Source organism: Eublepharis macularius, chromosome 6, assembly GCF_028583425.1.
Source record: "Eublepharis macularius isolate TG4126 chromosome 6, MPM_Emac_v1.0, whole genome shotgun sequence".
NCBI lineage: Eukaryota > Metazoa > Chordata > Lepidosauria > Squamata > Eublepharidae > Eublepharis > Eublepharis macularius.
In genome coordinates this window covers 110,640,651-110,773,813 of record NC_072795.1, presented here as the reverse complement: position 1 = coordinate 110,773,813, position 133,163 = coordinate 110,640,651, and the positions used below count along the sequence as shown (strand labels likewise).

Below are 133,163 nucleotides of genomic sequence, written 5' to 3'. Positions count from 1 at the left end.
TCTGAAAATAGGCATCTTGCATGCTTTATATTTTCCAAATAGAATGAAAACAGCCAAAGGGAAGGAAAACCGAACTCTTTTTGAAGTGGCTAACCAGTGTCTGAGATGCACCACTTCTGACTTTTTGTGGAGAGCCCATAAAAATAATTCCCTGCATCTAGAAGAGCAGTATATCAGCAATCTAGCCAAGCCCTGACATGCTATTTTTCTGCATCAAGTGATTGATTGGATGGACACTGAATCCTTTGAATTCCCACAGGCAATATGAAGTAGAGTGCTGAAACAAATACATAAATGCAGGTCTCCCGTATCTAGGCCCATGCCATTAGTAGATGAAACACAGAATTAATACTCTGGCAGATCCAACCTTGATTGGCTGATTTATGAATAAGCCACATGTGGCTATAAGCTTGCAGATAGTGCCCGCGTGGCATTTCTGTTCATTACAGAAATGCATCAGCCATCTGTTCCTCTGGCAAAAGAGGTATGATTAAGTGTCATGTGACTTATACTTGCAGCAATGCAAAGATGTTGCTATTTACACTCCACTGTTTTGCGAAGAGGGAAGTGATGAGGGTCTTAAATGAATCTGAAACTTATTGTAGCCATAAAGTTCGTAACAAAAGTACTATGACATAGTTTTGCTAACAAGCTGTCTTATGAGTCAGAACTGGAGGTTTTCTGTTGAATTCCAATCCAAACTATTTCATGCCACGAGTTTATTCATACTCATAGGTTACTATCATTCAAACATACATATTTTCACTGTTCGGAAAAAGAGGCAAGATGAATGTGTGTAAGAAAGTGTTCCTTGGTTGATTTCCTGTATCACTTTTTGGGGAAAACAGGTCTGAAATCCTGCGCACACTTACTTTAGAATAAGGCTTTTTGGAGCTCAATGGGAATTATTTCTGAATAATCCCGCCTAATTTCAGGCTGTCCAAAACTGACAAAAGTGTTCTGTTTTTGTAAATTTCCTGGAATGTGGACAGTGATTACAATCAAGGACCCTTTTGAAAAATGAATAGAAAGATACCCCTGGAAGCCTGACACCTACTTTTGCATTTGGATCATAAATTACATGTTTTAATGCTCGCCAATCATGTTTGCATCATCCTATGAGACATACAGGGGCTTGATCAGCTAAAAGGCAAGCCACACATAAGCTGATCAAACACAGCCCGCCCTAAACCACTCCATCCATTTTATTTATTCACTGTGTGCAGATGGCACAGTCCTTAACCTCCTTTTAAGCAACACAGATTACAGACAAGATCTCAAATGTCAGCAAGATTCAAAAGGATCTCAGCGTATGCAGCACAGTTTATTTTTTCATGGCACAAACACATCAGGGTATCAATTCAGATATATTTTGGAATCTAGAAATACTTGCTATTCAAGTAAGGGGTTTTTTTGGCAAAATTAAGGGGAAATAAATTCAGCAAAAGCAAATAGGATCTCTGTCTGGCTCACAGTTTTCGTGATGCAAGCACTGGTGAAGCTGTAATAGATTCTAGATTTTGGCAAAGGGCAAGAACAGAACCTCTAAAGCCCTGAATGGTAGGGTCTCAGATGCAAAAATCTGCAGTCTTGGTGCACACACTATCATTTTCAAGTCAAGGGTGCAATTTCAAAGTGGCGATCAAGATGAAATGCTTTATAGTAAGAATAACCCTGTAATTTCCAGCCTGAATCACAAGGGATGGATAACACAGGGCAACATGAACACCAAAATCAATTCAGCTGTATTGCACAGCAAAAGCTAGTGCTTTGTCAAACACAGTGCCAAGATGTCTTATCAGAAAAGAATGCAAATCCCCAGGTCAAAATGCTCCATTCTAACATTTCAGTAGAAACAAGTCGCAAGGAGAGGCGTGCTTAGATTGCCTGCTCCGAACAACTTGTCAAAGGCAGAGCTATATGTGCCTGCAGCCCAACAACCCCTGTGCTTTATATTTATTGCCCTGAAATTATTTCCTGTCCCAATATTTGGTGTTGTGCTCCAATCAATGGCTTCAGCCAGCTAATACCACAGTCTTCAACACAATGGCTCAGTAATAAGAACTGTTTGTCAATGCAGTGGTTTTTAAACCACATTGTATTGCATTTCCAATGATTGGCCAAGCAGTGTCTACTGTTCTTGTTCCTTGCGTTCCCCCTTGAGGCTTGCCTGAAACTTACCTTATTTTCCTTTAGGTGCCAGGTGCAAACTTTTTTTATCCAAACCATTATCTAAAGAGTCCCTCTGTTTTAGCCATGTTATGGTCTTCTTCTAGCCCTGAGGGCTGTTTTATGAATATGTTAGGTTGTGGGCAGCCCAATCCTAACCACCAAGGCAGCGTTGTCGCTCGCGCGTCGGCGTAAATGGGGCGCTGCTACATGGCTCCCTATGGACTTTTGCAGGAGAGTCCTGCTGGCGCTCGAGAGTGAGAAAGCGAGGTGCAGCCGCTGCCAGGAGTGCCCACCCACCATTCCCCTGACAACTCTGCTCACACCAGCCAATGGCCACACCCCTCCCCTGACATCCAGGCGAGGAGCAAGCAGCGGCGCAGACAATGGGGAGGCTGCGATCCCCGCTACCACCAATAGGCACCCCCCCGTCAGATTGAACACCCACCCTCTCGCCCGCCCAGCCCCCATTTCCAATGAGGGCCAGGCTGGTGGCTGCAGCTTGGTGCGCCTGCAAATACCCGCTGCCACCACCACAAGAAATAGGTTCCCCCTCCCTGAAAAATAGGGCCAGATAGTAGGGAGCTGATCTCTGTTGCCTGGAGATTAGTTGTAATTCTGGGAGATCTCCAGCTACCTCCTGGAGACTGGCAACCCTAAGTAGTCCCCAGGTTCTGTAGAAGCTGGTGGGGGGGAGGTGGGGTCTTCAATGAGTGACAGGGACATCCATTGGGAACCATGTGGGAGGCCAGAAGGCCGTTTGGAAGCGAGGGAAATGAAAAGTGTGCACAAACTTGCTGCGGCACCACTTGAACACATCATTGCATCTCTACAATGTGGGAACGAGGGCTGGACCTTGACTGCCATGTCCCAGTACTGGGGAGATCCCCCCCCAGCGTGGACTGACAGGCCCTCCCCATGCCAGATTGCCCAAGTCCATCCCTGCTTCCGCAAACACTTCCCCCACCCCTGGCAGCAACTTTCCACGTACAGTGACCATCTTCCTGGCTTATCGGATGCCAGCAGCTCAGACTATCAGAGAACGAAAGTCTTCAGCGCCTCCCGCCCCCCACCCCCGCGCAGACGTTCATGGGCCACACTTCAATTCCCACCTCACTGCCTGAAGTTACATTGAGGGGAGGAAGGGGACAGGGAGGCTGGATGGGGCGGCACTTGATACATTTGCGAGGATGTGTGAGTGGAAACGAGTGACAGGGATTTGAGAGAGGGGCTAATGGCAATGTCAGTCAGGCATGCAAACACAGAGGTTTGTTGTTTTTCAGCACGTTTTATTAAACTGGAAACAGTGAGGGAGCCGAGGCATTTTGTGTAGCCCTCGTTCTGCGCTCCCAGGGGTGAGGCTGAGATGCTGACTGCCTTGAGATATTGTTTCCTAGGCTGGATTTGAATGGCACTCGCAGAGGACTACTGGGGGGGGGGCGGGGGGGCTGAAGTAGACATGCTCGGTCGTCTCCCGAACGGGTCACGACATGCCTGCAAGGGAAAGACACACGTGTTGCAAGTAACCCAGCCCAGTCCATGGCTGAGCAAAGCCCACACTCCAACATCTAAGAAGATGCACATAGTAGAGAGCAGTAGCGGCAGCTCCACAGGTGCAGCTAGCGACCAGCTGATGCAAGACCCTCTGGCCAGGAAGCACCTTGCCTTGGGGTGATTTTACCTTTAAGGGAGAAAGTTAACAGGTAGTTACAAACACCTGATCAAGAGTAGTTTTCTGGGCAACTGCCTCTGGGGCAGGCAGGGGCTGCCGCCACCGTCCTCTCCCCCGCCAAGGCTAGCGGTCAGGCGAGTTCAGGTGATGGGGCAGCCAGCACAAATCAGTGAGCCAGGTTGCGACCGCCCCATCTCCTTCTTACCTGTAAGTGCTACCTCGCTCCTTACTGAGATGGAACTTCAGAGTCAGATAACCTGCAAGGAAACTTGAGTGGTTATTGTTAGTTAGCTAGACAGTCTGGACTTTGCCCTTCTTCCCTTGAGCGAGTGCAAAGTTCTCCCAGTTTTCTCGCTAAGTCCCCCCAGTGCACTCAGTGCCCGCCACCATGAGTACCCACTCTCCCGCCTCGTGCTCAAAGTACCCATGGCAGAAGGCTAACGGGCAGAGCTTTTGGTTGGTGCTCACTTACCTGGTCATGAGCAGCGCAGCCGGGCATTTTGTAGGGTGTGTGAGGTGATTAGGTGCGGGGAGGGGGGCTTGCCCACCCCGGAAGCTGACGTGGATTGGCCCCTGTGGTAGTTCCCATCCTATGCTCCTTTGGGCTGCGGCGGCAGGGCTGAGCAGCGAGAGAGGGGCTTGTGTTTTCCTGTTCAATGGGCGCCTATGGGCTGCGCCTCTTTTTTTCCTGGCGTAACTTTCCGCCACTGGAGGGGGCATTTCCAGGGCTGGAGTGGCTTTGGAAGCGGACTAACCCCCGCCCCGGCGTGGGAACTTGCACCAGACTTGCACCTCCACCCAGCCACCAATGTGCCTGCTGCCGGTGACCCGTCTGCGGTACTGCGCCTCGGGCGGGCACCAGCGGAGAGGGGTTTACAGCGGCACGCCATTTACACCCTTGCAAGGCTTATTCCTCTCCCTATGCGGTTTCCACCCTGCTGCTTAGGATTGCACTGTTTGTTTTATGCCCTGGCACATTTTTAATGGCTTATTTAGTTTTGTTGCATTGTTAGTTGTGAGCAGGTCCCCGAAGAGGCAGCATATATATTTTCTAAATAAATCATCATATTTTAATTCCACCCTTTCTGCAAAGTAACTGAAGGTGGTGCTCATGGTACTCCTTTCCTTCATCCTTGCAATGACTTTTTGAAGATTAGGTTGAGAGTGACAGGCTCAAGGTCACCCAGTTAGCTTCATGGTGGAATGAGGATTTGAACCCAGTTACTCGTTTTGTGATACCTCCTCACTCCCAACTGTAAAGTTTCTATACTTCATCAATTACAGCCCATATGTAATGTTTTGTCACATAATGTTCTTGAATGCTTTATTTCAGCTAATTAATGTTGGGTTTTGAATGTATATTTGCTGTCATTTAAAATGCAGGCCTCTAAGAAAGAGGAGGGATGGACAGGTGAGTGAAGAGTGCTATGATTGGATAGTAGTGGCACTCTTGGGGAAGCAGTGAGTTGCAAGTTGTTCTGAGGGAAAGAGCTCAGTGAGTTGTTCTGGTGTTGATGAAGGCTGTTCTAGGGAAAGAGGGAGGAGGAATGAAGTGCTGTAAACTGAGGGAAGTTGTGTGTTTATTATTAGTCTAAGTCACAATTGGGGAAAAATAAGTCTTCGTAACTGAGTACATTTAGAAATGCTTGGAGATCTGTACTTATTTTGAAACTGTTATGCTTATGAACTACTCTGAAACTATTACACATATATTTATAAATATTCATAAATAAATATATAAATATATAAAAGAGCCCCTTGGCACAGAGTGGTAAGCAGCAATACTGCAGCCCAAGCTCTGCTCACAACCTGAGTTCAATCCTGGTGGAAGCCAGGTTCAGCTAGCCGGCTCAATGTTGACTCAGCCTTCCATCCTTCCAAGGTGAGATCGGTAAAATGAGTACCCAGTTTCCTTGGGGTAAAGTGTACATGACTGGAGAAGGCAACGGCAAACCACCCTGTAACAGAAGCCTGCCAAGAAAACATTGTGATGCAACGTCCCTCCCCCCCATGGGTCAGTAATGACTCGGTGCTTGCACCGGGGACTACCGTACCTTTTTACCTGTGTAAATAAATGTCTGTTTTATCATGAATAAAGGATCCTTTTACCTCACAGCCAGTCCTACACATTGACAGTTCTGTTAATCTACCAAATATAATTAAGCTTTCCTATACTGTGAGTAAAACTAAGAGACAACAAAGGGAAGAGCATTTGGTGGTAGTCTAATGGAACACTAAGAAAGGAAGGCAGAAAGGCAGTATAATTCAAGTACCATAAAAGGAACAAAATGCCATACCATAGTTCAAAATGAACTGTGTTATAGCTCAAAAGTTTTTCATCATACTTACTACGAGTCTGTAATTGAGCATGAGTTTCATGCTTGTTTCTCTCCAGGATGCTTCATGTTGAAAAGACAAACATATTCCTGCAGCCATATTGGCCAAATTCCCCAGAAGTAATCATACTGGGCATGTAAATGCTCTTCAAATATACATTATAGAAAATTACAAACCAGTTAGCCTTACATCTGTTCTGCTTAAATTAAGGAAATGGTTAAGGTAGATTTATTAATCACATAGAGGAACAAGCCTTACTCAGAAAGAATCAGCAATGCTTCTGCAAAGGGAAGTCTTGTCTCACCAAGGTTTTCAAGTTCTTTGAAAGGGTTTTAAATCACACGTTAGTGATCTAGTAGATATTATGTATTTGCTTCCCTCACCAAAGTCTCTCGAATAAACAGTATTCCTGAGATATGAGGATGGGGCCTCTTGTGGATTAGAACCTGGATAAATGATAGGAAACAGAGAATAGAAGGAAATGGACAGTTCTCACAATGGAGGAAAGTAAGTAGTGGGATTCCATAGGAATCATAATTGGAACTGGTGTTATTTAATTTCTCTACAGATCTAGAACTGAAGGTGAACAGTGAAGTGGCCAAGTTTGCAGATGACACATCCAGTTATTCAGGATGCAGAGAACCAAAGGGAACCGTGAAGAGCTTAAAAAAAACAACTGCTTCAAATTAGATGAATAGATGACAATATGACAAAGTTCAGTGACACTATAAATTAATGCACAATGGGGCAAAAAATCTTGACTTTATCTGCTATTGGGGAACTGATGGTGAGTTACCAGGAAGGAAATCTGGGGGTTATAGTGAATGGCTTGATGAAAATGTTGCCTCAACATGTGGCAGCAGTGAAAAAGGCAAATTCTGTGCTAATAATTACCAGACAAGGGATTGAAAACAAAACAAATATTGTAATGACGTATGGTGTGGCTGAATCAACACTCTGCTAGTTAACTCCCCCTTCTGCCATGAGCTCTGCAGGGGGCCTTGGGTAAGCCATTCCTCTCAGCCCCAGCTCCCCTGCTGTATTGTGGGGATAATAGTAACACTGGATTTGATCACCTCTGGGTGTAGCGCTCATCTTTCCAGAAGGGCAGTATATAAGCACGCTGTTGTGATTGTTGTTATTATTAGAAATACTGTGTACAGTTCTGGTTGCCTTATTTCAAAACGGATATTATTGCCTTGGAAAAGGCACAGAAAAGGGGAACCTAAAAGATTAAGGGGTGGGAGCACCTTCCTTAAGAGAAAAGGTTGGGGGTTCTTTTTTACTTTAGAGAAAAAATGACTAAGAAGGAAATGATAGAGGTTTATAAAATTATACAGAAATGGAAAAGAGAGAGAACCTTTTCTCCATCTCCCACAATACTAGAACTTCTGAGTAGATTTAGGATAGATGAAAGGAAGTACTTCTGTGAAAGAGTAATTGTGGAAGTCACTGCCACAGGACAGTGATGACCACCTGTTGTTCTTTAAACAGGGATTAGACATTTTTATGGAGGACAGGTCCATCAATGGCTATTAGCCACGACTAAAGGCAGAGGCAGTAACCTTTTGAATACAGTGGTGGAGGACAACAGGGAGAGTAATTGTTTTCTATGCATTTCTTGAAGGTTGTCCAGGGGCATCTGGTTGGCTGTTACATGAAACAGGATGCTGGACTAAATGGATATTTGGTCAGATCTGTCATGGCTGATCTTATGTATAATGGTCCACTGTGTGCAATGTGTCATGTGTGTGTGGATCTGCATACTGCGGTTTTAGGCATATGCACAGGGTATACTCCACCTCCCTACACACACACTTGTGCTGGTCCTGTATTAAGATACACTATCCTCAATAGTTGTTCAGCATGACACTATGGTTGGTAGTCCTTACAATCACTATTTGCTTTCTCTAGCAGAATTGATTCTATGCCCATTTCAACCTGAGTAGGCTGGAATGAATCAACTATTTTCAAACTTAACTGGAGTTCAAATACATAGCCTTTGGATTTGCTATCTTTTGATGTGTGGAGCCCCAGATGCTTGCATATTTTGCATATTGCATCCATCTGCAACATCTGAGTTATGTCTCAATTATGTCCCAAGCAAAGCATTTATAAACCATATATATTACACTAGCTGGCTGTAGGATTCCATTCAGGGCCAGGCTTTCAAAACTGCTATCTAATTAGGAAGGAATCATAGCTAATTCACTTTTAAGACTAAAAATCTATTCATTAAACAATTTGCCCTTAAAATGTCCACAAAAGGTACTAGACTCAGCTTGATAGAAATTAATTCTGGATCTGTTTATCTCTGCTGTGAATTTTATTTAGCGACTCAATCCAATGTTGTTGAATTAATTATAATTCATACATTATATAGAAGAACTTATTAAATATATATATATATTGGGGAAAGGAATGAACATACAATTAGAAGAAACCTTTTCCAACCTCATTAAAATAAAATTCCATTCTGCTTCTTAGGCCTTGACCTCATAAGTAGTTACTATAACATGCAGATCTGCTTAGAAACTATTGCCATGGAGTCAGCAGCATTGAAATTATGTCTGCACAGATAATGTGTGTGAAAATAGGCTACTACACACACTGTCCTACCATTGCCCCCATATTTTGTGGAAAAGCTGGAGGACCAATGCAAAAAGAATTTAGGACAGTATGTGGTTGGCATGTATCTAGTCCTATAGAGGCATGTCCCTATGACTTAGTTCAGATATTACTTTTGAGTAGGGGGAGTGAAGCTGCCTTCCTACAAGGGTTGTGATGGGCACCTGAACTTATGAATATATGGTATCAATTCAGACCTATTATATTGATGGATGGTGACTCTCTGGGATTTCCCGGAGCCCTGCTACTTAAGTTCCTTTAAATTGCAAAGGTTGGGGGACTGATCTTGGGCTCTGAAGGACGGCCCTTCCATCCCCTTTAAAACAATAGGGAAGCCTACCCTGGCAGGACCTCCATGAACATAGCAGCAGGCATGGAAGTCTGAACTGGGACAATCATATGCAGATTCTGCAACTTCAAATAGTATCTCTAGAATAGTAAATAAGCTATTTTGTATATTCAGATTCTTAAACCTTTGCATGCTCAGCATTCCAACATTAGGCATCAAGCCAATCCTTTTGGGATTTTTTAAGGGTTTGTGTGTGTGTGTGGGGGGGGGGGGTTAGTTCCCCAAGAGTAGATTACTGCTTTTAAACAGTATCAGAATCCAAAGTAATTAAAACCAGCCATGTTAATACCAACTTCAAACAGCAATAAACAACTAGACAAAAATCAATGCTGGATGGTAAAGGACACACAAGTCCGGAAAGAAAATTTATAGAAAAAATCTTCTGAGAGGGAAGTGCATACAAAGAATAAAAATAGTACTAATGTCTTTTCAAGGCTTTAATATTCAACATGAAGTGCATTGCTAAGTGCATAAACAGCTTCTTGGTTACTGTTGTTCAAAAATTTAAAAAAAGTCAAGAAGCTTTTGTATGAGCTTCTTTCTACTGTAGAAGAGATGACTAGCTTCTGTGATCAAGTGGAACAACAAAAAAACCCCTCTCAGCCTTTGCTCTTGGTAGAGAAAGAGCCAAAAGAGCCGATATTTTGGCAAGCCAAGAACCTCTCAAAAGGTGCTGCAAAGTCTGTGGGAGAAGAGCATACTCAGGGAGAGACCTCAAGTGACTCTGCCTCTTCTCAGTGACTGACAACATTAAGGCTTTGAAAGAGGCTCTGAATGGCAGAAGAATGCAAGCAGCAACATCAGGCCGCCAGGGAGAAAAGAAAAAGTACAATGAAGGCACACAGAGACTCCATATTTTAGAAGTGATCATTAAAATAGTTTGCAGCATTTTCTATGCCACAAAAAGCGTTTCATGCTGGCAAATGCACTTCTGGTCAGGCCTGCCTGCTGTGAGCAAGACATTTCGTAAGCAGTGGCAGAACGTTGTGAGATGCCACCCCAAAGAAACAGTTCTTGGCTGAGCAAGTGAGCGAGCAAAGTTCCTTCCCTGCAGAAAACAATGCTGCAGCCGATATCACTAAAGGTGAAGACTGGTGATCCCCAAGCCAAGCCCAGTGAAACTGCTACCACAACTGAGGTCTTAGCAACGGGCAGGTGCACATCTTATATACTAATAGCGAAGTGGCCCCGATCTGTGGATCGTCACATCAGGAGACTGGAGCCATGAGGGCAGCTTTGGCCTTTGAGGGAGGACTTATTGGGCCCAGGCCCAGACGCAGCCACCAGGCGACTTGATACCGTATGACTTGCACGATTCACCCAGGCCTGGCGGCTTGTTACGGTTCAACAGCAGCGCCTCTCCCCAAATGCCAATGTAGTGCAGCGGTTAGAGTTTCAGAATAGAATGTGGCAGGCCCAGGTTTGAATCACCCTTCTGTAGTGGCAATCCACTGGGTGCCTTTGATTCAGTTGCGCATTCGAAGCCTAACCTACCGCTCAGGCTCATTGAGAATATGGAGGCAAGGAGAATGACGCAAGCTTTGGGTCACCCCTGGGGAAAAAGTCAGTATATAAGTGAAGGAAATTAATAAACCTAGGTGAAGATGGGGGGGGGAGAGATAAAAGGTAAGTTGTTTAGTGGGTATGAAGGAGAAAAGGATGTAGGGAAAGATCAGCTACCAGAAGGAAGGAAGGAGGAAATAGCATGGGAAAGGAGATATAGGGGAAAGTGAAGCATCCCCTGCAAGTCCTGCAGGTTCCCCACCATGCAACAGCCATAGGGGAGAGGAGAGGGAAAGGTGAAGATTGGGGGGGCAGACAAAGGTGGGTGGGAAGGAGAGAAGGAAGCTGAAAAAGGGAAGGCTGGAGGGGCAAGGAAGGGAAAGATGAGATCGTGGGGGAGGGGAAAAAGAGATCCCCCCCCTGCAAGTCCTTGTGGGTTCCCACTTGTCTATTCTGTTTATCAAAATTCTTAGGAGCAGAGCTCATTGTGAACACTGGGTGGGTGGATACTAAGCAAAGAATTTGTACCAGCATTCAAATAACCTCTATAATTAACATCCTAACTCAACCTGTTTTCTGAGGAACCATGTATAGACTCCAAGAAAGGAATCAAGCTAGAAGATGTTGAGGAACTACCCCATTCTATAATCTCCTGCCCAAGACACCAACAAACCCAAAGAAAAACATCTGAACAGCAATGAAGAGCAGGAGTCCATGAAAGATGCTCTGAGTAGTGCAATCCACTGCTCAGAAAAGCCTTGCAGCCTGAAAGGTGCCATGATCCTCTCTGACCAGCCCTCTTATCTGGCCAATGACTCAGACCTGGAGGGCTCAGAGGAAGAGCCTGTGGACCAGCAGGGCTGGGACGGGCCTGGTACGGAGGAACCAACCGACTATGCTCCAGAAGCCACACTGCCAGAGCCTGCTAGCGAGGCCCTGGCTGACCATACCCAAGTAGCGCCTGAGACCACCCCACCAGAAATTGCAAATGAGTCCCTGCCACCTGCAAGCACATCTGTGTCATCTACCTCAGAGACCTCGGACATGAACCAGGGCTGACAGCCCCTCCAGATTGCCTCCCATGCCAAGGGAGTGACAGCAGCAACGGATCCAGGCGGAAGGAGCACGGAGAACGCAAAGCGCAAGCCTGGCAGCAAGCCATCTCCCTTCAGACTCAGGCCGGAACTCTTGACAGCAATAATTATTTGCAGGACCATGGCCAGAGCAGAGCCTCCCCCCCCCCTCCCTGAGCCTTGCTATCTGCTGGTAGATGCAGCTGAGCCAAACCCCTCAGCTTCTTTGGGTTGAGGCTTCGTGGTTCAGTTCACACTATCCTGGTGTTCCAGCTCCAAGTTTCCTCGCAGGCCAGGCAGCTAGGTAACTGACTCCTGAGGAGACCATCCAACCAGGCACAGGACAAAAGGGGCTGTAGGGTCAGCAATGGGGCTACAAGGGTGCCTTCTGGCTGTAAAATGTATGAGTGCAAATTAACTGCTCCCTGGGAGCTATCTTTGGTACTGCAGAGCCTGCTTGTGAGCTCGTCTCTGTTCCACGTTTTAGTTTTATTTCTATCTGTTGGAACCTGTCCTAGTGTCGGCCATCTCCTTGCATTTGGAGCGGAGTGCCCTTGCCTTTAAGCTGTGATTGATCAGGCCTGCACATTTTCTTTCTTCAGTCTATTCTTTTACTTTTTACTGTAGCTTTTTGAATTCTCTTTCCTTCCTGAATTCTTTTATTTAATATGAAAGAACTCAGGTAGATATATACAAGAGCTGTTAATTTCTTTTTAAAGATACAGGCCACAATTCTTATGGGAGGAGCAGAGTTCATTTTGAGGGGGAACACGCTGGAACACAGTTCCAGCAGTTCCCCAAAGAGGTCACATGTCAGGTGGCCCCGCCCACCTGACTCTTGGCCATTTTGGGCCTGTTTCTGCCTGGATTGGGGCCGAAACAGCCCGGATCGGGCCTCTGACGGGTGGTGGATCACTCTCCCGCTCAGCAGCAGCCCGATCCTGACCATTTTGGGCCCCTTTTTGGCCGTTTTCAGCCCCTTTTTGCCATTTTGGGCCCAATTTCGGCCCTGGATGGTCAGAATTGGGACCAAAACAGCCAGGATAGGTGATGTCAGGGGGCGTGGCATATGCTAATTAGTGATACTAGTAAGTTATGCTAATGAGTTCCTCCAGCTCTTTTTCCATGAAATTACGCCTGGGGAGGAGCATAGGTTTAAATACACATTATGCTGCAAGTGAATAATTGTAGGCAACCATGGTTTGCAGGCTTCTACTTGGTATGGTGGTGCATGGAAATGACACAGCATTACCTCACAGCCAGTGTTGTAAGGAGATTAGATTTATTTAACACTTGCCAAATGCAAATTATTCCCTCTGTATCCAGTTGTGAGACAGGAGTGCGACAAGAGCCACATACAGGCCTGCACCACTGCCAGCCCAGCTAAGTTTACAAGCAGCCAAGGGCAGGGATGGGGCAGGGCTGCAGCAGGCAGGGCAGCTTCTTCTTCCCAGGCTAGAACCTGATAAAAAGGCAGGCACAGCTGGGAGAAAAAAGGATAGACTGCAAGGAAAGAAGGATGCTATGGACAGGGAGAGGAAAGACTTTCTGCAGCCTGCTCAGGGGAAGAACAGAGATAGCTCTCAAGGAAGGGAAAGGCTCTGGGACTGGAGACAGAGAGGACCAGGCAGTAGCAATTAAGCAGGCTAGGGAGGGACTGCAGACTCAAATTATAGAAACAGCACTCTTTAGCTGTGTGTGAAAGGGAATAAATAAAGAGCTCATAACAGCTGATGTTGAGGGAGGGCAAGGGGGCGGGACTCTGAGTATGGGTGCCCCTGCCCCCTGAGACACCATTGAACCCAAGTGTGACACCGGCATTCATTCGTCGGTAAAAACATCAACAAAACGAAACTTATTGGTCATGTGGCCCTTTTTTCAGTAGGTTCACATCTGATGAATGAGCTAATTCAGATCCTTGGCAAAGCTCTGTGGGGGATCCACAAAGAGTGAATGATCCCATCCAAATCCAGGACCCATTTAAACCATCATCTTGTCTACTGTGCAGTTCTGGTGACATCCAATTTCTGTTGGGGCAGATGACTTCAGGAGAAAGTGAGCTGACCAGATGTTGCATAGTAACCAGAGCTGTCGGCAGAGAATCTCTGAGAGAGGTAGACTGCACTCAGTTGTACTTCTCCAAAGTAGAAGTTCTCAAAGAGCTGAAAGAGAAGGGTAAGAACTCATGAAAGGTATTTTTAAAAGGTGCTGAAGGCTTTCCTGAAAACTGTCTTCAAGTATAGGTTTCATACACGCTTCTAACAAATGCTTCTCCCCAAACTTAAAGGTACTCTTCCAAACACTACAATTTTTCTCTTTGTGAAAATAAAGTATTGTTGTGGATTTTTTTTAAAAAAAACGCAAAACTATACAACAGCAGAAGCAGCACAATTTGTCCCAAGTAATCTAGACACTCAGACTCTTGATTCACAGCTGTGGGTCATTTTTCACATTATTTTTCTTTAGACAGGTATAGTATCAAAACCTATATAAGGAAAAGGCCAAAGAATCTAGAAGATGTACTTCTTGGCAGCTGAGTAGTAAAGCTGCCTCTCAGACACACATTCTAGAAATCTACTAGCTGATAAAGAGATGCAGATGTTGCTTCCTTTCTTGCAAACCAGGAAACATCAACTTTTGTTTTCTTCACAGCTACTCTATTCTCTCCTAGAACCACTTTCAGGAGCTGGATCTTTTCATAAGCGGGCAAACTTTTATAATAAAATTGGTGGTATCTACCAGCAAGCAGTAAACACTTTGTAGTTGTGGGATGCAGATACAGAAGGCTTGCTTTTCTTCCCTTCTTGATTCAGCTGACCTAACTGTACTTATTCAAACGTCTGCAATTTCAGGGCTGGACTACAGTAATGTACATTTTATAGGGGCTGCCCTTGAAGGTAACTAAGAAACTTCAACTGGTGAAAAACATTGATTGTTAATTGGTGTAAGCTGCCATAAACAGCATATGATTATCTTGAAACAGCTTATCTTGGCTGCCTGTTTCTGGACTCAATTCAATTTGATGGTTTGTACCACTAAAGCCCTTAATGTTTTGGGACCCTCCTATCTGAAGGACCATCTTTCCCTCTGCACATCCACATGCCTGTTTAGGTCTTCAGAGCAGCTTGATAAATACAAACCTCCTCTGTTAACCTAACAGCATTTTTGTTTATAGTCTGCATACTACAGAATCGCTTCCTGAGGAGGTTCACAGAGCAAAGGCCATGATTTTCTTTTGAAGGCATTGTGAGTGAGTCCTCTTCCAAAGGACATTTACTCTCGTGTTGGGAGGCTAGTATGAGAAGTTATGGCTGGTTTTTGAGATTTTAAGATGTATTTTTAATAAAGTGGTTTACCAGCCACCTTGAAAGCATGGGGACACAGGATAAACATTTGCCTATAAGAATATATAAAATCAAGGTGGGTAAATAAGTCTGATAAATTATAATGAAAATTACAGTGAAATACATATGAAATACAAATGCTTCATTGCTCCTCCAAATAGATTCTGGTTAAGCAATTCTTTGCAAAATCTAAAGAGCGAAGTACCAAAGTGTGCATTCTCTCTTAGCCAAACTAGATGTTACAATGTGCACAGGTCTGATACATGGACACTACTGCCATTTTAGAGCTGAACTCAGGCCATTTAAAAATGCCGCAAAGGCCCAATCCTGATCAGGCCTATAGCGTTCCTCCATCTCTGTGCCTTTTCAAGTGCTGGAACAGGTTGTTCTGCTCTTGAAAAGATTGGTGGGGGGGGGGGGGGAGATCTCCTGGTCTCGCCATGCTGTGGGCCTGATCAGGTCCCCAACAGCATTTTTAAATGACACGAGTTCAGTTCTAAATGGCAGCAGTGTGTATAGGTCAGATATATGGATGCTGTAACATCTAGTTTGGACCTCAGTTGGCTACAATTCCAGGCAACAATTACTTATGAGTGAAAATCTGGACGTTTTGTAACATGTGGATTAAAATTCTGTAGGGTTACCAGAGGCCAGATATAAAAGCTTCATATTAGGATATGGGTCACTAATTGCCCATGTTCCTGATATTTTGTGCATTTCACCTACAAGTCTCAAAAAAACATCTGGAAAAATAATGGCAGAATCAGCTCTCAGACTAACCTGAGCTCCCTTCACTGGCTTTCCTTAAACTCCTCGTAACTTAGAAAAATTATTACTGATGTTTATCATAGAATCATAGAATTGGAAGGGACCTCCAGGGATCTCCTTTTATTGTACAATAACAGCTCAGTTACCATGTTCCTGGTAGAAAAGATATACATGTGGCAGCAAGAATAGTATATGCCAGGCATTGGAAGAACACAGATATACCAACAAAAGAAGAACTGGTAGAAAAAATAGACATGATTGGAAACAAAGATGGATCCCCTTTTATAGGTGGATTGAATTAAAATACAAAATAAGAATTTAATTATAGTCTAGGAAGACAGGACCCAAAATAGTGAGAAAAGAAAATGATGATCAAAATTAAACAAAGTAGACTTATAGAAATAATAGACTAACAGTAATGAAAAGACTACACAAATACAATTGAACTGTAGAGATGGAGTGTAATATATTGTATAAATATGTATTAATCCTGTAAGATTTGGTTTGATCTGTTTGTAGGTTGATTTGGAATCAAAACTAATAAAGCATGTTATAAAAAAAAAGATAGACATGTGATTTGAGGTATTGAAAAGAGTATGGAGTCTGCCTTGGAAATACAACTGAACTGTGTTTTAACCCTGAGACTTTGTTCTTCATCTGGTTCTGCCTACAGCAAGTCTTTTAACATGGTTGGATGGGGTTCTCTTTGCTGAAACCTTCTTTGACAGATAAAAGTGGGTTCAGTTAATTTAAGTAGGATATCAACCTGCAGTTTGAAACCTTTGGCCATTTATGTCCAAGATAAGAATAGTGAACCAGACAGAAAGGATCTTTGTCCCAGTTCTGAAACCATAGGCTATAAAGCTCCTTTTCATTCAGTAAAGATTTTCAAGGGCACTTAAACACATACACAACTGAAACATAATTCAAATGAAAGCTGCTCCGGTCATTAACACTGTACAGGAGACAGATGAAAATATGACATCAGAATTCATTAGAAAGAGAGACCAGCAATATTGCTTAGAAGAAGCAACACATTCAAGTGTGAAGTGCTTTTCTCCATTCCATTAAGATGCAGGAAATGACTGTACCTTAAAATGCGAGTAACGCCTTTATAAAACCTTTCAACAAATGCACTATTTTCGAACTTGGGTTAATGCTGTTGTGCCAAAGGTCAACGTGGGCTGAGTAGTTTAGTCTACTCATCACAAGGACCTTAAGAATATGAATTCCACTTAATTTCTCTTACATACTACAGCCATTTTTACACACGTTGAATAATGCACTTTCAATGCACTTTAGCAATACTTTAGAAGTGGATTTTGTGTTTCACACATGAAAACTCAGTTCCAAATGATCATTAAAGAGCACTGAAAGTGCATTATCCAATGTGTGTGGAAGCAGCCTACATCTGTTCCTACAGACTTTAGCCCAAGATAGGAACATGCAACTCTTCCTGCCATCAAGGATGCACCATGGCTTTGAAAACATTGAAGATTCATGCCCTGCTCATCCATAGGTGGTATTCCCTTGATTCTTCTACATGTAATCACTGAAATCTAAATACCTACTTGGCAAGCATAATATGGAGGTTCACCCCCTTCCAGAAATTTATTCTGCTGCCCCTGGTACAGATGAATTCAAATCCCTTTTGGCTTTGGCCATTTGTTTTATATTGCCATGGCTCTTTTATATAAATCAGGATTTCCCCAAAGGGCACCTGACCCCGTAAAAATCAATAAGGGAGCCTGAGGGGGAGAAAGACACGGATTGTACAAGAATGAGAACGGATGAAGGGAAACTGCAGCTGTTTGGTGTACCATTCATCTTGTTGCACGAACGTGGATAGGACAGGCAATGGCCACTATGAGAGGAAAAGAGGGAATGTTAACAGATTCTGGTTGGCTGAACAGAATATACTAGAGAATGAGGAGATGGGCAGAAGGCATCTCAAAGGAGCTCCGGTCTCCTGGGAGATGGGATGTGCTGAAAATGGGGGAGGGGCAGGCTTCGGCAACAAAATGTAAATGTTCCACTTTTATCATTACATGAATTCAGTTCCTATCAAAAGCCTTCTCTCTTTTAAATGTTCCTCCTTACAACAGATACTGAATATGGAGCAGCAAATGATAAATGTATTATAAACAGTTCTTTCTATTTATTAAATTTTATCCAACCCCTCCACCAAGGAGCTTAGGGAGGTGTATATTAGGGCTTGACAAATCCCAGGTGCCAAGTCTCCACGGTGCCTGGAAATTTCATCGTGGCGCCTAGCATTTTAAGTAATGATTTTACTGAAGTGTCTCTCAGCAAGTCTTCGTAGATGTACAAAGCTTATTCTAATGTTTGGCTGTATGGCATAAAAATGCATGTGTGTGAAGTTTGTGTCATTCTTGTTTATATGTTAACTTTACATAAGTCAGTTGCAGCAGATGAATTCTTAGTTTCTTTCTACACTGGCTCCAATACTCAATTAAATGGAACTTTTAAAATCAATAATGAAATTATGAGAAATTGAGAAGTTAGGTTAGAGTTAGAGCATAGCTTTTTGTTGTGTTGTTGACAACCAGGATTACCCCATATTTATTTATATACCATATTATTATTATCATTATTATTAATAATCATAATTTATAGTCTACCTTTCTCACTTATTCCAAGGCAAATTACACAGTGCAAGAAAGATACAATATAATCAACAGCGAGGACATTCACTTAGCAAGTACCATAATGAACAACAGTTAGAATAGTCATTGAACAGATACAATTGGGTATGGTAGCAGGAAATTTGAAAACGAGCATAAAGATGAACATAGAAATAAAATCTTCTGAAACAATGCACAACAAATTTACATGGCATGTTAAGCAACATGGAAACTCCGTAGTGGTGCTTATTTGCATCATCAGACAGTACCCAATAGCAGAGCATATAGTCTGTATCCTTTACCAAAGCATCTGAGCTATTTCTTATGTCATAGCTCTATAATCTGGATAGAAAGCCCTCCTGAATAATTCAGTTTTGTATAGTTAGCTGAAAACCAGGAGAGCAGAAGCTTTCCTGACCCCCTCAGGCAGGCTGTTTCATAAGGTGGAGGCCATCACAGAGAAAGCATGTTTGTGGGCAGCTGTTGATTTTGCCCAACCTTGAGGCAGTATCTACAGAAAGTCCTGTTCAGATGAGCGAAGCTGCCGTGGTAGAACATAGAGGTAATTGCACAGATATGAAGGTCCAAGGCCATGAAGGGCTTTGAATGTGATAGTCATGACTTTGAACTGAGCCCAGAAGCCAATGTAGTGACTGCAGAATAGAAGCGATATGCATGCACCATCTAGTTCCTGAGAATAAGTGAGCTACAGCATTCTGTACCAGCTGACATCTCCAAGTCGACTTTGAGGGGAGACCTATGTAGAGTGCATTACAATAATTGTCTTTCTATTATTGTGGCAAGAATCCAGGTGGCCCAATCAGCCATGACAAGGTAGGAGGCCATCTTCCATGCCTGTCTGAGTTGGAATAAGGGCTTTTTTTGCAGTTGCATTTACTTGCTTCTCTAGCAGCAGTGCTGGGTCCAGTATAACCCCTAGGTTCTTAACTTATTCGGCTAGGTCAACTGAACCCCATCAAAGGGGTTGAATAACATGGGGGATAAGATTGCACCTTGTGGAACTCCAAAAGATAATTTCCATACTGAGGATAGTTGGTCTTCAATAGCAATCCTTTGAGTCTCCCCCTTGAGGAATGATTTAAACCAGTCCAGGGCACATGTCCTGATACCTACTTCTGCCTCCAACCTCCTCAACAGGATGGCGTTGTCTTCTCTACTGAAGGCTGCAGATGGATCCAGGAGTAGCAACAATGACGCATGGTCTCTGTCTACATTCAAGCATAGGTCATCAGCTAGAACCATCAAAGCCATCTCTGACCCTGGCCTGGCCTAAAACCAGACTGAAAAGTGTTTTAAGGCACAAGAGTTGTCCAAGGCCTGGAGCTGGTCAGCTATTGCTCTCTCAATCAGTTTGCCCAGAAAGGGCAGATTAGAGACTGGGCAATAATTGGTTTGTTATACTGTTAATAAAATACTGATGAACTGTGAAGATTATATTTTATGGCAACAGTAATTAGAATGGCAACAATAATTAGAAAACATAGTCATTAAAATCCAAAACCATAAAGTCTGAAAAATCAGTCCAGTTCCTAAATTCCTGGACTGGCTCCTACAGCCAAAGAAAATTTGTCAAGGCCTGGTGGACATTCTCACCGCTTCCATATTGCTTGCATAACTCCTGGCGAAGTAGGTCAGGCTGAGAGAGAGAGGCTGAGAGAAAGCAACTGGCCCAAGGATAGCTAGTGAGCTTCATGCCTGAATGGGGATCAGAACTTGTCTACCAAGACCTAGTTTGGCAATCTGGCTCTCTTAAGCATTGTTCTGCCAGCCAGCATATGTGTGGCTCTAATTACAGTGTTATGTTTTACACATGTTTGCCTCAGGGACTTAGCCAAACAACAGCTGTGAGTTCCCCACTAGGAACTCACTTCTCAAGTGTGTGGAGCTTCAATTTGGATCGGGGTACAGGGAGAAGAGGCTCTTGTCCCTCCTCCATTTTCTCAACCTGATGGCTTCACATGTAGCCCATCAGTATATGTGCAGCTACTGATGGGGCAAATACTGTTCCACAAGGTCTTTTCAGGACAGGAAACAAGCTTGGCAGCTCCTTCTCCATGAGCACCGTGGTCTCACTGTTCTAAATGACTCTGGTCAAGCCTGATTCAGATACAGGTATGCATTCAAGAAGCACTAGGCATCTGGTAAGCTTTCCTACATCAGATCATTGAACAACTGGCAAAAGGTACACATCAATAACGTTTTATGTTTGTTAGAGGGTATAGTACACAAGTAAATACTATTACAGAATCTCTGTTTCCAGTCTAAGCCTTTATTAAAATATGATTATTCCACATTAATAGTAGCTAAATCAACAGAAAATCATACCACCCATCATTGCTACATAGGTTCTTAAAAGAGAGCAGTGAGGGTTTTCTGTTTACTTGTTCTTGTAAACTTAGCAAGAAGAAATTTTATTGACTGTTTTAACAAGAAACTGTTTAAATGTGATTTAAATAAGGGCAAATGTACGATTTTTTAAAAATGCTAAAATGAGCTCTTTTATGCAATTATAAACAAGAAATATATTCAGGAATGAGGTTTCAAACTCTTTATGTTCATGCATTCAAGATAAAAAATCTCATAGATAAGCAATAACTGTATACATGTAGAAGGGCTTTTAAAATAACCACTTCTGATTGAATATAATATTTAGAGAATAATTTTCTGAAGACTGAAGCAGTTTTCACAGGGCATGTACTTTATATTCAAGGGCCAGAAGGAGGATTTTAAGACGATACCTGTTTTTATTTTCCATATATTTTAAATAAGTAGCTCTCACAGGTCCTCATAACCCTACAGTTCTGCTTTCTCAGCAAACGGAATGCTCTCTGCACTGCCTACACAACAGGAAACTGTTGAGTCGTCTGCAAGCCTGAAGATGTTTTAAAAGTAATGAAATACTGGAACATTTATTTGCAGTGCAGAGGATGTTTCAGTTTTAACTTCTAAGGGGATTATCTGCCTTAAGACAAGCTAGAGCAGGGAGCAAAATGCATATATGGGATATTGCAAATAAACTGAGGTGGGGGGGGGGGTCAAGCTGGCTCCAATCTGGGTAGTTTTGCTTTGAAACAGGCTCGTACGCAAACTTTGCATATATTAACTTAGTTTATTACATGATTTCTTTTACAAATATAAAAGTAAACAAGGTAGTGAAAAGAAAACCCGCTGCATTGTGTGTTTGTGACAGCAAAGATGTCAGATTATGAACAGGCAGAGAGGATGAAGAGGGACCTCTTCTTCAGTTACTGTGGGAAGTATCACCAAGGAGAAGCTTTCTCAGTTATGAATGAGTCACCATCCGGATCTGTCACTAACACACCATTAGAATGTACTGGTGAAGTTCAGGGACTGGGTGTGTCATTTTCAACTGTGCAGTCAGATGTGCATATGAAGTTACCTTGTACTGAATCGGATCACTGGCCTATCTAGCTTAGTACAACCTGCTCTTATGGTGGTGGCTCTCCAATCAGTGGATCTTTCTCAGTCCTGCTACCGAGAATCTGTTCACTTGAAATGCCAGGGAACTCTGTAAAGTTGGGACTTACAGCACCCAACTGTAAGTATGAACATCTCTGTCTACTAGGGGTCTGCTAAACAAAACAAATGAGCTGGAAATACACCCTGAAATTGCAGCTCAGGTAGGCAGGGACTGAGCTGGCAGCAGCAGGCAGTAGCATCTGTAACTGTTTCCTTTAACAGCAACCAACCAACTGGATCCCAAGGGGAGAGACTGAGCCCTAGCGTAGTGCAACCTTATTGGTGGGTAGGGGAAAGTGCAAGCTGTGTATGAGCGCGTTTTGTCTTCAGTGCCTCATGGGCAATCGCATTGGCATTGGCATTGAGTGGCTCATGGCCCTAGGGATTCATGCGCAAAAGGCTTGCTTTGCACTGGGAAGGGGAGCAGCAGATGGCAAGGCACATTGGGGGAGTCACCTCACCAATCCATTCTGCATGCTTTTATGCACAATGCAAGCTAAAGTTGACAAGCAACCAATGTCCATGCAGGTGCACACGAGGGATTGAGAAGCGAGGGCCTGCTCCAGCCTCTGAGTCCCTGGTTGCTGTAAAGGCTCAAGTTACGCAGATTAGAGTGAAAATTGGAAATAATAAACAGTTACTAAAGGAGAACCGCACCGAGGAGGACACAGGCACATGTCCATTCAGTGCCTATCTGCTGCTGTCCTTTGCTTAGATACCATTAGCTAACTGTGACTACAGACGTCAACCTAAGATAATGGATAAAGAAGCACCAAGAGATGCTTCATCTTGCCCAGAAAAAAATCCATCTTTTCTGGACCCTGATTAAAATTGTTATCTCAATGTTAAATGAGCAGAGATAGCAGGGTTGTACACTGGCATCAACAGGCAACAGCAGGACACAAAGGTAATTTATTGACACTATCACGAAGTAGGATTTAAAAAAAAAATCACAATGGCATGCTCTTCTGCTTGGGCACTGGCCAGCCACTGCTGCTTGGCCAGCCAGCTCCCTGCCATCGTGTGTACCCGCCAACACATATTTTCTTCAGGGTCTATTGTGTGTGTGTGTTGTGCTTGAGGAAAAGCTTTTTGGATCAATGGTTTTTTAGACTAGGAGGGAAGACTAATAATTGGCAATAAATGTGTAGGTTTTGGTTAAGCACAAATAAAGCCTTGCCCCCCCCTGCCCCAAGAGAACAGTGTGTGCGTGTACATCCACCCAACGCTTGCCTTGAGAACTTTCCTCAAGTGCTCTTTGGGGTGTGTAAGCACTGAACCCCATTGTTGGGTAAGTGCTCAAACTTGAGGTTGATGATTTGGAGGGAGGGCTGTGTTTTGTGCGATTTTGGTACAGCAAAGTACAAAAAACAGCTGCCCCAGAGCCTCGTTTCCCCAATCCCCCTTGAAAAGAACAGCCTGTGTATGTGCACACACAGCCAATAGCTGCCTTGAGTACGTGCAATGGGCCCAAACTCATAATAACAAAAAAAAAACCCATTTGATACAAACCAGCACCAGCCCACCCTGAACAACCCAGTAACAGAACAGAATTTGTTTGGAAGCCCTGGATCCGAAACATTTTCTCAATGCACATCTCTAGTGTCTACATGCACATGCTGTGAACCAGTGACCAGGAGATAACATGGCTACTTGTGCATACTCATCTCCTCCTCCCTTTAGTGAACCAATCAAGAAATACAGCACTCTCACTAACAGTCCCTTCACACTTCCCCCCGTGTGCCCTACACTATTTGGTTCACTCTCTACATGAGCAGTGATTTTTAAACCTATCTCCTATTATCCTAATAAAGCATTATGGTAAATGCCATGGCAAAATCTGGAAGAAATGCTCAACAAATAAAGCTTCATAGATTTTAGCATCTTAAATATCCTATGTTTCAGGCAGTGCAGAACATATAGTAGGCACCTCTGCTCTATAGTGCCCTGTGAAACAAATGTTCTCTAACATTGCATTCAGATATTCATAAAAACAGGAACCACAGCATAATTTTCCTCTCCCATAGGATATATCCAATTTCACCCCACCTTTGCAGTGCAAGTAACAGACATACATACCAATGGCTACAATGGTGATTGAGTCTTGCCCCCCTTCCTTTCAAGTTGGTTGCTTTTTTATTTTTAAGTGTCATTTTTCTACATAGTTATATCCATTATTTTTTTTAAAGCATGATCTATTTTGTACAATATTGTAAAACTGCTTCAGAGATGGGAAGTTTCATTACATCACATACACTAACCAATTTCTTCTGTAAATGTACAGAACTAGTTTTCCCGCAGCTTAACCCTAAAGATAAAATTGCTAATTTGCATAGCTTGTGGGGACTGTTGTTCTAGGGCAGTTGTACCACTCCAATAATCCCTTCAAATTACCTCAATGCTTCCAACTAATCCTCAACTTTATATGAAGAACTTCATTTCAGTTCTATTGCTGTTGTTACACAACAAAGTACTTTGCTAGAGAAGTTCTGATCAGTCCTGGTGGAGGTTCACACCATCTAAAATGTAGAGAAAGTCAAAGCAATGCATTCCTGCTCAGGTACTGTCCAAACTAAATAAGCACAAAATATTAGGCGGGGTGGTGGTGGAATAAAGAGCAAGAAAACATAGATATGCAAAATGCTGCACACTTGGAACACCATAAGCCACCTGTTTCTAAAGATGGGTGCTACTTTTAACACATTTAAAAATAAAAGAATGAGAGATAGTGAGAGGATTCAGGTGCATTTCCCACAGAGAACTTTGCTAGAAAAATTGGGCTTGGGTAAGGTAGCTAGCTGCACATTAATCACAAATGTACAACACAGTTTAAGGACAACTAGAGCCTTTTTAATATTCTGGCCTTCACTCCAAGCTTTCTACATTTATTATCTCATCTCTTCATTCCCCCAGGCTTCATGCGATCGAAGTCACTGGAAATCCTGTGCTGGCAGATGAGAGCAATGGTGTAGTAAAAAGGACACAAACTCTCTCAGACATGACAAAGAAAGAGGCCTTTTGGAACAGAGATGGCAGCCAAGGTCTCTGACACTTGAAGAGGAGGAGGTGGACCTAGCATATGAGTCTCACAGATGCCTCTCTCAAGAGCAAGAAATCTCTTCTGCAACCCTTTCTTCTGATAGAGCTGCCCTCTACTTCATATAAGAGTTCAGGTAAGAAGCCCAATAGATTTTGGAAAGAGATTCTCCCAGAAACACCACTTTCCCCAAAAAACAATGAGAATAAACAATAGGATTGTGTACAGAAGTCCGGAAGAGAGAGATCTGTGGACACACTGTGTCTATAAACACAGCCATACCTTTAGGAAGGGCAGGGGGAAGGCTCAGACAACTGAGCAGCAGTCATCAATGTAAAATAGGGGAAGAGCTGAGGAATTTGAAGGGATTGATAGAGAGCTCCAAAGAAAAAACAATTATCATCTAAAAATGATGTTGGAAATGTGCTAAACAAGAAGGGACATTTTATCATATCATATGTGGTGGACATATGATACAATCATCAATCCAGATGATATTGAAGATTAAAATCCAATTGAAACCAGAGACATTTTTTTGCTGGGAATGATGGACAGCCAGTTGGAAAGAAGTTTTGGATCTTTGTTTTTATATTTGATCACAGCAGCAAGAGTACTGTATGCACAAAAATGGAACACTCCAACATTGTCCACAATGGAGGAATGGTGGATAAAAGTTTTGGAGTTTGCTTCAATGGCAAAATTTACTTCACTGATTAGAGAAAAGACATTAGTTACTTTTTTGACTGAATGGAGACCACTTACTGACTTTTTACATGAAATAGATGATAATGACTTGACGACATCCAGATTTATGGATTAAGAATCATGAACAATAGGAAAAAGAGGACTCTTATGTTCAACTTAGAATAAGCATGACTTTGAAAATCATGTATATTTGTTGCGGAGAAAATTGGAACTCATTTTGTAGTTTAGTTCAAGTTTTTTTACTCTTTTACTTGTTTGCTATTTTATATAGATATGTATTGTTAGTGTGCCTTTTTTTTAGAATGTTGTGTTTCTTTTATTTTCTATGTTCATTGTCCATAGCTTTTATGTTATTGTTTATAGCCTAAATAAAGAAAAATTCTTCTCTAAAAATCCAAACATGATCTGGCTGTGTAGAAGACAGTATTTCATTTACAGTATTAAAATAATACTGTAAATGAAATGCTTGTCAGTGAGATCCAAGGTCAGCTACCATAAGTGAAAATGAAGACATGAATGAGCAATCACTCAGTCACTTGACAGGGTTACTAAAATGATTAAGGCATTTCCTTCACATGGAAAGCTGGAATTTGGTGCATGTATGGGCCTACGCACCCCAATTAGAATGGAACGTTTTTTATTTCTGTCCCTTAAAAATTCAGAACATAAAAGCCTCCCTCACAGCACCTGCCAGCACCTCAGCCTTGAGCAAGCCAAGGTGCAGACAGGAGAGAGTGTAGGCTGTGGGACTTCCCCTTCACATACTTGTGGCACCCTGTGAATGCGAGAGGATTTGCAGAGGGAGAAAGGGAAGTATCTAATCTTGCAGGAGAGGAGAATGTTGTAAGCCACTCTGTGGAGAAAAATGCAGTACAAATGAAGTAAATAAATACAAATACATTTTAAAAACCTATATTGGTTTTATATATTTATTTAGAAAAATGGGGATGCGCTCAATGTGCTGTATTATGGTGTTTTAATATAACCGTAAACACTACCATTGTTTTTATGTTTACTGTCATGCTGTACTCTGCTCTGAGCCCGCTTGTGGGAAGAGTGGACAAAAAGTCTAATAAATAAATATATTGTTTCCACCCCAAGCCTTTAGGAGGGCTACAAATCAAAATAAAATATAAGATATTTTGACTAAGGCTAAAGGATACTTCAAAAGATAAGACTTTCTCAAGTTCACCTATTATCTTGTGTTGGGCATCCAAAGAATGCTTGGTTCACTTCTGCCCAATCCCTGCAGCTACTGATAGCATACCTTTCCCCAAAACGTGATGCCACTTCTGTTTTCAAACCAAACCCTGAAAGAGCCACAATGCGGGGCTACCATGCCAACACAAACTGCTGCTTTTTAAATCAGCTGTCATGAATGCGACAAGCATGGGAAACATTAACAGATCCGCCTGAAAAGGTGCTGGGCAGCACGAGGACAAATGCTTTCAGAAGAGAGGAAAGGGAAGCAGAGGCATTTAAAACTTCCTTCACGTAATCTCTTTGCTCTGCACTTTGAGCAGCCTAGTCTGGTTTCACTGCTATTGTCAGAGATATTGATCAGTTTCAAAGCTTTGCTTTGCCTAACATAGAGAGGCCAAAAAGGACCATTTGGAATTAATTTAGAAAAACAGTAAAGGAAACCCAGCCGTTCTGCTGAGAATCTCAATAGTCCAATGCCATGGGAACAACAACTCATTGCAATGCCTTGCAGTTAAAAACCTACCACCAAAGAGCAGCATTACTGCAAAATGAAATGCACACATTCACCCCCGTGCGTGCACACACACACACACACAGAGTCAGTCTGTAGGGAGTTCTGTCTGCTCAGAAATATCAACCATATAAAGCACTGCCTTAGGATAAGGGTATTGGAGATTAATGGTACAAAACTGTCCCTCGTGAATCAGGCCTATAGACTAGCAGAGATATAAAACATCATTAGCTCATCTACAGGAGACGCTCTCCTCTTCCACTCCCAACAAAAGGGTGTTAAGCCTAAAGATAAGAACTTTCTCATGTAGGAAGGCAGAGAGGAAAGCAGTAGAGGACATAAATGACTTGTGGATCATACCAAATGGTTCTACTGTACCATACTCTAACTCTGCATATAAATACTCCCTTAGAACAATGGCTTTTTGTCTCAACTCCAAGAGCAGATATAATTGAGCACACAAGAATAGCTTTAGAAATAGAAATATGTAGGCCCTCTGATGCCAGTGGGGTAAAGTGAGGTGCCATTAAAAAAACTGAGCAGTCTTAGTGGTTTAGGGACCCTGAGCAAAAGTCCAAGATGGGGCCCCAGAACTACTGCCACCCAACTATCATCCCCAGGGACAAGTAATGGGTGTCCCTCACCCCATGCAAGGTGGGTAGGAGTGGCCACCACTCCAGAAGATAGCTGCCCGTGTCCCAGATAGGGCGGACATGAGGGTGACAGGAACCTGCTCTTCTTCTTTCCCCTTCTCCTTTGAGGAGATGGGGCCCAGGGCAGCTGCCCTTGTTGCTCATTGGCTAAGACTACCCCCGCAAGTAGCCACAGGCTAAGGTTTCCTGGGTGCTTTATTGAGAAAAAAGTGACTGCCCACTGCATTTGCATGCTTTCCCCATAGAAGACTATGAAGCGAAGGGTCATCTTCCTCCCAAAGATTCCACTGGAAGCACGTTTATTTCCTTTTCCTCTGAGGGCCAAAGTTATACATTTGCTTTATTTTGAAGCTATAATGTCATCTCACAATGTCTTTACCACCTCATCTTATATGTGACAGCATTTGCCCAAAATCTCTTCTGCACCAAGTGAAAAATCACTAAAATTAGCAATCTTTCCATTATAAAAATATATAAACGGAGACAGTGACAGGCACCATGTTGGAGCTGCACTCAAAATTATACCGCTTGCAAAGTGGTGCCCAGCATCAATGCATGCTCTGCATGATAACAAATGCATCATTCCGCTAGTATTACAAAGACTGTGCTTCTGTATTACATATCGCTCAGCTTCTGTATTACATATTGCAAGCCTCTTCAGTTTTCCAGCTGGAGAAAATGGGGGTTATACCTGCTGCTGATAAAGACATTCTTTACAATAAGATATTTTGGAAAGCCTGAGTTCACTAACTTCATAAGGGTCTTACCTCTACTAATATGGGTCTGTTACACGGGGGTAATCTATATCACAAATTGTAGGAGAGACTACCAAGCCTTTTGTCAGCTTCTTATGAAAATGAGTAAGATATTTGTTAATGAAGAAATCTAGAGAAGATAATTTCTAAACAAATGTTGCACTATCTAATCGGCAAATGAATGGTCTCATAACTGAATCATGTTAACTTTCTAAAGTGTGGACTCCGGACTTCATCCTTCCCTAAACCTGCCACTGTGGAAAACAGAAAATGCAAAATAGTATTAGAATGAGACTAAAAAACGACCTTAATACCAGCACAAGCTAGAAGGAAGGGGGGGGGGGAGATATAAGCAGTTCACCCATCAAGCATGCTATAATTTATCAAGGAAGACAATGTTTGTTATATTGGCCTGGAGCTCTTGTTCAGGCTTTTTGCCAGACTAGCCACTGCAAGGTCTCTGACATGGATAAGATTGGTTTTAAACCAAAGAAAGGTCAGCAAGCATAAATAAAGAACTTGACTGCAGTCCTGTGGGAACTGTATGGATTTCGAAACACTCTGCCCTAAGACAGAGGATATTGATACTGTTTAAGAGAGAGTGTGGGAGATGGAGGCACAATGTAGGGATAGGAAATAAATCAAAGTGATTGATAGGACAAAGAAGATTGATTGGTGCGAATGGGGTGAATTTCAGAGTTCATGAATATGTGGAATGTATCTTGCTGGCTAGGGGGCAGAGGGGGATGACAGATACGGTATGTTTTCACCCTCTTTGGGCCACTCTGCTCTGTTAATGAACTTCAGTGGCACCACATAACAAACCTGATATTCTGGTTCATAGAATCATAAAGCTGGAAGAGATCTGAAAGTCATCAACCTCCCTGAGACAAGGCAAGATGTTGCCCTCCCCTACGCCCGCAGTTCAATCCATTAGTGTAATTTAGATTTTAACATGCCACAAAGCAAAAACAAAAAAGTGTGTGGGAACGGTATGAAGCACTCATATACAACCAAGGACACTCTCCACCACCACCAGTTTAGTAAAACAGTGTGAGTCGGAAGGCTACTTAGGGTTGCCAGCTCCAGGTTTGGAAATTCCTGGAGATTGGGGGGGGGGGGGGCTGGAAAGGGTGAGGTTTGGGAAGGGGATGGATATCAGCAGCACATAATGCCAAAAAGTCTACCTCCAAAGTAGCCATTTTCGCCAGGGGAACTTATCTCTATGGCCTGGAGATCAGTTGTAATTCCGGAAGAACTCTAGCCACCACCAGGAGGCTTACACAACAGAGAGTATCATGATGCAGCAATAACAAACAAAATAATCATGAATACATACTAAGAAGCTACAATCAATAACCATTCAAGCTAAAATAAAGTGCTTAGATTCTATTCATAGGTCCATTTAAAGTCCCGAGCTGTTGTGGACAAATATGCAGCCAACTTGGAGCCCCAAAATTACCTGTATGACTGTCATACAGGAAATTTTGGGGGCTCCAAGTTGGCTGCATATTTGGGACTTTGAATGGACCTATGGATAGAATGTAAGCGCTTTATATTAGCTTGCTCAGAGCTAACTGTGGACTAGTGCAAAGTCAGCTTGAATATTTATTTATTGTATTGTGTATTAATGAAATGATGGACATTTGGAAATAAGCACTAGTACTTTATGAATATGTATTAATGCTGGAATAACATGTTATAGAAGTGATGAAATAAAACACTAATACAGTTATTGGTAACTTTATTCTGGCAGGTTTGCAGATTATTGAAATATATACAAGAGACATTCACTGTTTTGATACAAATATTTTGTTGAATGGTTGTTGATGGTAGCTTCTTAGTAAGTATTCATGATTTGTTATTTTGTTTGTTACCACCTGGAGGCTGGCAAATTTAGCACTGTCCACTTGTACTTTGCTGTATCAGTTTTAAAAAAATACAGAAAGGGATCTGCCCCCAAAGTGTCAAGGAAGCACATGTTATTATAATGTGGGAATGTGTGATGAGCTGTATTGTCAGCTGTACATCTTGGATAAGTGCTTGACCAATCCCCAGGTTAGAATGGTGTGCATTTAAGAATGCAAGCAGGGAAACATAATATGAAAAAGGCCTTTCAGTCTCCATTAGATAACAAGAATCGCAACTGAACATGTAGCACTTCAATTATTCTTGTTCCAGGATCACCTAGATAGTCATGGCAAGACAGTCCCTTTGCTATCCTTAGCTACATTTCCATAGCAAAGCCTGCTTAGGGTGGTAAATTGTAATCATGCTTATTATACGTGTTAAGAATCGAGTGTTAATGACAAAGACTTCAGAGAGAGAGAGAGAGAGAGAGAGAGAGAGAGAGAGAGAGAGAGAGAGAGAGAGAGAGAGAGAGTGTGTTTGGGCTCAAACAACTATTGTTGCCAAGGGACCCCCCCCCCCCCTGTTCTGAGGCCTGCAATGAACTGTGGCAGTTTCCTGCATTGCTGCTTAAAGACACACTGAAGACCTGTTTCCAGATTACCCTGCACGTGTGGGCTCTAATACATGTGTCTGTTTCCTGCCTGCATTATTATTTCCTATGGACTATGCCTGGTTCCTGTCTCTGCTATGGACTATGTTGTTTATACTATTTCCTGCCTCTATGGACATCTGCCTCACCTGGGCCCAAAGCCATGCTGTTAGCAGCCAGGTGCCAGCCGGGGAGACCCTCAGCGAGCCTGGCCAGGCACCCCCTGGTCAGTTCCCGCCGGGAGCCTCCCACGGGCCGGTCACCAAGCTTGCCCTCGCTACCGGGCAGCCTGCTAGCAAGCCCCAGTCATGCCCAGCCGGCAGCCATGTTCCCAAGCAGCTAGAAGATAGGCCTGAATAGCCTGCTTAGAGAAGCCATTTCGGAGGAGCGAGCAGACCACGTCCACAGCGGCCAACCTTGCCCTGCTCTGCGTATCTTGATAGCCGCCCCAGAATGGAAGCTAAGTGCCGGCCATCCTAAGCACTTAATAGGACGCACCTCAAAGCAGCCTCCGCATTCTAGAGCTGATGACATCTGACCAAGCCCAGTGTCCTGGAACATCCATTCAACCCACCCGGCATTCCCCCTCCCTCCTTTGTCCCCTCTTCCCAAGGTGTCACAATAACAATCAGATTCTAAAGTGGCCCATCTAGGGTAGTTGTAGAGCCATTAAAACCTTTGTTTCACCCATGAGAACCACAGGGTAAGGCACAAGCCCCAGGGTACATTTGGGGGTATTTAAGCTGGCCTCCCCAGCCACATGGTGCGCATGCCATTCCTATCCAGACTCCTTGTCGTCACTCTCTCTGTGGATCTAGTGCAGGCATTAGACCACCTCATCTCGCTGCTATGTCTTTGCTCCACGCCGTGACTTGGTTGGTATACCCAGTTCCGTCGTTCTCAAGTGGGCTACCCTGCTAATGCAACTGTCTCTATTTTCTTACTCTGTAGTTCCTAGATCTTGTATGTTTCTTGTATGTGTGTGCTAACTTAGGCATACGCAACACTATTTAGTAAAGACAAGTTTTATTGTTATTTAGTCTGCCTCTTTATTACATGAGTGTCTGGAGAGGGACCCTGGTATAAATTGGTTAAGATCTGCATTAAATCCAGACTGCAAGCTAATTCCCCATCAAAAAGAGCAGTTCTGGTAACACTATCCTGGCAAAGGAGAAAGCGTGAAAACATTTGCTCAATTGATTTATTTTTATTTCTCATTCCATATTCAAAATACTTTCTAGAACATTTTAGTGCCAAAAAATTAGTGTACTCCTGACTGTGTCTGACTCAAGTCCCTGTTACTCCAGTAATTACCTGACACCATTTAAAGGCACTTGGAAGCTTGCCAACAACAACCATAAAAGGAGCAGGTAGGCAGTGGCTGGTCCAGATTGGGGAAAAGATGCATGCTACCTTCTGTCACAATGAGCATGCTGCTCTTTTCTAATTGGTTTTAAAGCATGGTAGTCGGATTATGAACAACAATCTTTAATTATGGCACAGGTGCTTTGTGACTAAATGTGCTGCAGGGTTCTAGAAAAACCATGGGGGACAAAATGGAAGAAATCCTTCTTCCTTGGGAAATCCTACCCCCCCCCCTCACACACACACACACACAACTACTTTCTGTTTGATTGGCTTGGTCAATGGTTTGTGCTATTAATTGCTATTATTTGAATCCAGAAGGATTAGCAACCCAGGAGAATTTTACATCCCACTCAGATGAATTATTCTGCTAAAGCATTTTTTCCCTGCAGGCTGCCCAGATGAAGTCTGTATCATTTGCTCCTGCTTTCCACTCATGGTACATTATGCTCTAGTCCAGCAGTTTGCAAGTTGTACCCTGGGGCTCCTTTTCAGGGGCTGAATGAGAAGATCAGTATTAGTGAACAAGTTCCCCTGAAAGCCAGCGTACACTTCTCTGCCAATCTTCCCCAGCAATAGACAGCCACAGGGAAGTATAAGATATGATCCAGGGCACACTCTCAGATTACACTAATGACTGCATCGATTTCTCTCCAGACTTCTGCATGCATGGTCAAAATACCCTGATTCAGTCTCCAAACTGCTTCCCAAACTTTTCTGTATTTCACATGGAGAAAGGCTAGAACTGCTACAGAATTGATCTTTCTCTAGCTTTTCTGCAGCTTTCCCCCCTGCACACATGCCCCAAAAGTCAACCCTGGACTTTTTTGAAGAGCAGAATGCTTTCTTCTGAGTGAGGCCTAGCCCTGACCCTGCCTTTTGCCCTCCTCTTTATTGTCCTGCATCCTGATTGGTTGAACACCAACCAATCAAGCCTTTTCCTGATTTTTAAACAATTTAATGGCAACATTGCAACCTTGGTGCCACTAAAAAAACCCACCCCCCCTTTATAAGTTTCCTCAGCAATCAACTAAGGAAACTGACCAGCCAGCCTATCCACTGAGGAAACTGACTAGTCCTCAGCTGATCCACTAAGGAAACTGACCAGACCTTAAATCCCGCCCCAGCAAAAGGGCATTTTTCTAGTGTAGAAATAAAAAACAGACACCACTTCAGTTCGACTCCCTCAAAGTGTAGAATTAAATAATCAAAACAGTATGGGGTAAGAACTGATGAATAAAGCGGATCCAATCCTCATGGGTTGAATACACAGAAAACCTGATATAAAGTTCATGACGTGGAAGAGGCCTACATGCACTGAATGTTCTGTATACCTAAAATATTTCCAAGAATTCTAGACAATGAACAAGGATTTCAAGACAGATCTAAAGAGCAGCCAATATGGAAGGTGTTCCATGAAAGTTTAAAAATCAGGTTACTTGGGAGTGATCAGTAACTCTTCAAGCCATTGAAGATAGCTTTCCACATCTCCTCCAGAGCTGCTGTAATCACTTTCTTACTCTTCCCTTTAAAACAACCAAAGCAGCTTCTCTCCTCTCTTTAGTACAAAGGAGAAGAAGGCACACCCACACTACATGTGCACCTTTGCTCAGGATGAGAAAATGACAGCACCAGCATCCTTTCCCATTCTCCTCTTTCATGTGTCCACACAGGCACCCTTGCTCCTATCTGCTTCAAAGCTACTGTTTGCCTCTTCCAGAGAAAGCACAGAGGTAACTGTATATTTTCCCCCTATAGGGCAGGTTACAATTTGGAGTGGTGAGGGTTTACTTAGGGAAAACAGGAGAACTTTCCCATCCAAGCACCACAGGCCTATTTGGAAATACTGTAATTGTTTGTACAAGCTGCCATTTTGTGACTGGCTCCACCCACCAAGCTCCAAATTTGTGACTGATTGCTCCCAAAGTTCTAGAAAAAATTAAGTAGCGCCCAGAAACATCAACTCTGCCATCCCCTGATCCAGATGATAAGGGTGTATCTTATAAGGAGACAAAAAACATGAAGGATTCTGGCTTAGGGAAGGAAGTGAACTTAATAGGGTATAGTCTTTTATATTCCTTATGATTTTATATTTCCTGCTTGTCTTAGCTTTTCAAATAGTTAAGATCTGGAATTCAACACATATTTCATTAAGAGAGTAATAAAGCATTTATGGGCCTCCTGAGTGTGCATGGTTATTATAAAGCACTTCCAAAAGTCTAAAAACTGTGCAGCTCATTTTGCAAAACGAATATAATGCGCAATTTACTGAACTTTCTGTAAGTTCTTTTTCCTTAGCATTCATTTTTGTTAACTATTTCTGCAGGAACTGTAATATAATTGAGCTTATTAAACTCTCATAATAAGGTAAACAAGATTAGAGAACAAAATTTGATACTGATTGAAATTATCAAGGTTATTAATTCAATGTACATCAGCCTCATACTCAAATCATCTGTGCCTTAATCTGGAAGGTAATAGGGCTGCAATCAGTTCTAATCAGGAAGTTACCTCTGCTTAATAAGGTTATATGTGAGAAGGTCAGCCCTGATGAATGCAGAAGTCTGTGGAATAAACTATTTCTGATATGGTAGGGGAGGATTCTGAAAAATCAAGATATTAATTTAAGCATTACCTACTTTACAATTGGAAGATCTTGTGATGGAAGAGGGTTTGTTGTTGTCGTAAAAAAACCTGTATCTAACCTGGAAATAACCTCTTACCTGCATTTTGTCCTCCATGCTCCAATTGCTCCATTATCTTCAATATTCACTGCTTGCAAGCTCATGACCCTCTCACAGGACCAAACTCAAATTAGCCACAGGTAATACCTAGAGACACCCCTCACCCATATTAGTTACCATCCCTTTAATCAGCGTTAATGCAGAGCTAAGCAAGCAGTAATGGCACCTGCTGAAAAATAACGAATTAGAGAAATGTCTGCACAGAGCTCTACAGCATGCTTTGGTGATGCTCCGTTAACTTTAATGCACTTTGAATGAAGCCATGGAGACCTCCCAGAGCATAATGAGGTACTGATGGTTCTAGAAGTGGTTAAATGGCTGCAAAACGGGCCTTACTGGTTGCTGTACAGACACTGCAGGTTGTCAAAAGGGCCAAAATAAGGCTACTTTAAAAGACGCATTCTGCTACGTCTCTCTATATTCTAAAGGCAGCATATGTCACCCCATCCCTCCTCAGAAGGGACTGCATTTCTGCACCACTAGCAGTCCATGGCTCCTTCCACACTGGGGTTTATTCTGCTCTGGCTCGCAAATTGGAGTGGGATTTTTTGAAGCATCCACATAATGTTGTCTTCTTGCTGTGTTCCTTCTGTTGCATCCTGTGTTTTCCCCAGGTTTGCCCCCATGTTTCCCAAATCTGCTTTGCTCCACACTTTTCAGAAAGGTTAGAATCAAAGTGGGTTTTCCTACAGCGTGGAGAGGAAGGTGTGGATTTTTGAATGGCCTTGTCCATTTCCAGAGCAAGTTTTCTTCCCTATCCCCTCACACCTGCCATTTCCTCCCCAGGGACCTTTTTTAAAAAAATCAGTAGTGAGTATATTACTACAGGGTCACAACACTATATCAATAATAGCTACGACTGATTTTTTTTAAGGCAAATGCCTTCTGGACATCCAGGAGCGGGGGAAATGGCTGGTGCAGGGAGATAAGGAGGATGGAACAGAGAATCCCCCCACATGGACACTTCCCTGAAGAGGCACTCATCATGGTAATGAGTTTCACCATGTGGAAGTAGTCCAAAGTATAGCAGGGAAAAGAAATATAGGAGTCATCTAGTGGAAATATACTGTCTAGTCACATTAAATGAAAATCAAAGATTATTTAGAGATAACAGCACACACGGCAAGTTTAATGTACTCTCAGACAGACCAAACTCAGACAAAAACCATCTGAATAGCTCTTACAATTAGCTGGACTACCTGAATGCTTTTTCCTTCTACATACATTTGATGACTCTGGGTAGCTTTATCACATTTTTCTGGAGACGGAACCCTGGATCATTTGCACATGAATAATCAAGGTTTAACAGATGACAACACGTGCTAGTTATATAGTGAGAAGTTGGAAAGAACCTAGAAAGGAAGGATCTAGAATAGTGCAATTCATCACCAGCTAGCAGTGCAACTATCATATAATATGAACTGAATTAATTCACACAGAAGCTGGAAAGTCTAATATAAATGAAATAAAGAACGTTTTAGATGAATCTTAGATGAATCACTTACTTTCTCTCATAAATTTTTCCTCTCAGATACATAATGCATTGGGCCTCTATGGTCTACTGACCACTGTAAATCAGCCCATTGGCACTTTCACTTCTGCCTCTGAAAAAGAGGCAGAGCTGATTGCTGCTGTTCTGACTGAAGAGACACTAAGATAGAAAAGATAGGAAAGCCCATGGGAGGAATGGGGAGGGGAACGTTCACAGCTTGATTTTAGCAAATTCTGAGTACCCGCAATCCTGCACGAAGAGGAATAACTTTGTGGCTCAGTATCCTTAAAAAAGAAAGAACACTTCCAGTTATCATAGGAACAAAAGCTATATGATTCTTCAACCCCCCCCCCAAAAGGTCTGGTGGAAAATATGACAGGCTCCTGGTATTACATTTCTGTTGAGTGTCTTGTTGAATTCATTCTGGAAACTTTTCTCCAGCCCTTCTTTTTCTTTTCTTTGGCTGTATTCAATCACTTTAACAAAAGAAATTTTCTTCCCAGACTCTTTTCTAAATTTTCTCATTTTCCATCTCAGATCACTAGACCACATTTGGAGAACGTGAATAAACCCTTTTTTTCACTCAACAATTTGATTTCTATTAATGTATTTATACAGAGCCATCCAGCCTCTTTAATCTTGCTTTCTCCAGACAATGCAAAAGTTGGTCTTGAATCTCTTTTGAGTCCCATATTCTCCTACCACATCATCATTCTAATTGTATTTTCCAGTATAGCAAAAAGCTTTAATAATGCAGAGATCAGAAATGGATACAGTATTCTCCACTGTGCAAAGTACAGAATATATTTCCAATTAGACTTTGGATTCTCTTACACAGACACTCTTAATATTTTAAAAAATTTACATCTTTCACCAAAGATGGTTCTAATGTTCATTGTCTTTCATCTCTCTTTGCTGTCTCTTCCACTATTTATTAAGCATGAAAGCAATCTTAATTTACAAATTCGGAGGGGCAGAAAAAGAACTCGTTAATTACAAGGACTCAATTATGTGGGTATAATACAAGGCATATACTATGCTCTTAACCCAGTTAGTAGAAGAGAGGATCCCTCAGTCTCAGGGGAGAAGAAATCTCCTTCAGAACAGTGCCTTCAAGCACACCAATTGTTTTTTCCATAAAAATCAAAAGGCAACCCTTCATTTTGAATCAGTTGGTGGCTCCCATCAGTGGGGCATGGATAGATTTTCTCAGCCTTCAATCAGCTTGTAGCCTAGTTTACTTTTGCCTATGAACTCTATGAAAACTATGAAAAACTGAACTCATACCCATCTGCATAGCCTCAACTCTAGATTAAATTTCTCGGCCACATCAGAAAGGGTTAGAATCCAGGAACTGGGTTTTATAGATGGATGATCATGGATCTCGTTGTGCAAATAATGAAGTTTGCAATTAGAATGCCCAGTATTGCCTGTGAAGACTTGATGGTGCCTTAGGTGTAATCCTTAGCACTTATTTCTTGTGCGGGAATTAATTTAAACAACCAAATTGATTTTCAGTGTTTAGCAGTGATGCAAACAACTTGATAATCACACAGTGGCTGCAAGACTGGGGTGTAGATGGAGAGACTCATCATTAAGAAAGCCTAGCTGTGTCAGTTTCTCAATACTGACTGATATTGAATGCCATAAAACCCTTCTCTATCAGGATGTGATGCCATTAGTAATTAACTCCACTCAGCATTACATACACAGCTGTTACTCCAGGCTATTTTGATCCAGGCAGTTTACCCTCTGTTTCACTTTAAATATATGACAATACAAAGAAAAATGGCTTACTAAAACCTGTGTCCTGAATGTACTAGGTTGTTCCTATGTATCAACATGGAAATTACAGCAGACAAGACTATCATATTCATGGACTATGTCTCATTAATTCTTGTTTATCTTGCAATAAATAATACCTCCCAACCTCTCTCTCTCTCTCTCATCTACACAGGACAAATATCTTCCATATCTTATTAAGCAGCTTTATTGAAGCAGTAGCATCATAAGCAGCTATTTCCAAATGAATACTCCAGGTGTTAGAGGAGCACAGTAAACGTGTCAGGTTTAGGCTGTGACTGGGGAGGGAAGTATGCATAGGTCAAGGGTGAAGACATGAAACAGACACAAGGAATTGAATCTCCTCTCCACTGAGCATTTGTCAGTTGAAACTATTAACCTAAACAATTGTCACTAGGATTCCATTATTCTGGATTGTATATGGAATAAGAGGTTGTACCTTCTTTCAAAAATATACAGTCAATTCTTGTTTAGACCTTCCCTCACATATCCATTTACAATTTCCAAAATGTACCACCAGGGAGTAACCTCTGTACAGATCCCACTCCTGTGTTAAGTTCCAATGATGATACAAATGAAGACATTGTTAGAAACTGTTCTTTATTTGCTTTCTCAAGATTTTGCTTCAAAATTGTTGGGAAGCAATGTTCAATGTTTTAGGTTTAAGCTGACATGAAAACAGGTAGAGAGTAGGGGTGTGCAAAGGCATATCGTTTCGGTATTCTTGTTTCGGTTATTACCGAAACAAGAAACCATTTCGGTAATCGCTAATACCGAAACAGCAAGCCATTTCGGTATTGGCGATTCGGTAATTGTTTCGGTATTTCGGCTTGTTTCAATAATACATTTCAATGGGAAAAAGCCTCCGCCAGGCTTCCCTGAAGCCTGGGGGAGGCATTTTCCCACCGAATCAAGCCAAACTTGGTGGGGACCTTCCTCTAACTCCTCTCTAACAACCCCCCAAGTTTCAGACAGATTGGACTTAGGCGAGGATAGGTCCCCCTATCCTCGCCTATAAAGGGAAAGGTTTTCGCTTACTGCTGCTAATCTCTTATTTTGTGCTTGCTGCTGCTGATCTTCACTATTTCCTATGGGGAAAAATGAAGAGGCAGGCTTGTCTTGCCAGGGGTGGCATTTTGCATGCAAAATGCCCCCAACCCTCAGAGGCCCTTCTCCCAGCTTTCCTCCCACCCCCCACCAAGGCTCAGCCTGCTCCCACTTGGGGGGCCTCCCAAAGTAGGTACTCCCCCCCCTTTCTCCACTATTTCCAGCTGGGAAATAACAGAGGCTTGTCTTGCCAGGGGTGGCATTTTGCATGCAAAATGACCCCAACCCTCAGGGGCCCTTCTCCCACCTTTCCTCCCACCCCCCACCAAGGCTCAGCCAGCTCCCACTTGGGGGGGGGGGCATTTCATGGCCTCCCAAAGTAGGTGCTCTCAGCCCCCAAAGTCCACCCCCTACAGCCCCACACATACCCAATCCCCCCCCAGCTGCCACACACAGACCCAAATCCCCACATTAGCCCCTCACAGACCCAAATCCACCCCCAGTAGCCCCACACCCATAACCCCAGGAACAGGCTGGCCAGCCCTCCCCCTTTGTTCCCTATGCTGGGAACTTCTAAACTCTCTTTCCCAGGGCAATTATGCACAGCCTATTGTGTGCCACAATGGTGGGCACACTTCTGAGTGCCAGCTTGTTGCTGTGAAAGAGCACCTGAACCACAGACACCCTCCCTCAAATTCCCCCATCACCTACAGAGATGGCTGGCCAGCCAGCCCCATTGTTCCCTATGATGGGAACCAACTGCACAACAAAGAATAAAACACGAACAACACAGAATAAAGTTTTTTAAGAAATTATTTTCTCACTTTCAAAGTACAAGTAGGCAAAGCATTATGACACATTACACCAGCAGTCCCCCACACAGAAAAATAACACAATTCACTTAACATCAGAGAATCACAAAAACACAATTGCTTTCAAAAACACTTTATTTCTTTAACTGCTTTAGGTTACACAGTAGGAGGGCACAACAGGGCATGAAAGCAGTGTCCTACACAAAATAATACAACCCACTTCACCGTTTTTGACAGCAATTGTGTTTGGGTGATTCTCTGATGTGAAGTGAGTTGTGTTATTTTTGTGTAGTAGACTGCTTTTACGCCCTGTTGTGCCTTCCTACTGTGTAACCTAAAGCAGTTAAAGAAATAAAGTGCTTTTGACAGCAATTTTTGGGTTATTCTTTAATGTGAAGTGAGTTGTGTTATTTTTGTGTAAGATACTGCTGCCATGCCCTTTGGTGTTCCCCCCTGCTGTGTAACCTAAAGCTGTTCAAGAAATAAAGTGTTTGACAGGAATTGTGTTTTTGTGATTCTCTGATGTTAAGTGAGTTATGTTATTTTTGTGAGGTGGAATGCTGGAATGCTATTTCGGGCACGTAATGCGGGCCAACTCACTAGAAACATCAATGATGCTAGGAATGGTGAGTGGAATGAGGAAGAGAGGAAGACCAAAAACCCGCTGGCTGGATACCATCATGAAAGACACTGGACTGAACATGAAGGAATTGAAATAAGCAGTCAGAGACAGAAAGGCCTGGAGGGATACGATCTACAGAGTAGCCAAGGATCGGACACGATTAAATGGCTAGGATTGGATTGGATAAAATATAAAATGAAATGAAATAAAAACATAAAATATTAACCTGTTCAGTGTTCAATGATATGAGATTCCTAAATTTCATCATGAGGAAAAGAAAAGTGGCGAACTGTGGCAGTTTGAGAACTTTTGAAATAAGACATTTTAAACAGAAGAGAGAAGTGACTTTACCATTAAGAATTTATATCTATTTTAATCTAAGCTTGGATTATAATATAGCAGAAGAGGGATGAAATTTAGAACTGATTTTTTAAAGAATAAGATAGGGAGGTTATGATAAGTAATACCTTTATCATAGTATATGAATAAGGGAATAGTTAAACAAATATACTGATGGGGCATACTATATATACTATTATGTTGGTAGATTAGATTGTATATTATATAATGAATGTGCAGTATGGTGCTGTGTGCGGTGCCACATTGGTGGCAGGGTGCACAGTAGGGGTGTTAATACATATTATAATGACAATAGTATATTTGATAGAATATATGTTTAAAAGAAATAGAATATGTTTAAACTAAGACTTTTGTTATATATTATATTATATTATATTATATTATATTATATTATATTATATTATATTATATTATATTATATTATATTATATTATATTATATTATACTGGTCTATATTGAGGGGTATAAGATTTATACTATATTGATAGTATAATTGATAGATGTATATTATACTGATAGAATATTTGATAGTATAATTGGTAGAAGCATGCTATATTGATAGGATATTTGATATATATGATAGAATACCTGGGGAAAAAAATTAGAATGTGCTTAGACTAAGGGAACTATCAAGTAATAAGAGGAGGTAAGGGTTGGAAAGCTGTTGGAAGTCGATAGAGAGGGGGGAGGGAAAGGGTGGGGGATAGGGTTAATTAGATATTGAGGGAATGTATGTATTGAATTTGAAAAGTATACTCACCAATAAAAATTTTCTAAAAAAAAAAAGGAAAAGTGGCATGGTGTGAATCTGCAAGTGAGTCCAGTAAGTTTAGAAACAAGTCCCACTTCAAAGTGTGGAGAATCACTGGGGTCACGTCATTCAAGGAACAATTCAAAATGCTGATCCTTACTTACAATGAAGCTGGCAGTGATAATAGGGGAGAGTTTTTACAGTGGTATAACCTCACCTCTGGAATGCCCTCCCTCTCAAGTTTCACCTGGTAGGTACCAGGCCAAAACGGTGTTTATCTAAGTTGTTTAACTGATGTTTTATCCCTTCTTTTAGCTGGGTTTTTTTCCCTGATCTTAGCCTGTATTTTTCATCTCTTTGCTGTTTCATGGATTGCTCGTATACTCCTAAAATTGGTTCCTACTTTTTGGTTTTATTGGTTTATAGTTTTATACATAAAAATCATTTTACTGTTATATACATTTATTGTTTTAATTTTTGTTAGTGACCTAGAGCAAATATTTGGAAACACAGTATACATATGTTTTAAATGTTCTGAGAGCCAGTGTAGTGGTTAGAGTTTCGTTCTCAGATCTAGGAGACCAAGGTTCCAATCCCTGCTATGGAAGCTCACTGGGTGATCTTGGGCCAGTCTCACTCTCCCAGTCTAACCTACCTCACAAGGTTATTGTGAGGATAAAGTGAAGAACAACGTAAGCCACTTTAGGTCCCCATTGGGTAGAAAACTGGGATATAAATGAAGTAAATAACTAAACAATCTGATAGGACAAAGAATTCTCTTCAGCTGGGCTAGCACCAGCAATAGAAAACAAGGTATTCTGTTTGGCTTCTATAGTAAAGTATCTCAGTCCTTGCTCTGGATAGATGTTTTCAGCAATCAACTGGTACAGCTGGTCCCACAGGATATCAACTATCAAACCTAAATGGCACACTGTCTTATATCAAAGTCTACAAAGGCACTGAAGACAGACGTGGAGCCAAATATATTTTGGATCAAGATTGAAAATAAGCAGATCCATCAAATTTTCAGATATATGGTAATTTATTTCTATAGTTTTGTTCCATGTTTCAAATTACAAATATCTTGTAAAACATGAAAGATAAATTCAGCTGTATGCTTGGAGACTAACAGTGCAATGATATTAGAAAAGTGTAACTCCATTAACTGTATGCAAATGTTATCAGTTTAACTGGTATTCACCTAACTTTATTTGATTAAGAAAGAAGTTTTTAAGATTGAAGAGCACATTGTTTATTTTTGAAGTCATATTGGCTATGGTGTATTATTCCAGCATGAAAAGAAAATATTAAATATGGTCTGTCCTAGCAATCAATGAAATCTTTACTTTAGAAGTTCTCACCATTCTTTCAACATACTAAGAAAGGAACTCAAATTACAGCTTTAGTAATATGCAATTTATTTACACTTAGATGATTAAAAGTCACTTAAATGATCAACTAAACATTTTAATCAGTGGACCCATCCTAGTGTTGACCCTTTGCTTACCACTGTAATCCTATGTATACTTTCCTCTAAGTAAATGAACTCTATTGAACTCAGTGGACATGATTTCTGTGTAAACATGCACAGGATTGTGCTGTATGTGTCCTTTTTTTGGCCTAGCTTATATGCTTGGTAAATGTCTGGCTGCTCTGAACCCTGATTTAGATGTACATACCACTCATTATTTGCTAATGTTAGAAGACTAGCAGATTTGCTGATACGGACCAAAAAACGTACAAGGAGAATAAAAAGGTCCGAAAGGTCTTTTTGTGTAAGTAATAGATGTAAAAAAAAGAAATAAAAATAGTCTTGTGACAGAATACAGTAGTTTGAGGAAGACACAAAAGAGGGTTTTGCAGTTGGAAATGGCCCACTGGAGATGCAATGATACTCCAAATGATCACTGGTTGATGATACTCCAGGAAAATGACAGAACAAAACCTGCAGAGGTTAAAAAAAAAGCCACAAAGAGAATATCTACCTCCCTGCTGAAAGGTCATCTGCACTTGAACTTTGCATTTGCCTTTGTTCACTTTTGGAGTTTGCCAATAAATACTTCTTCTCTATGGCTCGTGAATCACAGTATTGCTTTAAGAATTTCAAAATGAGCTATACTAGAGGCTCGATTTCTTCTGGCTCCCCTTTGCTCCATAAAAGGGTCTTGTTCTTACTGGACATGCCCTAGCTTTCATTTATCAAAAGAGGTCTGACAATGAGCAGACCTGGAGAGCAAACCCAACCAACTGGCCTTGTCATTTAAGCCAACTCAAAGGAATAATTACTCAACAAATAATAATTTGAAGCGTAAGTCAAAAATGAAAAGCTACAATTTCCATGGTAAGAGGATGGGCAAGCTCATATAGCACACTGCATTTGGATGGCAAAATGCAGCTGGTGCACTACTGACAGTAATTGCAACTGCCTTCATTACCAACCTACTATTTGGCTTCTTTCTCCAAAGCTAATGATGCTGCTTAGCAAATAAGAGAAATGTTCTCAGCAAAAGAATGTAACAAATACATGAAATGGGAAGGGCAAGACAGCCCATCCCTGCAAGGGCAGCAAGAATGTACAGCAGCAAGAAGGATCAATGGCCAGGGCTGGCAGGGCTCTACTGTGAGTTATGAGTCATAATTAATTAGTGCCAGCGAGTGCTGCTCTGGGCATTTGGCAAGAAGGAGAGAAATACCAAGTGACAGGGGAAAGGAATGTGCGGGTGCCGGAGAAAGACAGCATTTCTTTCAGGAAGGCTTGTTTTGAGGTCAATCATTAGCATTCTTTCATGCATCAAACATTCAGTGGTTCTTTTAGCTGCAATGGTAAAAAATCAATTAAAGATTCTAACAACAAGGCTCTGCTCCACATTTCACAAAGCAGCAGGATAACTTATAGACCCAGGTGGTAAACTAGAATGCATTTCTCTACTTAAGCACGCCATGCCTCAGAGCACCCTCAGCAAAGGCACAGAGGGGCAAATGGTTTAGTATGACCAGCAGAGGGAGGATTTTATTCCTGTCCAAAATGGAAAGTAGGGTTGGAGACCAGCACAGCTGTGTATGTACCATGATATTACATTTCCTATTTAGATCTTAAGATCAAGGCACATGCTCATGGAATGAAGGACCATTATTAGGCTTAAAGAAGGCCTAATAAATGCTGATGGAAACTACTATAATTGCCGTGCTTGTTCTTTACTGCTGTGATGCACAAGCGCACATACACATAAATTTAAAACAAATCAAACCCCTAGTTTTAAAAAACATCCCAGCCAGCTTAGATCCTTGCAATCCAAGTCAGTCTAAGTCTTACAAGTCTTTCAAAAGATTTTTCAGTCTGGACTTTGAAGAATTCAACAAAGAAGAATGTTCCACAATCTTTGCACAGCCAGCAAGAGGTTTTTCTTACATAACCTTGCTCTTTAAACCTAGCTTGCAGGGAGCACTGTTAAGAGGATGCCATCACAATGGGACATGAGAAAGGAGGCAGTCACAAGTACTTTACGGCTTGACTACAGCAAGTCCCATCCTTAGCTTGGCCATTCTTTTCAGGTTTATGTTCAGTATTTGCTGTCTCTCCCTTTTTCAGTGGTAATTTCTAAGAGTCTAAATCTCTCCTTATCTTGAGATTCTCCTCTGTTGGACTTAAATTATCATCTTCATGCTGATGACAGTCAAGTTTAGCTTCTGCTCTCTTACTTTCTCCATTTGTTTTCTTCGATACCACTAATTGCTTTTCTGCTATTTCTGCTTGGATGACTTAGTGACATCTTAAAGTAAACACTGATAGATTTAATTAGTTCTCATTCTTAAACCAACTCTTTCCTTTGCTGTCACTCAAGGCAGGCACAGTGGACGACCATTGTTCTTTCACAATTTGAGTCTTTAAATTCTTTTCATCTCTTCTACTGTTAAGTCATATCTTTTTTTTCTGTTTAACATCTCTAAAATCTTGTATGTTCTTTCTGTTTATACTCCTAGATCTTCTTGCAACCTGTCTTGGAAACTACACTTCTTTGTTTACTAGCTTCCCACCTTAAACATCTAATTTCCATTTCAAATACTATTCCCTATGGATCACATTTCCTTCCTCCATCATTCCTTCCATTGACTGTGAGTTTAGTCATATTTCATCTAAACATCTTTACACCTTCAGTGCCTCTTCATGGCATGCCCCTTCTTTATTTAGCATCCTTAATCTGTCATCACAGCCCAAATGATACTGTGTTTGTCTCATTCTCTATTTTTGTTTAAGCCCTTGCTTTCTTTACTCTTCACCCCTTCTCACTTGCTTCTTCCTCAACTAGAATTCTTTCTTCAGAATTACCTGTATTTCCTCCTTTTAAAATGTGAAGATTTTTGTTTTGCTTGCTTTCTCCTTGTTTACATCTCCTCCATTAACAGTTTGGCTGCTGTCATCTTATTTTTTCATTATTATTAAAGAAAGCAACTTTCATCAACTTGCAGTTATGATCATATAATTTTTAAAAGTGCACTGTTCTTAATTTACATTGGACATTCTGATTTTTTTTCAGTCCTCTCTCCTTTTCCCTTCTATATGTCACCTATATTTAGATTCAAAGCCTTGGGGCAAGGACTGGTCATTTGTTTTAATCTCCTGTGAAGCACACAGTGCATTTTAGTGCTAAACAAATATTAAAAACAATGAGATGCCATATTTGTACCATCATTTTTTAACTACCCCATACAAAATTGCACAGTGCTTTCAAGCAGCTGGCATACATTTCTGTACAATTATTCTGTATTATGTGCACGTCTCCTTAATTCTCCAACAGGTCCTCCTGTACCCCTTTCTCGTGTACTAGAGTGTTTTACCCAGTCTTCTCCATTTTAGCCTCTTTGTGTCAAAACCACATTGTCATTAAATAGCCACCACCAGAAATGGAAAACAAATAGTAATGCATTTGCTCTTAAAACAACAGCTTCTTTATCCTGCTCTAGATGTGGCTCCCTGAACTTGAGCAGAACAGAAGTGCAGTTAGCTGAGTGGAGATCACGCCCTCCGAACAAGACTCTCTCACATGTCTCACATGTCACATTTGCTATTCTAGCTTTGTACAATTCAGTGGCTGCTCTCCCAGCTCTGATTTTTTATGCATTTCAATCAACATTCCACAGGGCTTGTCCCAAAGAGCTTTTAACAGCCTAAATCTAGTTTTTTCTTGAGTAATACCTGCTCCATTTTTTCAGACTTTTAAATGCACCTACTAAACTGAATTGATGTCAATATTGGTTTTATTGCAATAAATGCAAGCAACAAGCAACATATTGGGTAGGATCCAGCAGAAAATATTCACTGGTGGAAGGGGGGGGGATTTTCATGGATTTCCCCCTCCCAAAGTAGACCTCCAACTCTCCTCTCATCCTATTTTTTTGGGTAGAGGTCTCATTTGGAGGGGGATTTTGGGCTGCAGATGTTGAGGAGAAGCAGATAAACTGGCACCGCTGTCAGAAATCCTGTCAGCAGAGATTTTGAATGGGATTCTATTTACTATTTAGTTATAACCTGTACTCATCAGCATAGTTCCCAAGATGGCTTTCAAGACAACAGTTAAACCCATAAAACAACAAATTAATATAAAATCATTTAAAAGCAGGGGGAGGGGATGTTTCCACCCGAGACCTAAAACTCAGCAGGCTTGGGGCCACACAAATCACGTTGGAAAGAGAATTCCATAAGCAAGTTGCCACAACAGGAAAGTCCCTGTATCTAGTGCTCACCCTCTGAAATGGGTCTTAGCTGACAGAAAGTTTCACGTGGAAGCAAGAGATCTTTCAAGTACTCTGATCCCAAATCAATTTAGGACTTTATAGGTAACTAGTAACAGAGCCCATTTTTAAAAAAACCGGTTCTAAAAAACGGAGTGCAGGAATGCTGGCCTTCCCACCACAATACACAAAGAAAGAAGCTACCCTCGGATACAACTAAACCTGACAGAGGTAACCACCAACAAGGGGTGGAGTTCAATAAGGTGCAGAATCATAGAACTTAATGATTATGTGAATATTAGGAAAATTAGATTACACAGTACTTGTTTTAAACCTCAGCAAGTTACTTGAAAAAGAACTAGTATGCTGCAGGTAAATGGTATAAACAGCTGAGCCCCTCTTCTTTGGTTGTCTTCCTAGGCCATTTCCTCCTGCAGTGGGAGAAGATGACACAAGAAGAGCTCCATCTTACTTGCTCCTTCACATGATGGGAGCTCAGCAGCCAAACTCCTCCTCCTTCCTTGGCACTGTTTCTTCATTCACTTGTCCCTAAGCCCCACCAATAAGGACGTTTTCTTTTCTTTATTGCACCACAGATGTAAATCCTTGAACTTCAGTCACAGGTCCTACCCATTTTTTGCACATGTTAGGGATTCCAATCATACTTCAGTTTAATTTTTTTTTGTATATACAATAGATGTGTCCTGTTAGGATACCATACACGGCTTTAAAAATAAACTGTAACTTAACTTTGAACAGTCACTATCCTAAACTAACTCAGTCTATTTCACACTTACTTTCATTATGTTTCGGCCATCAAATGACTCTCTTTCCTTGAAAAATTTGCCAGCAGTTGTGTTGTTTTGCTCATCAGCTGTAAAAGAAACAAATGGGGCTAAATTTCATATTATGCCATTTCCCCACTGGGAGTTTCCATACATGGTACACAACTCTGTATATATTTTTTCTGCAAAAAAGAAAACCTGCAAATTATTTCCAAAAGTACATTGTCAAAATACCTACTGTCATCAGTATTGTTGCAAGGATTACGCAGGGCTGACAGCTCAGTGTAATAGAATCATCCATGGGAAACCAGAGCCTAATATTCAATGCTCTGTCAAGGCATACTTCTGCAGTAAAGCATTCTCTTAAATTACCGAGTCCAGCATCAAATATCTGATCACACTGCAGAGGACATTCCTAAAAGCACCAAGAAAAATCAGGAAGCCATGCAATGCATCCTTGTTCCCAAGGTGTCTCTACGAGCTTAATGCCACTAGCTGGGAACAAACCAAAGAAGATGACTTGGTTCTTAGCTAGAGTTATGTCTGGTCTGCACATCCACAGAATGTTTTGATAAGTTTGCAATTATCAGTGTGGTGGAGGAATTTAGTAACTTGAAGCTTTAAATGTCACGTTATTTAAAGCAAGTTTCTAGTCTTCACAAAAACCAAGAACCATGGGCAGAATAGTATGGAAAAACTCCTATCAAATGTCTTGTGAAGCAGCACAGTTAATGGAAAGCTTGGTGGGTTACTTATTCCACAAATGACTACTTATTTCTTAGTTTACTGATCCTACTGCACTGATGTTATTGACCTGATCGCCACATCTGTTCCTTTCGCCTCCTTATTTGGATTTTATACGAATCAACTGATGAGAGCAACATAGAAGGTATTGACTGCCGTGCTAAAAATTAACTTGGCTCTTCAAAGACCACCTAATTGTGAAAAGTAATCATGTGCAGTAGCCCTTCATTTAAGCTGCTAAACAGCAACTCCTTGTCTGTGGAAACTGCCTCTGGCAAAACAAGTAGAGAAAAGTTAGTGTTCTATTCCTCCTTTTAAGCTATCAAAAAGTCACCAATTGCTATTATATGTTACAATAAATTCTGTCATGTGGCACCTTAAATACTAATCAATTAAATGTAAAAACTTTTGTGAGCAGCAATCTACTTGTTAGGTGCATGAAATGCAACATTCAGAGGGGTGTGTGTGTGTGTGTGTGTGTACAAACATGCGTGTGCACGCGCGCAAAGTTACAAACACTGGTGGTGGAGTATTTTATAAAGAGAAGCCAGAAGGCCAGGTTTCCCAGGACATAAGTATGTCACACTACATTGCCGATGTAAACAAGATCTAACTGAAACTGTAATCAACCCACTCAGAGAGAGTGTAGATTACCCAACCACTACTGAATTAGCAAAGTAGGAGGACTCTGATTAGTTTCCATACACCTGACAGGTCAATTACTTTTTTTTAGAAAGCTCATCACCTTAAGTCCCTATTAAATCTGATAATATCATATCTGTATATGATTCCCAACTCAGCAGCTTCTCCAATTTGAAACTCTTCTGATGAATTATTGCAACCCAGAGGGGCAGCTCTGTGCGCCTGTTGCAGCAAAAATATACAGGACTCTTGTGGCATATTAATGAACAAAATTTTATTCCTGCAAAAGTTTTGTAGGCTAGAGTCCATTTCTTCAGAGGCAGTGAGTGGGGTGCGCACTACACCAGTTTTTTTTTAAATCTCACTGTGTCAACTACTTTAGCAAAACCTACGATTCCCCATCTGTTACAGGTGTTAACTAGCTTAGCCTAACTAGTGAATAATGCTCTCTGTATTTTACATAATTCCTTTTTACCCTGCACTTCCCGCATTTCTCTTGACCCTGCTGTTTCCCCATCCCGTATAAAATGACAGCATTGAGAGGATCCAGTCACCACATCTGAAGAAGTGGACTCTAGTCTACAGACGTTTATGCTGGGAAAACACTGTTAGTCTTTAAGGTGCCACAAAACTTCTGTTTATTTTTTCAACCTGAAATGCTCCCTCCCTGGTTTCTGAGCGCCTGCATTTTCAATGTCTTATCTGTGAACTGATTCTCTTGTGTAGATATTGTCCAGTTTAGCAATGTAAATGGCAGAGGAGCGTTACTTGCAAGTGAAATGAGCCCAGTGGTTGTTGCTGGGTCTTTAGACAGTATCAGTTAAGTGGATAGGGAGACACAATTGGACCCAGGGGTGGCTGTAGGGGCTAGTCCCAGGGTTTATATCTCCATTGGGTGGGTCATTGCTGGGTTCTGGCTCTTAAAAGTTTATGCCACAATGAATCCCTAAGCCTTTAAGATGGCATAAAATTCTGTTATTTGTCTGCAGCACACTAAAACCGTTATCCCTGTGGAATTTTATCATAGGTATACACAGATAGGCAGGCTAGGTGACAAATTGTAGGCTTCTGATTTTAGTAATTTTACTCGCAAGCATGCCTTAATTTGAACTTTGACCCCAATGGATTCTTCTGATGCAGTCATTACACAACCTTGTATCCAGTTTCTTTCAATAGCCAAAATCAAAGTTAGGGTACCGAAATTGTTCTAATTTAACATGTCCTTCATAAGGTCCTTATAATATGCATGTGATGACTTAAGGAAATGTTCTTATTTCCTTAACGTATGCTCTAAGCAATGCATTGATACTGATTCAAGATATTCTTAGGACTTAGCTATACAGCTAATCAGTTATTATTTTGCTTCTTAATTTAGTCATTCTTATAAGAAAAGTAGCTACAGACTGACTGTATAGATCGTATTTTGGCAAAAAGACATACGTTATGCTCTCAGCAATAATTTGCAACTAGTATTGACTAACAAAATGCATTTTTAAATGTAGGAAACATTGATGAAGATAATGACAATCTTGTTTAAAAAATAATACAAGATCCTAACTTCCCTCAAACGTGAGAAGAAAAGTATCTTCTGGACATAAAAAGTGAGTTTAATATTTCAAATAAAGGTCTTTTTCCAATTATGACTCCAGAAACACTTAACCCTGATGTAGGAACTCAAGTCCCTGTGAAGGTTGTTAACCCATTATCTTCTGCCCAATGGTCATCAGACAATGACAAACTCAGGAAGAGCACAGAAGCCTCAGCGATCAAAATAATTCCTATATTTTCTCAAGGAGACCTTTTCGAATGCTCACCATTTGGATCTTTCCGGAAAAGTGTATTCATGACAGTAGCATGAAGTTTCACTCTATCCCATTCTTTCAGCATTAACCCTGAGGTCACAAATCGATCCATCAATCTATCTGTGATTAGCTGTAGCCTTTAGAAAATAAAAAAGACAAAGACAATTAGGACCAACTTTTACATTTATATAATAATGTAATTAACACTTGGAATGTTCAAAACCTTTACAATAATGGGTTGGAGTCTACAACACAGAATGAAATGCTGTACAGCTCTGCCCCTTTCCACATTTAGAAAAAAGAAGATAAAGTTATTTCATTTTAATGTTTGTGATTTCATTTGTTTGTCATCTTCATTCACCGCATAGGTTGGCAGCAATCGAGAAAGAAGAAAAATGCAAGGTCACAACATTACTGCATCCCTCCTTGTTATTTCATCTCCACCTTGATAATATAATTCTCCATAGAAGGACTGAAAAGAGACCTTGCCCTTTGGCTGGCTCTGACTTCCAACAGAAAGCCACTAATGATTAGAGATGTGTGCTTCGGGTTCCGGATCCAGGTTTTAACCCGGATCGGGCTTGATTTGGGATGTTTTGGCATTCCCGAATCAGCCTCAGCAGTGCTGAAGCAATTCCCCGCTTCAGGTAAATCCGAAGTGGGGAACCCAAATCCTTTTCCGGTGCACATCCCTACAAATGATCGTGAGTCACAGTTAGCTCATGATAGCTCCTTCTGTTAATGGCATCATGACCAACCTTCAAGGTCACTAGAAGTATTCATGGGTTCAGTCCCAGAGCTGCCATCAATGCATATTTTCATGTATATGAAGCTCTAAATGTTGATATCTTCCAACAGGGGGAAAAACCTATAAAGATATCACATCTTCTTAAAAGCATTTGCACGACATCACTTTTTGATTACAGTTGAAAATTATTTAACAGACAGATTAGAAAAGAGCAAGAGTCCAGTAGCACCTATAAGACTAGCAAAAGTTGTGGTAGGGTATGAGCTTTCGTGAGTCACAGCTCACTTCTTCAGATACCACACATTTTGTCAGTCTTATAGGTGCTACTGGACTCTTGCTCTTTTCTACTACTAACAGACAAACATGGCTACCCATCCAAGTCAGATTAGAGAATCAGATATTTTGTCAAGAATGCGGAACTTGGTATTGCTGGATTTTTCCTCTTTCAATCCACAGAAGTCTGATGACTCACATTAGTGCTAACTGTAAGCTAAGCGTGTACACCAAGCGATGACCACAATTCTAAAGCCCTGCAGTTCTGTATCATTCCTTTCATCAAAGCTCATAGCCCTACAGAGACAGAGACTGTTCATTAAATCCAAAATTCCTATCCATTAAAATGAGAAATAATTACCCAAATATGAAGTGTTATACCATTTTGTCACTAAGCCCATTAGGAGCATAATTTGCTGAACAGTACATCCCTTCCCAGCTACAGGTTGCCACCTTGGCCTTTAAGTCCTGCTCAGAGGACTGAGATTGAATAGTAATTCCATGTTCCCCTCCGATCACCATTTGTTTGACAATCCTTGATGAAATAATGCTATAGCTCTGAGCTGCCCCTCTGAGGTGGCTATTGGCCAATTTCTCATCTTACTGATTGGATCTCTCCCCCGCCCCTTCTCCCAATCATTTCTGGTGATACATCAATGATTTTTAAAATTAGTGATGACAAATGAAAGAATCATTACAGAGGATAGTAAAACAAATTAACAGAATAGCTCAAGTGAAATGTTGCTTTATTATGTTATAAAATTAATCAAAGAAATGAGACAAATTAGAATGAATTATAATGAGAGTTTTTGCTACAAAGTAGTCACCAGAGCATGACCTTGTCTCTTCCCCACCCAGCGGAAACTAAAAAACCAAGAGAATCGCCTACATTAGCAAAGCAATAGATGGAAATATGACTCTTCACAGAATCAGCTGTTCAGGAGCACACAAAACTGAGAAGGACATCGGCCTCTCACATTGCACTATACCGTTAACAAGGCGCTTTTCTGACTGACAGTGAAGGAAGAGGGAGGCACATTTTGTAATGTATCACAGACTGCTTATGAAAAAAGGCTTCAAGGTGGTACTGGATTTTGACATATTGCACTCATGCAGAAATAATTTTTTTTAAACCCTCTTACTAGACATATTATGATATGGGTATTCTTCAATGAATACATTATAATCTCTATGCTGTTTGCTTGTGACCTAGACAGAACCACAGTTGAGACATATGCATAATCACAGAATGGGATCTAGTGGGCATTCCTGATCCTCTGAACCTCAGGGTAGAATTACATGTTGCTTCATGATTATTTTTCCCAGCAATTTTTTTGTTAACAGAATGTGACCTCTGGGGTATGATTTAAAGAGGAAGACTGGCAAAGGGTGAGGGGACTATTTAATTATTTCCTCTCCTCCCCCACCAAAAGCCATCACCTCCAAATGTCATACCCATATTTTCCCTAGCATGGATAAAAACAGCAGGACGGTATTGGCAACTTCTAACAAAAAAACCTCTAATAACCACAGCTGTACTAAGAAAAGCTAAATTATATACAATGCAAGCAGAGGACAGATTTGCATATATTAATAAGTACTGGAGTAACTCTGCTTAGGATTTCACTGTTAGTCTGCTTCCAAGGTTCAGACTGAAAAAGAAAAAAAAATGGCAAACAACTGAGGCAGCAGAGGGGAAAAGACATGAGGACTAGCATTATTTGGTCTGGATTACTGAGAAGAGAAAACTAACCACAGAAAAGAGGTAACCACAGAGCACTAACTCCACTGTCCCTACTTATCACTGGAAAATCTACCCTTTCCCACTCTGGCTTCGAAGCTTTCCTTGTATACTACCATACATTTCCAATATTTTTTCTTTCAAGGTTAAAAATATGCTTTTTCAGAATTGAAACTGGATGCCAAATTCTGCTGCATATACACATTCCTAGAGTAACTAATATCGCTAGTCTGCTCTAAACCTTGGTTTTAAATTAAGATAGAAAGTTGGTTAAAATTAGCCATTATTAAAGCTGGCATTGTATTCCCAAGACAAGACAGAACCTTTATTGGCATAACCGTAACAGTGTCAAAAACAAGTGGAGCCTGTTAATTGTTAAACATTCTAAACACACTTCTCCTCTTGTATACACGGTAAAAGAAGTTTGCCACCATTTCAGTGACTTCAACCTTGGTTGAGGCTAAAAGACTATCTTACTCTCAACCGATTTGCCCTCCAGCGACTGCAGTAGGTAATCCAAATAAAATGCACGTAAATCATCATAAAATCTGCATGATAAAAGTACATGGGCTGTATCCTCGATTTCCAACATCCCACAGGGGCATAACCTTTCTCCAAATGGGATTTTTTTGAATCTCCCAAATAGGACAGCAGAAGGGAGCACATTAAAACGGGCCAACATAAATGCCCTTCGAATACAGGGATCGATTAAACAGGAAAAATACTCCGCCGGCGCATCACTAAATGGAATCCCCCACTGAACAGGAGAGCAACGTCCCGAAGCGAGGCTTCTACGGTCTTGCATCTCCATGTCAACTAGCCTCTGTTTAATCCTAACAAAAGCATTCTTCTCAGATAAAAGGTACAGATCTTCTACGCTGAGCCCCATCAATGTGATTTTCCTTTCAATATAGTTCAACCAGTCACACACGTTAGACTCGTGTAACATATACATTATGAGACTATTAGGCCTGCTTCGAAAATGTAAGCGAAGCCAGAATTTGAAGTTTGAGATCCATGCCTTTGTAACTAAATGTCTCTGATTTGTCTCGAGGCAAATTGCCGCATAAGGAACGCAAGCTGGAAGCCCCAAGGTGTTCCTAAGAAATTTAGATTGGACTCTTTCGATCGCTTCGTTGGAAGCAGAAATCCAAATAGGAGCACCATAAAGTAGCTTAGCACATATTTTATAGTTAAACACTTTAAGGACAGCTGGTATAAATTGGTTTCCTTTCGTGTAAAAGAAGTGAGAGATTGCGAGTTCACTGCTGTTCACTGCCCTTGCAGCTTCCCTAATATGAGTGGCCCAATTTCCACTGTAGTGGAAATGGATACCGAGATATCTGAAGCTCTTCACCTGTTCAATGGAGTTACTTTGTACAGTCCAATTAAAGGGCCTCCAGCTTCGACCAAATACGATAATTTTGGACTTCTCAAAATTTAGGGAGAGCTTGTTCTTATCACAATAATTTAAGAAACACGTCAGCATCTTTTTCATCCCGACTTTTGAGAGTGAAAGGAGTACAGCGTCATCGGCATACAACAATAAGGGGATGTGTCTCATTCCCAATTTAGGGAAGCATTGTATTCCTTAATTATGGTTAAGACCACTGAAGGAAAGGTGGGAGAATTCATGCTTGAGAGAGAAGATGGGGAAAGGATGTACACCATGTTCAGCTTGGGGACCTTAGATGTGACTCAGGTGGGCTCATCTTCTGTTCCTCTGTTTGTCTGGGGCTGAACACATGAAGTTAACTTATACTGAATCAGACCCTCGAAACATCACAGTCAGTCAGTATTAGCTACTGAGACTGGCGGTAGGTCTCAGACAGAGGTATTTTACATCACCTGCAACTTGATCCTGTTAACTTGCCAGAGACTGAACACAGGATCTTCCTGCATGCCAAGCAGATGCTCTACCACTGAACCATCCCCTCCCCCCGTGATCCCATGGACTATTCTTGATTTTTGAATGGGCTGAGGGATGGTCCTCATGCTGCCTACATCACCCTTACAGAGCAAAAATGTGGCTCTCATTAATTTGGCAGAAATTATCCCTAGCTGGGCACAGCAGCGAACACTAAGTACAAATCAGACAAGAACCTTCCTTATTAGAAGAATAGAATGGCACCACAATCCTTCATGGATCAAAATTGTCTCTACACAATAGGCTATTTACATTTAAGTCTTCCCAGCCAGGGGAAGTTACATGACAGACTCTTCACCAGATATAATTTATAAGGAATTCGTAAGGAACAATTAAAAATCAGCAAGTAGTGAGGTGGCTTTACAGAACTCTTATTTTGGCTGGATGGTAAACAAGACAGACTGAAAGAAGGCAAGGAGAAAGTTTGGTGTAGTGGTTAAGAGCGCGGGACTCTAATCTTGAGAACCAGGTTTGATTCCCCACTCCTCTGCTTGAAGCCAGCTGGGTGACCTTGGGCGAGTCACAGCTTCTAGGAGCTCTCAGCCCCACCCACATCACAGGGTGTTTTGTTGTGGAGATAATAATGACATACTTTGTAAACTGCTCTGAGTGGGCATTAAGATGTCCTGAAGGGTGGTACATAAATCGAATGTTGTTGTTATTGGAGAAAGAAAAGAAATGCTGGCAAATATGCAATATGTGATATTGTTATTAGTGATTCAGAAGGATATTTTAAGACTCATTAGGTTAGATTATACCCAGTACAAAAATCTCAGGTAGCACCAACATACTGGGATAAACCAGTGTCCTCCCAAATAGCAGTTATTCAGATCTGTCTCTGCCACTAAACAGCACACACAGGTACTCCGTAAGGCAGAGAACAGGCGTAAAGAAAACAGTGGCAGATCTTATATTTGCAAAGCTGGAGATCAAGCTGAAATGATGCAATAGAATCTTCTTAAGAGAAAATGCCATAATTATTAACTCCGATACTTCTTTCAGGAAACTGTAGATGCATTTTACAAACAAAGCAGAGAAACACTGAAATGGCCTATATAAGGGGGGGGAAACCAAAAGAAATTGCCAAGTATATGCTTCCACAGGTTTCATAAACAAGACAGTTATAAAGTATAATACACAGTAAATGTACATTTATGTGGACATACAGATAATTAAAGCAAATGGCAGTACAAAGTTGTGTTAGCTGTGTAGCTAAACAATCAGCTGCACAAACATTTGATAGCAAAGTTAATTTTTTCAACTAAGTCCTTAAATTGTCAGGGGGATGAGAGGAAATACCTTCTGGGTTGTGGAATTACTAAGATTAAGCAGAAATTCATGAAGTGGATACTCAGCAATTATCCTCTTTCAGTAACACCACTTATTATCAACTCAAGGGCAAACTCAATACGGACCTATTTCTACTGACAAAGAAACAGAAATATCTCCTGGATGTCTGGCAACATATTCTTGGGCACAAACAAACTCTTGAGACAGAGATTTTGCTTACATAACGTTTGCCAATTCAAATATCATTTCATACCTCAATAGAGGGAAAATGAACTTAGAAAAAGCAGAAGTAACATACTTGTTGGATCCATCCTTCATGGCAACTTTTGCATAGAGAACATCCATCATAGCTGGATCATCATTCATGTATTCTATATCAGCTACTTCAACAGTTAGCGGTTCACCTCCAGCAATTGCACTTCATAAAAGGAAAAAACACCAAATTTTGTTCATTTTAGGTGGACATAATATATTTCATGACCTTAAACATACATGGCTAAACTAATCACCAAAACAGTTCCTTTCCCATTTATATTACGAAGCACAGCAGAATTCCCAGCAGCATTCAGCTTCTACCCTAAAAGACAGACTAATTACTCATTGTTCAGTTTTGTAGTTGTTTCCATTGCTTCTAAAGACATAATGGCCCTTGTCTTGTGACTTTACCAGACTTTTCAGGTGAGTAGCTGTGTTGATCTGTAGTAGAAGAGCAACGTTCAGATCCAATAGCACCTTAAAGACCAACTAGATTTCTAAGGTATGACCTTTTAAGAGTCAGAGCTCCCTTTGTATCTGATGAAGGAAGCTCTGACTCTTGAAAGCTTATACCCTGGAGATCTTGTTGGTCTTTAAGGTGCTACTGGACCCGAATATTGCTCTTCTACCACAACTGGTATGAGTCTTCTATTATGCTCTCAACTTTTTGGTGCAGGACCACTCATGCAACACAATACAGATGTCTCTAGCTACCCTTAGTTCCCTCAAAGCTTAGACACACACGGAGTCCAGTAATAGACTGACTCAGCTTGTATGTTCTCTCTAGAAATTCTTCTGTGGATGGGAAGAGCCAATTGTGGAGGCTGAGGTCCTCACAATGCAACTGAATGGTTGAGGGCTGTTTAGACTACACGAGCAGTCACAACTAGGGATGTGCAATTCAGGTTCAGTATTTGGTAAAAGTTACCAAAATTTGGTATTACTGAGCTTAAATCTATATTCCCAAATAAATTCAGTAATATACAGTAACATTTGGGAAGTGCAGCTGCATTGTTGTTTGCTGTTGCTTTGCTAAGGAACAGTAAAAAAAACAGAAACAAACCCTGCTTCCTGCCTTTTTTTAATCAGATTTTGGGGGCGGGGGAGTGAGGCAGAGGCAAAAGGAAGGGGGAAAGGGAAAGGGAGGAATGGCCAATCCTTGCAGTGGCTCTCCTTTTCTGGCCAATGGGATCTCAGTAAGGAGAGTGCCTTTTTTAAACTGCTGCAAGGAGTTAAATTAGGAAGTTTGCTTCAGTCAGCCTCCTTTTCAGCTCTCACCTGGAGATCAAGAGACACTGCGTGTGTCATGGGTCAATAAGGCACAGCCAACCCTGATGACGCAGAGAGCTTGGGGGAAGAGGACGAAACAACCACAGCAGGGCTCTACCTGCCTTCAGCTATGAGCAACCCACCACCGGTCAGCAGCAGCCCATCTGTCTCAGCCCAGGACACGTCAGCTAGCTCCCTGCGACCCACCTCACCTCCGCTGGAGCACAGGCGGAAGGAGGTCTGGTGTGAACTACTGGAGAGGAGGTGATGTGTGTGATTAGCAACTCAAAGGTACATGGAGCCAACTGAGGGTGCAGGGAGTGCACGTGCCTAGGTGCAGCTGAGCAGCAAAACATGCACCTTGGCAATAAAAGACAGAGGTGGGGGAGCGACCAGTTGTAGAAACAACAAGTCAAATCCCCTAGATCCTGCCATCACTGAACCTGACTCTGCCTAGCCCCTGCAACCTCAGACTATGACCTCGTACTGCTTTGGACTGCAACTGGATCCTACTGCCCAATGAGTAGATTCCTGGCTGCTGCTGCTGCTGCTGCCTGCCCTGAGACATGCACAGAGGACTTCTGCTGGTGCCAGGTGTGAGAGTTGTAGACTCTGGGTTTTTTTCTCTCTTTGGAGGAAGGGAAAAAGTTTTTTTACTTTGCATTTTAAAAACTGCTTTTTTGATGTGTGTGAAGCATCCTTTGGTTGGGCTTCTGTGTAGGGGTGGCTTTGATTTCTGGCTTTTGAATTTATATTTACTGTTCATTTTGCTGCTTGTTCTGGGTGGGGTTGTTGTATCATTTTGTGGGTAACTTGCTTTTTGGTGTTTTATCGTTCCTGTTAACTTTATTAAATTCACTTGTCCTTTGGTGGGAGGGCTGTTTTCCCCTGTTGTGGGTGCTTTCTTTGTTGCTGTAAATTTTTATTGGTTGTTCTTGGTGGGGGGAGGAGGCTGTTTTCCCCTACTGTTGGGACTTGCTCTTTCTTTACAGAAGTCTGGTTGGTGTTTTATGCTGGATTCTGCTTTCTGTTGGCATAGAAATTGGTTTGGGGTTCAATTGTTGTTGGTTATTCTTTGGTGGTGGGGGCTGTTTGTTGGGATGCTTGGTCCGTGTGTTTCTGCAGTGGGAGTCGGTTTGGAGTCCCCCCCCCCACAACAGGAACAATGGAGTGGCTGGGGGCACCTTTTTCAAGAGCCCACAGAATTGGACCTTGGGGTCCAATATCCCTGAAACTTGGGGAGTCAGGAGTAGGTCCACTGAACATTTGGTGGATTTTGCTTGTAAAACGCCACTCCCAGACCACTGGATAGCCCCCATAATTTTCCCCATAGGGAATAATGGAGATTGGAGGTAGCTGGGGGCTCCTTCTTTAGAGGGCCATAAAATCCCCCCCCCAGTAGTCCAATCTTCATGAAACCTGGGGGGGGGGGTTATTAGAGGACAATTAGGAGTAGGTCCCCTGCAAATTTGGTGAAATTTGGTCAAAAAATGACCCACCCCACCCCAATCCACTGGAACTTTCCAAATTGAGTTTCCCATAGGAAACAATGGCTGACCAACCAGGACATAAGGCCACAGGGGCTTGTAGCTCCTAACCAAGAGCTGTTCAAATTTCTGCTCCCAACTACAATAACTTAACTGAAAGAAATACAACAGCAGAAAAGGGCTATTTCTGGAGCCAGGTATGGCTTTGGCTTGTGGAGGCTGAGGAGGTCAAACTGGCATTTGTGCAGCCTCCTGCCATGTTGCAGACAGGCTACAGAAAAAAATGATTTGTTTTAAGTAAAATTGTAAGCAAGGAGATGTTCCTAATTGGTTGGCATGAAGAGCAAAATACATTTAAGCCCTTGTTTTGCTTTGTGTGTGCCTCTTGCTTGCTTGCTTGCGTGTGTGTGTATATATACACATACACACACGTCATTGTAATGCTTACAAAGAATACAGTCCAGTTATTTTTGTAGTTAGTGACATGGACTATATAAGTGGCTCCAACAAAGCTAACACAATTAATGAGAAGATAGCTCATTTACAGGATGAGTACAGAGGTCCAGAGACACAGAAGAAAGTTAAACTCTCTTATTAAAGCAGACTGCAAACCTTGCAGGCTGCAACTGCCTCACATTGAGATAATGCACTGCACAATACTGTCATTAAATAAATGTTAAATAGTAGGAGCAACTGCAGAATCTCAATCTCTGTCATACATAACAAAAAACAAAATCCTTCACATCTTAAAACAATGGCTAAGAATTTTATCTATATTAATTCTGCTGCTCCCAGCATGTGCCTCAGAAGCACTTGTCAGGTTAAAAGATGTGCAGGCTTATTTGTAGCCCCCTAAGATGGATCTCAGCTTCTAAGGTAAAAATCACTGCATTAGGAATTTTTTTGCAAAAATACTGGAATTTTTTGCAAAAATACTGGAAGCAGTAACGTATCTTTGGGAGAAAAGAACGCAAAATAAAAATGGACAGCAAGGTTCTATATCAAGCAATATGATTTTTCATTGTAGATTCTGGCAACTTCCAAACTGTAGAATCACTGATCTAGGCTGATTTCGTACGCAGTTCACAGGTATGCAATGCTCTCGGCCCAAGGCTCCTCTTAGGAAAAACATCTCACGGCTGAAGGAAAAAGAGCAATCTGCCACATACTCTGCTAGTGAAAAAAATGCTAAAGCAACCTGATCTTTCATGTACTTCTAGGAGGAAAAAATCTTTCCCCCCACTTACAAAGAACACAGGCTACAGAAAAAAATGATTTGTTTTAAGTAAAATTATAAGCAAGGTGATGTTGCTAATTGGTTGGCCCGAAGAGCAAAATACATTTAAGCCCTTGTTTTGCTTTGTGTGTGCCTCTTGCTTGCAAGTAATAATAGACTGCTAGATTGCTGCAAACTGGAACATACTTCTCCACTCTCTGCTGTCTCAGTGCTAGAACTAGCCTTCTTCTTGAAACAGCTACAGTAGTTAGCCAAATCCTAGCCCATTATCATGTGGCTCTTCTTCACTCACTCAACAAAGTCTTCTTTGCACTTCTCCAGAAGCTCCTGTGCCTTCTGGATTTCCTGCTCATTCAGGAGCACCAATGTTCCAATAGTCATATGGAGCTTTGCTGGGTTTTGGAACAGGCTGTCACTGATACCATGGTTCTGGAAAAAAGAATTGTTCAGGGGACAACAGACATTAGAAAATCTGCTGCAGTTTATTAAAGCCCTTCGCAGCCTAGAACCCACATATTTGAAGTTATGAACCAGCATATCAACTGCATTCTTCAGATCTAAAAGTGCCTTGCATGGTTGGCCATGACTCTCTTGTGCCTTCATAATAGCTGCCCCACAACTGGGAAATGAGCTCTCCCTGGAACTATGGATTGTATCCCTGCTAGCTTTCAGGAAAGCTACAGAAACTTTATTTCATAGGGCATTTGGATGACTTTTCTGTGAAATATTTGGTATCTGGACTAGAGGTGGGCACGGTCCAGAAAACGAACCAAAATTTTGCACGTTCTGGCCCAGTTCGTGGTTTGCAAAAACGCAGTTCGTGGACTCACCTTTTTCATGAATTTTGGTTTGTTTGGGCCAGTCCATTGGTCCGTGAGTCCAGACATCCTGGTGCCAATCTATCAATTCCCTATGCAATGGAGGGGACGTCCGCAGACCTTTTGCAGCCTTTAAAAACTTGATAGGCAGCTCTGCCTGCCAAGCAGAGAGCTCCCATTCTGCTCTATGGAGCAAGGAGCAAGAATGAATTCCCTGGGCAACTGAGGGATGGACGTTCTGCAGCCAATCTTAGCACTCAAAACCTTGATAGGCAGTTCCGCCTGCCAACCAGAGAGCTCCCATTCTGCAACAGAGGGGTGGATGTTCTGCAGCCAATCTTAGCCCTCAAAACCTTGATAGGCAGCTCTGATAGGCAGAGAGCTCCCATTCTTCTATATGAGAGCAAGGAGCAAGAATGAATTCTCTAGGCAATGGCTGGGAAGGTGTCTGTGTGGTGAGTGAGGGGGCTCTTCCCCCACCCTTTTCTGTTTGATTTTGCCTCACTGCAACTTTTTGGTGCTGCTAGCCAATGCAAGTCAATTGGCATTTGCAACTCCAGTATCTACTGAAGTTTCCTGGGGGTGGCTGCTTTGAGGGTCTGTAACTTGGACATCCAAAAAGCAATCTTGACCAAACTTGGGGAGTGGCTGGAGGAAGGGCTGCTGAAGATTCTCTGTGAGTTTGGGCTCTCTGGGTGTAAAGGGGGCAGAGCCAAGGCTGCTGGAAGTGACAGACCATGGACTGACGAACTGGTCCATGAATGGGGCTGGTCTGTGAAAAGTTTGTGGTCCGTGAAAATCAATGGACCACAGGCTGGCGGTCCGTGGGGCTTTCCCAGTTCATGCCCACATCTAATCTGCACTGGTATTTTGTATATGGTGTTGTAATGATTCAGGTAAGATTTTATAAGCTGATGCGTTGTTATCTGTTTGGGGTTCTGAGAAGGAAAGTTTTAAAATAAATAACTAAATAAGCTTGGCCCACCAACACATATAATGTGGTCCATAGCTCCCACCACCAGTTTAGTGACTTAGCAAGTATGGTGCAAAGCCATGCTTTTTGGGCTGCCACTCTGAGCAGGGGACAACTCAGCAGTGTCAGGGCCGTTGGGTACCAAGGAAGCAGTGCCACAAAAGATGGGTGGCAATTCTTAGGCATGTTGCCAAGAGCACAGAGACCTGGGACTTTCCCCCCTTTAAAATGCTAACAACAAAGCAGGTTACCAGGTTTCAAAGCATGAAACCAAGTGGAGACTGAAGGGTTAAACCTTTTTCCTTTCCTGCAATACGAGGCAAACTGAGGCTGTTTACCTATGAAACAAGATGGCAATCTTCACCTTGTCTGTTTGAACCCTAAGTGCTGACAAATCTTCAGCATCCCAAATGCTGAATCTCAAGGAGTAAGTCCTAATGACAATATAGCATGCGGGCCTGATAATGTCATACTTTCACCATGCAGCCCTCTTAATTCCAATCAAGGCTATCAATCAATCTGTTTTTACTGTATCAGCAAATAAGCCATAGAAACAACACAGTGATTCCATCAATCAAGCTGATTCTAACTCATGTAAATGTTTGAGTTGTGCACCCCTTTTTTAAATTGTACAAGGAATCATATGACTTGTAACACGATGAAGCTGTGCATATATGACTGTGTTATAAGAAGCAAACAAAGTTGGCAGCATGTGCAAATCAGGACTGGAACAGCAATGGAAAACAAAAAGTGAGACATATATAGGGCACAGATGCATTGCATAAGGGCAAAAGCTGGAACAGGAAGCATGCAAAGAGTTTTCTGAAGGGATTTAGGGTGATTAGGGGCCTTTTGACTGTAAATCTCTCAATTCCAGCCACCATATTTTTATTAATAGCATCATGCATGTATAGTGTACATACAATGCCACCCCTTAAAACACACACACACACAAACACACAGGAAGCCATTGTATGCACAGCTAGCATTAATAAAACATGGCAGCCAGTCTGATTGGTGGCAAAACCAATACTACCACTCTAGAAACAAACATTCACCTAAATTCAAGGGTTTCTACACAAAGATGACAGGCAGACAGAGATCTGAATAGTGTTGATACCTATTGGAAGTCTGACAGACTCCCACTTTTATCTAAGCATTTAGCAACAAACTGCTCATATACTAGATTTTTCTCTGCCAGCTTAAGAAATGCACATTTAAAAAATGAAGCTGCAATTAGACAAAATGGGTATCGTCCAGTACTCTACAACTCAAGCTAAGTTCCAAGACCTACCAGACATGAACTTGCAGGCCTCTACCATAAATACTGTTTATACAACTGGAACTGCAACTTCACACACCCTCAAATACCAATGAGACCAACTGTGTAATCTGAGATTCATTAAAGTCAGTGGGTTTATATAAGGTTGCCAACCTACAATGTTCTCCTGAAATACAACTGCTCTGCAGACTACAAAGATCAGTTCTCCAGGAAAAAATAACAATTTTGTATGGCATCACATCCCTGCTGATCCCCTCCCCGCTGCAAACTTCAACCTTCCCAGCCTGCACCCCAAAATCTGCAGGAATTTCCCAACCCAGAGCTGGCAACCCTAAGTGTAATTCTGTTCAAGTTTGCCTGCAAATTAATTTTATTAAGTACATGTTTACCTGACTTTTGCATGCTCAAGTCAATGAAAATGTTGCCAAGCAGGCCCCCTCTCCTGCTTTAAGGCCTGCCATGAACTGTGTTAAAGTTTCCTGCGTTGCTGTTTTACTGCTGCACCAAAGACTGCCCTGCATGTGTGTGTTCTGGTACACGTGTCAGTTTCCTGCCTGCGTGTTAATTACCTTGCTGCTGCAATAGACTGTGTAGTTTACTGACTCCATGTTTGGTTAACTGCACAAAGGACTCTTTTCCTGGGCAGCCCTGCCCAGACCTGTACCTGGACTTCCCAGTGTGTGTTTGGACTTTATTACAAGTGTGCCCCGTGCCTGCAGTGCCATCTGCCACGGACCGTGCCTGTTCCCTGCTTTGGACTGTGTTTTATGTGCTGTTCCCCCTGCCTCCATGGAAGCCTGCCTCATATGGGCCCAAGCCGCTGCGAGCAGCCAGGCGCCTGCCGGGGAAACCTCCAGCGAGCCTGGCTAGGCGCTCCCTGGTCAGTTCCCGCCTGGAGCCTCCCGCGGGCCGGTCCCCGAGCTTGCCCTCGCTACCGGGCAGCCTGCAATCCAGCCCCAGCTATGCCCAGCCGGCATCCATGTTCTCAGGCAGCCAGAAGACCCAGGGAAGAAGACTGCTTTGAGAAGCCATTTCGGCGAAGCGGGCACACCACGTCCGCAGCGAGAGTACCTCGCCCTGCTCTGCATATCTTAGGAGCCGCCCCGGAGAAGGAACTAAGTGCCGACCATCCCAAGCACTTAGAGAATGCATCTCAAAGAAACCTCCGCATTCCAGAGCTGATGACATCAGGACAAGCCCTGTCCGCTGGAACATCCTTTCAGCCCGCTTGGATTTCCCCCTCCCTCTTTTGTCCCCTCTTCCTGAGGTGTCACTTATCACGATCAGATTACCAAAGTGGCCCATCCAAGCCATTCAGTAACCCATTAGAACCTTTGTTTTAAACTGTGAGAACCACCAAGTACAGCACCAGCCCCAGGGTACGTTTTGGGGTATTTAAGCCGGTCTCCCAGACCGCATGGTGCTCAGGCCATTCCTATCCAGAACCCCTTGCTGTCCGTCTGTGGTCCCAGTGCTGGCATTGGGCCACCTCGCTGTTGTGTCTCTGCTTCGCTTCAGGATTGTGAGTATTCCCCACCATCGTTGGGAACCTGCTAATGCGAAAGTCTCTGCATTTCCTACTCTGTATTTCTTAGATCTTGTGTGTTCTCTTGTATGCTTGTGCAAGTTTAGGCTTATGCCACATTGTTAGTAAATACACGTGATTGAAACTATTTGTAGTCTGCCTCTTTGTCACTAGAGTGTCTGGAATCGGGACCTCCGTAAACATAGGTTAGATCTGCGCTATTTTTAGTTACAGACTGCTAAAGCTAATTTCCCCCATTAATCAGAGCAGTTCTGGTAACAAAAACAAAAGCCTGAGAGTATCTAAATTTCATTCCACCCCTCTTCTCCTATTCATTTTGCTAACTGCTACCAAAGCAAGCCAGAAAAAAACCCTCCAAAACTCCTTCTGCCATGTCATCAAGTTTAGAATATGTTGAATTGTTTGTTGTTCTCATGACTTTTAGTCTGGTCCTAGTATCATTTCGTTCATAGCAAATGATGGAACTTTGGAAGCTGGGGAGATGCCAGGGGGTGGGGTTTGATAGGTTTGATAGGTTCCAACTGTTGGCAGTGGTTCATTTTAATTTCTGTAATGTTTGCAGACATAGTGATGACCACAAAATATATTAATATAATAAATAAGCAGCTTCTAGGGAGAGTGGCCTACTCTAATCCTGCGGAGGCAAGGAAAGCAGAATTCACATTATAAATTCACATTATAAATTGTTGCCCCCTCGCTTCAGTATGCTCCGAATATTTATGGAGCATACTGAAGTGAGTAAAGTTTCCAAAATTTTTCCCTGCTTCGGGTAAACCCGAAGTGGGAAACCTGAATCAACCCTCTCCTGCACACCCCTAATTATTATAGCAATGAAATGGGAACTTTGACTTTCTCATTCAGTTTGAAGATCAACAGTCTATTTTAAGAGCAGTAGGATAATTAATGGAGTTGATATGATTTTGACCCTTTATGATTAATGTTCCAGAGTCAAAGCCAGGCTGAAACTAAATCAACTGTGATGCTAACAATGCCATACTAAGTCAAGTGACACCCTTCTAAGCCTATTGAAGTTAATGGGCTTTGATAGGGGTGACTGCTTTGGGTGATAGTGAGAAGAGACAAAACATACTGAAATACTATAACCCTGGGTAGTCAGTTTCAAGGAACAAATAATCCACAATTAATCAAACAAACAATCAGATTCTTTGGACTTCATTAATTCCTCTTTCAGCACATGGTATATGATTTGCTATCTTGCAAAATTTAACAGCTTAAATGTTATTCATGCCTTCTCTGATATGAGAGTTACTCAATTCCTATACTTAAGTTTACCTATATGTTTCTGGGATAACTGTCTCTGAAGTAACTGCAGGGGTCCACGCAAGCAAACTGTTATTTGAAGTAAAAGAGGCAATACAGTAATGAATATTGTTTAATTATAGTACCAACTATATCTCCATTCAATGAATTCCTGATAAAGACAACATACTGTTCAAGAATAACAGCCTCTATAAAATGTCCACTTCTCACAATCTTAGGTGTACAAAAGGAAACACATTCCATTTAGATCTCTGTAATTTATTTCAAGCCAGACATCTGACATTCAGTTTAATTCAAGACATTCAATTTAGTTGCCTTCCAAACACTGCCCTCTGCTGGACATCATTACCCCATCTAATGGGATTTACTGAATAGTTGAAGAATGGGAAACTAATGAAGGAAGTGAAGATTTTAAGAAAAGATAGAACTGATTATGAAAGTTTTGTGACATTCACCAAATTATTTTTTCATGTTTATACTACAAATAAAACACTGGATGGAAATCTGTGAGTATTAAATGAATTGCAGATATTAATATCATGAATACTCTGATTTCGGCATGGAAATCACATATAAAATATCTAACAGACTAGTAGTACAACCCTAATAACGTTTCCCTTGGAATAACCCCATTAATAGATCTGAGTAGGATTCTGAGCAGACCTTATTAGGATTGCTCTCTAAAGAAACGTTGTCATTCCAACTTGTAAACAAAGCTTCTACTCAAATAAAACCCAGAATATTAAAATTCCCTAGGAATACAAAGAAGACACAACATAAATGTATATACACATTTTCAGTCAACTACATTTGTTCTGACAGATTTCTTCATCGATCCAGCAAATCTTTCATCTCTATAAAGGATCAAATTAAATGAGAAACAAGCAGATCCCTGTTCAGATTCTCCATATGTATTAGGGTATTTTTATAAGACGGGATCTCACTTGGGGCCATGGCAGTAGTGCTGGATTAGGGGGGATTTCATCATTGCAAGTTCTCCCCTTCCCCAGCAGCTACTTGCCCCCTGGTAAAAACATAAGTACTTTTGTATGCTTTCCCCCTTGGAACAAACAGCAAGTACAGGAGAGAAGGACGTGATTTACACTGGAAAAATTGTGCAGGAATCAGACCCTCCTCACAGCTCTCACCAATGCAGCTGTAATCCAAATCAGAATAATTTAAAAACAACTTTTAATTAATACAAGAAATGTTTGATCCTGTCTTAACTAGACAGGCGATAAACTGCTAGAGGTCTCGATCATTCAGAGAGTCTAGTTAACAGCATTGTTTCTCCATGGATCTATCTCTAGGTTTTACACATATTGCATAATGAATATATAGCAAACATTCACATTGGCTCAAGATCCACCAGATACATAACCACTGTTCTGAGATTTTCTGAATTTCCCCCTCAAGATATGAAAGTCAAATCATGAAAACAGCTCTCAAGTATATTATTAGTCTTAGTAAAATATACACTGAGAATAAAGAAATCCATGATTAAAGAAATAATTCTTCCATCTACTTTTAATTTTTTTTACCGTTTTTAATCTAATATTGTAGATTCTGTGGATTGATATCACTGATACGTCAAATTATTTCCAGATTTATCCTTTGTTTACAGGACACATTTTTTCTGGTAATATATGTCCATCCATTTTAGAATTTATAGCAACACATAAAATATGACATAACAGTATGAAACATCGTAGGCATAAATCCTACCACCACTTGACCAGGTGTACTAGGTCAAGTACTAAGTAAAGCTTTTTTTAAAAAGTCTGAGATATTTCCAGTTATTATATCTCTGTCAGACCTCAAGTCAGTCCTCTAAGACAACTGGAGGAGGACTTTCCCTACATAAACTCTAAAAGACAGGAAGACCAAGTTTCTCTTTTAATTACTTGCAAAACAGAGAAAAATGTGAGATTTTCAAAGCTCAAGAGCATAGAAGTTGCTAGTTGGGAATTCTAAGTACCTCTTCCTGCAACATATCCTCTAAATAATTAAAGCTATAAACTTTCCAATTATTTTGGCAATCAGGTAAGCTCTCATGCTACACAGAAAGTCTTCCAAACGTAACTATCTTAATTTTGGAAGATATTTAGCAGTTTTGTCTGACAAATCAGCACATAAGCTCTCAGCCATCTCAAACCAAGATATATAGATGACAACTGCTCTATATTAACAAACAATATAGGCAACAAGGAAAAATAAACAGTATCTTGTAAAATGAGATCAAATCATTCTCAAACAAATTAAACAGCAAGGCATCCTTGCTTCAGCACAATTGTTTGTACGCCATAATTTCAACAAGTTTATCCCAATTGATCCTAAGGCTGCACATAGTTGTTTCTTTGAGCCCTTGAATATATTTGTTAATGTACTATAGTATAAAATATTAATTTCTTATTATTTTACCTTTCCTGAACACCTGTTTATTCCGCTGAAATGAACTATTCTTCCAACTTATTGTAGGTGCTCTTTTGAGTTACAGCTAACAAGCTAACTGTGTGGCAATCGTTAGGATCAAATTTACTGCCTTTTTTCAATATCAAAGCTATGATTTCTCCCATCTGGCAGGTATAGCTTAGGATTTCATGGCCACCATGGGAGCTATGCCAGTGTATCTTCGCTTCCATAAACGTGGCAGGTCATACGCTTGACTCAGTTTTCTGTGCTAGCAAATGCAGAATGGTTCAGGAATGGAAGAAAGCTCTAGGATGCATTTGTTATGGTTCAACATTGCCAAGTAGAGGTTTAGATTCACAAGAGTTCAAAATCTCCAGAAGAGCAGAAGACTAAATGAGATGTTCCACCACGAAGTTCATGTATCTGAATAGATTCTTGATATCCTATATAAAGTACTGGCCTTCTGTGGACACTTTGGTGAATCCACTTTTCACTTGTTGTCCAAGCAAATGTGGCAACTAGTAATCAGTTGACTCCAGTTGATATTCAGCTTTGTGAGAGAGGGGCCAATCTTTGGAAGCTTTGGGGACCACAACCTTGCTGAGCCTGTGGGTACTTCTGGAATTTTGGGAAAGGGTTGTGGGTACTACCAGAAAATGGCTGCCAACAGGATAATATCCATTACAAAATAGCTGCCAAGTGATAGGCCAACCAAAAAATGTTGGGATGTTCCACACCAGCCAAGCATCCTCCTACCACATGGGCAGCTGCTTCTGAATAAGCACTATTCATAGACACAAAGGTTATGCCTTTTGAGCTCTACTAAATCATATCCGGCTTGACACAAATAAAGAAAAACTGGGTTCTTGCTCTTTGCTTTGGTTTCAGATTTCAAAGAAAAGTGAGGGTTTGCTCCTTGTGTAACCATAAAAGGAGGTACCTTCCTCCACTGGAGCAAACCTTCCCCTACCAGAATAAGGCTCCTCACAGAGCTGAAAGGATTTACAAGATCCAGCCCATAATTGTGAGTACGTCTTATATGCATCATTGTTATTACTTTTCCTACCTGTGAAATTTCCCAGCGGGAAAGCATCAATGTATGGGCATAAATGTGAACAGTCACAAACAGCTTTAAAAGGGAATTGGGAACAGAATCATGGAGGGCTGGTGTATCAGTGGCTACTAACCACGGTAACTAAAAGGAACCTCCACATTCAGAGGCAGTAAAGCTCTAAATACCAATGGCCAGGGGGCAACATCAGGGGGAAAGCTTAGTCCTCTTTGCTCTGTGGTTGGCCAGTGTGGGAGACAGGTAGATGGGCTGATCCAGCGACCTCTAGAATGAAGTTCCAATCTGCTTTCCTTTGCGCAAAAGCAGAATCAACTACCCAGGTACCATCAAGTACAAATGATGGAAATGAGTCTACTGAGGCATCTCAAGTGATATATAACTGAAGGGGATTTGTAAAATCCACCATCAAAATATGTTCCAATTTTAATTCACCTCCAACTGCCAGCTTTTTCTGTCTTCTAGTCTAGTTGGTAAGCAATATATTAAATAATATTTGAAATTCTTTAAATAATTACAGCAGCACTAATGTGATAAAATTTGACTAAAACTAACCTGTTTCACTATAAAACCTCATTTATGGGCACTGGGAGCCTGCTGGCTTCCAGGCCCAATTCAAGGTGCTGAAACTTACCTAAATGTCCAATACAGTATACCTGAGGAAACATCTTCTATTCAAGGAGCCATTTGGTTTGATTTAAACTTATTTTATTTGGGTTGGATTTATATGGTTGCTTCATTTTATTTATTTGCTTCACTTATATCCTGCCTTTCTCCCCAATGGGGACCCAAAGCAGCCTACATCATTCTCCTCTCCTCTATTTTATCCTCACAACAACCCGGTGAGGTGGGTTAGGCTGAGAGGGTGTGACTGGCCCAAGGTCACCCAGCGAGCATCCATGGCAGAGCAGAGATTTGAACTTAGGACTCCCATATCCTAGTCCAACATTCTAAGCACTAAACCACTCTGGAATTATTGTAACTGCTGTTATTTTAATGTTGCCTTGAGTTTCCATTGGAGAAAAAAAGACAAATATAAATAAATCAGTATATTGATATTGATGTTAGTTTCCCCCCCTTCAGAGACAGGTTAGTTGCTTGGGGTAAAGGCTTGGATGTATAGTGTCTATATTAATTTTCATACGTTAATACAATCTTCATCTTTCTCATGAAACCAAAAGGGGGGTAAGGGTTGTCTGCAGTATATTCTGACACATGAGACTACAGCAGCATAAAGAATGGACAAATGGTTGCTATGGTAACTATTCTAGTGAAAGGAAAAGATTCTGTACCATTGCTCAGCAACTAGCAGATATGCTAACCTCAACACCTGATATTCCTCTAAAATATATATTTTTTAAAATCCTTGTTAATCAGCCTTATTTGAATACAGACATCATTAACTGACTGCTCTGTTCTGAAGCTGAAAGCAGCAGCAGGAACAAACACCCCCTGCTTCTGTTCTGGGCACATATTCAGGAGCCTCTAAGTATCCTAAGAACTCCCCTGCTGCTTTGCACAGCTCTATATACGTCCTTATTGGACTGTAAAACACAGGTTTTCAAATACCATTTTTCATTACTGATGTGCTTTCTGGTAGATCCTGCTGCGAGATAAAGTGGTATTGGAATGGCATTACTGACCATGAAATGACTGGGGGAATGGAAGCAATAGGCTTCTTCAACTAACCAACAGATGTGTATCTTCAAACCTATGTTCTACAGTTTACAGATAAGCATGGGAAAAAATAACGTATCTTACAACCTCTCTCTTGCACGTCCCACTTAAGTGACATATTTCTAGGCTTTAAAAATGACAGGATCTGATTTTTGATTTAAAAAGTGACAAAACATATAGGTAGACCTGCTATCAGGTTTCAAGGAAACCAAATAAAACCCACATTAAAAAGATGACCTCAAAAATGGCTTCTTGGTATAATCTAATTCTAAATGGCGCCACAGAAGTGTAAGCCCTCTGGATGCACGGAGGCTTGCTTCTGGTCAACCTCCATGTGGGAGAGTGGGGGTTGGAAGTTTAGCTTCACCTCAGCCCCCACTAGCTCCCTGGGGGATTAGCCTCAGGTACACACCCACCTGCTCGCTTGTGGGCTCACTGGTGGACCTGCTTGCCTGCTTGTTCGCCTGCTTGCTCTCTTTGGCTCACTCTGTCTCCCCGTTGGCTCTCTCCCCTCTTTTCCTCCCCAGCCAGCTTCCAGAGCCCTCCTTTTATCCCCACCCCAAGGACCTGGACCAATCCAACAGCCAGATGCTGTATGGCAGCTGGTTGGGAGAAAAGCCTGGGTGGTGGCCTGCCTCTCTTTGGCCTGACGCCCCCAGCGCCAACATGGGAGCCAGGTCACACCCTGCTTTATTGGACTAGGTCAGTGTTTCCCCAGGGTTAGGGCCTCTTGGCATAGGGGGAGCCTACAGTCCCTTAGTTGATAAGGCAAGGCCTCCTGGGGCTGTTGCCTTCGTCCCACCATCAGGGTTGACTGCAACACAGCTGTGAGTAGGCTGAGGGTTGGGGGAGCGTGGGGAATGCCCGGCCAGGTGTAGATGCAGCTGTGCTTGGGCTGCACTGAAATGGAACCCTTGAGCAAAGCAGGAGCTGCCTGTCTGGGCTGAGGGGAGGCTGCACATCATGATGGCTGGCATGCTGGACACTTGGGCAGTATGGGAGCCACTCGCCAGTGAGGCCCATGTCCCCTGGCAGCAAGGGGGCAGCACAGCCTGGTTGGGTGCAACCAGTCCACCTCTATCATGGGGGAGTTGCATGCTCAGCCCCCAATCTGGAGCTGCCGAGGTGAGGGCTGGCCTTGCAGGGCTGGTGATAGCAGCCATGCCCCACAGTTGTTGGAACTGCTGGTGAGTCCCCCCCCCCTCCTAAGGCTGTGAGAGGGTGGCGGTATCTCTTCTGGGGGGGGGGCTACTGCTAAGTCTGGGACACCAGTGCCTGGCGTTCCTAGACACACACACACCTTCCATAGGTTATCACAGGTGGGGTTGCCTCTTTGTGGACCCAGTGTATGTAGTTAGCATTGACATGCAGTTTCCCTGGCCAATGGCTCATCGAGAAACTAAAAGGCAAAAGAGAGATACCTCCTGAGTACTCTGGGATTGTGGCCTTTCATTCGCTGCATCCTTAACTATGGAGCATGGTCGGTCAGCAGCTCGAAGTGGTTATTGGCTAGGTAGTATTCTAATGCCTTGATGGCCCATTTCACTGCCAGCACCTCTTACTCCATCATAGCGTAGCTGTACTTGGCTGGGTGTAGTTTGCCGCTGAGGAATAGGACCAGGTACTCTTGCCCACTGACTTCCTGAGACATAAAGGTGCCTAGCCCTCATTTGGAGGCATCGGTTTGCAGCCTGAAGGGGCTGTCAAAGTCTGGATTCTGTAGGACCAGTGTGTAGGACAGGGCTGTTTTGAGGGTCCAGAAGGCTTGGAGGCATGCCAGTGTCCGGTCAATTACATTCAGTTGCCCCTTCCGAAGGGAGCTGGTGAGAGGGCTGACAATGGTGGCAACATGGGGGATGAACCATCTATAGTATAGTATCCCACCAGCCCCAGGAAGCAGCAGACTTGCTTCTTTGTGACTTCTTTACTTGAGCATGGTGACCTTCTCAGATAGTGGCATTAAATGCCCTTTCCTCACAAGGAAGCCTAGGTACTTCAAGTACTGAAAGCTGACCTTGCTCTTCCCTGGGTTGACCTTTAGGTTTGCATGGCTTAGGGCCCGGAGGACCTCCTGAAGGTGTTGCATGTGGGTTTCCCAGACCAGACTGAAAATGATGATATTGTTGATAGGGACATGTGCAAACCCTTGGCATTGGGCAAGTACTATATCGACCAGCCTTTGGAAAGTCACCATGGCCCCATGCAGCCCAAAGAGAATCACTTTAATCTGGAAGAACCCTTGGTCAGGTCGACGGCAGAGAGGTATCATGCCACCCCAAGTTAGTTGATGAACATGGGGCATGTGGTCGGCATCAAATTGTGTGACCTAGTTCACCTCACAGAAGTTGACACAAAATTGAACGGTCTCGTCAGGTTTTGGCACCAGGTCAATAAGGCTCTGCCAGGCGCTGAAGAAAGGTTCAGTGACACCAAGCTGCTTCATATCTTCTATCTCGCAGGCTACCATCTCTTCGCGGGAAGAGGTCACCACACTGCTCGGGTGATCCACCCTGGTGGGGTGCGGATGGTGTTGGCAAGGACCCACGTCCTTCTAGGTCGCTGAGAGAAGATGCCGGGGACCTGACACATCACTGCATGAACCTGGGTTATCTGCTGGGGAAGAGAATTCGTGGTCCAACATGGGGCCTGCCTACCTCTTGGGGTCCAGGGGAGCTGGGGGTCCAGGTAGACAAGTCTGTGGGATCCTCCACCAGGTGGCAAGAGGGGTTTGGATGCTTGTGCCACTCTTTTCCGATGATGATGAGAGGGGCCACACTGGACCTCCTAGGAGAGAGGGCCTCAACATCCAGGTGACTGGAAAGGACCCTTGCCAGGGGTCCTGCCCCCCACCCCTTTGGTGCCTAGCACTTTCTGGCTCACCAGGTATGGGTCCCCTGATTGTAGTACACTTTTTGGTATGCCTGGGCGTCCTGGAGGTATTGTTTGGCCAGCTGGATTTACTCAGGAGCCATCAAGCTGGGGTTGTCCCCGCTGGTAGCCCACTGTCCCTAGACCCCATAGAGGATGCCACAGGGCTTCTGCTCATCCAACAACTCGAATAAGGCAAATTCAGTGAACGGGGGGGGGGTGTCTCCTGTCATGTGAACAGCAGTGGGTCCACAAAAATGTCCCACCGGGAAGGTTTCTTATGGACCAATTTCTGTAACATCGTCTTCACCATCTGGCTTAACCTCTCCACAAGGCTGTCAGTCTGGGGTGGTAAATAGCATTTAAGATCTGGCAGATGCCCAGAGTTTGACACAGCTGTCTTATGACAGAGGCCATGAACAGGATCCCACAGTCTGTCAGCAGCTACTGTGGGAGATCCACTTTGGTGGAGGCCGTGTTCCTGGGCGGTGAGAGGGCAACATGGTCTGGTTGGGTGCAGCTGGCTTACCTCCACTGTGGGGGAGTTGCTTGCCCAGTCTCTGACCTGGAGCCACCAAGGTAAGGTCTGGCCTTGCAGGGCTGGTGAGGGTAGCTTTGCCGTGTGACTGTTGGAGCCACTGGTGAGTCCCCTCCCCAGGCCTGTAGGAAGGCAGCAGCATCTCCTGTGGGGGGGGGGGGCTGCTGCCAAGTCTGGGGCGCTGGTGCCTAGTGTTACTGGACAAGAGGATATGATTGATAGATCCACAAAATTATATACAGGAGCAGGGCATTTCTGTACAAACCTGAAGCAAGTTCCAGGACTACAAAAATATCTGAAATCTTCTTTCTCTCTCTCTTTTTCTCAGTGAAATAATGCCCCCCAATAGAAACAAAAACAATGCTTTGTGTGCTTCCAGTGGCCATTTTGGAAGTTGCTAGGCAACCACAACATTGCTGAACCTTCGTAGCTTGGGTTTCAGTATAGCAAAGTGATGGGGCATGGGCAGAGGTAGTCTTGGAGGCCAAAACAGCCCTGGAAAAAATCCACACACAGCCTTCTCTGCTATGTCAGCTGATGGAGGAGGAAAGGCCTGGAACAGACCTTGTGGTAACCACTGGAGAATCATTGCAAAAGAAGACTCACTGCCCAAACAACTAAACCTAGTAGTGGCAGTCACCATAGAAATAGCTAGACTTTTTCCCAGGGACAAGCAGCCAGGAGCAGGGAAGGAGGGAAAGAAGGGGTTGCTAAAGATAGCTTAGATGGTGGGTGGAAGCTGGAAAAGGGGAGAGGATATGGGGCTATCAGGGAAGGGAAAAATAAAACAGTAGGGAAGGGCAATACAGGGGAAAATGAGATGCCCCCCAAGTCCCTGTAAGTCAAACATTATTGAAACATCCCCTCAGTCCTGTACAGTGCATGGGTATTATCTCCCTGTTAGCTTAGCTGGATCTTTGCATGCAGAAGGCACCACAGCTGTGTCTCCTCCTACCAGTGCACCATTCCAGTTGCTCATAGCACTGTGTCAAGACCACATAGTTAGCCTTAGTCCATGTGACAGCAGCCTCGGTTCAGGGATGATCATCTTTTTCTGCTGGGTTCACCCTCATCCATGAAGGTTTCTAGGGTGTGGTTTCTCAGAACCAGGACAACTACACAGCTGCTTATTCTTGTTGCATGAATTATTTACTCTTGTACTTATAAAACTGTTGAAACAATGTCCATTAAACCACTGCTATATTTGCAAGAATGCTGGTAGCCAAAACTCTTCCCAAGACACCCATTTTCCAAATGGTTTGGCAAAACTATATCCTTCAGTTAAGAAAATGGATACGGTAGATAACAAATCCAGCAGCACCTCTGTTAACAGCCTAACACAGTCAAGTTTGCTGCAGCAGTGAAGACACACTAGATAAAGGAAAAGGTGGTCAGACAGTTCTATCTCTATTTGTGGTCTCTCTCTCTCTCTCACTTAGCGAGACTTTTGATACTAACTTGGTATGCCTTACCAAAGCCTGGCTAGATTAGATGGGAGGAGTACAGGTTTTTAAGACCTGCCTCCAAGTCACTGGTGTCACACCAGATCAGGTTCAGTGGAAAGGAATTACCATAGTGTATTGGGCTTCACTTCCCTTCTAGCAGTCAGATCTCCAGTTTCACATTTATGTTGGGAACTAGGGATGTGCAATCTGGGTTTGAAATTCGGCAAAAATACTGAATTTTACTCAATTCTCTAAAATCCAGTATTGCCAAATTCAACCCAGTATTATCGAATTGATTCGGTTAAATCTAATAAACTTCGGGAGCCATGGCAGCGTACGTTTTCTTGCTGTTCCTTTGCTAAGAAACAGCAAGAAACAGTGTTTTGCAAAGTTCACACCTTTTTTTTACCCAATGGGAAGGGGGAGAAGGAAGTTTGAGTGAGTCAAGGCAAAAGGGGGAAAGGCAAGGGTGACTTAAAGAGAGGAGGAGGAGAGTGTGAGCCAATCCTTGCAGCAGCTCTCCTTCTCTGGGCCAATAGGATACTCAAGAAGGAAAGTGCCTTTTTTGAAGTGCTGTAAAGAGTTTAATAGAAAATGGAGTGGCTGGGGGCACTTTATTTGGGGGGGGCATAAAGTGCCCCCCCAAGTCTAATCTTCATGAAACTTTGGAGGTCTTGAGAGGACAGGTAGGAGTGGGTCCCCTCTAAATTCGTTGGATTTTGCATGACTCCAGACTCCTAGAAAGCCCTCCTCATTTTTCCCTTAAGGAATAATGGAAGTTGGAGGTCGCTTGGGGCACCTTCTTGGGGGGGCATAAAATGCCCCCCTGAAGTCTTCATGAAACTTGGGGGTAGCTAGAGGACAGGTAGGAGTAGGTACTCTGCAAATTTGGTAAAATTTGGCCTTAAAATGACACCCGGGGCTCCCGGAAAGCCCCCGAATCATGTTTTCCATTGCAAACAATGGACGAATTTTACCAAATTTGCTTTAGATAGCCAAGCCGAACTCGGGAATGAATTCAGCATTCGAGGAATGCCAATTTTTTTTTCCAGGTTCGGCTTTACCAAGCTGAGTCAGCTGATTTTTTTTTTTTTGTATACCTCTATTGGGGATTCCAGAGAGTTTGGTCTTCAAACCCTAACCCTATTTTGCTGCCTATGGTCAGGTTACATGAGCTGCTGGAACTGGGTTCAGACTTGGTGTTGAGGTCCCTGAGGTCATTAGTTCTTAGAGGCTAACATATCTGCTACAGCTCATTTAACAGGTGAGGATTGGGACTTCCTGGTCACCATGACAATTTATCTCAAAACCTCTAAGACCCTACAAATATGGCCAGCCATACTCTCAGATGGATTCTCTATACTAACTCAAAATTATATGATTGAATGGTGAAGGAAGTTTCTACTGTTCCTTTGTCATATACTAGCCATTACTCCATGACATTTTGACTCATAAACAGTTATTCAGCATCTTTTTAACTTGAAAAAACTAGTCAGGGGAGGGGGGATTGATTGTATTTGCCAGAAGGCTTAACCAATCAGTGCTGTGCTCAACGTTATGGGCTGCAAATAGGAAAAAATGTTTTTTTCTGAGCTTGATACTGAGGTTGTACATTGAACAAAAATGGAAGGAATACTATTCTGCAGTAGATTTACTGCTAAAATTATATACATCTGTTTGCCCCCTTAATTTATTCTTCATTATTTCCTGTTGTTAGAGGAGAAAACAAGCCAGGAAATAGAGAGTCTCATGATAGGGAAAAGGAAAGGTATGCTACCACATAATTAACTAACGAATTTCTGTCTAAAGTAAGAATTTTTCAGTAGCAGGGTCTTAAACACAGAAGTGAATAGATTAGATTGGAATGAAATGAATACAAAGGTTTAGAGTATTATGTTCTCTTTTGTAACAGTTCAAAGAACAAATGGTTTGAAATGTCACAGTTTTTGCTATCATTTGAGAAAATAAAACCTCTATTTTGCTGCCAATTGAATAATTATTTATAATGTGCCTATATTAAGCTTTAATTGTAACTTACAGCTACAGAATATTTATTTCTATCGCCAATACCTTCTCACCATATTTAGCAACCCACCATCTTGCTCATGATGGTCCCACAATTTGGGCAATACTATTGCCAGAAAAAAGCTATTTTTATTGACTATGTACTATCTACATAAACTCACATAGGATTCTGGGAGATAACAATTTTTTTTGAAGTCCAGTTCCAAGTATTATCACGACAACTTACCTTTGAACACTTTTTTAACACTTCTTCTTTGAAGTGTAGAAACTTTTCCTGTATCACAGGTTGGTTGAGTGCAAATGACAGAAAGTGCGTGAAAGGTTGTTTCCTGCGAAAGCTCTCAACAAGAACATCAATCCGTGTTCGAGCTGAAATCACACCATTCCGGTGTTGTCCTATAATCACTGAAAAACAAACAAATTTAGCACAGCTATCTAAACTCAGGATAGGATTTATGACAACTTCCCACGGGTGCCCATGAAGTATTCAGAATAGGGGTTGATTTTCCACTCTACCTATGCACTGATTTCTAACAAGGTAGCAGCTTCTTCTACAGAATATTAGATAAATTTCACCATTTCAAGTGTAAAATGAGTTTCATAGGAAAGAATAATTATTTCTAAGAAGAAACAAGAGCTACTGGATCTCCCTTCCACCAATTCACAGATTTGGGGGCAAAAAGTACATATCTATCCTATTCCTCTAGAGTGAACTCTTCCAGCTCATTCTTTTGCTTCAACTTCATAAAGAGCAACTAAGGCAAAATGATCTGATGCTTGAATTCCACTATTTTTACATTGCACATGACTTTAGTATTTGATTTTTACCAAGGATATAGCAGGTATATAATGTCCTCAAACACGCTGGCTGGCATTAAAGGAAAGAAATGGCACTGGCCAACAGAAATCCTGCTTCTAATATGAGAAGGTTCAGTTGTTCATTAATATTAATGTACTGCTAAATGTCAATTTTGAAATTCTTTTACTACCCCCCGTTCATACATTTAGAGAGCAATCCTAAGAGGTCTAATCCTACTCTGGCTTATTCAGTGGGGCTCACTCCCAGAAAAGATTTCTTAAGATTGCCCTGTTAATTGTGTGTGTGTGTACATGCCATCAAGTTGCAATCAACTTACGGCGAGCCTATCAAAGGGCTCTTGAGGCAAGTGAGAAGCAGAGGTGGCTTGCCAGTGTCTTCCTCTGCAGAGCCTTCCTTGGTAGTCTCCCATCCAAGCACTGACCCTGCTTAGCTTCCAAGACCTGATGAGATTGGGCTATACCACGGCGCCTTCCCTCCCTCCCTGTTAATTACCCTGATGCATATCGGTATCTACTGGTACTTTATCTGGTGGATAATCTGGTGATTACTGAACATATTTAACTATTTTACGTATTTTCTTTCTCCCATCACCCATACTATAATAGATATGACTAATTTTATTTTCTCTGTATATTTGTGTAGTTTTGATTTAGTTCTATTATTTTCTAGTTTGCCTCTTATTTTATCTATATAAAATCATTGTTCTAATTATATACGTTTTGTGCATTTTGTCTGTATAATGTTACTGCTGTTTTAATTACACATTTTTGTGCATTGTTATGGATGGCAACATATGCATTTTTAAATAACTGAATTTAATTAAATAATGATGAAGAGGGGAAGCGTAACTGGATAGCAAATATTCAGTCATATCTGGATAACAAATTTGTTTATTTTTTTAAACACATCATGCAAGCTCTTGGTACCAAATCTGTACCACTGTGCAAAGCACATCAAAAACAACAACCCTCTCAACAAAAGGAAGTGGATGAGAATGACAGTCCTGACATTAGTTCCATGGAATCTTTGGCTAGGTGCTTTTGGGCACTGCTGGAGTGGATGTGGAGAAATTTAACCTTTTCCACTTTGGATGGATTTCAAGTGTACTCAGAGGAAAGGAGAGATAAAGGGCATGGTGCCAATGACTCGTCAGTTTCTGTCAGTTCTCTTTAAGTAATATGCATCTCATGAAAATATACTGTATAAATGTTCTTCTATCTTCAGCATTTAAGTGCAAGGAAAACATCAAAATGCAACAGAGCAGTAGTTGCCTGGAGCTGTAGGAAGGCAAGTATAGAATACAGGATTGCACTTACCTGTAACTATTGTTCATTTACGTCTTCATGCAGGCAAACACTGAGACAACACTTGCGCAGGCCAGCTGCTTGGAACAGGATTTTCCTAGCTTTTAAGATAAAACGGTCATGTGGTTTAGAGAGGTCACCCCCTTTTCCCCTCAGTTCTCCTCTGCCACCGCAAACCCAACAGCATACTGCAGAGAGCTTGCAGTGGGGCAAGAGGGAGGGAATGTGTGCTTGCATGAAGACCTAGGTGAACAACAGTTACAGGTAAGTGCAATCTTGTTTTCATCTACGGTCTTCAGTGCAGTCCCACATTAGGAGAATAGCAAACTACTCACCAAGGAGGTGGGGTAATGCTCCCAAATAAACAAAGATTGGCAAACAAAAAATGCAGAGTTCTTCTAAAAGGACTGAGTTCTGTCCATATAAAATAAAATAGCTCTTTTCACATCCAACATGTATAGCATACATTCTTGAGAAGTCGTTGAGTTGGGAAAAAACATCAGGAGGGTTATGCTCTGAAACACAAGCAATCCAGACACTACCTTGGGTAAGAACTACAAACTAGTATGCATCACCACTTTGTCAGGATATACCTGTAGGAAGAGAGGATGCATCCTCAATGCTTGGAATTCACTAACGCTCCTGGCCGATGCAATAGCTAGCAAGGCCACCTGAGAGGAAAGGAGAGGTAAAGGGCATGGTGCCAATGACTTGAATGGTTTTAACATCAGTCTGGCTAAGTACCACAGGGACCCTCAGTGGGTGCAAATTATATATAATCCTTTCAAAAACAACTTTGACAAGTAGTGGGAAATATTGTTTTCCCAACTATACCAGTATGGAAAGCAGAAATGGCAGCAAATTGTATTTTAATAGAAGAAGCCAAACCTGAGGTTCGCAGGGATATTATAAAATCAAAGACATTAGATAAAGAACAAGTATCAGGGGCTATTCCTCTAGCATCAGTCCAAAGCACAAATCTGTTCCACTTAAGGGTATAAGATCTTCTAGTAGAGGGTCTGTGAGCATTAGTAAGACATTTGGCACTTCCTCAGAAAAATGCAACCCTTGTGTTTGAGGAACCACACTGTCAGGTGCAGTCTGCCTACATTATGTCACGCAGTCTGACTGAAATGGAGTAAGTCTGGTATCAATGGTAAGTGAATATAATTCCCCTTGGCCAGGCGCTTAAGAATGTGGAACCAGGGTTGCCATGGCCAGACTGGAACTGTGAAGATGCACGTGGTTCGGTCCCTCTGGATTTTGCATACTACTCTGTGTATCATTGGGATGGGTAGGAAAGCACAGAGCAGCATTCCCATCCACGGAATCTGAAAGGCATCTCCTAACGAAGCCCTGCCACTTCCTCCCCTTTAGCAGAAGTAGGAGGCCTTGTCTTGCATTGCAAAAAGGTCAAATTCCAGGAAATCCCATTGCTGAAAAATTTGATGGTTGTACTTGTCTGCAATGACCCACTCATGGTGGGAACTGTCCAACCTGCCAAGCCAGTCCACCCTGGAATTGTGGGATCCTGCAAAATGCAGGCGTGCACAGGAGTACCATGAGTTATAGCCCACGCCCACAGGCAGATAGCCTTTGCACAGAGCGTCTTGGAAGCTGTGGCACCTTGCTTGTTTACATAAAATACAGATGTTGTGTTGTTTGTCAAGACCTGGACTATTTTGTGGGATACCATATCTGCAAGAGAGTTAAATGCATAATAAACTGCTTGCAATTTGAGTAAATAGTATGGCATGCCTTCTCATCTTCTGACCAAATATCATTGACAAAAACAGCATCACAGTGAGCCCTGTACCCTTCCAGGGAAGCATCTGTAGTAAGGGTCGCTTCATGACTGGGTATACCAAAAGCAACTCCTCGAGAGAGATTACTCAGTTCCAACCATCATAACAAGGATAGCAATACCCACCTTGGAATTGAGAATTTGGTCTAGGAGGACTGGCACTTAGGGTTAAAACATCTAAGAAGCCAAAGCTGCAAAGTTCTCATCTTAAGAAGAGTAAAGGGAACTACCATCATGGTGGAGGCCATGAGCCCTAACTAACTTGAATAGATTGCACAGACTACAATCTATTTGCTAAAAAGTGCTGCACCAAAGTTGTCAGCTGGATAATTTTATCATTAAGTAAGAAAGCTCTATTGGCTCTAGTATCTAAGATTGCTCCCACAAATTGTATGGTACAGATCATGGTCAAGTTAGACTTTTTTGCATTTACCACCAACCCTAGAGTCTCACACGAGCACAATATAAGGGTAATATGCTCCCTTAAAATCTCTGGGGACTGAGCAGTGATTAGCCAGTCATCAAGATAGGGGTAAGTAGAGCAACCCAATTGCCTCAGGGGAGCAACCACTACTGCAACGCATTTTGTGAAAACTCATGATGTTGTAGCTAAACCAAATGTAAGGCAGTATACTGGAACACTACACTGTGAAAAACAAAACAGCAGTAACTTCGATGGTCCCGCCATCTGTACAGAAAAATGAAAGCAAGTGTCCTCTAAATCAAGGACCACAAACAAGGCATCCTGAGAAACCATATTTATGACACAAGGGAGCGTGACCATCCTCAATTTCGCAATTCTCAGGTAGTCATTAAGGGCACCTTAAATACAAAATGGGCCTTTTTTCTCCATCCTTCTTGTCCATCAGGAAGAAGCGAGAGAATAACCCAAAAGGGTTGTCAGACCCCGATACTTCTCGGAAGGCCTCTTTTGCTAACGAAGACTGAATTTCCTCCTGCAACTGTGGAAGTGTATTATTATGAGCTTGACAAGGTAAATAAGTAGGAGGCAGTGCATGAAACTCTAACCTATAGCCAACTTTAATAAGTGAAATAACGCAAGTATCTGTAGAAATATTTTGCCATGCATGAATGAACTGTGACAGTCTGTCCTTCAAGTCTGTATGGAGGTCTAGTCAGAATCGACCCTTTTGATCCTGGATCAATTGACCCTTTTGACCCTTAGAAGACTGACTCGGATGAATTGGCTTGGGCCATCCTGATGACTTTCTTTTTGACTTGGACTGGCCAGAAAAGGAGCTCCATATGGATACTGTGGCTGATATGGGTGGCATCTGTAGGCCCTGTAATCTTGTCAGGGCTGATAATCAGCAGGTTGTCTGTAAGTCAAGACACGTGGAGACTGTGACAGAATTCCTTAAGATTTGGTGATCTGCCAATCCTTTTTTGAAAGATATTCACCTGTCTTCTCTGAGAACAATGAAGTGCCCCCAAAGGGCATATCCTCTATTTTATTTTGAGTCTCCAATGGGAGCAACATGGAGCACAACCATTCATGTCTGCATAAGACCACAGAGCTATTGAAGCCCCTGGCAAAGATATCCAAGACATGTCTACTCACACAAATCTGTTGCTTTCAGAGGATTACTGCCTCATCCTGAATCAGTTTAGCTAGAGGCTCCTTGTCCTCTGGTAGGGCATCCATATAGGAAGATGTCTTTTGCCAGAGGAAAATTTGATACCCGTTCATCATAATGGTGAAGAAGTTAACCACTCTGATATTAAGGGTAGATGTAGAATACATTTTCCTTCATACATGGTTCAATTTCTTTCCCTCCCTATCCACAGAAGTGGAGAGACTACCCTGCTGATGTTTGGCCTGCAATTCCTCTGCAATAAGAGATGAAGCTGGAGGATGAATAAACAAATAAGGGCACTGATCTTGCTTCACATTTTAAAGCACTTCCACCTTGTTGGTGGTTGCTGGAATAGACACAGGCTTTTGACACAGATTCTCTGTAATTTCCACAAATCCGTCAATCATAAGGAAAGCTACTATGTCAGGAGTATCAGAATATATATGCTGTAGAATACTGTCCTTTGGTTTATGTTGTGAAGCAGAGAGACATCTATGTCGAGTGACTTTCCCATGCGGAGCATTTGTTCAGCATAAAATTTATAATTAATGTTTGGAGAGTTCCACTCAGGGTCACTCACAGCCTCCTCAGGAGATCAGAAGTAAAGCTTGGACTAAAGCTTCACATCCAATTTCTACTTGGATCTGTGTCCTGAAGCACTAGGACGAGGAGGGAGGGATCCAACTTGGATCTGGGGACCTGCATTTCTTCCTTAGTTCTGACAGAGTTGGAGTCAAAGCTGAATATGAATAAGGTAAAACTCACCCCAATTGTGAGAATAGTTAGGTGGTAGGTAGTGGGGATAGCACAGAGCCAGGTGGCATGGGCGCTGTGACTGCCTGAAACAGCATAAGTGAGATTCCCAGGGACAGAGAGCTTCCACTTATACTTCTTCCCACAATTCTGGGGAAGCAGAGCTCGATCTCCTACTCACAGTAGGAGACAGTGGCATCTCCACCATTGGATCCAGAAGTCAAGTCGGATCTAAACAATCAGTTTGACAAAAAGCCTTATGTCAAGGCTTGTCCACATGTTTCGACTTGATGTAGGGTCAGTTGAACTCTTTCTGGGAACACCTGGTGCCAGAGATCTGGAGGCCCCATTCTGAGACCTGGGAGGAGCATCTTCTGGAGTTATAATGCTGGCAGCTGACCAAGCTGAAGCCAAGGTCTCTCAGGACTGAGAATGCAGTTTGCATCAGCTCTGAGGAGAGGCCATCAGATCTGATGGTGCTACAGCTGACATCGGATCCAAGGTGGGTATTGACTTTGGAGAGGGTTCGGTTGTCAGCGGATTCAAGCACTCTGCTAGGTTAGATTTTTTTTTTACTGCTGAGCTTGCGGTGCTAGATATGGCTTTCTCCCAAAGCATAGCTTTTAACCAGGAAGCCCAATCTCCTCTTGCCTCTGGTGTAAAAACGTGGCAATACTTGCACAAGTTGACTATACAGCCCTCTCCCAAGCATGCAAAGTATAAAGAATGGCCATCAGTCTTGGCCACCTTAGTTCCACACTCCTCACATTTTTTGAACAAGGACTTGTCTGGCATAATACCAAGCAAAGACTTATTTATCCGGCAAAGTTGAAGCTTACAAAGGCAACATGACCCACTAACCTCACAGTAGATCAGACAAACTGCAGTGAAAAGAAGAAAACTTTAAACACTAACCAGAACTATAACTATAAACTTGTCTGGAGTCAGCCTTGTGGCTCAACCCAGACCTTGCCTGGCCCAAACCCAACAGACCTGATACGCACCTGAGGCCCCAGGCAAGCACCAACAGCAGCAAGGATGACAGCGGGAGCACCAAGGACAACCGGGATGATGAAGGCTCCCCCTGAGGTTGAGGAAGATCCAGGCTGCCCAGGCAGCAGAAGCCACTGGGAATGCAGGCGCAGCCTGAGGAGACAACTGATGGCACTAGACACAGCCCAAGGAACCAGTTGGAGACACCGCGGACCATCAGCGACCAGAAGCTGGGGACAAGAGGAGTCGCTCTGCCCAAGGCCCAGCCATCCGTCACAGCAACACCAAGCCCCTGGCAGCCAACGACTGACACGACCCAGATGGCTGCCACAGCAGAGCTAGAACCCCAGATGGAGTGGGGGCGGGCCAGCAGATCGGGAGCCCATCAGCTTAGGGCTGATCCGCAGGAACCTTCAGCCCTGGCCCCCATAGGGCACATGCCTGGGAACAGAACGGGGAACCGGGGAACCAGGCAACCAGAAGGGGGTGGGGTGGAGCAAGAGGGTGTGGCCACACCTGGCCCAGGTGCTACAGTTTTCACTGGGGATGGAAAGGTGGGAAATGGGATGGGGCTGGTCTCAGGAGGGAGGGGATAAAAGGGGGGGGGTCCAGAACCAGTTCAAGGAGGAAGAGAGAGTTCTGTACCTGACGCTAAGGGCAGCCTCTTGGGCGGAGCTAGGGTACTCAGGGGAACACCACTTCAACTCTGCTTGCACCGTTATGAGGTCTACAGGCAGCAGCCCCCAAGCAGCGGTGCAGCCTGTTAAGAAGGAGCTGAGCAGGCAGCTCCAGCTAGGCAGAGGGGACTTTTGTGCCAGGGTCGTGTACGACACCATCACAGATGCACAGTACTCTGGAGAGCCAAGGAGCCTCGCAACAAACTACAACTTTAACTACTAGCAACTAACTAGCAACTAACACCATCTACAAAGCAATCCAGTAGAAAGTGGAGCAGCTAGCAGGAAAAAAGGCTGTTCTTCACAGTGGCAAGAATCAAACTGAAGGAAAAAGGGGGCAACCTCTCTAAACCACATGATTTTTTTGGCTGGATAAACCACTCCAGAGCAGTCCAGGGGGGACCAGTTGCCCCTCAGTAGCCTGGTAAATCTTGTTCTAAGTGGCTGACCTGCACAAGTGCAGACTCAATGTGGGACTGCACTGAAGACTGTAGATAAAGAACTATTATCCCTCTTGCCCTCTCCTGGCTGCCCCCTTCCTGCACATATCCTGAGTTGCAGGATATATGCATGGAGGCAGCAGTCAGGAAAGGATAAAAGGGATAATAACCAAGTGATCGGGGTGAGAGTTTATGATTCTAAAAGTGTGTAGCTTTGTTGCACACAGAAAAGATTCAGAAGAGATGAAGCAGGTGGATTGCTGAATGTAGGAATGAATCAACTGAGGTTTAATTAGTAAAGTATGCATGGAGGAAGAATGTGAAAGAAGCAGTGACGCAGTTAGCATAGCCAAAGAAAGTACTGCAGCATTCTGCAACATCATACCACTACTTACTCCCTACGGTATTAAGTGGTACACTTATCTAATTTCATACTCGACAATCATTCAGAAGGATTTCTTTTCCAAATAGCACCATTATCACCTCTTTTTTCCCCGTAATCTCAATCCTGTGCTTAAAAAGTTTTAAAGGAAATTCATTTTTATAAACACTCACCAATTTCTCCCTCCACTCCAGGCTTAGGAATACTGATAGAGGTTCGGGTTTCTGTTTCTAGTTTTTTCTTTGTTTCTCCTTTCTTTCCTATTATATACCTATATAAGTATGAATTAGGAAAAAGTAATCACAGATTAAAGTGCAAGGAAATGACTGTCATTCCAAACATCATGAAGCAAACATCCTGTCTGCCTGAAATACTACAGACCATAACAAACACAATTTTCTTAATAATTGTGGCACAGAATACTTCCTACAACAGTATTATGATACAAAATTTCAGCTCTGAAAATTTATTTGGACCACATTTGTTCATTTGTAGTTGCCATGAGCCAATGATAAAATCTAGTACAAAGACTGGGAGCTCTAGACACCCCCGCTCTGCCGCCCTTTAAAATATACTGTAATAACAACAGGAAGCAAATACAAAACAGAGACTGTTTGGATCACTCGAGTATGGGATCAATTAACAATGGAAAAACTTACAGATCATATAAAACAGTTAGAATGACCAAACTATAAATGACAATTCATGGAGTTATGGTTTCCTGTTTTAGATTTTTTAACAAAGGAAGATTCTATAAAGAAAACATTGTCAACTAAAGACTATTTTAGCTTGTTAATCTATTTCTGATTATTTTTGTAACAATAAACAGTAATATTTGTGCTCTTGGTTTATTGGAAGTTTGATATTACTATTGTACATAGGGGTTTTTTTGTATAAGACTATGCAACAGAAATTAAATTAAAATTTTTTTAAAAAAAAATAGAGACTGTTGACATTGGTTAAAACTTTATTTTATGTCCTTTAGTTATATCCTGTCTTTCTCTTTAATGGGACTCAAAGTGACTTGTTCTCTCTTCTATTCTATCCTCACCTACCTGTGAGGTAAGTTAGATTGAATGTATGTGACTGGTCCAAAGTCACACAGTGAGCTTCCATACCACAGTATACATGCTTGCTCTGTGTCCTAGTACAGGAGTACATACAAAGACATAGATCAGTGAGAAGGAGGTAAGGAGGCAAAATTTTCAACCGAGTTGAAGAAAACAGGAAGTATATCAGAGCAATGTGGTACGTGATGGCCTTGTTGCTGGATCAGTCACCTTTCCAAGATCCTTTTCTAAGGCTGCAATCCTAAAGACACTTTCCTGGGAGTAAGCACTATTGAATAACATGGGACTTACATCTGAGTACACTTGTTTAGGATTGCTTCCTAATTGTCTTCTAGGATACTTTAATGAGTGATGCTAAACATGTTTAAATCTCTGACATCTTTTAAAAAACTTGTGAATGAGTTATCTCGTAAACTAATGTAGAAGCCACTGACTCACTTGTATAGTGGACTGGGAACGTCAACAGCACATCGATAACCTCTCTCAGACTCTTCTATCACAAAGGCATCACAAGGTTCATCTGCACCATCCCCAGGGCCTACAAAAGATGGGGCAATTACTGTTAGAAACTTTCTTTACTGATAGTTCAACTACCTTGTTTCTCCTAGTATGGGAAGCAAAAGGTTCCACTGACAGCCACCAACAGGTTTTTTTATGTCATCTTTCTATGTCATCTTTTGAAAAGCAAAAAGCTGCTTTTAAATCTTGCCCATGTGGAGTCTTCAGAAAGCAGCAGGTGCAGTCAACAACATAGCATTTCCCCCCTTCTCTTGGATATAATCTGCAAAATAGCCCTATAGGAGTCTAATTTTCTCATAGATGTAGGATTTTGCCACTCATGCAAATGCCCATTTGCAAAACGTTACACAGCAGTGAATACAGATAAAGGCTCTGAATGCTGAACATTTGGAAGTAAATGATTTTGGATTCCAGCCTCAAATAGTAGGTGATTATAATATCTTAGAAAATGGAATAGTCTCAGCTCAAGAAGAAAACATAGGAATTATTTTCTACGAACCAGAAAAATAATTTTAACTAACTCAGTCATTTGACAGATAATTTATATTATATCATTACGCACCACCAAAAGATTTGGTATGGCGGGGAAAGATTTCATTATATGAAGCAACATTTAGAAGTGACTTAAAATGTTGGAGTATCCTATGGGCTCAAGGGGAAATTTCTCAAACAAATCATAGTTAATGCTGGAAGCTCGTAGTTATTTGCTTGAAAAGAACACAAAGTATAAGCCCAAGAAAAACTGAACTGATTATGATTTTAACTATTCACAAGAATGTGCCTCAAACTCCCAGAGACATAAAAGGATTGCATAAGAAATTTTGCTATTTATTTTTATACCTGTTCAAATAAGAGTTCAGTCCCAGGAAAATGCAACTATCTAGAATCATGCAAACAGAACTAAGGCATATCTTAACCAACAGAAGTACAGCCAAAAATGATGGTACACAAACAAAGCAATTTGAGTAGCCAATCTGAAGCAAAGTCTTATCACATTTTAGACACTGGAACCATCTGAGCAACAATCATGATTAAAAGGCATATTTTATTGAGGTGTGCACTGATAGGAAGTAGCCTTGCTGTTTTTGCACCCCTCCCCTTCTCTTAGTAACACTGAGATTAAAGATACTGTCATAATCTAAACCACAAGAAGCTCAGTAGCTTCTGAAAAGAACTGCATTTTGCAACAAGTTCAAATACCTTTCAACATTTCACAGATGAAAACAGCGACAAATACAAGCGACTGTGGTTATGGGCAGAAACCAGCGACTCAGTGTAGCTGGGTAGACAATTTTAAATACGCCATAAGCAGGAAGTAGGAACAAAAAGTATATGTAAGGAGATGGTTCCAGATTCACTGCATAGCACATCACACACACACACATGAAACCATGCTAATTCTGAGCAGGTAAAAATCAATGGGTTTCCAAAAATAATTTTTTAAAAAATTAAATCTCTTTCTTAGAATGTTTTATCACTATACATCAAAATACATTTCTTTATTTGTTGGCTCATTTGACCAAAGGTCTCAAGCTCAGAACTTATCACACACATATCCACAATTTAAAACAGTCTACAGTAGTACATACTTATAGAACCACTACAACAAAATCCCTGTAAACCATTATCTTAATAGGGTATAAGAGCAGAGATAAGATATATATTATATAAAATATTTATTCAGAATAAAATATATAAATATATAAACATGTTTAAAACCAATACATTGAATATGTATAAAACAAGGTAGGGAAATAGAAATACAGGCTTCTCCCATTCATTTCTAAGTAATGCAAGTAACATTTTAGTGTTGTTTAAGGGAGTTTACTATTGTTAGGTATTTTGCCACACAGCGCATTAACTCTGGGTCAGAATCTGCCAACAGATGGGCTATTACACATGATTCCAGGGGAAGTTAATGTTTAAGTAATGCAGGAATAATCCACTGGGACCTAGGGACTGCCCACCGGTGGCAGAATAATATAAGGTGGTCCAGTGTCTCTACTGCACCGGTCATGCAGTCGCATAATGATGTGAATATGAAGTTTTGACAAAACGCCCCTTCAGCTCTGCGGTCGGGAAGTTTAGTCTAGCGAGTGTAAAAGCATGCCTGTGATTAGGAATTATAAGAGAACTCACATACCAAGGAAGAGTCATAGGGAGAGGGATTCCAAATAAGAGTGGAGCATACTCATCTCACATGGGCTAAAGTCTAGACTGAACACCCTCGACCTATTCAGATTCATTGCTTCACTGGAGTTTATATTCTTGGACACTAGTGGTGAAAGACCAAGCAGCGTAAGTGTCAGGTGTCTGGTGCCCCCTGTCATGTTCAGACTCAGTTCCACCTGCGACTGTGATTTTGGTTTACTGATTCCTGTGCTTCATGTTATGACTCAACTGCTTGAACTGTCAAAAGCTGTTAACCTTGCTTCTAGGACCCTCGATTGGAAAGTATGCAAGGGGAGTGTTTACTCTCGGTGTTTATGCCTTTGAACCTCTTGCTGTAGCCTGGGAGAGGCTCTGGCATGACCTTGAGAACCCCCCTCCATCCTTCCTGTTCTTTTCCTGCCTAACTGCGTTCCCAATGCCTGCTAGATGACGTTAGATTGGGGGGAGGGGCTTGGAAGTTAGCCATGCTTTGGAACCTATAACTGCTCGATGTTTTCATATAACTGTTATTCCTGGCAAAGATGGCGTAAGTGTATGATACTGGCAGCTTATCAATAAAGAACTTTTACTCCTGCAGTGAAGTTACTTGTGAGTTGCTTGGCAGATCCTTACAGTAATTTTGTTATCTATATATCTTCCTCATATCCTTCTATCAATCTATCTTCCCCATATGCTTCTGTTTTCCTTTAGCAAGTATAAGAGACCTCCTTGGGCATTAGGTGCCAAATAGGAGGCCTTAATTCTCAATTTGAAGGCAGCAAGTCAAGCCCTGGCCTCCAAGGAGTGTTGCACAAATTCTGCTCTAAGCACAGGTCCAGCAACACAGTTAGGCACTCCTGCCATCCAATGTAAAAACCAATAGAGTATATAGCAGGGGTGGCCAAACTATGGCTCGGGAGCCACTTGTGGCTCTTCTAGACATATTGTGCGGCTCCCGGTGGTCTCTGAGTATCGCCATGGCCATATATTTTAGTTTATTTCCCTCCCTCCTTTCCCTCCCTTCCCTCCTTTTTCATGTCTTTTCCTCCCTCCCTTTCCTTTTTTCCTTCCATGTCTTTCCCTCCCCTTTCCTTTTTCCCTTCCTTCCTTCTTTCTTTCCATGACTTTCCTATATTCAATAAAAATGTTGGGGTTGCCAGGTCTGACTCAGAAATTACCTGGGGACTTTGGGAGTGAAGCCTAGCAAGAATGTGACATCACTTTTGTGATTTCACTTCCAAGTCAAAGGTCAAGTGATGGCTCTTCCCAAGCTCCACCCCTTCTGATGGTGTCACTTCCAGCATCTTGCACCATACCCCACCCCTTCCTGTGATGTCATTTTCAGGACACTCCTCCAAACTCACCTTTTCATCTGAAGTCACTTCAATGCATCATGTCTTGTGGTTCTCAAACATCTGACATTTAGGGCCAAGCTACAAGTGACGAATGACACAGGTTGGACACTTGTCAGCTTCCCTCAAGTTTTGATGGGAAATGTACGCATCCTGGTCTTGCAGCTTGGCTCTCCGACTGCTGTCCAATGGACTTTTCAACTGCCACTTGTCCAACATTCCGCCAAGCAGCCTACATTTCCCATCAAAACTTGAGGTAAGCTGACAAGTGTCCAACCTGTGTCATTCGTCACTTGTAGTTTGGCCCTTATTCTATGTAGCTCTTACATTAAGCGAGTTTGGCCACTCCTGGTATATATAGTCTAAGGATTCAGTAACTTCCCTTATCCATATACCAGCCCCAAACAAAATCTGAGGGATTATTTTAGCATTGAAGGCTGTGATAGCCATTGCTATATACTGGCCACCTTTTGAGTAGTGGAACCTTAGAAAAGCTTTTGAGTCGGTTTTAGCAATTTCTGTTGCTATATTAATATGTGGTTTCCAGGACAGATTATGGCTAAATACCACTCCCAGGTACTTAAACTGAGTTACATGACCTATTTGTCCTCCCTTAAAGGTCCATGTCCTACAGCTTGAAGAGGATTTTTTTAAAAGACCATAATTTTTGATTTATTATAATTTATGTTAAGTCCCTCTTGAGAACAATAGTTGGCAAATACGTTTAGTATCTTGCATAGACCCATTTCCGTCTTGGATAGCAACACTGTATCATCTACGTAGAAAAGGACTGCATTTCGTATCCAGCTAATGTAGGTGCATGGAGTGCTGATTTTTGTATGCAAGGGATCACATCATTGATATATAGATTAAAAAGCAGAGGGGCTAAAAGGCAACCTTCTTTAACACCCTTAAAAAGGTGGACATTACCGGTAAACTGTCCGTTGGGGCCGCAGCAAAATTGTGCAGAAATGTTCTCATACAGCTTAAAAATTAGCCAAAGGAGCCTTTTATCTGATGTTGTTCTGGCCAATTTAGTCCAGAGGTAGGATGGATCTAAGGACAGAGTCAAAAGCTGCCTTTAGGTCCATAAAAGTTGCATATATGTGACCTCCTGAGAATGAGAAATACTTCTCCACTAGATGGTGCAATATAAGACAGTGATCAAGAACTGAGGCACCTCTCCTAAAGCCAGCTTGTTCTGGATATAATATACCTCCAGATTCTATCCAATTCAGCAGTTTAGAATGGAGGAAGGCTGTGTATACCTTACCAATTGTTGAAAGGACACTAATGGGCTTTACTTTTATCTATAATAATAATGGACCAATATTTTATCTATAATAAAGACTGTGCTCCTAAGAGCACTTTCTGGGAGAAAGTCCCACTGAATAAAACTGACACCCACATGCTTGCAGCCTGTCAGATGAGCTCTGCTTATCTGCCATGTATGTCTATTGCACTCTGTGTTAATTCTGGGCCTCTGAGAATGTGTGGAGGAATATCTGTGTAGCTGGGTAACTGTGTAGCTGTGAATCACTTATCTTGCAGGTGGCTGTTTCACTTTCTCAGCTGGCATGGGAAAGTGTCCTTGAAGTGCCAGTCAGAGCCGTATCTCCCTGAAACATGGAATGAGCTCATCCTCCTCTTCCCCTCCCTCCTACCCCATCCATCCTTCTAGGCCCTGTGCGCCTAAATTCTAACGGTCCTTATCCCAGGGCAGGAACCTTGCCCTATAACTAACATTGCTTTCCCCCTTTTCATCACTTCTGCCAATGCTGTAGTCTGAGTGCACTGATACTGATGGATCTCTAATAAAGAAACTTTAACTGGACTCTTGGAGTGTCTACAATGAAGGATCTGGGGATCTAATTGGCAGGGCCTGACACAGTCTATGCTGTTAAAGCCTTGGCAAATAAAATAGCCTTGCAAGCATCTCCAGAAAATGTATAAAGGAGACAGACACCACACATCCTCAGGGATCCCGCTATACAAAATGGGAGCTACACTGGAGAAGACACAAGCTCTGGTTGATGCCAAACAGACCTCTTTCAGTGGGGGAACAGTCAATAAATAGCAATCTGAGAACCGTAGCTAGTGCACGAGAATATATGGGTACACAGAATGCAAGCCTACAACTGTGCTTGTGACTCTGTTGTGAACTTAATAAAAACTGATTCTCTTCATAAAGAATGAACTACGGAAAAAATATTTGTCAAAGTCATCATTCAGCACAATGGATCATGTACTTATATTATGACTTGACAATGTGGGCAAGACGCTGTGAGGATAATAAAGACACACTTTGTAAACCGCTCTGAGTGATTATTAAGTTGTCCTGAAGGGTGGTATATAAATCGAATGTTGGTGTCATTGTTGTTGTTATTGTAAGTCACTCAACACAGTTGCCTACTACCTTTTAGTCCTGATCTACCCAGTAAGAAACATCAGCTGTAGCTTCTGCATGAGATCATTTACCTTTTTGTGGAGTGGGGCAGAGCAGAGCAGGGCAGATATATGATGAAGGGACAGGCTAATGTAGAAAGGTACTCTGAAAAGAAGCATTTTCTAATGCTGATTCCAGCCAGCACCTCTCTACTGTTTCAGCACTTGAAAAGGCACCGGGGGGGGGGGGTTCATGGTGCTGCCATGCCATGGGCCCTTGTGGCTGCTGTAATGTGTAGTTTGACTCTCAGAGGGTAGCTGTTAAGAGATCTGACATCATGAGAATTGGACTTGTTAAATCAAGACACCTGGAAGGTAAGAGTCAGAGTGCTAGGCAAATATAATCTCAAAAATGGAAACACTTGAAAGAAAATATCTGAATCGCATTCAGCAAATGAAAAGCATATGTCCATATGTCCTATAAACCAATTATCTGCAAGGCATCTGATATAATAACATTCTATTTATATATCTGAGCAACAGTTAGAGGTGCCCTGTGCAGTCGGATGAATATGATTATACATAGCACCACATGAAAAGGAGGGACTTCAAAGGAGCAATCCTAAGCACGTCTACTCAGAAGTAAGCTCCATTATTCCATGGGACTTACTCCCAGGAAAATATTCTTAAAATTTCAGCCAAAGTGTCCATAAATCAAAGTATACGAGCAGACGCATGTGTTTATGCAGAGTTTCTCTTTCTCTCTTACACCCTACATACAGTGCCATCTCCCATACCTGCAGTCCATGGGTATGTGCAGATGTGCATGCACTTACAGATCTCCCTAGAGAACACACAGCATGCAATAATGTTCTATACTTTATCCAGAAGCCAGAATGCACAGGCTCCATCCATTCCCAGCAGTGCTACAGGCTTCCAGCAATGCTGAATCATTCTTAGTCATGTAAAAATGAAACATGTTGACTGCCAAAAATGATATTTTCTTCTAGGTTTATAACACCCCAGAACTTATTTACAGCCTCTTCATAAAAGTCAAGCACAGTACAAAACAACTTTACAAAGTACAAAATGAACAATTAATAAATGATGCCACTTCAACTCTGTCCAGTTTTGGGAGCTATCAAGACTAATTTCAATCAACTCCCATGTCTACAATTGTACACTTAAGTTTACATGCAAATACATTTTAGTGAAAAATGAAATCTATTCCATAAAATAAAAACATCACATCTTACACATCTATCAGAAATAAACATATTTAGCTTTCAGCCTTTTTATGATGCATTTAGTTAGTTAGTTAGTTAGTTAGTTAGTTAGTTAGTTAGTTAGTTAGTTAGTTAGTTAGTTAGTTAGTTAGTTAGTTAGTTAGTTAGTTAGTTAGTTAGTTAGTTAGTTAGTTAGTTACAAAATTTACACCCTACCTTTCTGCCCTCATCAGGACCACCAAGGGAGATAACATTAAAAAACAAATATAATAAATTTACATCTTAAAAATCATTAAAACCACCAGAAACACGTAACTAAAACAATTAAAACCAAAGTTAAAAATGCACATACAAAAATATAAAAATAACAATTAAAACAGGGCAGGATGGAGGGATCACTGAAGAAATGGCAGATGAAACAAAAAAAAAGTCTTCACCTGCTGGTGGAAAACTGCAACAGAAGGGGACAGATGAGTCTCCTTGGGGAGACTTCCAGGGTTTGGCAGGTTGCTACCTACCTTATCTCTAGCAATGCCAACATCTAGGTGGGCCTGGGGATCTCCCAAAATTACAACTAATCTCCAGACTACAGAGATCAGTTTCCCTGGAGAAAACTGTTGTTCTGGAGGATGGACTTTTAAGTTCTGAAACCACAAAACCCATGCTTTGTAACTGGAGTAAATACACTTAAGTATGTCTGATTTGTATGTTACTGCTCAGTGTTTATATAGTAATATTTGGGCCATAGAGAAGAAAAGGACATGTAAGAGCAAAGAGATTTGTACTTTGATATATGTCATGTTGCTGATAGTCTAGTAAGTGAAAATTTCCCCCCAGATAACTATAACTCCTTCCATTTTTAGCTAAAACTTCCAATATATTTTTTGTTCTTTGCAACACAAGCGCTATAAACTTGATCTTTCATTTTTTTTAAAAAAGGACAACTGAAAGTTGAGGAACATATTGACGATCAGGGCCAATCAAAAGGGGAGTTTTCATAACTTGCTCTTATGTGTATCTTTCTTTGCTCCAGGAGCCTAAAACGAGGAGGGGGGAGTCCCCTGCTTTAGTTATAGTAGGAGACCTCCTGGCATTGGCACCTATTCCCTGTTGTCACTCATAGGTTTGCAGCAGAAAAATTGGGAGGGGGGAGCTTGCTGGTGTCACATCAACATGTGATGTCACTTCTGGTGTGATATCATCACATCAGGGTGACACTCGAGCATTTGCCCAAAGCGCTGTGGCTTAACCACAGTTTTGGGCAAATCCTTGAGCATAAACCAACTCGATGATGTTACTTCTGGTTTTGCACCAGAAGTGATGTAAGTACTGGTGCAACTGTCCCCACCCCCTGTCATCTCCTAGTGGGCTGCCAGCTGCCTAGCCTCAAAAGTGGCCCAGTCCACTCTGAACTTCTGAGAGGGCCTGTTGACAATGTTGGTTTTCATAACTGAGGTAATGCTACATTCCTTCAGAGCAATCAGAGCTACGCAAATTACAGAGTCTTAAGCTGGAATCCAAGCAACTACTGCAGTCATGCCCAAGAGCTGCTGCACCTTCTTTAAGAGCAATCTACACTGCAACCTCATATGAAGAACACAGTTCTGTTCCTCTCTTGGTAAGATCACGTGGAGGAGATTGTGTGCCACAAAGCATTGCAATCATGTCCCTTCTAGTGGCTGTAGTCATTTTAGAAGAGGTAATCAGCAAAGTTTTCTGATCTGAGCCCAGCAACGTACATGTAAAGAAAAGACAAGATGGATCCCAATTTCACAGCAAAAGATTTTTTTAGGAGAGTGCTCCTCATTTGAAGAAAATGATGCACTTCTTTTTAAAGAGTATGAAAATTCAGTTCTGTCCTATTGGCAACATGAGAAGATTACATCTGCATTTCTAAAGGCAGATCCAAGTGGCTTGCAAAAGCAATCCATTTCTATTTAACCACCATTCATCTCTCGGAATGTAAGCAAACCTGCATACAAGCAAATTTTACTCACCTGACAACACAGTCCAAAACTTCAACTCCAAAACAGAATGCTAAACATATAGCTATTTCATACAACTGACTAACTTAGGCATTTTTCAACTAATTTCACTGCACACTGTGGTTGAAGTCTATGATGACAACGGTGATGATTGTTTTTCTTATAAGAATTATTATATACATTTCCAGAACAGGCAAGCTGACTTGTTGGTCTAACAGTCAAAGGCAAAAAATAATCACTATATACAAAAAGTAGAGAGTTTTATACTCTGTGCAAGTAGAAAGAAATAGATTCTCTTGTATTGAATCAGATCAATGTTCCAACTGGCCCAGTTCTGGCTACACTGATTTGAATAGGTACTACATAGTCTCAGACAGCCCTTGCAAGACAATATTCATTTAAGCAGAGATGCTAGGAACTGCAGTCTTGGTCTTTTTACTCCATTGTTTGCTTGCAGAGCTCCAGACATTTAAAGTGTGAAAAGGTCATGAAGGAAACCCATCTTTCTCATGACAGGACAACTTTTGACTGCTGTTACAACTAATTGCCTGAAAGAATGAGATGCTCTTTGGAACTCAGTTGCTCCAATCCACTGATAAGGACCAAGACCACACTGACAAAGGGGACTAGATCCAAAGGCTCTCAGTTACTGCAAACCTAATTCCCAAAGGTAAAAAGTCCTTTCTTCAAGCTATGATTGTTTAAATAGCTGTTGCTGGAAGGGGAAAAAGTGACACAGGATGGTGGAGACTCGATTTGCCCAAGATACAATGGCTCCATCATTTTTGAATGTACTATGACAATCATGAACACTTCTGGATTCCTCTCCTTTGCCTGGACAATGGAAGAGGTTTCTGAAAGTCTCACCGAATACAGTAGCTGTAAATTATCATAAATAACCTACTCTTGGATGCCCGAGGAAAACTGTGTTTGCATTTGCAGACTATCTGCAATGGAGAACCTTCCTCATTATTTATTATACTGCCTGCTATACAATGCACCCAGAATTACATTTCTGGCCAGAATTTTGCCTGCCATAGCCACATACTCAGAAACTGAGAAAATCATGTTCCTATTAGCAGACAGCAACAGTCATGAATCCTACAGAGTTTCACAATTTGCATTAGAAGCTGGGAAGATCAGATCCAAGGCTACTCCGAATGGGGTGTCCTTATGACCAGCATGATTCATTGTACAGTTTATTTTAATTTTTCTAACTATGATGCTGGATGTAATTGTTTTTAGATGAAGCATGTTTTTTTGTATTTTTTAATTTTATGATGGCCTATGGCTAATGACAATAAATCTTCTATTCTATTAGACTAAAAATATATATAATCTTAGTTGACGTGGGTTAATTTCCACTTTCTTTTACTCACCTCACTAATATTTATTTATCTAGAAAATATCTGTGCCACCTCTCTAACCTACAGAATAGAACATAATGAAAACATAAAACAGCACAAAAGTTAATAATAAACTATCAAAAACCCAACATCATATCCATGCAAACACCTTATACAGGCAAAGCCCATTGACTATCATGGAGCTACAGCCCCACACCTAATAAATTGTATGCTTGAATCTTCTCATCACACCTTCACATTCTTTCTACTATATAAACAGTTCTATAATCTCTATACTTAATTCATTCTCAAATTAATATTAAACAAACCAAGATCAGGGGTCCGCCTGCAGAGAATACTAATAGCCTACTACCTTGAGTATCTGAATCTTTTGGGCCTTGAGCGCCATGCAGAGCACAGCTCATGGCCACATAAATCTCAGTGCTAGGGATTTTCTTGAAAATCATTACAAGAAGGAAGCTGGTTCTCAGTTCAGACTTATAAAATCATCTCTGTAGTTAGTATTCATCACCTCTTCTGAAGACCTGATCACATTCTGTAAATATCATGCTATTCATACAATGGGGATTAGCATTATACCTGCATAGAACTCCTCCTCCTCCTCTTCATTTTGGTGGGCCTTCTCTCGGATATGATTTTTCCTGTAAATACGTCCTCCAATTCTTATTAGTGTTGGCCGCATAACTTCCATTGTGCTTTGTCTTCTAATGATAAAAATGTTCAGAAAGAAAATAATTTTTCCTCTAGAAAATGTTACTCTTTGGATTTCTTATTGGTTTGCAAAACACTGCAGTGAAGTTAGCCCATGTACTGCACCTGAACATTGTTCAAAGTTACAGCAACTATCACGGAATCCTATAAAAAGCCATTTTTGCTCAGGGCCTTAGAGTAACCCTGCTTAAGATTGCATTGAAGATCTCTGCAAGGGCACTTTATCAAGTACTTTATTAATATATTCAATCAACCCAAGGACCTATCTAGATCAGTACTGTGCCCAACAACAGTCAACTGCTGGAAAGCTCACTAACAAAGCAAGATGGGGACAACTGTCCACACTTGCTCACCCCTGCTGATTGGTAATGAAGAAGTACACAGCCTCTGAACATGGCTAATAAAAATGTTATTATTGTGAGCATCCGCATTTTCAAAATATGGGGAAAATAATAATTTAGGGAAAGAGAGCCAGACCCAGAACAACATAAGGGCTTGGGACAAAGAAACGGGGGTGGAGGGTGGGTGGGTGGGAAATGAGAGACAAAAATAGCATTCTGAACTAAGATGACTGGATACAAACAAGGCAGAGCTCCTGTACCCTTAAAAATTGTGTAGAAGAGGGAATTTTGACAGGTGCTGGGTTTGGGCAAGTTCCAAAATGCCCTATTCTTCATAATTATTAAAGATACAAGAATTCTCTCCTTTTTTGCTTTTATATAAATACTGTGTGTTTATATAATTACTGTATAGCAATGGACTGCAGCAGTTGATACTGTATTACAAACTGCAGGATGGCAAGTTTGATATCACAATCCTGAAGGAACTGTTCAACAGATAGTCCACTATAGCAATACTGAAAGCTTGTAAACATGTTACTTGTTTGACTGGTCAAGATTAATTAGGAAAGACACAGCCTAGCACAATCCTATATTCTATGAATTATGGACAAGAGAACTAAGTTAAAATCTTACATTTGAATACATATATGTTACTGTAGAAATAACAGTTGTAGTTCCAAAGTGGTTTTCACAAGAGAAGACACCTACGTCTGCTATAACAATATATAGGGACAATGAACATAAGTAGGAACAACTAATAGATTAGCCATTTTTTATAAATTAGTTATAGATACTTGCTTAGATGATATTTTTTAATTCATGGAAGACAGACCTATAACTGACCATAAGCCATGATAAAGGAATCTCCATGCACAGAGGCAATATATTTTTGAATTATTAATTACTGAGGAGAAACAAGAGTAGGCCACCATTTTCATACTCTACTTTCTTTGTATATGACCCTGGAGAACTAGCAGTCAGAATAAACCAAAGGTGCAATCCTAAAAAGAGTCATATCTTTCTAAACCCACTAACTTAAATGGATTTAGAAGGGCTTAACTCTGCATAGGATGGCACTGCAATAGTCTGACTCTGAATAAAACAGCTTTGTATGTGAGATTCCAGGCATCGGGCTGGCTCCTTTGCCTGAAACAAAATGCTGTACTTCACGGCCAGCAAAGCAACTTTTTGTTCTTATTAATACATTTATTTATTTCATAGCATTCATTTCAAGTTTAATAAGTTCTCAAGGCAATTTATGAAAAAAAATTAAACAATAACATTTACAGAAAAATATAACCAATTAAACCACAAAAGCAAAACCATAAAAACATTAAAAAGACATACTAAGGCTGAATCCAATTTAATTAAAAGCCACAAAAAAACAGCAACAGTACCCTCTCCTCTATAATAAAACATAATGAATACACTAAAAATCCAGGAAAATAAAAGATGGAGAATGGGAGATAGTTTAGCCCCCTTCCCGAAGGTCCTCTGGAAAATAATGGTTTCATTAAGAAAACACTTTCTAGAGGGGGCAGTTTATGAATTTTGGAGCACTTTGTCGCAATACCAACAGAATGCATAAGAAGCATGAAACAAAGATGCAGACAGAGTGAACACATAGGGTTGGATCCTTCCAAGCTTTCTGTGCAATCTTATCCTTTCCCCATTTTTATTGCAGCTCCTATTCCCTATGGTTTTTGTCGACATGGAACCAAAATCACCAGTATGGCCTTCTTGGTGGTCAAAGAGGTCTCCCTCCCTCTGTGGCCAGTGGAACGGTTCATGGTGTCCAACCCATAACTTCCTGGCCCTGTAACCAAATAATGCAAGCGCAGGTTTATGGCTCATGCAACACTGTCTTGTGTGGATCTATTTTGGGCGTGCTCATTCAGTACATCCAACATCTGCAAGATGCTCTGCATTATAGCCTTTCTCATGTCCACATCATGGCAGAGATGAAGATGGTATTATGCAGTTCCCAGCCCAAAGGAAGGAACAGAGCTGACACAGAAGACCTGTCACCCTATTGTAACTTATATCTGACGCCCTCCATAAATTCTACAGTATTTGCTGAAACACCAGAGTGAGGCCCTCTCCGCTCAGTCCTTTCCCTTCTTTGATGTCAAGTACTTGGGGCAACCTGCTGCAGCACTGCTATAGAACACCAAGGGCGGGGAGGGGGGCGTCCTAGAGAGGAAGGAAAGACAACTCCCTCGCACCAAATTTCAGCTTGCCTTGTTAACAGGCCAAGGCCTTTTCGGCCTGGCCCAAACCGGGAACAATAGCGAGGTGATCAAGCGGGCAGCCCCACTGGTTAAGCGGGCCAGGAGAAAAAATGTTATGAGCTCTTTTAATAAATAAAATATATCAATTGTTTAAAGCCAATCGGCTACAATTTCCCTCCAACTTCTGCAGCTGCGGCCTGTCAGAGCAGAGGCCGCCGCCCCTTCTCTCGTTGCCACGGAAACCAACGCGCGCGCAGAAATCCCATCCCCCACCTTCCCGCTCAAGAGTGCGTCACGCCGGCGTCGTTTCCATGTCTCTCATAAGCGCTCGTCAGCGCCTCTCTTCTGGGCACGCGCACGTCCTCCTTATTATCGTCTCCCAACGACTGCCACGCTCGCGCTGAGGTGAGAGAGGACCGGGGGAAGGGGGGGGAGGCGTGGGGTTGCTTCACTTACCAGCGCCTCGAGAGATGCCTATAGACTACAGAAGCGTCGGTGACTGCTAATCCAGGCACGGACGAGTGACAAAAGCCGTTGAAAACGATGTTCCGCGCCGTTGGCGAGCTGGCTGTGCGCACGCGTCGTTTGGGCCCGCCTTGACGCAAGCGCAGTAAACTTTTGGAAGTTCGCTCGGCTGAATGATCAGAGTATGGTCCGATCGTGGGTGCCATCTTGCTGCTGCGGATGTGTAGCTGGATTGAGTCATATGTTTTATTTTATGGTGTTAATCACCTCAAGTAACTTCAGGATACAAAACTGGCATGTTTACAGGCCTGCTGTCTTTATTTTCCAGAATTGCAGCTTGTCTTGGGAGTGTATCGCGTTGCGTTTGATGATGGTTTATTGAGTGTCTCAGCCCTCGATTATATTGACTTACGTTTTGTAATCTGCCTTGAGTCCAGTGAGAAAGGACTATAAATAATAAAATTATTAATAATAAATTGCAAAACTGGGAAGATCGGGCTCTACCGATTAAAGAAATGGGTGCCTTGTTATTGGGCGACCACTGGAGTTTTCTAGGTGTATCGTTTGTACAGGCGTTTCGTGTGTAGAATTGGGGGCACTGTAGCCTCTTCAAATAAATGGGTTTATAGTAGCATAATTCTATATAGCACCAAGTTGCAGTTCTGGAAAATAAAGACAGGCTTGTAAACATAACAAGTTTTATATCTTGAAGTTACTTGAGGTGTTTAACAGCATAAAACAAAACATATGACTCAATAAACAAACTCAAAGCTGCAGTGAAGCCAAATACAAGTATTTTGAAACAGCAGCCTGTAAACCAGTAGTGTGAAAGTGAGGAGAGAACAGGGCCAGGCGCCATTTACAAGCCAGGGAGAATACGAACTAGGGTTGCCAGGCCCCCCCAGGGCTCAGAGTGGGGGACAGGCAAGTCATGAGGGGAGCGTAACAGGAGCACCTCCCTTGTGGTAAAAATCAGCCTCAAACCAAGAGAAGTCCTTGAGATGGTGGCCTTAACCAGAGAGCTGAGCAATACAGAAAGAGATTGTCTTTCAGGTACCTGGTCCTAAGCTGTCTAGAGCAAGGGTCTCCAATGTGGTGCCCGTGGGCACAATTGTGCCTCCAGATAATTTTCCTGGTGCCCACTGAGTGGGTGGGGCCAGATGAGACTTTTGCAAAGCATGGCTTCTGATTGGCCATTGAAGTGTTGATTGGCTGTGCAGATTTTTACAAACATCGCTTTGGCAGAAACTGCTTCCGCAGCACAAGGATCGTCACAGTGTGACTAAAGGTAACCTCTAGCAGCCATTTTGTGGCTGGCTCCCTCTCCTGCAGCAGTTGTTTTGTAGTAGCCGTCGCTTCACCCTCCACAGTGTGTCAGAATTGGCATATAAAATACCTGCAGATCTTGGCATGATAGATGCACGTGAATCTGAATTTTAATTTCCAAATCTGGCTATTGGTTGGAGATGAGGTCATGAACATTACTGTATTCCTCTTCCAGAACCTCCCTTGCTTCCCCACTTTTCTGCTCTTCAGTTTACTCTTTCATCAGAACTGGCCATTAAGAAAACTGGACAAAAATGGTTAATGTAAATCCCCTCCCCCCCCATTTCCTGGACATTCCTGTTCCCATTTTTTCACTACCTGTTGGATTAAGTAGCCAGTAGTTCCATTCTCCTTGAGGTAAAGTTCTTGGTAGAATCTTCTGCTGCCCCCCCTCAAGGTAAAAAGACTTTTATTTTGCCATCGTAAGACTTTCTATCTGTAATATGCAGTGCACTTTTGCCTTCCTTGCAGAATACTTTAATTCATCATTTCATTACCTTGTGAAGCAATTCTAGTCATTTTGAGCCCTCTTTCTCTCAGCTTTGCACAAAAGTTATAGTTCCAAACTCTTGAACTTGACAGAGTGCAGAAATCAGGTTCAGATCTCTGCAGCTTAATGCATCTGACAGTATCGAAGGAACTTCTGCAGAAAACTTGTAGCCCAAGGCCGGTGTAGCTATTTGGTGCCTAAATGCTCTGACACAAAGTGGACAATAGAACAAAATAACAGTAATTGGCCGCACCTGGTGGCCTATGAGTAGCTGGCCCCATAGCTTGTCTTTTCACTGCCGTGACACCCCTGGCCGGCTGAGTCAAATGCCTGGCTCATTTGGTTATTCAGAGAGTGGCATGCTTCCTTTGTTAGGCTCTGTCAGCTGGTTGGACTGAGGAGATGCTTGAAGCCCATTGCTGTGGCCCTGCAAAGTTTTGCTCAAATATTTTAAAAAGTGCAATATGAAGATACAATATTTGGATGCTCTTGGCTTTCCACAAACAATGCGAAACCAAACTATTCAACAAGGCTTTTACTCAGATAAGAGGACTGTATTGTAGAGAGGGAGTCTTAGATGTTTCACTAATGAGTCAGGAACCATAGGCTTCACCATTATGTTGCCTTGCATATTATCTGTTGCTTTAAATATGTACTCCTGTATACTACCTGCGCTTCATGTTGTCTAATGTCAGTCCTAGAATTTATTACGTTCTGTTTCAGCGTTTCTTCAATTCTGGATTGGATTCTTTCCAATGTTATGTCTTTATAAACTTGTATTCGTTTGCCCTATGACATTGTTTATGGAAATGTCCTTGACAAATGTATGGAAATACCTGCCCTTGTCCTTGCTACTGATTGTACTAATTTCACACTATGTAATCTGCCTTGAGTCTCAGTGAGAAAGGTGGACTATAAATGGCTTAAATAAATAAATAAATAAAATTGATAGATAATCTGAGAAATTTAGCAAGTTGGAGATGCTGCAGCCTCCCCAGCTAGTGCTATTTTGGTTATGGTCCAGTTCCTTGCTTCCTGTTTTCTGAGATATGCCTGATTTTACATGACATTCCCTCCAAGTAAGTACCGGAATATTGCCTTCTTTTCTTTTGTTCTCAGTCTGACTTGAAATTGTTTGTGGGGTGGATGCCCTGGGCTGTACCGCAGGGGCCACTCTTGAAAGGCACCTTCTGGGGTGGTTTTCCTGCAGTTTTCCCTTTAGCCAATGGTTCATAGGTTGAATCTGCTCACAGGTCCATGACCTGCTGTATCTTGTATGCCTAACATGATCTGTGATACACCGTCCTTTGTATTTTGCTGTTGGGGGGGGTCCAAAAGCATTTGCTGGGGTTGTGTTCCACAATCTAATAATTATTAATATGCTAAACATTGCACGACACAGGTTCTTGTTTCTCTAAAGGGACAGGAGGAAAGCTTGCAAAGGTGTGCGCCACAGTCAGTTCGTCGGTTTTAAAGCCGCCCCAAGGCTCATTGTTTGTCGTCTGCCAAAAAGAAGAGGATTACGCAGCTTCCCCTCTGGTCTTGCTTTGAATGGTCTTTGATGTAAAATCTGCTGTTGCTCTAATTTCGAGTGTGATTGTTGGAAGCTCGTTCCAATTTCCATCCTGAATTTGTGAGCTTGTTAAATAGAACGAGGTTGGGGATACATTGATGGGCTTTTCAGAGCAGCAGTTGTTTCCTTGGATCACGTGCTTTTAGAACATTAAAAATCCAAAATGCATAAATTTATTTCTAGGTCTGAAATATACGATGTAGGGAGTAAGTTTTATTTGTGATGCCTGTCATCTCTTACGGCATAGACACGGGCACCTTCATGCAATACCAGGTCTCTGCAACAGTATGGCTTATAGGACTCTCTCTGGCTTACATGAGAGCAGCACAATAAAATGGAGTTGGGGGGAGGAAGGGTTTCTTTGACTGGATTAACTGACTATCCCTACAGCGTCAGGCTTTTGAAGATGCGTTTCCTCCAGCAAACGCTTGAGAGTCTTGCTGAGCCATTGATCAGGTAGTCATCAGAGCAAGAGTTCACGCAGATGAAGTGGGCAGCTCGGCTCGTGAAAGTGAAGGAAAAAACTGATGCTTGTAATGGTGGTTCCCTGACCTGGATAGCCCTTGTGAGCCCAATCTTGCCAGATCTCAAAAGCTAAGCAGGGTTGGCCTTGGTTAGTAATTGGATGGGAGCCCTTAAAGGAAGACCAGGGTTGCCATGCAATGACAAAACACCTCTGTTCATATCTTGCCTTGAAAACCCCTGCAGGGGTTGCCATAAGTCAGCTACAACTTAACGGCAATCTCCACTGCCACGATTGTGGTGAATCTGGAATAGATAATGAAAACAGTGGGTGCTTCAGTGGCAGAAGAGCCATAGCTTGAACGGGGGTGGGGTGTGTTTTTTTCCAAATGCTTTACATGAAAGCTTTGAAATGGGATTACTTTTGATCAAGGGAGTAGTTAATGCAACAAGACAGCAGGGGCTGCTAAGGGATTTGTGACTTGTGGTTTAAAAATATCGGGCCAGAACAATAAAATAAAAAAAACACTTTGTATAACTGTAGTCTGTGTGGAGTTGGGGCCAGTGGCTTGAGGGTTTGAAACCATTTTAAAATCACCTTGTTCCTTTTTCACACAGGAAGCATTGTGAAGAAATGGCAGGCTGGTGCTTTTGTAGTTCTAATAGTGCTTCTTAAGGAGGAGGGCTGTTTTCACTAGTGGTTCGGAAACTGGGCTTTTACATCCCCCCCACCCCCCGGTCTGCATGGGGAAATCCAGGGCTTTTTTTCAGGGGGAACGCGGGGGAATGGAGTTCCGGAACGTCTTGAAAATGGTCACATGGCCGGTGGCCCCGCCCCCTGATCTCCAGACAGAGGGGAGATTGCCCTCTGCCTGGTCGGGGGCGGGGCCACCAGCCATGTGACCATTTTCTCCGAGGGCCATCCACTGAGTTCCACCACCTCTTTTCCCAGAAAAAAAGCCCTGGGTAAATCTAAGGGTGATACTTTATTTTCATGTTTCACATTATAGCAGTGCTTGCAAGCAACTTGATCTATGTCATGGAATCTCTAGTGCTTCTTGAATACTTAGGTAATGGGGTTGTAGAAGGCCGTTGCACTGAGTCAGTCATCCCTCTTCCCTCCCTAATATTCACAGAGCGTTTGAGTGGCAGATCAGACAAGCAGCCATGCTTACTAGCCTGTCATGGCAAAAAACAAGTCATCTTTCTTTATGCAGAAACTAACCTCCGAAGTGTAAAACACATGCACGTCTTTTAAAATGCCCACCTGTGGCACATCATGGGTTCCTCATTCAAAATATATGCAAGCATAATAATACTAGATCTCTTGTTCATTTGTATTTTAGGGCAAACTTCATTATTTATACATTTGGGCTCCAAAAGAAATTGGCTCCTGAGTACAAATTGGCCAAAGTATTTCTGCCTGGAAGGAGCTTGTTCTGGGCACTGGGGAACAAGGGATTTATGGATCTGATGGGGGAGCCCCTTTTAAGTCGATTTAATAAATGACGCTGGGAAGCAACTGTGCCTCAGCGGTTTTGCCTGCAGAAGGTCCCAGAAACAATTCCTGGCCTCTCCTGTTAAAATGATTGGCTAATACAGGCTACTTCCAAATCTTCTGCCTGGGACCCTGGGGAGTTACTGCCAGTGCAAAGTAGACAGTGCTGACTCGGATGGACCAAGGTCTGAACGGGTATAATAAGGAAGCTTCGCGTCTTGCAGACTTACTGGCTTTTAACCTGCTGCAGGATTCTTCTCTTGCCAAAGGTTAAGGGTTTCACTTTCTAGGTTTTGGCCGCCACCAAGTGGTGAAATTGTATATTGCATTTTATATAGAAAAGTGTTTTTTATTTTGGGGTTTTTTTTTCGCCACTTGGAATATGGGATGGAAAAAGCCAGGAGCTATTGGGGACAGCTCAGTGACCACACTGGACCTACTTCTTTACACATTAAAGAGCTGGAATATGTGCAGTTTGGTTGACCCAGACTTTGTAGTGGGTTATAGAAGTTAAAGTGCAGCTTGGCTTGGCTTTCAATCTTGATCTAGTGTCTGCATTGTGCAGACTAAGGGTTCAGTCCCGAGCCAGCTTTCTTGGAAGCAAGTCCAGTTAAACAGCTGTAACTTGCTTTGTATGGCACTGTAACCTCAGGTTTTATGCATAAGGGTCCTTTGGCTCCTGAAAGTTTTCTACTGTGTGTGGTATTTGCTGCTTAAAAAGCTGCCAATTCTGGCTCACAAAGAGCTACATTACAATTCTGTGATCTATATTCTTAGGCTGCATTCCTAAACAAGGCATGAAAGCAACTCTCGCTGAAGTTGATAGATTTATATAACATTAGAATGCTAGTCTGTAACTCTGACCCCGTCCCGTAATTGTAGTAATTTAATGTTTTGTCGAAGGCTTTCACAGCCGAAGAACGATGGTTGTTGTGGGTTTTCTGGGCTGTATTGCCGTGGTCTTGGCATTGTAGTTCCTGACGTTTCGCCAGCAGCTGTGGCTGGCATCTTCAGAGGTGTAGCACCTCTGAAGATGCCAGCCACAGCTGCTGGCGAAACGTCAGGAACTACAATGCCAAGACCACGGCAATACAGCCCAGAAAACCCATAACTTAATTTAATTTGAGATGTGGGCCAAAACAAGTGTGCTCATATCCATTCAAACTTTGGTCAAATCTTTTGCATGTATTTGATATCTAAGGGCATTGGTATCTATGAGAGCCAGTGTGTGGTAGTGGTTAGAGGAGGATCCGAGAGACCCAGGTTCAAATCTCTGCTCTGCCCTGGAAGCTTGCTAGGTGACTTTGGGCCGCTCACACATGCACAGCCTAACCCACCTCACAGGATTGCTGTGAGGATAAATGGAGATGAGGGGAAAGGCACAAGCTGCTTTGGAGAGAATGGCAGGGTGCAAAGTAAGTAGATGAATAAATACGGGTCACTTGCACTGCCAAGATTTAGTTAGCGCTCTCTTCTCTTCTGACACTCGTTTGCTTTAAACCAAGCTTAGCATACTATCTTCTGTTAATTTGGATATATCTCCTAGTCATCACTGTGCAAACAAAATGCCCTATTCTCCAACGGCAGTGTGCAACCAAACTCTCCCTATGCGTAGCCCCACATGGTGTGCTTCAAGCGACATGAGCATGAAGCAATAAAGGATACAAATACATAAAATAAGTGGCACTCTATGGCTGACTAGTAACTCTTCCATTTGAATCTACTATATGTAGTGTTGTTGTTTTTTAGCACTTCTAAACATTCAAGTATATTTGCATTCAGGTTAGTAGTTGATATGGTAGCCAGTGCCGCTGAGGGGCTGTTCTCTCTAACTTGCATTTCTTTCTTCTCTTCCTCTTGCCTTTAGGCTCGCACCAAGCAAAATGGCCGCCTCTTCTTCATCCTCATCAGCCGGTGGAGTTAGTGGAAGCTCCGTAACTGGATCTGGGTTCAGTGTCTCAGACCTTGCCACGCCACGAAAAGCTCTCTTTACTTACCCCAAAGGAGCTGGGGAAATGTTAGAAGGTAATTGGTTGTGGTTATTTGGGTCCATGTGGCGCCGTTGTGCACCTTTGCCAATGGTTTCTGTGGGCCTTTACAGCAAAGAGGATTTCTCTTTGTACAAGCTGGGAACAGTTAGAGTTAGTTCTACCACTTCTGCCTGGCTGGCTGTAATTCGGTATCCAGTGAAGAGGTGTGCTCCAAAGGAGTGCAGAAGTCGGATTGACTTTGTTGCCTTGACCCATATGGATTGCTGCACCGTCAGCAGAACGATGCTGGGAGAGAGGATGCCAGTCTCGTGGGATCTGGAATGTTCATTAGGCATCGTTGGAATCTTCCTTCTCCCAAGATTAATTATATAGTACATTAACAAGGTTTGCCAGGTATTAACCCGGAGATTGCCAGTCCCCAAACCTCTGAGCACATAAAGGGAAAGCATGCAGCCCTGGCACCTGCTGTTTTAGTGGCCCTTCACCCAGCTTCCCCTCCGACCTGTTGTATCTAACAGGATTAGTTATGCCCTGAGGGCAGAATGGGCAAAAGAGCAGACCGGGACGTTGTGCAGCTCCTGCCTGCTCTGTGGCTGCTTACAAGGATCTAAGTAGAGTTTTCAGTTTAGCATTTACCTAGGGGGTGCACACTTTTAAAATTGTTTAATTCCATATTGGAAAATCAGGAAAAGCCTGAGTATCATTTTCATTAAATATCAGGAGCATTGTTATCAGAGAGAGAGCAGAGAGCTGCTGTAGCACAGTGGTTAAGTGGCTGGGCTGCGAATCAGCACTCTACTGGTTCAAATCCCACTACTGCCATGAGCTCAGTAGGTGGCCTTGGGTAAGCCACTCCTCTCAGCCCCAGCTCCCCAGCTGTATTGTGGGAATAGTAATAACACTAACTTGTTCACCACTCTGGGTGAGGCACTAATCTGTCTAGAAGAGGGGTATATAAGTGCAGTTGTTGTCATTTAAGAAAGTTGCGTTGGCGAACTCCATTTTAATTAATATTAGAACAATGCTCCCGGGTTGATAAAGGATGATAATGCCACTTCTGAAATTATAAATTGTTTTAATTTTTGAAATGCACCCGCCAGAGGCAACAGGAACGGGGAGGGAGAAAGAGAAAATGTGCTGTGGTCTGCAGTGTATTGGACCTTTAAACTTTAAGGTGATAGACTTTGCCCCTGGAGCTCGAAGGCCAGATATTTTATCCACTGAAATAAATGCTCTGGGACACATTGGCTCCTCTCTAGTTGCTCCCTGCCCTTACCTCCCTGATAAAATTTCCAATTCCAGTGCTTATCAGGAATGAAATATCAGAATTGGGAATACTGGGAGATGCCTTTTGCTATATTGGATAATTCTGATCTGATACCAGAGATTTGTGTACTTTATCAGGTTGGTAGTATCCAGTTGTGTATATCAGCATTTGACTCACCTACCCATAATGGATCCCAGTAGAGAGATCCCATTATATCCGGGTGTTTTTTTGGGTTGTCCTTGTTCTTGCAATTTCCTGCCTTCCCTCAAGTCTAATTCTTGGGATCAAGAAAGGAGAAGCTTAATTTTTAACACAAGTTCCAAGTTATCTTGTTTGCAGTGCAACAATGTAACAAAAGATGGACTCCCTTCTAGTGTTTGTGTTGAAAAAATTACTCTGACTCGCAAAGTTGCTATGGGAAAACAAATCATTCTGTACTTGTGGTTGTTGTGGGTTTTCCGGGCTGTATTGCCGTGGTCTTGGCATTATAGTTCCTGACGTTTCGCCAGCAGCTGTGGCTGGCATCTTCAGAGGTGTAGCACCAAAAGACAGAGATCTCTCAGTGTCACAGTGTGGAAAAGGTGTAGGTCATTTGTGACCTACATCTTTTCCACACTGTGACACTGAGAGATCTCTGTCTTTTGGTGCTACACCTCTGAAGATGCCAGCCACAGCTGCTGGCGAAACGTCAGGAACTATAATGCCAAGACCACGGCAATACAGCCCGGAAAACCCACAACAACCATCGTTCTCCGGCCGTGAAAGCCTTCGACAATACATTCTGTACTTGTTTATTAAATTGTCAGTTCTGGCTTCTTTGGGAATTGGGCCTTCTTTGCATCTGTATACCTTCCTGGATGCTAAAGCACGGTTTTATTCTACGGTTCCCCAGCACTGGCTCTGGCGGCTTTCAGGGTAGTTGGTAATTCACCTGCAGAAGGATTGTAACATCCAGCTGCAGGGCTTGAAGTTCAACGTGCCCTTCATTTTTGCTGTTGACAGCAGTTTCTGGACACCCTCGTTTTCACGGTTGTGGCTGAAATAATCATTTCTGAAATGGAAACTGTGGTTTAGTGGCTAGAATGCTAGAGCAGGGCCTAGGATGGCCAGGTTTAATTCCCCACACGACTGTGAAATTCAGCGTGTGACCTTAGGCCAGTTATTCACTCTCTGCCTACCCTACTTCACAAGATTGTGTGGGGATAAAATGGAGGAGGTGAGAGAACCCTGTGCATCGTCCCAAGTTCCTCGTCAGGAAGGTGGGTAAAATGCAGCAAATAAATAATTCCCATGGGGCAGATGTGCAGTTTGTTCCACTCTCTAATTGAAAAAAATACCTAGAAAATGGAGATGAAAGTACTCGTCGTGCAGAATTAATTGGTAACGCAATTTTGTATAAATATCTGCTGCATCCTGGTTCTATTTTTTTATGTACATTGCCTCCTAGATACCAAACTGTAGGAAAAACTGAGACGAAATTCTTGTTCTCTTGTTTAATGAGCCTCTTAAACCAATTAAAACACGGAGTTACTGGGCAAATGGATGAAATGCACCCGATAAATTTAAGCTGTGTTGTATTTAGAAAGCTTGGAAGGACAGGAATGCCGCTTGCCCTATCAGATGAGGCACGGGAAGCGATCCAACAGGCGCTTCTGCTGCGCTGTTGCCTGGAGACACTTCAGTGGTTCTTGCACCACTGGGCTGCTTGCATGGGGAGACGGGGCGGGCGGTTATTCTAATGCAATTCCTAAAGCAGTTGCCATTTTATTAGCCCTGTTGCTAATGCAGCGAAAGCTCTCCTGCCTGGAAGGAAGATGTGGGCGATAAGCTGGAGGGAAGCTGGTGGTATTTCATGATCAATCCATTACTGCCTTTTCCTAAATCTGCTGCCGCCTTTCACTGTTACAGTAGGATCCTGAGATGGGATTGTTTAGAGCTGCTGCCCGGTGCGTTCCTATTGAAGTGGCTCAGTGATTTCTGTTTGTGGGGTCTTGACAGCCTCTAGAGTGGGACGGGGCTGTGGTCTCTAGTACAGTTGCCAACAGGCCTGGAGAAAATGCCCTGCTCCGCTAATAGCAGTTGAGGGTGATGTTGTTTCCCTCCAAGGCAATGAAAAGCTTCACCTGCCCATTTCCATCCGTTATTCCTCTATTAATTTGCTTCAAGTTTTCAGCAACCCTAGTCTCCTGTTATTCAGTGTGTGTACCTCCTTGTAACCAACATTTCTGCAAGGGCTGGAGCAAGAACAGAATTTTGATTCATCCAAGTACCTGAATTTAAAATGCTGGCTACAGCTTGGCAGCCTCTCCAAAGGAACCCTGTCGTTTCCACATCTTCTTCTAGATGTTTTTATAAACTGTATTTTGCCATTTGCTTGGAATTGAAGTCTCTTGATTACTTTTCCTTTGCACAGTGCCATAAATTCAACTTGTACCTTGGATAGGGGTTCTTAGTTTTTGTGTGCTAGGTGTCGGCCAAAGTAGCCTGCTGTCTGCAGTCTAGAAAACGGATGATAGATACTAACATGGCTGATATGTGACTTGACTCTGAAAATTACATTTCCTTGGATCTGCAGGAAACTTGAAGAGAGTAACTCTTTCCCTTAACTGTTTTATTTTTTAGAATTGCAGTTGTGTATAGGTTCCTTTTCTGCTGACCAGGAACATAAATCCTGTGCCTGTTGCTCAGAAGTCCTATAGATTTTAGTAGGAACTTGCTGCTTAAAAAAATATACTGCCCATCCTCTGATCATGCCATGTTGAGGTTCCACTGATTGTAGCTTACAGTTCTCTATGTCCCCAGCGGCAAAGGATAACATAAAAGAATGCCGGTATAAACAAGAAAGAAACATGCGGTGAGCAGCCAAAGCAATCACCTGCTCGTCAGTCCTGACTCTGCTTACTGACAATTCCTCCCCCCCCACCCCCACCCCACCGTTCCCGCAGGGAAGGCAACGGTCAACGTGCAGCAAAGGAAAGGATACCACGACACCTGTTATTACCCTCTTCAGGCATCCTGCAAGAGCATGTTGCCCGAACAAGCCCAGAGTGTTGCCTTTCTTAGAGGCCTCCATGGTTGACTGGTTGGTAGGATAGCAGCTGATACTCGCAGCCACAGCTTCCAGTTCTTCCCCGAGGCAGGGGGTTGAATCCCCCGGGGGCAGTGCAAACAGTCCTTTTGCCCGGGTCAAACAGGGAAGGAAAAGGGGGGCATGCAAATCATAACAGCTCCATAGCTTGGTTGGTAAATACGGAGCCCCGCGCGTTCCCAGGAGAGTGGTTTGAGCCTCACTGTTCACAACAGAGCGCACGCACAAGGCGAAGGGAAGAAGCATTTTCCAAGGGGAGGAAAGGGAGCGAGTTAGACAAGAAAGAAGATACACTGCAACAGCAAGGTGATTGGCATAGTGGGCGAGAGGGGGGCAGTGGAAAATTGGAGAATATGTGCTTGATCCCTATCCTCGTGTGCTTACGGTTTCCGCAAGGCCATAGCATGTACCTCTGGGGACTCCTAAAGGCAAGAATGACTTTAGATGGGGAAAAACAAGAACACCTCAGGACTTGGCCTTGACCTCCCTGCTCCAGAGGGCAACATCCCAGCCTCTGCTGCAGGGTCTTCATTGTCTCCCTGACTCACGACGAGAGATGCTCCCCACCCCCACCCCCAGCACCATGAATTGTTCCAAGGATCCCAGCCCTGTAGCCCAGGAATGAAAGAGGCCTATGCAGACCGGTAGCACAAGGCCTAGCTTGGCATTCCTTTTTTTCACTAGTTGAGTTGGGATCCCCCCCCCCCCAACTCAACTCCCATCCCCCTTAGTCAGATGGCAGCTCCGGGATCCAAGTTCCTAAGTGGTGCAGGGGCCCAATTCAGAGCGGGATCATGGCAGAGGGGAGCTCCACTTGCAGCCCTCAGTGGGGCAAATCATGTTCTGTGGGGCTGTTCTGGGTCAGGGAAATGGAACCGGGGGAAGGCTGGACCCCTTCTGCTCCTGTGCCAGGGTCCCGACCTGAACTGAGTCCCTGTGGCACTCGGCAGTTTAGTTCCCAGCAGCTGCTAGGTAACTAAAAGAATTGAGAGTTGGGTTAGGGGAGCCCCAGCCCAGCTCATTAAGGAATGTAACATCTAGTTTGGCCCTCCGCATGCAAGAAGTCTCAGGGTCAGTCCCTGCTATGGTCTTGTATGAGAATGGGCTGGGAAAAGAGGAAAATGCCCGCACCCTAGAGACTACCAGTATGACTGCATGGGGCACAGAAACCTTGCTCAGGTGATTGTCTGGTGAAAGCATTCATGCCTCTTGTCAGCCCAGCAGCCTTCATTCCATTGAACCGCATCTTTCCTGTTGGTTGATTCCCAACCTGCTTTCTGATTATTTTTGCAGCACACCTTGCCCACTTCACCACCTGGAAGCCGTATTGTTTATTTTTACACCAGTACGAAAAGTTGGAAGGAGACAGAACTGTTGGGCTCTCCTCCTCCGCCGTGGAGGAGAGGCAAGCCCTCTGCCCAGGTGTGGCATGATGGTGGAGGGAACCCTGCCCCCCATTCCTATCTGCTAAAGGGAAAACCAATGCAGTCAGTGATTGCAACTTCAATTGAAAATTGTCCGTAGCAGAGTGGTTTCTGATACCATTCCAGATAGATGTTGCCAACAGTTGTGCTTGTTCAGGGCTCCTGTGTGTCTGAAAGCTGCATAGGCAACAGAGCCGCAGGCACAACTTTCCCCATCACTTACTCTCCATGCTGGGTGCTGCTGCCACTCTGTTTTCTGGCATTTGCTTGCGAGAGGGAGGGAGGGAGAAAATGTCCGTTCCACACAGGGTCGCCTGGTTTCCTGTTGGCCACTGGAGCTGGCCCTAGATTGTGATATGCGTGGCAGTGTTGCTGCTGTGAGCGTTCAGTGGCTGTTTAGTTGCCTGTGGGAGAGCCAAGCGGATACTCATGAACGATGGGTAGTGGCGGCAGCAGGCAGTTCAGGTGTGTTGGGCGCTCATCAGGAGTTCCTGAGTGAATGAGAGAGAATATTGCACTTCGGTATTCTTTCACGCTGCGTGCTTCAGCCACATTGGTAGGCCCCCTCCTGTGATGTTAGTGGTCTCACATCAAGTAGTAAACATACACATGAAGCTGCCTTATACGGAATCAGACCTTTGGTCCATCAAGTTCAGTATCGTCTACTCAGACTGGCTCCTGCTTTCCAGGGTCTCAGGTTGAGGTCTTTCATATCAGCTACCGCCCGGTCTTTTTCGTTAGAGATGCCAGGGAGAGGCTCTTCTGCTGAGCTGTAGCCCCTCCCCAAACCTAACATTAATGTAACTCGATGTGCTACTCATCCAGCGGGAGTTGTGTTGGAACTCTGTTTCTTGTTACTATTTGTTCTGTTCCATACGTCCCGGATCTACTCCTGAAAGGAACAAGGAGTCCTCCTGAATACTTGGCCAGCAATACCTCAATATATTGGAATGTTTGGTGTTCACCACCAATATGGTTGTGCCCATCTGAGAACCTTCCCTAGTTCATGATGGAAGCTTACCTAGGTTGAGGAATTTGTGGCCAAACTACTTCTGAAGTTTCCCTCTGTTCCACAAAACCACATGGAAAGGTGCCGTTTGGGAGACAGAAGTTCAAAGCTCTCCTTGGGCAGGCAGAATTTCCAGGGGTCTTGGTCTATGGCCAGAATCCAATTTCAGTGTAGTTTCAAAAGTTTGTAGGAATGGCACTGACACATTCATCTTTTTGTTTTACATTTCTAAGAGCATTATTCTCTTTTGAATGGGGGTCTTTAGCTTTGTTGGCCATGACTAAATAGACTCTGGTGTTACCATCAAGTGAATGGATATGTTGTTCCTATGCGAGTTATATAACATTGACTAAAAGATGGTAGGTTGTGACTTCTTAGGCTCGGTGTGGAAAATTTCAAGTTATCTCCCTATCTGCAGAAATCTAGCTTTAAGCGACTGCAATTACAGATCATTCTGCGACTACATAAATGCCATGGATTGCAAGACAGCTTGTGGAGGTCGGGGTGTACAGCGTGCATGAGGGTTTTTAAGCAAACCAGGAAGTACTTCACCCGCTTCAAAGAAGAAGGGGAATGTGAAAAGATTGTCTGCCTGCCACTCCTCGTTTCTGAGCCAAGCTGCTCTCTTGGCCTGGTTAGGGGTAAAGCTCTCTCACCATGGAAATATACGGTGCCCTTGTCTGCTGCATGTTGCAGGGTCGTTTTATATCAGAAAATAACAAAGAGTGGGCACAGTCCAGCCAAAAAACCTTTGAAGTCATGCTGAAATAATTAGATTTGCAAGTACAGAGGATAGCTTGGTAGCTAATAATAAATTGCAAGGCATTAATACCCCTACAGCTGTACTCTGCTGAGTTATGGAGGTACTGTCTGGCAGAAGCAAGATGTTTGTCCTTGGAAGGGGCTTTTTTGCCCTTTAAAACATGCCTTTGGCAGCTTCTGACAGCCTTAAGTGCATCATTTATCTCAGCTGTGATACTGACCTTAATACTATGTTGCTGAGTCCCTCCTGTCTGCTCCTTGGAGGTCAGCTGTATGTGGGAGTTTTTTAAAATAATGATTAGTGTGTTTCACTGATTGGGAGGGAGCCCGTGGAAGTATACCCAGAAAATAAATATTAGGATCACCATCCCTTTTGTTCCTTCCCGCCTCCTGCCTGCCCCCCCCAGTAGAGCACTGTGTGGGGCTGCTCCTGTGTATAACCCTTCTCACTCCCACCACACCACTGTCAGCAGACAGCATTAGGGCCAGGCTGCCTGGCAAGGCCATTCTGTGCTTCTCTAGGAGCTCCCAGTGGTTTGTTTCCCCCCGAACCCTGGCATACAAGCTTCTCATGGGGAGAACAAGGCACTTGGTGTGTCCAATCCCATTGTGTCCAGTAGAGCTTGGGTGATCACTTGATGCTGTTTTGCAGGCTGAAGCACTCATAAGCTGGCAAGGCAAATTGTACAGGTGCTTGCCATTAGACCCAGAGTCCTCCAGTCCACCTTGGAGGTAGGATCTTACAGACCGGCTGCCCCTCTCCCCTTTCCAGCTTACTGTTTTCAAACCCTGTCAATGCAAAGCAAGAGTGAGCCTGGTGCATAATGCCATTGGGTACTTCACAAAGCTAGATAATGCTGACATGATGTGGAATCAGCGGAACTACACCTTTCTAAGGAGGGCAGCGTACACACTCAGCTGCTAAGCACAGTGGCTAAAGTTCAGGCTGCCTCCTCCCCATACCAGGCCTTGGTGTTGTAGTTGCTGGTGTCTCAGAGGAAAAGGAGGACACACACATGCCCTGACCTGAATAGCCCAGGTAAGCCCGATCTCAGAAGCTAAGTAGGGTCAGCCTTGGTTAGTAATTGGATGGGAGACCTCCCATGAAGACCGGGGCTGCAGAGGCAGGCAATGGCAAGCCACCTCTGTTAGTCTCTTGCCATGAAAACCCCACCAGGGGTCGCCATAAGTCAGCTGTGACTTGAGGGCACTCCCCACCACTGCACAGGTGAGAAATGCCGTGCTTTACAACAGAGGCATTCAGCTCATTCATACCCTGCCTGCTCTTTAGAAGGACTGTTGAGGGAGCTTGCAGATACCTTAAAAATGTGCAGTAAAACTGAGCCGCAATCCTAGGAAGCACGTTCACTAAAACCGTTGCACACCTCCAGTAGTCAGAAGGTATCTCCCGCTCCCCCATGACTTTAATCTAGTATCGGTCAACTTTATAGCCATTTGCTGCGATCTCCCTGGCCTGCTGTAACAACTCTCCCTCCTCACCATGAATAATATAGAATACATGCTATAGAATGCAATCACATCGCCTCTAGCCTCCTTTTTTTTCTCTTAAGTTAACCAAATCAAGTAGTCAATTTAATGGCTGCTTATACTGCTCCTTTGGAACCTAAAGTCCATGTCCTAAAACCTACGTGAAATCGCTCTGTACCAATCATCTTCAACCTTCTCAGGTTTGGGAATCTGCTTTAGCCCTAATTTGCAACATGGGGCTCCTTAATTTTTTTTTTTTTTTACTATATAAATTCTTCCCCCTTCCTTTTTCTTTCTCCTTTTTCGCTCTTAAAAATCCTTAACAATAAATATGGTGATGGTGCTGCTGCGACCTGCTTTAATCAGACTACAACAGAGTTGTGGACTCCAGCACATCCACTGAAGATCAGAGTTTTCGGGACAGAAGGCAGCTCTGGTGGTGGTGAAGGAAAGGGCTGTGATGCAGATGAAGCCACCTCTTCTTCATTTGTATATATGAATGACACTCAGCTCTGAGCCCAGGCGCTCTGATGGATGGCCTATCCTTCAGTAGGTCTTGTTTCTGTGAAAGTGTTCTTGGGTCTGTTTTGTGCAAGAGAGGTTGGTTTGGCGAAAGCTGATGCTAACTCATCTTTAAGATTCTTCTCAAAGCAGGGGTGATGGCTAGTGTACTCTTTTCAAGAACCAGTGTGGCCATAAATCTTACAGGATTTGTCCTGAGGATTATATGCTGGCCTCGAGTGGTGGTGGTTTGGGAATGAAATGGATGGAGGTCTGTGTGCGTTTGACAAGTGCATATCCTTCGTCAGCTCTCTCCAGCGTATGCATGCAGCGCCAGCTAAAGAACAGCATTTGTCGCCCATAATCCCATTGGCCACAGGATTATGCCTTGAGATGCTTGAATGTGTATTGTCTGGTTCTTCAGGAAGGCAACTGGCTCGGTATGCTTCTCCGTTATGAATGAGCCGCCCATAACTTGCCTCAATGGACCATTCCTGGTCAGACAGATTTTCTTTGAGCCATGAGCTGAGATTCACCTACAGTTTTTCCGCCTATTCTTGGGCACTGACACAGTGCTCAGTCTTGCACCTGCATTGAAGGCCCCTTGAATCTTAATTGAAATTGCAGTGCGTCTGTGACACTTCCAGGACACCGATGAATTATTTTCTTGCAGGAGCCAGATGGTATCACTTTGTACTTTAAGGCGATTGAGTTGAAGACGGTTGGCATAAAAAGGATTAGTGGAGAATGACTTTTCTTCCCCCAAAAGTTTGTGGATGTCAGAGAATGCGTGACCTGCTTTGCAATAACTTGGTGTAGTAAGAGTCAACAGTTGAAGTGGCACAAATGCGAGGTGCCTCCGAAGCATGACTGCAGGGAGCAGATAGCTTTTGTTGTGCTCGTTCTTCACCCTATTTGTGCAAAGAGTGGCTCAGAGGAGGACAACGTGCTTGTTTTCCTGGCAGCTCGTACGCCACAGAGTGTGTTCAGATTGGCTGTAAATCTGGGTGGCCTCTTCGTAACTGGGAAGAGTATTAACTTGCCTCACTGGATGGTTGTAGTATGTCAACCGCGGTAGAATTGTGAACTGCTCAAGGAGCAGCTGCAAACCACATGCATCTTTGCTATTGTTTGCTTGTTTTTTTATATTTGCCTTCCTCCCAGCAGAAGGACTTGAGAGCAATCAAAAAAAATTAAAGCAGTGAAATCACTGATTAGTTAAGATCGCCTCCGCCGTATGTGCAGCATTCATTTCGCTTTCCCATGTGACTGCAGCCCCGTGTGCCGCATGTTTGCCTCCCCAGCAGCCCCTCATGCTATTGAGGCCGTAGCATGGGGGTCACCATGAGGTGTGAAGTGGCCCTTGTGGCCGCGGCTTCCCCCAGAAGGGAAAGGAGCCTGTTCAGCATGGATTTTTACTTCTCACTGACGTAATCAAAGAGCCAAATGTACCATCGTTCCTGAAACGTGCCTTGCTTCTTGGCAGGAGCTTAGTCTTAACCGGTGTTGGCTGCGTTCTTACTGCTGAGTCAAGCGGCTCCCGTATGAAGCCGTTGGAGGCAGCTAGCAGTCTCTTTGCCATCCGGCAGCTGGACTTGACCTGATGCCCAGAGCTGGCCAGAAAGTTCAGTGCGGTCATCTGTAAGTTCAAAAGAGGAAGCCTCTCAAAAACGAAAGGTCTGAGTAAGTAAGATACAAGTAGAAAAGAGGGATCAAGAGGTCTGCTCAGATCTTTTCAGGATGCTTGGAGATTGTTTAAAACAATAAGAAAAACTCTTGATAGAATTTGGGGGGGGGGTTGATGTTTGAAAGTTTGATACTTTGCCTTTTCACCAGTGTTCTCTAACGTGGTTTACATACACCAATTTCAACAATACGTGATTATGTTCTTCTGAAATCCGGCAAGCAGCTGGTTAATATCTTCTGCCTCATGATCTTAAGTGTGAATCCAAATCACAAGTTAGGCTTCGTTCCTTTGCCTAGAAACAAAGCTATTGTCCTAGGTGATGTTGTTATGGTGTGGGGAGCAGAAAGTCACACAGTATAGACAGGAATAGAGAGGCTATATAATGGTGGGGGGGTGTTATAAAACTATCAGAATTAAATTGCTTTTCTCTTCTAGAGGGCTCGGAGAGATTCCTCTGTGAATCGGTTTTCAGCTACCAGGTTGCATCCACATTAAAGCAAGTGAAACACGGTGAGTATTCCAACATAGTAGAAAGCATCAGTGGCTATATTTACAGAAGAATTTGTGCAGTAGCCATATGCCTTGCCGCATGCCGCAAAACCACACAGAAGGGCGTGTTAGTTAATGTTGAGTGAACACATCTTTTTGCAATGAGCCATTATTTTTATGCTTTCATCTAGGCAGTCTAATTCTTGGGAAGATATTACATACTTTATGTTGCATTGCGTGTATCAGAGGCAGGAATACTACGTTCATACTAGGAAGCCTCATGGTTGGCAATTTTGCCATCAGTGAACACTTCTTGCCTGTTCTGAGGTCAGTTGTTTTATATCAGAACTTTGTATCTCTTTTTCCTGGCTCATGTGGTGTATGGTCAGTTAATGTTTCTGAAGTGCCATCAAGATGGAAAAGGTGTCTCAAAAGTGTTCTTTATAGTTTTGTGGAAGATGATGAGCCTGTTATCTGGCAAGGTATATGGAACGAGATAATTTAGTGTCCCAGCCATGTTGCGTAGATCAAGAGGTTGGCCAAGAATCCTTCAGATGCACTATTCAGTCCAGGTGGATCACTGTTTTGAAGTCAGAGCCCCTTGCAGATCTTCATCTTTGCAGTTTGGTTGGTGTCTGCTTCCTTGACCTTCTAGAGAATGAATAATTCAAATGAGTCCTCCCTAAATTTAGTAAAGTTATTTTAATCTAGAGACTTAGTTTGCCTCGCTGAGGCAGAAAGTAATTTGTCTTTGGAGATGTGAAGTGTTTTCCCCTTCCTCTCAGGAACCAAGGAAGGTGTCTCACTGCTAGGGACATTGTGTCAATGAACATACGCTTGGGGCATTCATGGATAGACATTGCTTCTCTTGTGCCTAGCAGAAGCCCATCAGAAAGACTGTGCCCATTGCCAGCTCCAAAGATCAGGTGGGCTAATCGCTGCAGTGAGTGGTGTGGCTCCCTCACTTTAGTCATCTTTGTCTGTTTGTTGTGAAGCATTTTGGTATGATGCATTTGTTTTTACAGCACACCGGTCTTACGATTAAATGCAACCCTGCTTTGGGTCACAGTGAGAGACTGATGACTCTAAAGATTTTCTGATCTGGAAAAGAAAGTGATCTCTTACAGGTTCTGAAAGCCATCTGTTTGTGTAGATTAAACTGTTTACCAGAGCCTAGAACAGACACATACCAACTATGGGGTCCAACTCATGAGACACAATGATTATGAAAAGCCACAACTCTTGTGGCCAAATTAATGGCTTAGGACTCTCACTCTCTAGTGGATGGCTGGAATTGTTGCATAAGTGTCATTACAATGGACTAGTTAACGAAGCTGACGAATGGAGGTACAAGCCCATAGAACAGCTTTTGGGGTTCACTCCTTCATCCGGTTAGAAGCCTGCAGTTTGTTGATACAAAGAGATAAAAGCACTTGCGTAACTCCATTTTAAAACACTTGGATATTCTACATTGTTTGGGAGAAATGACAGTATAGAAGAGTAGAACCATATCTGGGAAAGCTGTTTGGCATTTTCCAGTTTCACAGCAGGAGCAACATGAAAAATGTGTTTGCGGGGTTGTGTTTTCTTAAGGTGGGGTAGATGAGAGGATAGATTGGGGAAATGTTGAAAAGGAGATTATTCTGTTGCTTTGAAGTATTCTGCCTGGTGTAACTGGAATTGTATTTCTATTCTTGTTTGAGTAAAAAAGTGAATTCTTAAAAGATCTTAAACTGTGGAAGGGTGGAAAACAGCGTATTGATGTGTGGAATAAAACTGATGCGGAAGCTGGTTCATGGCTGTAAAAGCATTTCATTTAGAAGTCTTAATTGAAAGTTGGTTGCAAGCTACAGCTGAATTTTTGTCTCTTTGTAGATCAGCAGGTTGCTCGGATGGAAAAACTTGCTGGTTTAGTTGAAGAACTGGAAGCTGACGAATGGAGGTACAAGCCCATAGAACAGCTTTTGGGGTTCACTCCTTCATCCGGTTAGAAGCCTGCAGTTTGTTGATGCAAAAAGATAAAAGCACTTGCGTAACTCCATTTTAAAACACTTGGATATTCTACATTGTGCTCCCAGCAATGTAATAAAGAATAATCTATGGCGGACGTTTCTATTATCAGATCCAGTAAACTGCAGCCACACAATGGTTTGCAAAAACTTTTCAGTGTGGCCTTTGTTTCAGGAGGGTGTGATTTCTGTAACTAAGAAGCTGCAGTTGGTTTTGGAAAAGAACCTGTTTGCTTAAACCAGAGTTGCATTAAGCTCTCTCAATCACAGAAATGGTAAACGCACGCTCCAAGCACATCAGCGTAAAGCATCCACGGAGAGAGGCTAGCAAGTTCATCAAGAGGACGTATTGCCCCCCAGAAGGAATGACAGCTGATGCTCTCACCAAGCTGCTGCTCAGAGTTTGTTTCCAAACTCTACAAGAAAATTTGAATCTTGTACATGACTTGTACATGAGAGGGGGTGTTGGAAGTGACGACTGTACAGTGTCTTGTACCAAGTGGAGGCAGTAAAGCTAGTAAAGTGGAGGATTCAGATTTTTCTAAATCCTTTGTCTTGTCTGTTGTGCTGCTGTCTCTTTTATTACCTGGAGTGCTGCTCTCAGGAACGTCGGTTTGTCCAGCTAACTCCTTTCCTTGCTTCTTTGTCTAACTTCAATGAAGTCAAAATGTGCTCTCAGCATCTACCGTAGCCTAGATAGATAATTATGCCTGTTCTTCTTTTCCTGTCATAGTATGGATTTCTTTAACAAGGACATCCAGTTCTTTCCTAAAGCAACCAGCCTTGAGTGGTGGACTTTATTCCTAAGCAACCTTGTTCTTCTGTGCGAACCAGCACAAAGCTAACAGAAGGGATGGTTATTTAAACTTGCAACCAAGGAGATGAACTGAACCCCAAACTGGTCCAGGGAGGGTTTTTCAGCAAACAAGAATTGAACTTAAACTAAAATCTCTTGGTTGCTTTGGACATGAACTGGAACTGAACCCTTAGGTACAAAAGGTAGTAACCAACATTTAGGAATTTGGAAGATTTTTTTCAGCGGTGATGAGGGATCGTCTGTGCCCCAGTGGTATACAGGACAGCCTGTATTTTCTAGAGAGTCATCTGAGACGAGGAGAGAAGGAGCAGGAGAAATCGGTAAGCTGGGCCTAGGACAGTTGGTTCTCCTGGTGCTAAAGAGACGCCTGTCCGTGCACAAACTGTTGACTAGCAACACGCCCTCAGTGTGGAGAATATCTGGGCTGTGTGCTAGAAGCTCTCGGTTTGCTTGGCTCTGTGATTCCTCCTTGCTGCCCTTCTACCGTCTGTAAACTAGGTAAATTCTGATCTCTTTTTGAAAGAAAAAATGGGGCCCTGTGGAGCTGAGTGTAGGGAAAGGCTATAAGAAGGGGAGGGAATGAAGCTTAATTTGAAAGGAGGGTTAAGGTGTTCAGTTTAACCTGACTAATAAAATAAACCTTCTGTTGTTTGGCTTCTCTAGATCGCTATGTCTAAAGATTAGTTTTCCCTTTGGGCCATTATCCTAAGAAGAACCTTTTCCTCCTAAAACAGAACAATTGCATACTGTTTGACTTTGCGCAATCATGGTGCTAAAGATGGAATCTTTTTTTTTTTAACCACATGTAATAATAAGCAAAATAATTTTAGGGTGTTTTTTTTAACAGCCTGTTGGCTGTTAAATCCTGTTGGTGCATGTTTACTTTATTTGTGCCCCACTTTTGTTACGGGGTGGGGTGGGGGGACCAAAGTGCCTTACAATACTCTTCCCTTCTCCATTTTATCCTCATAGCAACCCTAGTGGTTAGAGTAGCCAAAGAATATGTTACCGGGTCAAGGTTTCCCAGAAAGTTTCCTGGGCGCAGTAGGGATTTGAACCTGATTTTCCAAGATCTGAGTCTGACCACTACACAACACCATCTCTGTTCAATAATGCACTTAAGCTCCAGGAAGCTGCAAAGATTACAAAAAACATGCATGTTCCAGCAATATGCAAAGATACTATCTTGGAAGGAAAGTCGTCTCTTATAATGACTGGAGGAGGAAAATGTAGGCACAGTCACCCAAGTAAGATGACGTCAGGCTCAAAGTGGCCGATGAAATAAAATAATTTAGCAGGTGAAAACTGCTAAATAGGATCTATACATACTTCCCCCTTTCCCCCTCATTTTTAAATTGGGCCCCATTTCCTGCCCACTGTGGCTCCCTTCCTGAAAACAATCATCATTTTATTCTTCTGCTGCACACAAGATGGAGAAGGGGGCATAAAAACGTAATGGTCACTTATTTGCCCCTGTGCTCTAGAATGTGAGAAAGACCCTGACCTTGCACAGTTTTTGGGAGACTACAAAGCAGGAGTACGTTGCATCCAGCAGTAAATTTCTGCTGACAGAAGCGAGGGGTTGGTTTTTGATCATTCCTCCCGCTGCTGTTCCTTAGGGTCCCCTGCCCCACAGGAGCTGCATTTCAAGGGGCATTCGGGGCTGCAGTGGGAGGGGGGGGGAGGCGAAGTCCCGTTCTGTTGATGGAACTCACTGCTGGATCTGATCCACTAGGAGCCTCCGGGAAGGTGTGTGAGAAATGCTGCTGGACAGTGATGCATTTGGGGCCTACGTTTAGGTTCACTCAAGATATAACTTGGCCCGCAACAGTATTGGTGCTTTTCTGGAATCTTTTGCTGATGAGCCTCCTCTCACTAAAAATGGAAATGTTCTTCAGTATTGAGAGCAGCACGGAAAACAGCAAAGCCTGAACTATAGCACTTAGCAAAAATAGTGTTTGCGGTTCGGGCTGGACAAATGTAGAAAGAGCTTTTTGTGGCCTTAAATGCATTCTGTTGCCTCAGCATTCAAATGTGTCTAACAGAATTTTGGAGGATATAACATCGGTGCATCGTATTAACTTGAAAGAGAAACGCTGTCATTCCCTTAAGCTTTCAGTTTGTAAGTTTCATACTCCTCCGTTCTTCTGGGGGTGGGGGGTGTTACACGTTCTGTAGTGGATGAGAACTGCTGCTTTATCATAGTGTTGGTGGTGGAAAGTGCCATTAAGTCACAGCTGACTTATGGTGGCCCGTGCATGGGGTTTTCAAGGCAAGAGAAGAAGAGAGGTGTCTTGCCATTGGCTGCCTCTGTTCAGTGACCCTGGACTTCCTTGGTGGTCTCCCATCTGAGTACTAACCAGGGCTAACCTTGTGTAGCTTCTGAGATCTGAACCAGTCAGGCCGGCATGTGTATAAAAGGAAAAATTCTGAAATAATAAAATATATTCTGTTTCTGAATCTTCTGTTTTAATGTTCTTCATTAAATGTATCCAGTCTGGTTCAAAAGTATCCAAATGGGTTACCAAACCACCTTTCGAAGTTAATGCCTGAACTGGAACTAAATACTACTGAATGGGGCCCAGATTTTTAAGGGTTTGACTCCCTGCTTACAGGCCTTTCTGCTGACCTTGGAGCAGCATAATTCTAACCATTTCGAACCCTCTTTGCTGTTCAAGTTGAACTCCTGGAGGGCAGAGTTGAAAGGCACAGGGGCCTTGGCCTTAAGCCCTTCCTTTGAAGATGGATGTGATAAAACAATAGGACAGGATATCTTGAAGAGCAGAAGAATGTTAACTGTTTCCTGTATTTAGATAGCCTGGATTTTGCTGAGTCTGCGTCTTCTCCGCTGTTTCTCTGTTAAGTACATGTGGAAATATTGGCAGAGGGCGATGGTTATAAAGCACTGGAAGAGCGAGTCTTGTGGAGGGGGGAGGAATTGGCTGTCCTTTCCTTTGTTCTAGTGGATTTTAACTGTCTTTGCCAAATAAATAATTTCAACTGCTTTGGAGTCTGTTCGGATATCATTTTTCAAGGGCCTGGAACTGGGAGGAGTAGAAGTTGACTGGTACCAACATGAGATTCTCTGAAGCAGCTCTCACATTTAAATAGGGAGTGTGCCATTTAAAAAAAAAAAACCCAACTACCGGAGAAGTGACCTTTGAGCCCAACTCTGCTTCTGGTGGATCTGTCGCTGCACAGAAGCGGCATCCTAGTGATGCCACTGGGCAAAGGTGATCCCATCTTACTCCTTGGCTAAAGTCAGTTTCCGGTTAAGCGGTGCATCTCAGTCATAAGGACAGATTCATTTGTGTTCAACTACAATTTTGCGTCTTCTGTTTAAGCAGTAGAATGTGGTGTGATGCCGCCACAGTGACTTGAGCACTACTGAACCTCCAGAAATGTGCAATCAAGGAAGCTGCTGCCGTATGGTGCCAGTTCCTCTTCCCATGTTACCGTGCTCACATGACCTGTTTAAAAAGACTCGATAGAACAGTGGAATAGGACGTGTTAATACGCCCCTGTTGATGGGCTCACTTAAAGGCAAACCAGGGCATCATCTGGAGTTTTCTGTTGTTTTTGTAGACTGAACCCTTACTTGAACTCAGAAATGGTTTGGAGTATGGGGTTCTCTTTTATAGTGTGGTTTGGATCCAGCAATGTACCAGCAGAAATGTAAATGGACAGCACAGTTCTGCTTGAGCTTCTCATGTGCAACACTGCTTGTATTATAGTGCCCAGAAACTGCTTGCATAAGATCTTCTGCAAGCAGAAATACAAGTGGGCATACATTAAGTCTGACTTCGTGCAAGCTGCCTCTGCAGTCTTTTACACATGTTTATCCTTGAGCAAGAGCTCTAGCATAAGCAGAAATTTTTCCCTGGATCCAACCCTATACATACACACATGTACATGTTGTAAAGTCGCAATCAAGGCAAGTGAGAAAAGGTAGTGGTTTGCCATTGCCTTCCTCTGCATAGCAACCCCAGTCCTTTCTGGTGGTCTCCCATCCAAGTTTTGACCAGGGAAAATCCTGCTTAGCTTTATGAGATCGGACAAGATTGGGCTGTAGCATGCTGCTTTCCCTCCCTCTCTCCCTCCAATGCTATGGCTTTAATCTGTATTGAGGAAGAGCAGGCCACTCCCCCGGTATTTCTATGCAAGCTGTGACTTATCCTCCAGCTCTTCCTTTTCCTTTTTAAAAGGAACATGCTTTGACTTCTAATGGCTTCTTGAAAAGCGTTTTAAACGCAGAAGTCCAAGTCAGTACGCCAGGTTTGTAAAACTGCGTTCTAAACCCACAGGTGTAATCTTCCCTGGAAGCTGGCAGGGGGAGTCGGCAGCTCCTGCCAGGACCATTTGTTCATCCTTATCTCTAGTAACTGGCAGTTCCAACTTATCAGGATCCTAGCAGGCCCAGCAGGTGCGGCAGAAAGTGGAGAAGCTTCTTCCTTTGTGTAGGAGGGAAAAAAACAAAGTGCATCTCAGCTCTTGGCTTTAATTCAAAAGACCTAGAAGGAAATGGCCAGCCTGGCAAATTATGGCATGAGCAACTCAAGGGGTGAGAAAAAGAAACATGAAGCTGGAAGTGAGAGCAGCCAACAGGCCCCCTCTCAGCCACACACACAAGTGCCCTTGTATTGGGATGGGGAAATCCTGTAAGCCGCTTTCGAAGCCAATCTGGCTGAAAAGAGAGGTATGAACACATATTACATAAATGTTCAACGGAGCTTCCTTCCCAGCCAAGTATGCTTGGGATCAGCGTGCTGGCTTTCTCGCCCTGAGGCCGCGTATGGCCTCAGTCATGCCATACAAGATGTTGTTTGAGCCGGGGAAGACCAGATCCTACGGCTCCTCTCTTTCGGAGAGACATTTCTGATTCCCTGCATTGTACCTGAAGCATCCGTGCAATGAGCCATGGACAGGTGAACCCACAGAGCAGAAAGTGTTAACAGCAATGCCCCAGCCCTAAGCATGTTAATGCATAAAGCATTTCAGATCAAGGGAAATCTCGGGTCTCTTCTAAGGCAAACGGGACAGGCACGCAAGGCTTTAGTCCACTTGGAATACTGATGCCTGTTTAGTTACAACTACAGACCAACTGTTAGGGTTGAGTTTCAGGTATTTGTGAAATTTTCTTTAGGGCTTATTCAGATTATCACAACTGCGGATCACAATTTCACAAAGTGAATGCTGTGGAGTCAAAGTAGCCTGCCAAGATACGTACAGCTAGTGATGCTCTTCCATTTCCTTGTTACTGATCAAACTGTTCCTTGCTGTACAACATTAACAAACATGCTGCATGCAATAGCAGTATAGAACGTTTTATTATCCTTTATGCAAATTACATCATCTCATGGCCAGCATTATTCCCAGGGATTCTCAATCATGGCTCTGTTTGAATTGCAAATTGCAAACCACCCTATTGGACTATTTTATTTTATGTATTTATTTAAAACTTTTTGGGTGCTGCCTTTTTACCCAAATAGGGTCCCCAAGGCGGTGAACATTAAAACACTAAAAAAAAAATTAAAATAACATTTTAAAATAATGAAAGCAATTGAAAGTGTTTCATTCTTGAGTGGGACGGGGGAGCAGAAGGGATCAGAAATGCTCTGTGTATTTCTGCTCACACTCTTTCATCTGTCATCTTTGTGTTAAAAAATAAAAAGGTTTAAATCCTGGTGAGGAGTGAGTGGCTTGTCTCTGTTGCAGCCTTGTGCCTCTGGATCAGTGTTCATTAAGGCTGGATCACAAATACTTCCGCATGGCTGGCCTGGCCCCGTCCTCCACCTGCTAATGTAACAGTCACTGGTGCACGGGCTGCCTGTAATGATGATGCTGGGACACACAATCCAAGCAAACTGTCATGCGTGAACATACATCAGAGAAGCTACCCAGCCAAAAAGCATCCCATCATGGATGAAAAACTGCTGGAAATGCTGCATGTTGTAAATGATGGGTAAATTGTCCAGGTGATCAAGTGAGGTGTTGACTCAACACAAAACAGGGATTACGAGGAGGAAAGTTGCCTTTTTTGTGAATATTGTAGCAACCGATTAAGAAACCAAGTGGCCCATTTTTATTAGCAGCTAATTCTTCTGGTCCAAGGCATCTTCCTACCCACGACTTTGCAAACTCTGGACAATACATCCTGTTACTTATTTTATTTACATTTTGATAGTAATGTGCATTCTGTTTTTGTTTTCGTTGCAAAGAAGGCTGCGCGCAAATCTATCAAAAGGCAGGGGGGATTGTGCAACCTAAAAGGTGACTCTACTAATACTTGTGGTTCAATAAAAGGTATACAAACTGGTTTGGGTTGCTTCTGGCTGGTTGGAAACATTTAACTGAAAGTCTGTTGGCAGATCAATGATGCTATAAAACTTGCAGCCTAAACAAGAAAGCAGCACGCTTGGGCCAGTTGTGAATGGGGTTGCAACCTAGGGATTCCCCCCTTTAGTTTTCAGGTTGCTCCTTCATCGGGAGATAAAG

General features: G+C 42.6%; 2 protein-coding genes across 3 annotated transcripts; one reads left to right on the top strand and one right to left on the bottom strand.

Moving 5' to 3' along the window:
• Positions 1-13,008: 13,008 nt before the first annotated feature.
• ASCC1 (activating signal cointegrator 1 complex subunit 1) lies at positions 13,009-104,877 on the bottom strand. Of its 2 annotated transcripts, XM_054982932.1 has the most exons (10): positions 104,779-104,877; positions 101,619-101,743; positions 90,493-90,592; positions 89,158-89,255; positions 80,440-80,618; positions 62,572-62,708; positions 58,330-58,449; positions 52,065-52,189; positions 48,877-48,953; positions 13,009-13,893 (listed from the first exon to the last, which is right to left on the bottom strand). In XM_054982932.1, the coding sequence occupies exons 2-10, from the start codon at positions 101,728-101,730 to the stop codon at positions 13,777-13,779; spliced, it is 1,065 nt and encodes a 354-aa protein (XP_054838907.1). In that variant the 5' UTR covers positions 101,731-101,743; positions 104,779-104,877; the 3' UTR covers positions 13,009-13,776. The 2 variants fall into 2 exon arrangements, with proteins under 2 accessions (XP_054838907.1, XP_054838908.1); XM_054982933.1 differs by lacking the exons at positions 101,619-101,743; positions 104,779-104,877 and adding an exon at positions 91,774-91,837.
• On the top strand, positions 104,646-129,674 carry ANAPC16 (anaphase promoting complex subunit 16). Its single transcript, XM_054982934.1, has 4 exons — positions 104,646-104,727; positions 112,004-112,161; positions 123,789-123,863; positions 125,718-129,674. Exons 2-4 carry the CDS (start codon positions 112,020-112,022, stop codon positions 125,831-125,833), a joined length of 333 nt encoding a protein of 110 aa, XP_054838909.1. The 5' UTR covers positions 104,646-104,727; positions 112,004-112,019; the 3' UTR covers positions 125,834-129,674.
• The last annotated feature ends 3,489 nt before the right edge of the window (positions 129,675-133,163 follow it).

Excerpts from the sequence above, each read along its gene's own strand:
- ASCC1 (XM_054982932.1), bottom strand. The coding sequence starts at position 101,730 with ATGGAAGTTATGCGGCCAACACTAATAAGAATTGGAGGACGTATTTAC. Across the intron at positions 80,619-89,157 it reads TGGAGTGGAGGGAGAAATTG|TGATTATAGGACAACACCGG; the intron begins GTGAGTGTTTAT and ends TTTGTTTTTCAG. Across the intron at positions 13,894-48,876 it reads ATGGCCGAAACATAATGAAA|CTCTTTGAGAACTTCTACTT; the intron begins GTAAGTGTGAAA and ends CTTCTCTTTCAG.
- ANAPC16 (XM_054982934.1), top strand. The coding sequence starts at position 112,020 with ATGGCCGCCTCTTCTTCATCCTCATCAGCCGGTGGAGTTAGTGGAAGC. Across the intron at positions 112,162-123,788 it reads AGCTGGGGAAATGTTAGAAG|AGGGCTCGGAGAGATTCCTC; the intron begins GTAATTGGTTGT and ends TTTCTCTTCTAG. Across the intron at positions 123,864-125,717 it reads ATTAAAGCAAGTGAAACACG|ATCAGCAGGTTGCTCGGATG; the intron begins GTGAGTATTCCA and ends GTCTCTTTGTAG.